At 46.6% G+C, this 121,896-nt stretch overlaps 4 protein-coding genes and 1 pseudogene across 7 annotated transcripts in view; 3 read left to right on the plus strand and 2 right to left on the minus strand.

The window, feature by feature from the left end:
• LOC144129093 (allene oxide synthase-lipoxygenase protein-like) overlaps positions 1-19,036 on the plus strand; it is a 41,631-nt gene extending 22,595 nt beyond the window's left edge. For 2 of the 3 annotated variants that reach the window (XM_077663004.1, XM_077663002.1), the window contains exons 3-17: positions 1,754-2,011; positions 5,247-5,291; positions 5,605-5,730; positions 7,260-7,357; positions 10,145-10,277; positions 10,535-10,630; positions 10,736-10,832; positions 11,335-11,452; positions 11,814-11,906; positions 12,324-12,384; positions 13,120-13,225; positions 13,290-13,381; positions 15,697-15,876; positions 18,013-18,176; positions 18,710-19,036. In XM_077663004.1, the coding sequence (XP_077519130.1) occupies positions 1,754-2,011; positions 5,247-5,291; positions 5,605-5,730; positions 7,260-7,357; positions 10,145-10,277; positions 10,535-10,630; positions 10,736-10,832; positions 11,335-11,452; positions 11,814-11,906; positions 12,324-12,384; positions 13,120-13,225; positions 13,290-13,381; positions 15,697-15,876; positions 18,013-18,176; positions 18,710-18,824 (1,782 nt within the window). In that variant the 3' untranslated portion in view covers positions 18,825-19,036. The remainder of the gene's footprint in view (positions 1-1,753; positions 2,012-5,246; positions 5,292-5,604; positions 5,731-7,259; positions 7,358-10,144; positions 10,278-10,534; positions 10,631-10,735; positions 10,833-11,334; positions 11,453-11,813; positions 11,907-12,323; positions 12,385-13,119; positions 13,226-13,289; positions 13,382-15,696; positions 15,877-18,012; positions 18,177-18,709) is intronic. The other variant, XM_077663003.1, reaches the window with a different exon arrangement.
• A 3,912-nt stretch (positions 19,037-22,948) lies between these two features.
• Positions 22,949-52,036, minus strand: LOC144129094 (glutamate receptor 1-like). Its single transcript, XM_077663005.1, has 15 exons — positions 51,661-52,036; positions 48,681-48,839; positions 42,995-43,270; positions 41,620-41,867; positions 40,875-41,012; positions 39,191-39,508; positions 37,850-37,957; positions 36,776-36,892; positions 35,903-36,118; positions 33,761-34,119; positions 32,345-32,543; positions 30,039-30,289; positions 29,252-29,360; positions 28,212-28,346; positions 22,949-26,232 (listed from the first exon to the last, which is right to left on the minus strand). Exons 1-15 carry the CDS (start codon positions 51,740-51,742, stop codon positions 26,149-26,151), a joined length of 2,799 nt encoding a protein of 932 aa, XP_077519131.1. The 5' UTR covers positions 51,743-52,036; the 3' UTR covers positions 22,949-26,148.
• A 1,703-nt stretch (positions 52,037-53,739) lies between these two features.
• Positions 53,740-76,387, minus strand: LOC144129095 (glutamate receptor 1-like; annotated as a pseudogene). The gene is made up of 15 exons (XR_013313865.1): positions 76,120-76,387; positions 74,284-74,445; positions 71,905-72,276; positions 70,516-70,768; positions 69,244-69,357; positions 68,468-68,665; positions 66,812-66,919; positions 66,205-66,306; positions 64,204-64,407; positions 62,930-63,285; positions 61,068-61,254; positions 60,022-60,269; positions 59,153-59,252; positions 58,623-58,748; positions 53,740-57,314 (listed from the first exon to the last, which is right to left on the minus strand). The product of XR_013313865.1 is annotated as a glutamate receptor 1-like (transcript).
• A 9,362-nt stretch (positions 76,388-85,749) lies between these two features.
• On the plus strand, positions 85,750-110,492 carry LOC144129096 (glutamate receptor 3-like). Its single transcript, XM_077663006.1, has 16 exons — positions 85,750-86,440; positions 93,269-93,424; positions 95,364-95,615; positions 96,444-96,685; positions 97,780-97,929; positions 98,762-98,950; positions 99,901-100,008; positions 100,554-100,664; positions 101,150-101,359; positions 102,537-102,892; positions 104,805-105,003; positions 105,999-106,243; positions 107,216-107,318; positions 108,127-108,345; positions 109,095-109,226; positions 109,987-110,492. Exons 1-16 carry the CDS (start codon positions 86,317-86,319, stop codon positions 110,188-110,190), a joined length of 3,000 nt encoding a protein of 999 aa, XP_077519132.1. The 5' UTR covers positions 85,750-86,316; the 3' UTR covers positions 110,191-110,492.
• Positions 110,493-117,504: 7,012 nt separating this feature from the next.
• On the plus strand, positions 117,505-121,689 carry LOC144127517 (uncharacterized). Its single transcript, XM_077660508.1, has 2 exons — positions 117,505-117,671; positions 120,973-121,689. Exon 2 carries the CDS (start codon positions 121,183-121,185, stop codon positions 121,600-121,602), a length of 420 nt encoding a protein of 139 aa, XP_077516634.1. The 5' UTR covers positions 117,505-117,671; positions 120,973-121,182; the 3' UTR covers positions 121,603-121,689.
• Positions 121,690-121,896: the final 207 nt, after the last annotated feature.

Here is a 121,896-nt window from a genome sequence, read left to right on the forward strand (position 1 = left end):
GCCTCCACGCAATGTCCCAATATGCAAAACATACTGCCTTGCCGCAACCGGATTGCGAGGTCATTCCTTCGGCTGTTCCCAGCCGATAACGTTGCCGGCGTTGAACGGCCGGAAGTCCGGGGTTTTCCCGCGCATCACACGTTTGCCGTAATGACGTCGGACATTCGTTAAAGCATCGCCCAGTATCGATATTTCTATATTTTTTGTTCTTCTATATTCTTCTATATTTTTGGGGCTGTGAAAACGATCAGAAGGATGGTTTGTGAATAGGCTTAGGTTTTCACGGCAGTCCGAGAAACGATGCTGCTCAACGAACAGCGTTGTAACATGGGTTGTATGACTGTAGTGCTTGGGGCGTCTGCAGAGCGAACGGTGGGAAGCGAGAAAGAAAGAAATGAAGAAAATAAAGGGAGAGAAGTTAACGAGGTATACGTCCGATTGGCTACCCTACACAAGCGAAATGAGATAAAGCATGCGACCGAACAGTGAAACGGAAGGAAGGTGGGATTTGTTGTGAAAACTGAACGCGGCTGTGGTCATATGTCCTGTGGGCTTAGTAAAAGCAAATCAAGTCAACTGTGCTTCTGCAGACGGCTGCTTAAGCCTACGGCTCTTAAATACCTAAGCAACTCTTTTAATGTGTTCTGTGGTGATTAAATGTTAGGTCCTGCAAACCCAACTTTTGTTAGGAAACGTCAATCTAAACTGTTCAGGGCGGCTTCCCGACACACACGTTCATCGTCAAAGCGAGTGTCGCAGCAGAGAAGGTCCCCTCACGCCTACAGGGTTCACACGCTGGAGAATAAGCCATCCCAACTACATAATAATAAGCACTCGTGAACGCTGCCCAAAATCACAGGCCATACAACAACGCTTCAACTACGCGGGATAGGCCGGGAGGTAGCTTGAGTTGCGGTGAAGGGTTGCGTTTGCAAAGGTGGGGTCCGAGTTTCCCGGGGCGCTCCGTGAGGTCAAAGTCGTGTTGTTGGTAAGCACACGAATCTCCCTTATGTAATGCATCGGCTGTTACCAGTGGAACGAGGATACGTTGCGCTCTCGCATGGGGCTATCGAGCAGCTTTATCTCCAATTACCAATGATGCCGCTGTTACCTGGAAGCCACTGGGAAGTAATGTTGTGACCATTTTCAAATGTACAGCGAGGAATATGTCTGTTGGCGGGCGTTTTTAGGTACATATATGGCAGCGCAGTGCCAATATCTGTTGAGGCGAATTAGCCGGCTTCCTGGAAAACAGTATGCATCAGAACTGGAGAGTATGTGTTAATTCAAACTTCAAGCCCCAAAATAAAGGGCTCTAATAGACTTATAATAATAATAATTGGTTTTTGGGGAAAGGAAATGGCGCAGTATCTATCTCATATATCGTTGGACACCTGAACCGCGCCGTAAGGGAAGTGTAAACGAGGGAGTAAAAGAAGAAAGGAAGAGAGAGGTGCCGTAGTGGAGGGCTCCGGAATAATTTCGACCACCTGGGGATCTTTAACGTGCACTGACATCGCACAGCACACGGGCGCCTTAGCGTTTTTCCTCCATAAAAACGCAGCCGCCGCGGTCGGGTTCGAACCCGGGAACTCCGGATCAGTAGTCGAGCGCCCTAACCACTCAGCCACCACGGCGGGTTCTCTAATAGACTTTATTTTACAAAATAAGACCAGAGCACGCATGAAGGCAAACTTCACTTGTCAAATTAACGTGGCGATTTCGCGTATCATCGGTGCTTGTTCTCTCGCAGGTGGAGGTATGGCGCGACAGCTTCGGCTTCGGCCACGCCTGGTTCATCGACCGCATCGAAGTGCAGGACCAGATGACGGGCGAGCTGTACGTGTTCCCTTTCCACCGGTGGCTTCCCGCGAACGTGCACTTCTTCGTCACCATGTACGACTGCGTGCTGCCCCACGACGACCCCAACCAGCGGCAGCGGCGCGATGAGCTTCAGCGCAAGCGCAAGCTGTACCGCTACAAGGCCTGGATCCCCGAGGGTCCCACGCAGGTACGGCGGCATGGACATCCTGTAAGACCAGATGGGGACGCGATACTCTCCCCACGGGTCTTGGCTGACGCAAGAGCTAGAAAAACGGCGAAAGTTAGAATGCCCTCGAATGCGCAAAAACAGACACTTTAAGGTGGAGCACCCGCCGCGGTTGCTCAGTGGTGTTGCATTTGGGTTGCAAGCCCCAAAGGTAGCGTTGGCCTGGCGGCCTGGGGCAAAGCTGGAAACATCCGAAGGTCCCGGCAAAGGATGACTCGACTGGCAACAGAACAACTTGTTTATTCTGGCATCGCAAAAGAGCAGCCGGTCAGGGCGACCACGTTACTCGAAGGAAGAAATGAAGTCTCTCTTTGGCGTAGTAGTAAGTGGATGAAAGGGGAAGAGGAAAGGAAAATGCACGGGCCTGTGACTGGTGTTAAAACACCACCACCACTGCCAGCGTGCAGATAGAGAGAAGGATAGGTAGGGTTTCAGAGGAAGAAGGAAGAACGCGCGCGCAGGGGCGCGCGGCGTTCTCTCTCGGCCTCTCTCTCTGGCGTCCGGAGCAGCTGCTTTTATACCCACGGAGTCGAGGGCAAGAAGGAACGCCTCGGGATGAGTCGCACTAGACGGCGACGCGCGGACATGTCGAGACGTGGAGAGACGCGTCCGCCGGGCCGGCGCCGGTCAGACCTCCTCGCCTCCCAGTTGGGGAGCTCCTCTCCCCGGCTGCCGCGCTTTGACAAGCGTGAGCACCAACATGCACACACACACACACACACACACACACGCACACACGACGACACGTGCCATTGAAACCTGCCTGGACGCGCTTGGCGGGAGGCGTTACGGCAGTACTGAACGGGTCCAAATGACCGCCGCTTTGAACGAAGCCGCGGCGTCCGTTGAATCCGCGCCGGCTATACCGCGCGTTGTAGGCGAGACGTAACAGTGGTTAGGGCGCTCGACTACTGATCCGGAGTTCCCGGGCTCGAACCCGACCGCGGCGGCTGCGTTTTTATGGAGGCGAAACGCTAAGGCGCCCGTGTGCTGTGCGATGTCAGTGCACGTTAAAGATCCCCAGGTGGTCGAGATTATTCCGGAGCCCTCCACTACGGCACCTGTTTCTCTCTTTCTTCTTTCACTCCCTCCTTTATCCCTTCCCTTATGGCGCGGTTAAGGTGTCCAACGATATATGAGACAGATACTGCGCCATTTCCTTTCCCCCGAAAACCAATTATTGTTATTATTAAGGTGGAGCATGTCGTGAAGATTGTCCGGGAAAGGCGCTGTAACTACGCCAGTTTGAATATACGTTCAAACTGCGCCGTAGGTTAAAGGGGCTTTGAAGGGGGCTCTAATAAAATTGCGGAATGCCTGGGATATTGAAGCACGCCGCTTCACGAATAGTTTCCAGCAAGGATTTTTTAAGTGCGCTTTGTAGAATGTGAGTTATCTGTAGTTAAAATTCGAATTTCAGCGTCTTCGCGCCTTTCCCTCTCCTCTCGTCGCTTTTCGCACGCTGGAAGGTAGGCTCTCCTTCGCCGACCCCCATCTGAAAGCAGAGCTTCCCGACCCGCCGGAGATAAGCGGCTTATTGGCCGCGGCCATGGTAGCTGTCTGACGTCTGAAATAATCTAACCAACAGCCACCTCTCAACTTGTATACGTAGATGTGAGCGACGGAGGAGAGTGCGAGCATGAAAATGTCGCCGGGAAGGGCTCGCCAACTTTGACGCGCGATTGTGGGTCGTCTGCTGCGTGTAGAAGAGTATTATTCGGCCCTGGTTTTCATGGCAACACAGTGCTGTGATTAAGTGAGTTAATGTGCTCTCCTCGGAAGGCGTTTCAGAGCCCCTTTAAGAGGCGAAGAAGGCAAAGGAGAGGAGACGGCACAGATGAAGTGAATGAGATCCTCAGGACCACCGTGTATTGAAGCCGGCAGTTGAGATCTCAAGAGTTCAGTGCTTCAACTGAGGCATATTTTTTTCTTTTTTTACATGTTGAAGTGCTCTCTGACGCCCAAAAATAATACCTGCTGACAGGCGTTCATTGCAACTTCAATGGTCATCAGCGTCAATTTCTTTGTTCGTTAATAAGCGCGTGCGCGGTACAAATCAACGAACAAACGTGCAATCAAGCTGTTCGGAAGGTGATGATATCAAGAGCAGCGCGACTGAATGAATGCGTGCTTTTGAAGTTTGTTAATGCGGTACCATTAAATGCCCCATGGGTCCAAAATGTGTCGTCGGTCCTAAGATTCGCCCATTGGCTAGAGGGAAGCGACCCCCCTAGAGAGGAGTGTGGCTGAAGGAAAGTGACGTCACAAGACCGGAGTGGCGTCACTTCCGGTAAAGTCACCAACGGCTGATAATGCTATAGCATTGCTAGCACATAACGGTATCAGGTGCCCTATTGAATTTTTTTGCAAGGAAGTAAGAAATCAGACCTGGAAGTTTAGTTACTTGAGTGTCCAGTAACTTAGTGACGGAAGAAACCGACGCAACGGGAAAGAGATTTCAGTCTGATGCGTTAGACACGAAGAAGATGACACCAACATTGAGCCATGAAATTCAATGGTGGCTGTGTTATTGACAGCCTTATGCGTTTACGGTGCGTATGTGTAGCGAGCTTAATGGCCGCATTCCTTCGGAAATGCTAATGTATCTTGAGCTTAACGGCTGAAGTTGTGGGACATAATTTTAGTAAAGATTAACCCGAGAATTATTGCCAGGCTTGAAATTTTAGATCTTATTAGGAGACTGTTTCCGCAGATTAGGAGACTGTTCCCTCAGATTTGGAGACTGGTGCCGCGTAATTGGAGATTGTTGAAAGCAGACCTCTTATTTGCGCACTATGTCGACTAAACTCGTAGAAATGCAAAAAATTTAGAAGCACCATTTTTGCACATTTGTTACTGTACAAAGAACGCTGCCAAAATGCTAAGGTGTGCATATTAGGTCATTTACTACAAATCAAATTCACGTTAAATATCTTTATTCATGCTAGTTAATTCATCCTGTCATCGCTATGCTGTGATTTTATTTTATCGGATATCTGCCTCAAAATTTCGCTTACTTGTTCTCTGCTGCTGTTTGTATTTTTACCTCGATAAACAATTAAATTCGGTGGAAGGGTTTCATAATAAAAATATTTCGATATTTTTTATACATTTGAACCGAGAAACAAGAGTTGACCCGCAGCAGGAGTTCTTCATTTAAAGTATCACACTTAATCGCGCATTTTGCTCTTTTCAGTCATACCGCCTTCCTGAGGATGAACAGTTCAGTCATGAATACAAGGTAAGGCATATCTCGCAGTATTCAGAAAGTGAACACTTTATTTTTCTTTGTCAATGTATTTAAAAATTATCTACACTTCATGATGAGACAGCAAGCTAATGAGCGCCTTCGATAGAATTAAGAGAACAATTTAGGGCGCTTTTTATCACTACCTGTGTTGTTCGACTTGTGACAAAGATTTCCGAAAGTTATCTCTTAATTTATCTTGTTACAATCGAAGGAATAATAACTTGTCAACAGGGCTTCTTCCGAAATTTTTGGACCAGGAAGTTCCTATGCACTTGAACATCCGTTTTCCTTCTCTTCTTCTCAGTGGGACATCCTGTCGATGAAAGCGCGCATGATGGTCGAGACCAAGCTGATCAAGATCAAGGTGACGCACTGGCAATCCATGGATGACCTGAGGCGGGTGTACAAGTACAGCCTAGGAGAACCCAGGGTAAGCTACTAGACCGCTCCGCTATACATGGGGGATGTGGGGAGGTACCGAAGAGGAAATAAGGCGATTGGGTTGCCCCCTAGCGCACTTCATACTACGCGTGTTTACTGTCTTCGAATCCCCCGCAGACTTGGAGGTGCGCGCGCCCTTGACATTTGTTGATGTGATGGTTGAAGATGTCGCATGTCAAGGAGTGCGTCTGAGCTTAGTGAATTCAGGCATCGCATCGTGAGAGAGCGCGCGAAGACGATGGTAACTGGCAGTGGCCCGCACGAAGAGCGCAAATTCTCTTTCTTCGCAACTTGCGGTGATTGGCTCGTTCTTTTTTGGTGCCACAAATGTATGGCCACATCGGAGGGTTGCTCGGAGGGTTTCGCAAGCAATATCACGTGCCCGTTGATTGCCCTGTATCTAACCTGATAGCCCGTAATCTATTCCATAAAGACCCGCAGTTGAGCACGTTGTATATTGGCGAATATGAATGTTGAACGGGCCCCTCAAGTGCTCAGGTATGTTGTTGTCAGTAAAGGCACGTAGAGCACCCTGGCTGCCTGTGCGTCTATGTAATGTGCTGCTGGAGAAAGATGGCTTCTGCCATTGCTTGCACATCTCCAGCAGTTTGAGGTGCAAACGTTTGTGTGGTGAAGTACGGTATGACCTTTTGGCCCGACTGATGCAGTGGATGTGACCTTATTTGCGTGCCTGGCATCTTTAGAGCACGCGTCTTGCAAGCGTCCCGTCTGGTGACTGGCACGAGCCTGCTGGTGCTCTTGAATGAAAGTGATGTCCATAATCTTCGGGATTGGTTGCACCGTAGTTCGAGGTCTCGCGTCTCAAGGAGAAAAACTATGGGACTTGGGGGAGGCGTTGTGGTGATGAACCGATGTCTGTCATGATGGCCCTGCCTTGTTGTGAAGCGGTGAGCCAAAGGATGGTACAGGCCAGGTAGTGGCCGCAGATCCGGACCTAGAGGGTAAAATAATAAGAAAAATTATACAACGGGTGGAGGGCATTTCATAGGCACTCTCAGGGGATAAAATGGTAGTTTACCAATATTCCTCAACAAGGCAGAATAAAAGAGCTCCATTTCATCAGTACCCACCTATGGGGCAGAAACGTGGAGGCTAAAGAAAATGGTTGAATTAAAAAGGTTAAATTGAGGACAATACAGTGATCTATGGAAAGGACAATGCTAGGGGTACCGTTAAGATATCTGAAGAGAGCAGAATAGGTAAAGGAACAAACGAGGGTTAATGCAACCTAGTCGAGATGAAGAAGAAATGAGCATGGGTAGGGCAGGGAGCGGCAGAGAGTCAGGTGTGCCGATGAGATTATGAAGTTTGCGGGGATAAGGTGAGCGCAGTTGGCACTCGACCGGGTTAATGTTAGGGATATGAGAGATAATTTTGTCCTGCAGTGGATCAGTTAGGCTAATGATGATAATTGCAATGATGATTCTATTTGCTTGAAGACTTGCAAAGATTCATTTGTGCCGCTCGGTTGTTTATAACGGCATTCACGAACCGCAGTGCCTGGATCACTGGAACGAAGATCGATGGTTTGGTCTGCAACGAGTGCAAGGCGTCAACCCTTATCTCATAACGCTTTGCAAAGCTATTCCGGAAAAGTAAGTCTTTGCCTGCAGTTTTTTTTATTTCCATCGTTATTGATCTTCCTAGCTAATAAAAGAGCGGACTTCAAAGTTAGCGCATGATGGCAAATAGTCGTTATATTTTTCCGCACTGGCATTGATGCAGAAAAACATCGAATTTAATTCTTTTTCAAGCCTTTATAGAAATGCAGTGATGAAGAGAACAATTTATAATGGGAAGTAGTGACCTTGTACGACATACGCACTAAAAGAATTTTTTGGCCAAGAATGGGAAAAAGTGCGGTGCCCTGCAACAGCTCCTTCACGATTTCTTTTTTAACCGCAACTGTGGTATCACAACCACTGAGTTACACTGCTTTTTTCGTGCCAGACGTTACTTCAAAATCGAAGGTACAACTAATGAAGAAGCACAGGATTCGGTATAGGAAAGAATCACTTCAGAGTACTACCCAAACAGAATGCGTGCATCATACCGTACCAGGTCAAGCTACTACACCACAAAGCACATGAGCCGCGTACCTCGCTATAGCGCGCAGCAAGACAAAAACTCACGCGCTTTTTTAATTAATTGGTTTTTGGGGAAAGGAAATGGCGCAGTATCTGTCTCATACATCGTTGGACACCTGAACAGCGCCGTTGGGGAAGGGATAAGGGAGGGAGTAAAAGAAGAAAGGAAGAAGGAGGTGCCGTAGTGGAGGGCTCCGGAATAATTTCGACCACCTGGGGATCTTTAACGTGCACTGACATCGCACAGCACACGGGCGCCTTAGCGTTTTTCCTCCATAAAAACGCAACCGCCGCGGTCGGGTTCGAACCCGGGAACTCCGGCTCACGATCCCGCGTTCACAAATGAGCAACGTAGACGTTTAAGCTTTCTGTGTCTATTTCTGCAGAGTAAAAAATTGCCTCATTTAAAGGTCTCTCTCCCATCAACACAACCATACCATAGGCGGAGGCGCTCCGTCGACAGAACGCGAGCCCCGAACCGCCAGCTTTACGTCACTTTTTTTTTTTTGCGGACCCTCCGCTTCTGTTCGTTCTTTATCTCCAAGTTGGGGCGCACACAAGCGCAACCTTGACATCTCAGTCACTTCCACGTCAGCGGGCATCACAACTTACGAGAAATTAGGTGGAATCGCTGTAACACAAACATAAATTATGTTGAGACTAAAAAAAAAAGAAATAAGAAAAAATGTGTCCCGGCCCGTAACACACACAGTTCTACTCGCTCAGCAAGGCGGAAATTTGGGCGAGTTGGTAAGTGTTCATTCTCGCTCTCAGCGCAACACGAACGGGACACAAGACGAAGGACTAGCACAAGCAGGCGCTGACTATCAGCTTGTTTTTTATTGAAGAACGAAAAGCGTATAAATATAAACAGTGAACCACTTATCAATTAAAACTCTAGTTTGGGCGAGTTCGTTCATGTTGAAAGAAAAACTGGTAATGGCGCAAGAAACGGGGACACAGAAGGCACACAAAAGACAGGACTGACGCCAACTTACAACTGGGATAAAACTGAGAGAGATATTGTTGAGGCATATTTCATCAGAAAAGCTGGAAACAAATGCGTTAGCAGGCCTTCCATTATTCTTAGCAGTGCCGAGACGTCTTTTATAGAAGGTTTTTTTGTAGTTCGCAGATTTCCCTTGGTTTTGTGCTCTTGTTTCGTCCTTTCTTTCGGTGTTTTACAATTTTTAGTTTTTTAGACGCTAAGACGACTGTTATTTACAGGAATGATATTCAGTTTTTATCACTTGACGCTAGGCGCTGTATCTTCAGACTTCATCCCTCATTATTGTCATCTTTTTTCACGTGGTTTTATCTCATTGTCGTTCAATTCGTGCTCTTTTTCGCCTTCTTCACGCGTTTCATAAATTGATAGTGTGGACTTGTCATGCCCCTTGGATGATGTTGTTATTATTTCTGCTGGCCAGAAAAGGAGTTGGCTTCACAAGCTCTGTATAGATTAGATTCTGTAGTGATCAGCGTTACTTTGTTGCCAGTGTTCGCATGAATTGCCGTTTGATATGTACAACGTTTACGCATTTGTTGATATGACTTGGTTGTGGTACAAAAAGGCAGGCTAAGTGCAATAAACCCCAGTTGTAAGTTGGCGTCAGTCCTGTCTTATGTGTGCCTTCTGTGTCCCCGTTTCTTGCGCCAATACCAGTTTTTCTTTCTACTTATCAATCAACAAAAGTTATCTGGAAGGCACGTGGGAGGTCAGATAGCTCAATTTCCTCTCGAATAACGTTATGGAAGGGCTGCTGATACATTTTGCGCAGTTGTGGTGAATATAAAAAGCCTCCATTACTTCGCGTGTTAATTTATTGTTATGTCGGAACAGGATGCACGTGTTCTTGTAATCGGGGACACATTGGCACTTTTTGCACTGGGAAGAAGCCTGGGCAAGGGGTCAGCGCCTGTTTGTGCTAGTCCTTCGTCTTGTGTCGCGTTCGTGTTGCGCTGAGAGCGAAAATGTTCTACTCGCTGCCGCCGACAACCCGACCTTCGCCGCGGTTGCAGTGTTCGAAAACCTGCACGGCGCGCTTCCACGCGCGGCGCACAGGTTCTTTAGTGCGCGCCAAGCTGCTTACACTCGGACAAATATTCTCGGAAAGTTCGTTTCATGTTCGCTATCAGGTTCTCCGCGGTTTCCGGACGACGTTTTGACTGAGTCGGCCGAGAATCGGAGATGAAAGCATTTTATGCTTCATACAAGAATAGTAACAACGTAAACCTGTGCACCGGAATGTGGCCCTGTCAAATACATTTCTTCAAACAAACGTGAATGTTCAGGTTTGGCGTGGAAGAATACATGGTCAAGCCCTTTCTCGATGGAATGAGCTTGGATGAAGCCCTGGAGAACAACAAGATCTTCATAACAGACATTCCTCTGGTCGAAGGAGTTCCCCTGATGACCGGAGAGACGGTGAGTTTAAAGGCGCCGCTGCTTCGCTGGTGGTGCATTTTACTCGACTATTACTTCCAACGTTAATGCCAACTTTCCCTTCTGAAGTTCCCACTATAATAATTCAGTTTTGTTGGCCACTACGAGTTTCACGCTCGCCTGGCTTCACATTACTATTTTTGCTTATGACTATTTACGGCTGTCTACTGAAGCAGGCGCTTCTATTTCCTAGCGCTCGGTTAGCATTTCTCTAGCCCGAAATATGATCTTTTTTTCAGCTGTGGGGATCCATGGCTCTGTTCTTCCTCAACAAGAGAAACGACTTGATGCCCATCGCCATTCAGTTAAGGCAGCAGAAATCACTAGACAATCCCGTACGTACCCAGTATTTGCTACGCGTCTACATTAGCGAGGCTTTATATATTTTTTTTAATTTCAAGCGTTGTAAATAACTCCTCGTTCAATTTTTGACAAACCAGGTGTTTCTGCCGTCGGACCCCCCGTACACGTGGATAGCCGCCAAGATGTATTATAACAACTCAGACTCGAGCTATCACCAGTCGTGCTCACACTTAGGTAAGCACCATCGGATGCCTGACAGACGCGAACTAGGTGAACGTAAGACTTGTTTAGGCTTGCGATGGATTACCCGTCCGATCCTGATACTTGCAATATCGCAGCGTTAAAGAGAGGTATTATTGTTTTCTCGAAAGAAACAGCCACAAAACTTCTTCAAAGTAGTTCGATAAATGTCTGAAGCATTTTCTTGCTGAATCCTGAGCACGTGCCGTGTCTCGGTGTGCCTTGTTTATGCTCGCGTGATGTCGTCGGTCTGGGGGACGCGAATCTGCATGTCCCTCAAAATATTCGCTCAAGTTTTTTATATCATCGGCATATAAGAGAAAGGCGTGTCTAGGGCAGTGTATTCGGAATATGGGAATTAGTCACGTAGCCGTTAAAATAGACCCAGTGTTCTGGTCTCTCCACCGTAGCAGCTTGCGCCGCTCCTTAGACTTGAAGCGACTTCGTGTCAGAGTGGCGCACTTAACTCACTTTCCTCTCCCACTTCATCCGGCAGGCTTCACGCACCTGCTTATGGAAGGCGTCACTGTGTGCACGCATCGAAACCTGAGTCCATCGCACCCCCTGTTCAAGCTCATGGCACCCCATTTCCTTTTCCTGATCGCCATCAATTCGTGAGTGTGGCGCCCCCTATCGTGGTTCTTGCCTTACGTTGACTAATTTGTGTTTACGTGTGTGTGCTAGATATCACAGGCATTCGTGATCCTTCATTTAAACGTGGGAAAATGTATCAACCTATTCCTTTATTAACACGGAATGCTGCTGTACTTGTGTGTCCCTCTGTACAGTTTAATAGTTGAGCCTACCCGATTTGCTGCTTCCCTACTAATGGTATTGCCTCCAATAAGAGGGATATTTGTATAGAAGCCAACAAACTAGCGCTTAACGTGTCCTCTGGTGCCAAGGAGGTAGCTTAATTTGGGGAAGCAATTGTCGCCATGTGGCACACTGCATTGATTCCACGCCCCATTGCAGGCGTGGCATCAGCAAACTCATCAGTCCAGGAGGATGGGTGGACAAGACTCTGGCTGTCGGAGTGAACGGCATGTTCGAGATCATTCGGAGAGGGTGAGGAATTTGGAAGGCTGCATTTTTTTAACTTTCTTCTCACACTGGACCGCTTGTATAATGAAACAATAATGATAAGATGACTAGAGCAGTGCTTCAGGACACCGGCATTTTTTCGCGCACTGATAACAATCACGTAGTAAGGTTCCGTTTTTTTTATCGCGTCCCCTTTGAACACCTCTGGTGCTAATAAAAAGGGAGTTAGGTTAAGCGCTACTGGAACGTGCAACTCCCTGAGGAAACTCATGAGAACGCCTGGCTGCGTGATGGTTCGATAAGGAAACAAATCACGAAGAAAAAAGGGAATTCTGCACGGCAATGCAAATTAAACTGAAGGATTCGCTTAGACTCATGTGTCATATTACTGCGTTCTTTTCGCGGGCAGGTTGTCATACCAACTTTTTTTTCTTCGAACAGACTGGATGTCTGGAGGCTCGACGTTCATGGGAACCCGGAAAAGGATATAGAGTCTAGAGGGGTAAGTTTGCGCGCTAGTAACTGGCGTTTTATGAACGCTACAGCCTTTTTATTCTGGCATCACCTGCGATGCATTCACTGTTGCAGGCAGAAAGGGGTTCTCCGCTATCAGTTCTTCTGATCTGCAAATCCACAAGCAGCGCAAAATACGTTGATAGATACGCTGAGCTTTGTAGATATACTATCGCGCTGAAAATGAGTTCTGGCCGGAGTTCAGTTCTGCAAGCAGTGCCAGCCCAGCGTTGCTGCAAACTTCTGCACTGAGACGTTGAGGCCAATAATGAACACTTAATGTTTGTGTAATTTGGGTGCTCAGTATAAGGCCGCATTGTTTTACTATAAAGCGGAACGCCCAGTTGGTTCACTTCAGGCGCGTTGCAAGTCATATTGAGCGCCATAGTATATCATCAGCATCTCGCAGTATGACTATGATCGCTGCTGGTTCGTGTAATAACATATGCTTTTGCAATGAGATGCCAAACTTATCTTGGCGATGTCGCAGTTTGGAGCTTAATCAAACGCGCTGTGTTTATTATATTAGCCGTTGTGAGCACGGAATGCTATGCTATACGCCAGGCATGTAACGATGAACAAAAATTAACTACGTGTTAGGAAGCTACACATCAGAAATCACGAAATATAACAGAAATCGTTGCTTTAAGTATTCATTTCTGTCCGTTTTCAATCGCGAGGCCACCTAAACTATAGTCGTGTACTACTTACGTTTCAACTACAGGTACTCAGCCCTGAGGTGCTCCCATGGTATCCGTACAGGGACGACGCAATAAGGATTAACGCGGCGATCAGAAACTACGTGGCGAAGATTGTCAACTACTACTACGGTGAGCACCTCTTTATTCAGCCACTCGGCGATATGTGAAACATATCACCTCCTAAATAACGCAGACACGCCAGAGAAGCTTGAAAACGACTACGAGCTGCACCAGTGGAGAGACGAGCTTGTTAAAGAGCGCCACCTGACGGGCGTCGGCATTAAGGCAAGTATACTCTCTTCTCGTATCCGCGCAGGCCTAAGAAAAAAAAATAAAAGGTGGTGTGGGGGGACTTCGACGTGGCTTCGTGGTTTCCTTACTGACACACTGCACAGACGAAAAGAAGAATGCAGACCAATAGTTAACCACACAAAGCATTCTAACCATTCACGATGAAGTCTTCGGATTATTTATGAACCAGGAAAGCACGCGGTGCAGCTAGATCCCGTACACTGAATGATTCACATACGTGGTCGTGCCAGATGTGTGGTGCGCGACCACATCAGCAACAACAACGAGATGAATCATTTATTAGATTGCTCGACACAAGAAGCCAGTGGCAATACGTGGGACGAAAGGGTTAGGCTGTCGCTCTAAGTGAACAGAACGTTATTGGCCGAGAAAGTTGACCGGAAATCATGCACGTCCATCCTATGCGGCAGATCGAATGTCGGTGCTTTTCTAGGCGGCCGCTGCCGGCTAGCCGGTCTGGTCGTTCCTGGAACAGTTTAAGATGTGCTGAAAGATTTACCGCAGACGTCTAGTGCGTTTTATCACTTATTGCATCGCAGAATTTTTTAACATTGTGCCGGATCGAACAGTTCTTACTCCATATTCTTTGGTGAATGAATTAGTTGCACAGAATTGGTTTCCACTAAGTGTCGGAAACAAAAACGAAGAAAAATTATGGCACAAGTCTCTCGCGTACGTTCAAACTCGTAGACGTGGTCAGTCTTCGTGAACTTTTGTATACTTATGTGTGCCTTCATTTAATACGAACAGCATTTAAACAAGTACCTGCCTTCGCTTGGAAGCTAATATATACGAACTATTCACTTGACATCGTGCATAAAATATTGTTACAATAAGTGATGGATTTATCGCGGATCGCCTATTATCCCCTGCCATTCCGTACGCAAGCTCTAGACCATTTCAGCAAGAGGATACTAAGAAGCTCGACCATCAAGGTCCGCTCAGCGTGCAGTAAGCAAAAATACTAAACATATCTTAGCGAGCAAGCTCTTTTTGTAAAGCGTCATTTGAACTGTGATATCATAGAGGCGCAGAAAACTGTTTATTAGGCCGAGACAGCCACTGCTAAGCTTAGCTTTTGCGGCGTCCGGTCTGCGTAGCCTCAGTGCTATCAGTTGATAAGAGCTTTTCTTGTGGTAGGTACGGTGCTGAATGACACATCTATATGCAGGCGTTTCAGACAAGCCAGCATTTCGTGTTTCTGTCACAAGATGTTGCACGAAAATTCAAGGATTCATGCTGATCGCGAAAATTGGTTAAAGAGGGTTTAACGTCCCAAAGCGACTAGACTATGAGGGACGCCGTAGTGAAGGGCTCCGGAAATTTCGACCACCTGGGGTTCTTTAACGTGCACTGACATCGCACAGTACACCGGCCTCTAGAATTTCGCCTCCATCGAAATTCGACCGCCGCGGCCGGGATCGAACCCGCGTCTTTCGGGCCAGCAGCCGAGCGCCATAACCACTCAGCCACTGCGGCGGCTGATCGCGAAAATTCAGTAATAAATGTCATTTTCATTCCCATAAGCTCACAGTACGACTGAGCAACTATTTGAAGTCCGCTAGTGAAGAGAAATAAAATATTCCTCAGCGCAGTGGAGGTATATAAGATATTATACTGTAATAAATAATTGTCTTATAGCTTATAGGGGTTTAACGTCCCAAAGTAACGCAGGCTATGAGAGACGCCGCAGTGAAGGGCTCCGGAAATTTCGACCACCTGGGGTTCTCTAACGTGCACTGACATCGCACAGTACACGGGCCTCTAGAATTTCGCCTCCATCGAAATTCGACCGCCGCGGCCGGGATCAAACCCGCGTCTTTCGGGCCGGCAGCCGAGCGCCATAACCACTCAGCTACCACGGCGGCTTAAGTAATAAATAAATAATGCATTCTGTATATTCCGCTGATCTTGATGGGATCACCACGACAAAGCCTGAATTTAATTCGAATGTATGCAGTAGTTGCTGTTTAACCCAACATTAAAGACAGGCTACTATATAGTTACTGAGGTGCCATCAATAAGTGCGCAAGGTTGAGGCGGTGGCCAGATGGCCAGGATTTTCTGGATATGATAATTTCAGGTGAGTTCATTGAATCAGTCGTCCAAAGCTGACAGAATGAACGTGGCGTCATCTTGCTTGCCTCGCCTTTCTAAGCAAGTACACAAGCAACTCAGTGGATCACTTGCTTGGTCACTGACCCAAAAGAGCAATCAATCCATCGAGTAGCCGATAAACCAATTGAGGAACCGGTCACAAGTGGTAACGCTGTGCCATTTCTCCGCAGGGCGTGCCAGGAGAGGAGCACGGGAAGTTCACCAACGTGGAGCAGGTCATTGACACCGTGACGGCCATCATCCAGCAGTGCAGCGTGGGCCACGCGGCGGCAAACTTCCAGCAGTACGAGGAGTACGCCTTCCCGCCAAACTACCCCGCCTTCCTCTACAATGGGCCGCCCAAGGACAAGGTTCGTCGCAGAGAGAGACATATACGAGTTATGCTGCCGAAACATGAGCGGACAAAATATGTCCATGACTTCCCCACCGAAAAATTATATAGGTTTGAACGGGTCAGCGAATAGGACTATGGGTGGCTTTATAGGATGGACTTCCTGAAGCGGTTCATGCTCTGAGGGACGCCGTAGTGGAGAGCTGCGGATAATTTCGACCACCTGGGAATCTTAACCTGCACTGACACAGCAAAGTACACATACCTCTAACATTTTCCCTCCATCGAAATTCTACCGCCGCCGGCAGGTTCGAACCCGCGACTATCAGGCACTGTGTGATATTAGTGCACGTTAATTAGCGATGGGTGCTCAAAATTATTCGGAGCCCTCCACTAAGGCGTCCCTCAAAGCCTGAGTCGCGCAGGGAGCTTAATCCTATAAAGTCCAACAAAATGTGCCATAATCCTGTTTGCCGACCTATTCAAGTCTATACACATTTTTCAATAGGGTTGTGACAAGAAAGTGACAAACTCCTGGAAAACTTGTATTCAGAAGGTTTGAGATGAGAGGCAGCATCCGCGAAGAGCTGCGTCAGAAAGGAGTAACTTATCTGCTCTATGCAAGGTTGAATACTTGGGAATCGCAATGAGTCCTATGAAACGAATCTGTAGTTAAACGAATTTTAGAGGCTTTATGGAGTCTTACAATCCTGAGATGAACGATCTCAATGCCACCTTTTGGCGACCGAAAGCATGACCCGCTGACGAGTAGGTCAGCCTCGGTCGCGTATTACCGTCTCACCTGGTACCGAGATAGAATTGCATTTGCCTTCCGTCCATTCTCCGGAGTGGTGCAGTGGCGAGAGGTCTCAATGATCCTCAGTCAGCGGGCATCGACAGGTGAGATATAAGAGTACAAACTATAAATCGCGCAGATTTTACGACCAAGTAATGAGCCTTATTAACTACTCTGCTCTGCACTTACTACTATGTATTTCATATCGTGGCTGAGTTCTTGGGCTGGAATATATTGATACGGTACTCGTACGCGAGTGGCGTGTAGGTTTTGTTATACAAATATTTGTCACGTTTTTTCTGTTAATCTCAGCATATTTAAGAAATTATAAAGCTTAATAGTGGCAGAAGTTAGATTCATTAATGTGAAAAATCGGACAAGTTGAATAGCGCTCGTCTCTCACTCCACCTGATTTCTTCGCATACATCCGTGCGTGTATACCTGTTGCGTTGTGCTTGTCATGGTCTCTTTTTAATCAAGTAGGTTTTTGCGCATATTTTAAAGAGTGTTTCTGAGGACGGACATGCGCATAAAACACACTAGAAGAGAGGGACTGACTGGAAAAGTGAAGAAATGGGCAGACCAGCTTCTGTTCCCCCTTTCGACAAGCGGCCTTTTCGGAACGGTGTTGGTTGGCTCACGCCTCATTTTAGTTCGCTTCGAATAACGCTTTAAGATGACATGGTACTCGCACTTAAGGCCACGTATGTTATCAGGAATAATTGCATCGTGCCAGTGAACTAACCGCGCTGAATTTATGAAGCATAAAAAATTGGCGGTGGTTTAGCTCTGGTTAAACCTGGAGTGACGCGATAGCTACAGCTCGCCGAGTGGAACTTGCTCAGTTGAATTGCAAAGTCAGTCTTTCGCCGCTCCGTTTCGCTTGGTGTTCCTTCTTCATCTTCGTCCCACTTGACACGGCGCATGCGCACAGCTGTGGCAGCTCGGTTTCCCGGCGCGCCGCGCCGCGCCGCCAGCAGCAGCAGCTGCTTCGCACCACGTGATCAGCCACGGCGCCGCGCCGCCGGCAGCTGCTCTTCGCCACGTGACCAACGACGTGACAGCGTGGTGGCGCCGTCACGCAGAATGCTCGAAATGCTATCGTAATGTAGTTATCGCTACAAAACTACACACCTTATAAAGATGACAAGTACATGCGCAGTCAGTATAAATGTTCAAATCTACAAAGGTCTCTCTAGAATACATTCCAGAAAACTTGTTTGAAAAAGAGGTTGGCGCTAGTACTTGAGCAACGTGTCTCGGGGAACAATGAATGGATGTCATGAGACCTCGACTCTCGTTAAGGTTAACACCATATACTCATTACCGGTGTCAGTGAAAACTACGCTCTAATTTCAGAGGGCCTGGACGCAAGATGACATCGTGTCCATTCTCCCATCGCGCCAAGTCACGCTCGACAGCATGATCATCACGAAGCTTCTCAGCAGCAAGGGCACCAACTCGCTCGGGGACTTTGAGGTTCAGTACATGTACGAACCGTTCGCCGTCAGGGCCGCCGATGAGTAAGATTATCACATTTCTCTTTGATTTTTTTGTGAATATCTCTTTTATTGTGATCTTGTGAAATATGACTCAACCGTGACACAGGTCTGTGCTCTTTCGTTTTTCGTAATGTACACCTTACGAATCTTTGCTTATCGAATGCATTATTCGCTTTCTTCAGTTAAACTGCTACTTAAACTCCTTGAAGCTATCAGCAAGCTGAAGCTTACCGTTTAATTTTGCGTATATATATATTGTACACACTCACTGGCCTTCAAAATGGGTCTCTCTCTCTATAAGAATGAATGCTATTTTTATTCCTGTTGCTTTCCCCCGGAAAACAGTGCTTGGAACTTTTGATAAGAAACGTTTGCAGGCTTGCATTCCAAACCTTCCTTTATTTTATACCTACTTTTGCGGCACGGGGCTGCCGTTGCATAATTCTATAAACTACAAAGCATGCTGTTAATCCAACAAAACGCATTTACGTGCGCAATAGTTCTAGGTTGGCAGTCAGCAAAAAAATCTCGGTGATGTTTTTTTTTATTTTCAGGTTTCGAGCGGAACTGAAGTTGATCAGCGAAGACATCAAGAAAAGAAACTCATGCAAGGACCTTCCATACCCTTATCTGGACCCAGAGATTGTCCCAAACTCCATCAGTATTTAATACACACAGGAACCCGTTCAAATTTCCTAGCAAAAATGCTAGGAGGAACTATTTATGACACGCAACAAACTCGAAACAACCACCACAGGCTCAGGTGTTTATTTAATATCTACCATTGCTGTACATAGATAAGCTGCAACCTTACCAGTCGGCCACCCAAGTGTGTTATTTGTACAAAAGTGTCTCGCTCGAAAATAAAAACGTTTCTTCAACGTATAAGGGTCTGAATTTTTTCCTCTGCGCTTAGGCCTATCCCCGACACTGCCTAAAAAGAAGTTTTCCCTGAGCAAGGTTAAAAAAATGAACAAAAGAACGATGTCGAACAAGTATTAGCAATTATTCTCTCATTGGTACCAAATGAAGTGGTACCTTAAAGGGCACAGTGACCTTTGGAATAGGCGCTGTCAGAGGGCAAAACAAGAATGGGGGGGGGGGGGGGGGGGGAGGTTCCTACTAGGCCGCTGAGCCTCCTTTGAGGTCTCGGCCGTGAACTCCGAGCTCCAGGTATCGCACACCACGCCCGGCCGTTCTCACGGCGGCGCAGCCGAAATGCGAAATAAGAACAACACGGAACGGGACGCTTTGCCCGGGGCCAAACGTTTATTGCGGTCTTCCAAATCGCTGGCTGCTGGATCTGCGACCCTTGCCGTTTGGCTTGGTCGTGAGGCTGACGGGGAAAGATGGCGACAACAAGGAGGGAAGAAGGGAGGTAATTATTTCACATCCTCTCGCTGTCGCGGCTCGCTGAAGTCTCCCTCCGACCACGGCCGTCGGCGCACTTGCCCGTTGTCACTTTCGGCCAATCAGCGACCGCTCCGGCGGCGCCTGGCGGAGCGCGCTTGCGACCGGTTTGAGGAAGGAGGCGGCGCAGCGCTCTCGAGCTGACCTTCTGGCTACTCGCCCTTGGGGAAGGAGGAAAGCGTCCGCTTTCCTGCGTTTCCACGGCGCGCCTCGCCGGCCAGGGAAGGATGCGGCACTCCGAAACTTCCACAAGGTTGTTGATACAGTTTTGTCGCTAGACGAACAAGATGACTACTTCGCTCATCACAGCTTGAGCAGCAGCCACCGAGATGTCGGGGTCGTTGACCTTCCGCCATGACATCGATGTTGATACTTTTGTAGCGAGAAGTACGTTGGCCACGAACTTACGATTTCGCTGTGGCACTCCTGAAGAGGAGGCACAGAGCCGTTGCCTAGCAACGGCTGCAGCTGGCGGACGCCGCGCACTGGCCTCGCCATCTGGCATGACGTCACACCGTGCCTCGCTGCGGAGCCACCCTTTCCATTACCCGCCCTTACGCGCTTAACCGCTCACAAGCGTATTCTGTGGCGCTATCTATAGCAGCCACGAAACCCCCGCACACTCACTGAATAAAAAAAAAGCCTGTGTCGAGGCTGGGAATCGAGCCAGAGCCTTTCGCGTTTGAGGCGGAGACGCTACCACTCCGCCATGACGGCTCTTTTTTTCTTTATTGCATGTAGAGAGGGCCGAAAAGAAAAGTCTAAGCAGGCTTACGCCGCAAAACATTAGGCCACCTCACCTCTGCATGACCCCTCCTTCCAAAACATCAAAGGTCTGGGAGGCACACACATGCATCCAGATAGGGGAGCCAGCTAGGCGGCTCTTGCACAGCAGTATATACTCCCCGCACCAAAGCGCATTGTTCATGAAACAAAGATTTCGACGACCATGGTGATTCGGCGTGGCGGTCAATCATGCGGCTATTCCAGAGTCTAAATAGTCCCAGCAGCATAAACAGAACATATGGCACAACACAGTTTTTCTACACAGGCAAAAAAAAAAAACATACTCTAGGGTGTGATGTCAATGTCCTTAATTGTTCGTTGTAAAATGTCCCAGAAGAATACAGCATCAATACACAGAATAAAACAATGGTCAATTGTCTCTGGTGTATTGCACAGGTGGCAGTTCACCATCCATGGCGCAAGCATCTCCTTAGCATGAAGCCATGCCTTCACAGGCAGCGTGGATGTGTGCAGTTTAAAGAAGAATGTTTTGCGGCAGAAGAAATGCGCATTCTCCTAACACATTTTAAAACACTGGTGTCAGGGAACTCCAGAAAAGGTTGCCGATACAACGGTACAGGGAACAAATACTCTGTTAGTGCCTAAGTCATCTGCCTTCTGGAGAGGCTATACAGGCAGTCTAAAGAAAAACGGACATTGAAGAAATTGAAGGTGTCATCAACTTCCTTAAGGAATCCCCATAAAGGCCCCTCACAAGTGTGTCCCTTCGGTGCGAATAGAAAAAGCAAATGACCACTGAGACGTCTAATAAGCGCAGCTACTAAAAAAAGGCGGTTTGACGATTTGAAAAAGAAAAAAAAAACGCGAAACAAGCAGATGCACGAATAAGTGAACAAGACCGATTCCACCATACTCTAGAGAAAGAAATAGGTTATCGCGACGCATGGGTTCCCATTGGAAACACCATACGAATGTATCAAATATTTTGTGCATAACCTGCACTTTCTTCCTCGCACAGTGGAGAACCTGCAACACATAGGCAAGTTTCGCAAATAATAAAATGTTGCAGACTTGAGCCCGAGCAAACACTGATAGTTCCCTACCCATCCAAGCCTGAGTTTTTCGCCTCATGGAGACTATCTGTGAGTCTCAGTAGGCGCCGCTGTTGCGAATTTGGTGAAGAGGATCCCCTTGGTAGTGAAGGGTCCCGTAGTCCCAGCTTATGCCACCGTAATGATTTGGCGTTGTACCCCAATCGCCCAACCAACACCCCTTCAATTTATCTAGATTAAGAGCCGCACCTGATACCTCTCAAAAGTGTTCAATCAAATGCAATGTCTCAAGAACACTCTTTTTGTCAGAACTAAAGAGGGCGACATCATCTGAATAGGCTAAAATCTTAATTTCACACTGCGCCAGAGAGAAACCACGGATAGATGTGCAGAAATCTAAAGTCTGACGAAAACTCGTCTGGTCGGGTAGAAGATTCATGACTGAAGAAAAAGGAACGCCGACCAAAAGGTTGTTGTTTAAAACGAAGACGTTTCGGCTTGCGTTGTGGTTAAGGGTTTTGTCTGTAGTTTGGATTATCAGGGATTATCAGAATCCCCGATAATCCAAACTACAGACGTACGCCTACGTACGCAAGATGCCTGGGGCGATTACTGCGACGTACTTAAGCTTTGTGCTTTGGGCTTTCCGCCCAGTGATCAAGGCTTCCGTATGGAAGCCGAAACGTCTTCGTTTTAAACAACAACCTTTTGGTCGGCGTTCCTTTTTCTTCAGTCATAGATGTGCAGATGATAAAACTAAGGCAAAGGGGTTCAAAATATAGGGCAAACAACAAAGGCGATAATGGACTCCCTCGGCGAACAGATATTTTCAATGGAATATGTTTGGTTAGCTCTTGGTTAACAGCCTTGAAGAGGACTCCTTAGAGCATGGTCTTATGCCCCTAAGCAATACATGTCCAATATTTGCATGCTCTAAGACCGCAAACAAGAAATCGTCACAAACTTGATCAAAGGCCTTGGCAAGGTCAATCTGTATTAGAGCTACTTGTCCGGTCCGATCTTATACCATCTCCAATACTAAACGTGCAATATGAATATGGGTTTGGATGCTGCGGCTTCTGATACCGCAGACCTGATGCGTGCCTATTAAGTGAGCGACAACTAGCTGCAGACGATTTCAAAGACGCCATGGCGGCTCTGGGTTTCCATCATGAATAAAGGCGCATGTAGGAAATGCACGGGTTTCATATATTAACTCTTTTGATCCAGAAGTCGACGCGCTTTGTCTACGTATATCCTGACCTAACAGAGCTAGCCCATCAGCATTTTTTTCTTGTTTTTGTTTCTTTGATGCCTGTCCACAATTCTTCATCTGTGATGCTGAATACACGCATAGTTCACACCTGCCGCCTTAAGCTTATTTGTCGAAGAGAAGTCGGCGTAATTTGAAGGAGCCAACATTGCCATACAGTTGAGCATAAGCAAAAGAAAATGCTTAACTTAATACCTTTAGTCTTTAGTCCAGGGGTGCATCTGGATGACACAGCTGAGCGACATTCGACAAAATAACGGTGATGAATGCTGTAAAACTTGTGGTATGTCGTGTAAAGAGACAGTAGAAACAAAATTGGTTGGAACTTTATTGAAAACACACACTTGACACATAGAAATCGGAGATACGCCATCCCAAAAACAGCATCCGCGCTTCTTTCAAGCCGGTAATAGCCCTGCTGGTTGTTCAGTGCATTCCAAAGTGAGTGAGCAAGGTTCCTCGATGCTAATCAACTACGATGCGTATATTTTAGCGCTTCATGCTTTCCTTGCAGTATACTAGGCCAACATTAAAAAAAAATTGGTTCCTATCGCTCTCCTTCGGGCATACGCATATATTCACACAGTATCTAAGGGAAGGCGAATAGACATAGCTTAGAATATTAATTTTCTTCAGTATACCTGACATACTAGTTTGATCATATTTTGCAAAGGACGCGCAAAATGAGCAGCCGGTATTTTTATAAAGGCAATTTCACTAGTGGCAGCGTAATAGCTTGTGTAGCATCGTGGTGTAGTGTAAACGTTAAAATTACCACTGATCTGACGACAGTATATTTGTTATTCTCAGTATCTACGGGTGTGGCTTTGGTAAATCCGCTAGCGTTTTATAATTTAGTTCCGCTAATTAGCTCAGAATTGTCGTGAATTATTTGGCTGCACACCAATGGGACATCATTGCTGCCAGATTCAGTAGTGTTCAACACGAAGTTTAAGCAATACGGCGTCCATCACGAAATTCAGGACCACGAAATTGGTTTGAGTTGTGAATGTGTTCAGGAATACGCGATTCGATGAGGTGCGCGCATGATGGTGTGCTATGGTAAATACACGCATGTACTCACCTATTATTACACGAATTTACCACTCCAATACACGCACGTGTGAGTAAGCGTATTTGGCTGCGAGGAGAGGATCAGAACACAGCTGCATTGGTCTGAATCGGACAAAACTTCACAATCAACTCGACTGCGTTTTAATACTCAGTTTTTCCCACTTGATGGCTCGGGACATAAAACACAATGGCACGCACTGCAATACCGAAAAGTCTGATGGATCAACTGGGATTTCATAATTTCTGCTAATACGCATAAGTTTTTTGAAGCAACTTTAAATCGCAGTCTTCAGTCGACAAAGCCGGCACGGAGGTGTCAAGTAAATTTCGCGCACTTCGCCGTCAGTGAGCCTGCAAAACTACTGTTTGTTTCGGCTGACTGTTACAGTAAATACAAATATGTCATCACTCCAACAAGCACAACCCTATTCACTGCAGCACCAGGGTTAAACAGTGTGTGAACACGAAAAACATCACGTGAAAGCTCCACGTGTTGGCTATCAAACTATTGCCGAGGAAATGCAAAAATCTATAGAAGAGAACGTTTGCTAATTCATTTTAAAGGTCATTCATCTAGAGAAGTATAGAAAAAAAAGAATAATCAAAGCACATAACCATTTATGCATTTTCATTCCAGAAATGAATGACTTCGTTGGCAGTAACCATAAGCTATCCAACAACCTGTCCACCGTTGAACCGACTTTAGCCACAATACAGATGTCAATATTTCTTTATTTAAATACCTATTATCATTTTAAATTGCTGTTCTCTCGCACACGTCGAACAAGTCAACAAACTAAACCGTTTCACAAAACAGAATATAACAACTTCATTTAGCCTTGAAATCTGTAGAGGGTTAAATCTCAGAGTACACACAACGAAAAAAAATGCTACTGCAGAGTAATCACCCCTAAGGTTCAGCTACGTTGTCACATGGTTTTATTAAGTCTGGTACTTAATATCCTAACTGAAAAGCGAGGGATTCCGAAGCAATGTAAAACCTGAAAAAAAAGGGTGTTATTTAGCCTGCATCGGTAAATACAGCAGCAGTACTTTTTACCAGTGCGTAGACAGCTGACTGCTCGACGCTTGAATGTGTGCCTCCACACGGGTGCTCGGACAGAGGACAACAGTACGGGTAACCGCGTCCAGCCTTCGGTGTCAAAAAGAGCCGCTGTACCAACTGAGCCATAATATAGAGAAGACAATTCATACACAAATTTGGCCACCTACAGGTAATAATGGCAGTGTCTTGGGGACGTAAGTTCATTAAAATGAGATTCAGTGCCCTCACTAACACCCTATAAATCTTCACCCGTCGTTCGCAAAACTCCTGACGCAGTGCTAAGATTATGTACATTTAGAATTTTTTAAAACGCCATAATCTGCAATTTTTTGTTTCGTTCAGAGACTTCAGTTTGGCAAATTTGAGCTCCAAACATAAAATGAATGTTGCGGTCACTTGACGAGCATGAAGCTGCTCGTCAAGGTTTTCAGGTGCTTGCAATGCAATTTTCAGATATTCCAAATCAAGCTCGAAGCCTAAACAATTTCACATAGCATTAATAGTGCAAGATCTTTATTTTGGATAGCGTTTAATGTTCCCACCACCTAAATGTCTGGATCTGAACTCCAGTATAAGTGCTCACGTCAATGACAGTTCACACTGACGATACTCGTGCCTTGAGTGAAGCGTTCGGTACAGGCGCAATGTTCTTATATCATGAGTGAACACGAAGCATGTGAGACAGATGTGTATGCTACAAGACACCGTTATATAACATTTCACTTTTCATTTTCACAACATACAAACAGCTATCAAGACTAAGGTAAAAACTTGTTCAACACTTTGTGAGCATTTGACCATCAAGTACTGGCCTCGCGTAAGCGAAGTTTTGTATAAAAACACACACGATGCATGTAGGTTTGTGTCGTTGGCAGCTTTCTTCGCGGCTAAGGTTAGTAAAGCTGAAACGAAGGTGAGGTGAGCACGGCCCGACAGCAAAGGGGAGAATTTTTAGATTCACATGATCGGAATGCAGAATCTCATGTCGCCTAAGAGGTTGCATAATCAGTCATCATGAGCGGAATAATGATTAGGTAACCAGGGTGACTCACTCGAAGCCAGTCTAACAAATCTTGACGTTTGTGTTAAATAAAAATCATTTCTCTTATTAAAGTCATCTTACCATACCAAAATCATATCTTGCGCAAGGCATCAATACAATTACCATCAGTGCGGAGAAAGAACACATGTCAGTCGGCAATGTCTGAAGGTAGACGAGATGAAGGTTAAGAGGGGATACGGTTCAACCGAAAGCCTGAATGGCATCGTTGCCGGGGACTCATAGTTAAATGTGTCATAAATGCTAGGGCGTGGCCTCCATGGCGTCAGCATCACAGGGGACAGCATTGCCGTGCGACCATCGTACACCAGTTACGCGCAGGCCAGCGGTTGGTCGATGAACTCCTTTTCGGGGATCTGGGCTTCCTCCGTCGGTGCTCCCTCAGGACATTCTCCCTGCAACGAGCGTGTTAACATCACCTTGGTGCATATTTGATCCATGGTCGCTTTTCACAGTTTTTGCTTTGGGTCCTATCGCCACGAGACAGTATGCTTAAAGAGTTATAGCCACGAGATAGGTGGCATGTTCCCTTTCAGTGTTTTGAGCCGAACATTTTCCGCAGAGGCTAACAAGATGCTCCCCTATAACGGACCTCACCTCACCTGAATGATTACAAACAAAATGCTCAAACCCGACAGAGTCAAAGCTGCGGGGTCGATGCGACGGTTACGTAATTGAAACCCGAGATTTTAAATGACGCCTGCCTTTGGCTGCTATCGTGAACGGTAATGGCAAAAGGAAGGCAAACTCCCAATTCCAAGCACGCTCGATTCTAAACGCATTTCTGGTATCGAGGCCAGTGACACAAGAAAACGATTGCCTATGTTCGTGTTAAAGCGACACCTGCAAAAAAAAAAAACTGGTTCTCTGAGCGAAGTTGAAGTTCACCATTGAGACCAATAGCACGTTTGCGTCCATAGAAATGTAAGCACACTTGAATTTTCTTTCTGCGACAGTCCGTGAGAGAAGTAGAGGAACAAAAATCTTTGTTGCGCTACTATTTGCCAGATATCCTCACCTCCAACGCTGCGCACTACGAGGCACAAGGTTGACGTCTTCAATAAAAACTTTACGTTGGGATTGTTTTTTTAATTGCTCAATAATTGCCACAAAAAACTACGCGAAGCAGACAATAAAGACTGGTTCTATATAAGGCCTAGACTGACTCACAGCAGCGCCAAACTACGGCTTGAATAAAAGACTAAAAATGGAAAAGAAAAGAAGAGGGTGCATAGCTTTGAAAAATCTGTCATGCTCTCTTTTGGTTTTGTTTTTCACGAAATGAACGACTGCAATTGGCCCATTGGCCTGAGAATAAATTAGTTGGTAGTCCGGCACCAGTAGGTACCCTCACCTGTGCCTCATGTAGCGTTTATGGAGGCATTTGCATAAAATAGGTTATTCATTCTCCTTTTCATTTGTTGAAAGTTGCTTAGATGTTACACATTACAATGCGGAGCCAGGAACTATACGAACTCAGAATAGTTGTTATCTGCTAGCGAACTAACAGTCCTCATCCCGAGCCTTTGTAATCAAAGTGACAAAAAAGTGAACTAAAAATTGATAAAAACAGTGAGATTTTTGTTCCTGCCATTTGGGAAAATGTGTGACAGGGGAAAAATGTGTGATAGGGATAGCCTTGAAAACTGTACGAGGAAGTTTTTGTCAATAAACATCAGTCGCGTTTACAGGCGCCTGTATCCGTATAGCAGCTTTTGACTTATCTTGATGGAAACTAGTTAAGCCGTAACAATTTTTCTCCTGCTGACACAAGTCATTTGTCCCGTTACGATGAACTGGCCACCAAGAAAATGCAAATAAGGTAAGGAGCCAGTTTTCTTTTTCCAGGTCCGCGCCAACTAGGCGCTTTAAAATGCTTTTCGCAAGTTTTCTGCATAAGGCATCACGATACAGTCATGAACAAACGTTTCCAGGATATGCATCCACAGAAAATTTTTTTAGCACAGTCAGGAAAACTAAGTCAATAAACCCCCTACAAGCGTAAGCGGGCATTCGTGCTCAATCGGCTCAAAAGAGCTCCAGCTGACTACCAAGTGAGGCGACGCATAAATAAATTCTTTTCCGCGAATGCCCATCCCGCATACATTTGTCCATGACTGTGCAGCCTTTGTCAAAAGTAAAGCGCCCAATGGGTTTCATTCTAGGTCATGCTGTGTGAGTTGCTACGCATGGTCAGTCTTGGAGATTTCTTGAAGGTTAGAGTACGTCTCATCCTTGCCCCTTCGTAACATAAAACTTCCACGGAGGCTAGGAGAGGACCTGAACACGGTTTAGGTCGAAGTGCATCCATTGGGTTCCGAACTTTTATGAAAGGATGTACGTGCTACTAAACACTTTGGTTCTTGTGGCGTACCTTGGCACATGAGGAACTGCGCGCGCATGCGCGGTACACGATCTCGATGAATCCCACGAGCAGGCCCAGCGCCACTCCTCCGCCCAGGATGAAGAACACGCCCAAGAAGTTCTCTAAGGGCATCACGAGACTCTCCTGCGGAGGGGAAACTGGGTTTAGTCATGGGTTTCAAATAATTTCAGTGGGTTGCAGTGCCGGCATACTACTTCATGACCTGCGGTGGCTCGCCGGTTAATAATAATAATAATAATAATTGGTTTTGGGGGAAAGGAAATGGCGCAGTATCTGTCTCATATATCGTTGGAAACCTGAACCGCGCCGTAAGGGAAGGGATAAAGGAGGGAGTGAAAGAAGAAAGGTAGAGAGAGGTGCCGTAGTGGAGGGCTCCGGAATAATTTCGACCACCCGGGGATCTTTAACGTGCACTGACATCGCATTTCAGATGAAATAATTGTCCGCGTGGCCCGCTTCCTTTTCACGGCCTCTACCCCACCTCACAGCTTTGGGGCCACCAACCATACGAAGAGTTCAGCCTAGGGTATAGCACCAGGCCTCTGTCCTCTACCCGTCAACGGCCGTACGTGATTCATCCGGATAAATTGCTGAATGCAAACGACTACGCGTGGCTAGTGTCCAATGTGTATGAGGACATGTATGATCTCAACTGTGTTTTTAAGTTTCAAGCCATAAAGAAGGTCTCTCAAATCTGATCTGGTATTTAAATTTAATGGCTCCCGCCTCAAACGAGCCAACCATGTTGGGCCTTGAAGTAGCCTCGAGTTGTGGTGCGTGCGAAAAACAACATTGTGCAGTAGTTCTTTCAGAAAAACAAAATGAACACGCAGTTAATAGCGCAGAACATAGATAGATTTGCTCAGAGACTACTTTAAACAAAACATGATTCAAGGAATGCAGGTGGCTTTCCTCATGGGAACCGTGTAGCGGACCTTACAAAGCGATGGGAAGTGTCGGAATAAATTTGCTTGCAAAGCTCAGGAAGAACCAAATGTGAGCTGCTTTCATTTCCAAACAAGGCTCACCTTCTTTAAGGGTACATGGCAGACGGACTTCTCAGACCACCATTTGCTCTTTAGCTTTTCCAGCTCTCCGCTCTCCGCAAGCTTTGCGATTGCTTGGTCCAGTGGCTTCCTGCACCAGGTGAGGTGAGAGAGACATCCACGGCACTTTCACGACTAGAACTCACGTTTTATCAGTGGTTATTTTATGTATGCGCACGCGTGTATGAACCCCCCAATTAAGCACACGACACTGAAGCTCATGGACCACATAGACCAGCGTAACTGCCTCATCACGTGCGGAGAAAGAACAGTGTTCAAAGTCACAGGCAGCGCCCGCCCCTGGAAACAGCGGCGGACGTTCGGGAAGCCATTTCCCGTCACGTCAAACTCTCATTACAGGTCAGAGAACTAGCCAGTGCAGAAGACACGACTGATCAATTTAGGGAAAAAAACAGGCTACGTTATTACGGGCAGGATGCCCTACGCGTACAACGGACAGAAAGCTCGACAAAGGAACCAACAGAAATCCGTTGGACTGCAGAACAACGAGGGGAAGGCAAAGAAAAAAAAATGCACGGATGAAAGAAGCAATCACGGAATCACCGCCATTGGAAAGGTCTCCCAGGGACAGCCTTGAAGCAGATGTTGTATAGCTTTGACGATCATGATAACTAGAGTGGAGTGCCATTATCGCCGGAGCTGCCAATCATTCTTTCACGTCACGCTCCTCAAACACGTGTCTTTAAGTTTTAACTACACGATTCCACTCAGAGAGAGAGTTGTTTAACGTACGTCACAGCGTTTCTACCTGAGGGCGGAGTCCTTGGGCAGCGCCACGGCGAAGTGACGTCGGGCGAACGGCTGGCCCAGCCTGGCCGTGTCGCAGGGTCGTTGACTGCTCACGTAATCCACTTTGTTGGCGTCCATGAAGAAGGCGTAGTGGCCTTTCGACGAGCGCACCCGCTCGATTCCCTCGCCGTCCGAGCCGGTGAACACGTTGGGCTTCTTGTTCATCGTCTCCCACATGCGCTTGTGCACGCTCGAGTTGAGGTTCGGGTTCTGCGACAGAATTGAAGCAGCAGCGTTGTGTTACGAAACACTCTGCGCTAGAAGCGCATGCGCCAAAAGAAACTAGCGCAAGTGAATTAGCTTTGAGTCAATGTAATTAGTGAAAGCAATTAGTGAAGGGGGCCAAAGAACAAGACGCAAAAGACCCGGGACGCGCCCATCAAAACACACAGCCAATTGCTAAGTGTCCGTCTCTGTCACACTATTCTCTCAGTAATGGCTTACATTTGATGGGAATAACGCGCTACACACGGACAAAAGCGGCAACTGAAACGACGGACACAGCACAAGCGCGCACTAACAACCGAGATTTATTCTGGTACGAGGGAACATAAATACATTTCATGCACATGCTCAAAACAATCAATTCATTGCCACCGGCTGTGTCACACGTTCCTTCATTTCTTGATTAGATCTAACTCCTCACCTGATAGCAACACCGACGGAGTGCTTACGCACTCGTCTTCACCGGCCTCCCATATCTCAAAGGCTTCTTTTATTTCTCCTTCTTTCTTGTCCCTTGCACGAGCTAAAATTGTAGTCCGTTCAAAGTACGGTGAACATTTGTGATTTGCGCCATGAGGGCAAGGTTTCCAGGATTCATTATTTTTCCTAAGTTATTACTGTGCTCTTTCAACCTGGTGTTTAGACATCTTCCTGATTGACCTATGTAACTTACGCCGCATGACAAGGGAGTTTTGTAGACTATACCAGTAGCACATTCTACGAACTTTTCTTGGGGTGCGATACCACATGTGTTAGCAACTTTTTTCCTGAATTTATTTATTTCATGACAAAGGCTCACTAATTTCCGTGGTGCGGTAAACACCAGGGGAACATCATATCTGTTTGCTACTTTCTTTTCGCAACTTTCTTTATGATATGAACAGATACGATGTTCCCTGGTGTTTACCGCACCCCGAAAATTAGTCAGCCTTTGTAATGAAATGAGTAAATCGAGGAAAAAAGTTGCTAACACATGTGGTATCGCACAATAAGAAAAGTTCGTAGAATTTGTTACCGGTATTGTCTGCAAAATTTTCTTGTCATGCGGCCTGAGTTACATAGGTCAATCAGGCAGATGTATCAGGTTAAAAGAGCACACTAATAACTTAGAAAAAATAACGAATCTTGGAAACCTTGCCCCCATTGCGTAAATCACAAATGTTCACCTTACTTTGAACGGACTGCAATTTTAGCTCGTGCAAGGAACAAGAAAGAAAGAGAAATAAAAGAAGCCTTTGAGATATATTGGAGGCCGCTGAAGACGAGTGCGTAAGCACATCCTCAGTGTTGTTTTCAAGTGAGAGTTAGATCTAATCAAGAAACGAAGGAGCTTTTGACACAGCCGGTGGCAATAAATTGATTGTTTTCAGCATGTGCATGAAATGTATTTATGTGCACTCGTACCGGAATAAATCTCAGTTGTTAGAACGCGCTTGTCCGGTGTCCGTCGTTTCAGTTGTTTTTTTTCGCCGTGTGTAGCGCGTTGTTCTCATCAAATGTACAACCAACTAGCCACATTGCTGCCTTGAATGGCTTACAGTTGCCTGCCGACGCATTCGAAGTACTCTGACCCAGCTGTTGTCCCCGATTGCCTGATATACTTAATGGGTGTCATAACACTGTATTCGGTGTTCCAGAGAAGCTTTATTTCTCTCCAATAGAAGCGCAGCATTTTCAATTTCTTTCAGTGACAGATTTGCACTTTTGTGTTGTAATGTTATTGACGAAAGATTTCAATAGCTCAATGTCCTATACTACAATACGCAATGTTTATGGGTCACTTTAGCGGGATGAAATGTTTTAACTGCTTTTTTCCCATAACTCACATCATGTACTCCTACATTTCGTTTTAGGGTCTGTTCCGTTAAAGGTGCAGCAAACGTTGCAGCAGCAAGAACGGTAATGGTTACATCGGGAAATGTATAATGTCTTGAAGCGTGGTGTGAATTACTGTCCCGAAGATTTACAAGAAAAGCGAGGAATGTATTGGCGTAGAAACGCGTCGCTAATTACTTCACGACCTTGATGCGCTTCGCGTACCTCGAAGTAGTTTCTGGCTGACGAATCTCGGGTGAATCCGTACTCGACGGCTGTCTGGTCGGCGAGGTCGTGGACGTTGACGAGTCGTCGGGACACCGTCTCGGTGGACAGGAACGGGATAAGGCTAGCCGTGTAGGCCGAGAAGGCGAACACCACGAAAAGCCACCACACGTTTCCGATCACCCGGCCGGCAATGGACCTGCTCGCGGCATGAAGCAGCGTGCTCTATCCGCAATATTTTTTCACGCCCAATACTTCGGATGAGATATAATAAAGCTCTGATATCGCCGTACGAAAAATGTGGTAATAACATTCATATAATAAAGTTCAGAATTTTTACTGAATGACTTTCGGACCTGAAAACAGCTCAATGAACAAAAATAGGTGGACACATTCGGGACGAAATTCAAGTCACAATTTCCTCATTTTCCACTGTTATTGACAACCATTATACAGCTGTGAACGGCGCTTGTGCGTCGTAACCTTTACGGAAAATTTAACGAAAGTTTATTTAACAACGTGCAGCAAACTAATAGTTGCGATAGCCTTGCAGCAAGCAGCGCCATCATTAATGACAAAGCCCAAGTTCAACCTTCGGGACGTTAACAGGGCACCAGAAAATTAAGCCTATCGAGCGCTTAGACATCGGACATGTTTAGCCTTTACTATAATGTTTGCCGATTCTTGTCGGGAAGACATTTCTGGACAATAATAAGCATTGCACTCGCTCAAAAGTAACGGGCACTGAGGAGAGTTTCACGCGTACATTAAGCCGAAGGCGCAGTGAAGCCCAACACACCACAGTCGGATGGTCTAAAGCAGTGCACCACATCTTAACGGCATATAATTTTTATTTTCCGGAACATGCGGCACCTAAATTAAATTAAGCGGCGCAATGAGTAATGCGCTATCAAACTAAATCTTCTTGATTATTTGCAGCACACGTACCACAGAGGTGATTATAAGGTGCCATAAAGAACAACTGGTTATAGCAAAGGAACCACTGCATCGATTCATTTTTATACTATCCATTAATTCTAGACAAAAGAATTTTTGAGCGGGAAACTGTTTATGAACGCAATTTTTTTATATAATGTAAGATTTGACTATAACAATCAATATATCCGCAGATCACCCGACAGCAGTCTTGTATTTTTTTTCTATTCACTTTTTGCTATCGTTAAAGTGTTCCCCGTTGTTTTTTGTGATAGTCTTAACTGTTCCATGCGATTTATGGAAACACTTTAAGAGAAAGATTATGCTACTTATCAGCATAATCGACCATTACCTTCAATATTTACATGAGTGTCGTGCAGTTTTTCAATTTTCGTAATTTTTGCCCGAGAATGCTGGACTTGGGTCGAGCTTCGCACGCACTCGGCTCTCATTAACGGGGGGGGGGGGGGGGGGGCTCACCTGGCGTAGTAGGAGTCAATGTAGTGCGGCGTGAAGGCCTCGAGCGTATAGCAGAGGCTCTTGAAGAGCGTGCCCGATGTGTGGCGCTCGACGCCGGGCTTCTCGTGGGCGGCCGAGGCGCGGGTCGTGAAGAAGCTCACGAGGAACATGACGAGCATCACGACGGCCAGCCCGGACACGACGAAGATCCACAGCTCGAACGAGAAGGGCGCCAGGAAGGTGAGCATGCCGCGGCCCAGCACGGGCTCCTGGCGCAGCACGAGCGCCGCCGTACCGGTCTCCATGAAGGGCTGGCTGAAGTCCACCGCCTCGCGGCGCTCGGCTGTCACCCGGGTGGCCGCAACGCCCATGTCCACCTCCTGCGCGCCACGGCATGGACTGAAATCGTTGCTCAAGCATCGATACTGCCCGCCGTGGTGGCTCAGTGGTTAGCGCGTTCGGCTACTGATCCGGAGTTCCCGGGTTCGAGCCCGACCGCGGCGGCTGCGTTTTTATGGAGGAAAAACGCTAAGGCGCCCGTGTGCTGTCCGATGTCAGTGCACGTTAAAGACCCCCAGGTGGTCGGAATTATTCCGGAGCCCTCCACTACGGCACCTCTTTCTTCCTTTCTTCTTTCACTCCCTCCTTTACCCCTTCCCTTAAGGCGCGGTTCGGGCGTCCAACGATATATAAGACAGATACTGCGCCATTTATTTTCCCCCAAAACCAATTATTATTATTATTAGCATCGATACTGGGTAAGTTGGTAAGAAATACTGAAGGCTGCAAATAGCGAAAGAGCTGACACGAAAACGGAAGAACGCATAGACAGCGCTAAGCTTTAGAGCTGAAATTCATTCACAGGGCACATGGTGCAAACACTAGGAGGGGTACACATATTTCACGCACGTGGCTGATTAGGTCGTTTATTATTCAATAAGCAACGCTGTTATGAGTTGCAGGAGTCGAGATAGTAAGGCTGCAAACGCGCATAGGAAACCCGGCGTCACCACTACGTCTCGTTCTCATTATTTGTCTCTAGCGATAATAATAATTGGTTTCGGGGAAAGGAAATGGCTCAGTATCTGTCTCATATATCGTTGGACACCTGAACCGCGCCGTAAGGGAAGGGATAAAGGAGGGAATGAAAGAAATGAATAAAGAGGTGCCGTAGTGGAGAGCTCCGGAATAATTCCGACCACCTGGGGATCTTTAACGTGCACTTACATCGCACAGCACACGGGCGCCTTAGCGTTTTGCCTCCATAAAAGCGCAGCCGCCGCGGCCGGGTTCGAACCCGGAAACTCCGGATCAGTAGCCAAGCGCCCTAATAGCGATACCTGTCCCGTTATAGTTTTACGCCACGAGAAGTTGTTGGATGTTTTATTCTACTCATTCACATTGCCTTATTCATTAGATACTGCGCACGATCACCATAGGACACTATGGAAGAAAACGACGTCTTGGAGGCGGCGCATTTAACGACCAACTTTCTCGATGACGCGGCAAAGTTTTAGCACCAAGGAAAAGCAGGATTAGACACGCATAAGTTTTGCTATACCTATTAAGAATTTCAAACGTAATTCGTAGCCTTCCACAAGAGCGTTCATAGCGCGTAGGGTTGTAACCAGAAGAGGTAAATGCTCGTCGTCACGCAGTCGAAAGGAAACACGCAACATTCCTATGACTCAAAGACAGCGCAGATGCACAAGCAGAACACAAATTCCAAGTGCGGCTGTTGCTGCACTGTTGCAGCTGTTGCTCTCTTTTTTTCTCACAACCCCTCTTTCAGCAAAAAGGATGGTGTCCATTGTCCTATTCGGAGCAAAACAAAAAGGTAACTGCCATTGTTTGCTGTTGAATTGCTCTCGGGTACAGACTGCACTTTCGGTGGCCAAAAAATGGAATATGTAGCCCACCGCTGAAAGCCTTACAAAATAAAATAAATTATTTTTCCACTTTCATGTACTAATGTTCTATCTAACTCTCTAAATCAAGGAGCTCCTCAAGATGGCTTTCAAAACAACTTTACTTAACGTTGCCGGCTCATTAATGCAGATCATAGTGCCTAAATGTTTCCTCCGTTGTCAATAACCGGACATGCACACTGTAATCATCCGCGCTTTGCATGCATGCGAGGCGGGTGGTGCAACAAAGACTTGCCTTTCGTACAACTTGGCCGATGAGCCCCGTCCAGCCACCCTGGACTTTATGGTCCCGACGTCCGTACACCGTCTCCTCGGCGGCCTTGAGTTCGTATTTGATCTGCAGCTCCTTGGCAATGGCCTCCATCAGATCCTTGCAGTAGCCTTCGTAGCGGTCATTTCCGGTGCGTTCCGGCCCATCACCTGAGTCCTTCACCATCAGGTACGGCTTGTCCTGCAATCAGTCGTCATGGATCTCGTTGCCTATACTAGATACACTGGTGGGGAAAACACAAACTCACTTTTTAGCACTCGTGAACTGTGTGTGAGCGTTGGGCTATCACCACCGAACATATCTGTCAGGCATGAACGTCTGATGGTTTAAATGTGTTGGGTTAGGTTAGGTTAGGTTAGGTTGGGTTGGGTTGGTTTAGGCTAGGTTAGGCTAGGTTAGGCTAGGTTAGGTTAGGTTGGGTTGGGACAGGTTAGGTTAGGTTAGGTTAGGTTGTGTTGGGTTGGGTTAGGCTAGGTTAGGTTAGGTTAGGTTGGGTTGGCTTAAGTTAGGTTAAGTCGGGGTAAATTTGATTAGGTTAGGTTAGGTTTTTTCATGTCTAAATTATATATTATAAGGCCTTTAAAATGCTCTGCTAGGAAAAAAATCTTTTTTTGCAATACAAATGAACATGCGCGTAAAGTAAGTTGCTTAGCCTTTCGATAATTTCGTATCAAGCATTTAACGACCCTCGACACAGGCTGAAAAAAAAATATTAATGGTGGTTTGTGAGCGGCGTTGTAAAGAATCCCCAAAACGAAGTCGTCAACGTAATCAGGAAATCGGACAGAAGTACTGGACAAACATTGTCGAAAGCCGCGCGTAGAATGCCGTACTCACCAGGACGCTTTGCACCAGGTACACCCTGTCCTTGTTCAGCTCTTCGGTCTCGTTGACCAGAGGCTTCGGAGGCTTTACCACGGGTTCGAATCCCTTGGTGTCAGACCACTCCGCCACCTGTAGTAGAAGCACAAAGGTTCTGGGCATCTGGTACTGACAGCTGTAGTACAGAGCCAGTTTTTATCTATTTTAAAGCTTCACGCGACCACTCATGAAGTAACTACTTGAGAGCTTCTGGGCTATGAACTTGCATACCGAAAAGGATAAGCTGGAAGTGTTTTTTGAACTTTTTTCTTTTTTGAAATATCGCAGTTTGATAATGATATAGAGTGATTCTTTTTTTTTTCAGGACCTTGTTCGCAGCTTACAAGCCACTCTTTGGTGAATCTTTATGGTTCTGCGATGGAAGATAAACAATACATTGCATGTCTGTTTCTCTTAAACCTGACACGGCTAGCACACCACAGAACCGTGGCATGTAGCAGTTCCAAACGATATCGTTACAATGACAACGCAATGACAGCACAAAACCCTTTTAAGTGGTTCAAAAACACTTTTATGTGGTTAAAAAACCCTTTTATGCTGTTCAAAAACACTTCTATCGTCGAGTATCACAAATTTCGTACACTTTTTAATAAAACGTGAATATTTCAGGCATCAGTACTGCACTATAAGCCGAGTAATTTATAACCACTTTGTTAAATAACAAGAGTCATTTCACACCACGTTATGTTCATGATTTCTTTTCGCGCATTTCTATTATTTCCGTTTACCTATTTTCTAACACTACTGACGAGAGATGCTTATGACATAGAAGGCTGCTCTCTGCACGCGCATTTTCATCCGACATTGTCATTATCATGAAAGTTGCGCAGCCACTCCCAACAATAAAACAATTGCTTCTGAACTGGATACAAGGATATTACAGCGCAGTTCACGAAGGTGGCTAGTATTTACAGCAAGAAGTAAGCATAGACAGAAAGAAAAGCGTTTTATTAAAAATCTGCGGCTTCCAGCTAGAAGCCTAGAAAACTTCGTACTAAAAATAAATGCGATATCTTTATTACCGCTCACCTTGAACGCTTCGTTCGTAGTGTTCAACTGGACAATATGCACTTTGTAGTCAATCCTGCAACCATCCGATGTGAAACGAATGGGGCCGGTCAATCCTTGGAAACTCCTCTGGAATAGACAGCGGAAAAAAATGCGAACTTTAGGGCCATTGTTGACAACAAAAAATCGCACATATAAGCATCTGCGGGACATATTTGTTGCACGTGAAAACCTGGCATGGTTATTTATATTTATTGCGGCGTTTCTTTACACATCCCCAAAACCTCCAGCCTAACAGAAATGAAAATAACCGGAACTGGGTTGGAAAGATTGCCCGTCTCAAATCACTTGAAATACACACGCACAGAAATATTCTTCAGTGCCTCCTTCTGGAATTCAGTTCGCTGTCTTTTTCAGCAAACAAGTCACTCCTAAGCATCTCGTGAAGAGGGCCGCAGGCCACCCTGGGATCTCGCCAGCGGTTCTGAATATGAAGTCAGCCACAAATGCGAACCTGTCTGCTGGCAAATGTTAATCTGAAGAACGGTCTCTACATCGTGAGAAAATATCGGCACATTTAGCACAGAAAAACGGCGCAGAGGCAATAATTATATCGTTCCCAGCGGACTCCTTTGCTTACACAGGACACCTCTAAACCTATGTACAAGTGGATAAAATAGTAAAACAAAAAATCCCCCACATCCAACCATTATCTGTTGCTCGACTAGCCTCACTTCACTACAACGCGCTTTAAGAAAGGTTGTCTGGAGCTCCTCCTACAGCATGTCAAGTTTGGTATATCGACTCTGTCAAAATAAAGCGCACCCACTTAATTCACGGCCCCGGATGGCTGGTCCTACGTTGGGGGAAGTAACGTCCCCGAAAGGCATGAAATAAATGTTTGTTTACGACAACAAAAACAATTTGACATGTCGCAGTCGCGTGGCTGCTTCCGCCACTATCACGGATTTCGTTGTGGCAGCGAGCCAAGACGCTTCTGTAACACTAACACCAAATAAAACATCGAGGAAAATGTTTCTATTTCTATCTGGGCAGAAGTAGTGAAAACGGGACACCTTGCAAAATCGATAAGCTAGCAAGTGTGCGAATGATGCCCTGGATATAAACCATAGCCGCCACGCTGGCTCAGTGATTATGGTGATCAGCTGCTGACCCGAAAGACACAGGTTTGATCCGGGCCGCGGAGGTCGCACTTCGATGAAGGCAAAACGCTAGAAAGAGAGAGTGCGATGTCGTCCAAGTTAAAGAACCCCAGGTTGTCGAAGTTATCCGGGGCCCTCCACTACGACGTCCATCATAGCCCGAGTCGCTTTGGAGTGTTAAACCCCCAGAGACCCTTACCTCCCTCAAGTTCCTGGTGATGATCTCCCCGAGTTCCTGTGGCACCGATGGCCTCTCGCCGCAGCCGGAGCTCTGGTAGGGCGCGTCAGACTGCGGCATCGCCTCGGGGGCGCCTTCTTCGAGCAGCTCAGCCTCGAGCCGCGGAGGCTGCAGCACGGCTGCCGCCGCTGCGTCTCTCCTGCCCGAAGCCAGGGCCTCGTCGTCCTCGTGGTCCTCGAATATGTACGAGTAGCGATGGGGCACCAGGCTGCGAAGCTTCAGCTCCTTGTACGTGTTCACGATGAGGGACGCAGCGTCCTGGATCAGCGCCTCTTCCAGCTGCACGGGGGGCAAGGTAGGGAACTTACGTAATGTGAGTAACGAAAACACTGCGAAGCTCTTTGTACCACCATGTGCAATTACTACTCGCCATTTGTAGACATGGCAGCTAGATTGTATCATCTTCTGCCAGGCCTTGGCCGACGGCATGCAACCTCTCTATTTACACTGTAGGTTTTCTTATAGCATCATGGCACAGTGCTGATACAACTTCCAACGCTAATGTAGCACTTCGTTCATAGTGCTGCAAAGAGTTGAGAGGTTGGCGCGCTCCACCTTGTGCTGTCCCGTCTTGTTTGTTCCTTGTCTTCTGTGTGCGTTTTATTCATGCTGCGAAACTTGTCTGCATTATGAACTGCAACCAACTAGCCCAAACCACCGTGTTACTTGTACTCTGGTTGTGTCTGGTTGTACTCTGGTTATATAATACCTGCTTGTGCGTGCATTTATCTTTGCTTCCGAGCACACATGTGCCGACGTTCCCTTTCGTGATAACGCTACCTTCTCCCCCAATGTCGCTTTATATGAGTCAAAGAGTCAAAGAGTTTATTCAGCCAACGTATGGTACAGTTGCCTGCGGCGTAGACCAAAAGGCAAATGAATGCCTGATAGAGTCTGCGCGCTTCTTGCTCCCATTCGAGAGCACAAGACATTCAGCGCATGAAATAAACACTAAACGAGATGAAAATACAGAGTGGTTGGTTAACATTGAAACTGGAGTTATCTCATATTGAACATTTATGTACAATTGGGCCAATACTCTGAGAAACAACAGAATAAAAACGAAAAGAGTGGTTATGCCTGGAGTCACAACAGATACACAGGGATGATATTTTTGAAAGCTTTGAATGACTTACTTTCCTGAATAATGCTTACCAGGATGGTGATCGTTTAAAAAACCAGAAATTCTGTAGCTAAGTTTCTGGGTGCCGTAGTTCGTACATATTTTTTACTTATGACAACATATGTGCCGTGTGCTGTAGGTGTGTGTTCTCGTTAGATACTGATGACAAAAAGCGGTAGGATCGGAATGCATTTGTACATAAGTGGCTAACGCTACCTTTTTGTTTATAACATTCCATAGTGTAAGCAATTGGTGTTTTCTAAACAATAGGGCAGTGGTGCTAAGGTATGCTGCATTATCTATTAGTCGCAGAAATTTCTTTTGTAATAAATATATGTTTTCAATGCTTGGTTTAGGCGCTGTGCCCCAGACAAGAAGACAATAGCGGAAAGGCGAATGTACCAGTGCAACCAGTGAATGTACCAGTGATACGATGCAATAAACGACTGCTGGCATTCGTTCCCTCGACACGATGTGACGTCCATCACTCTGTGGGTCACCATGACTGATGCAGGCACGCACCGTGATTTTCTTCTCCCTGGGCTCCTGTGAAGGGTCCAGGGACGACTGCTGGGAGATGTCCTCGCTGACCAGGCGCAGGGCGGTGATATTGACGGCTGCGAACTCGGCGATCTTGTCGTACGTGAGCTCGTTCACAACCTGCAGTGAGTGCATAAGAGAAACTCACAAAGACGAATCTGTGCTCGGGCTACCCTGCACTTCAAACGGCAGCCTCGCTAATGATCTTGCACTTTTCTCTGCGAATTGCCCCGCGATTACTTAAACCACTGTCCTCTGCTTAAACTTTAACATATTCATAGCCCAATGTTTTATTAACAGAAAAGAAGAAAATCATCATTTTTAGAAGGCTTATGCTCCTATATTCATCAGTCTACTGTCGGCTAATTATTCGGCATGAACCAGTTGCGCCTGAAAATTGGCCCAGTGGCGTTCTGAAAAGTCTAACGCTGAATGAAATATAGATATGACAGTGTTGTGCGATTAATCTCCCTCTACATTGTGCAGAGTGAGAGTGAAAGCTCAAGTCTCACAGCAGCATAGTGCACTCAAGAAGGGGGCAGCACTATTGTAATTCGACCGAAAATTGAAAAAGAAAAGGATCTCTGCAATATAGGGCATGTCAGGGCCTGATGGAATAGGACTTCCGAAATTTGGAAACTTGAGGCTCCTTTGCCATTCACGTTCCTGAACAGGAGACTGTCCGAAATCTTTGCGAGTGCATCTACCGAGTTACGTGTTAGCGTACCGGGTTGACGAGGAAGAAGTGGTAGTTCCGGCGCCCCATGTAGATGTCCCGCACGTGGTCCACGATGATCCTGCGTGCCACGTCAAATCGGCAGTCGAGCAGCACGTGCTTGCGGCTCTCCCTGTCCGTCGTCTCGAGCATGCGCAGGAAGTCGTTGGCGTCGCTGCTGTTGGTGATGCGCTTGGCGAAGCGAACCATCACCGGGCTCCGGTACGTGTGGCTCAGCAATCGCTGCAGCTTGGAAGGACCTGGATGGCGACAGAAGTGGTAACCTGGTGAGTCGAATGTGCTTCATTCTCACTTCACATGGAATAGCGCATTGAATAGCGCTGTGCACCTTGAAACATTCCTTGATGCTCCAACCACCGTATTAAGTTAGTATATTCCTGCTGCTTCATGTTAAAGAATATGTATTCGCACACGAGAGGGGTAACTGAAGAAATTAGCACTCCACATGGCGCCTGCGTGTCAAATAAATTATGTTGTCCTGCAAGCTAGCACTACAGGATATGTCTGCTAAAGCCAGCCTTCCCATGAAGCCGTCCTTGCCCTATCTCCACATACAAGTTGAGTTTAAATTCGCAATGACGCTCTTGAAAATGCCATTTCTGCATCCAATGCATTCAAGGGTTCTTCCGTGCACATTTAATAGGTGTTCAATATTTTTTCCTTGCAATCTCTTGCGAACACTTTCCTTTACTTAAAGAGCAACTGCACCACTTTTTGAGGATTTCACGATATTCAAGGATTAAAATCTGTATAGACTGTCGGCAAAACATGTCAAGTGTTCTTGCGCTAGCGTTTAAAATAGTTACGTAATCGACGATAGAATTTTAAGCTCCTTCTCAAAGCACTGGAGAAGTGCAGGGAAGCTTGGTGTGACGTCATGGAAGGTAAGATTTCAAAATTACTGCTGCCGTAAGCCACACCCCGCCGTGCCTCGTTGGATGCTGCCAAACAACTCTCGGCGGGCTTTGCTTTCAGTGGTGTTGGTTCTTTTCCTTCAAAGCAGGCGTTTATGCGTTGGAAATGTACCCATACCATCGATGACGTCATCATGCGCCCCCACTTGGCGCTGTGCGCTGCGGAGAACGTTGTAAACCGTCGCGATTTTAATCGGCGATTACGTCACCATTTCGAATGCTAGCCCAAAACGACTTCGTAAGCTTTACCTGCAGGTTTACCGCATTCGACCCCTTTAAGCTCGTCGATTTCTAAAACCTATGCAGTTGCCCTTTAATGCCCGACTGGGTGATGCTATATCCTATCAAGAGTAAAACAGTACAATGCATTACTTAAAATAATCTTGGGCACCACGGGCCGATATCAGGTTTGCATTGTCTATAGGCAAGCGAAGAAGACTGTTTGGCCAGACCGTTCTCGGAGTCGTAGACGTAGACGAACCCAGGCCAGCCCATGTGGTCCACCATCTCGGCGACGGCCGGCAGATAGTCAGGCAGCAGCGAGACGCCCAAGGAGTCAGCCGACGGAAGGTTGAGGTTGCCACCCACGTTGACGCTGCAGTGCTCCTGGTACGAGGTGGCCACGTAGGGCACGTTGGTGTTCTTGAACAACGACTGCAGCGCCAGTGACGAGTGCGACGTGCTCGACACCACGACCGTCGTCACGTTGGTGCGCAGCTGCTCGCACACTGCGTCGTTGACGGAGGAGCAAGGAATAAGCTATTCGACTTCCTGCGCACCGTGGCCGGGCTCGGGTTTGCATGAATAAAACAAAAATAAATCTACAAATGACTTTAGAATGCAACTTTATTACCTTTTGCTTGATAAACAAACATCTTGGTTTCATTGAATGAGATTTGTTCAGGTGACTATAACTTAAATACATTCCTTGGTCTACATTCGCGGTTTTGGAGTGACTTCACGGTCCACTCCCAAGCCTCGTATCTACAAATGACTGCCTCATTGCATCTTGCAGAATCAAGCGACATCGACACCTACCGGCTCTAAATTCTTTCTCCTCTCTGCATGATCTTTCCTACCGACACCTCACCACTCTCCTGTCATCTGTTTTCGGCCGCGGGATAATTCAGCTGCTCGCCGACCTGTGATGCAGCAAGAGTACCCTTCTTGCAATCATCCTCAATATTTATCAGACGGCCACTGCTTCTTTCGAAGTCCAGCAGGAGTGTATGGTAAAAAAGGCGACGTTCTGAGAGCCAAGAGTTGCATTTTGTCCTCCATAGAACACGAGTTTCCTGCCTTGGCGCAGCTTCTCGCCGCAGTAGTTGAAAACAGCAACAATATACAAGTGCAGGAACAGTTTTTTACGGTCCTTGTACTCTTTCCTAACAAGCCCGCCTATTTTTTTTCTGTTGTTTGTGTAAACGTTGCCACAGAATAGAAAAAATAACTGTGCGGGCTTCGCAATAACGGCTCTCTGCTAATGCGATTGGCTTTCGCGTTTATTCTAGGCGGGAAAGTTCATACCTAGTTGTTATTATAATACAGTCATAGCAGTCCTATTCAATAATGCCATATAACATCACGCCACTTAATGTCACATTAAGAGCTTATCAAGAACGAGCGTGTTACGAGTAGCGGTAACACGAATGCTAAATTGAGGAGCCTGAATTCGACTAGTAGTGGACGCAGTGTCGTCTGCTTTAAATGTCCGTCGCACTTAATGAAAACAATGAGATCGAGTGCACGCATTCATGGTTAGTGGAATACAGGCAATCAGCGTTCCCGAAGTGCAGCAAGACACTGGCGTTCTAAACCGACCACTTCAGATGAAATACGGCATATTGAAAGCCATTGTTTGTCAGATCTGGTTTAAAGCAAAACGACTAATGTTTTTAAGGAGTTCTTAGTGAAAGAGCGACAAATAGAATAATAGTATGCTGCCTCGTGTCCCCGTGAAATAGTACACCCTTCTTGCTGAGTCTATAATCCCCGAGGGAACAAATGCAGGCGACTTTATTAAATCATTGTAGTGTTAATTTCCACAATAAATGTTTTCTGTTTTCTTTCTTCTAGGAAGAATGATTTCATAGTGAAAATGACGAAAAAAGTCGGGAAAACGCATCAAGGAATGCTCATCCAGCTGACGTGTCCGTCTTCGTAACTGGATTCGGTTACTAGGACATCTGAACTTCCGCGAAACCTGGGCCGGACACAGTGCGACCTGATTTCCTCACAGGAACGAAATGCAACGTGAGTGAACGGAACTCAAACGCAGCGCGCTTAAGGGAACGGCTCTAACAACAATCAAGCGGTCGATATGTTTCCATGGCGATTCGCTAAGCCAGCTGGGCGCGAGAAAAAAGCGCGAGGGCAAAGCTATACAAAAGCGAGCGCGTTACGTGACGAGCGGGAAAGGAGAGAGGCGAGACTGCACTGTTGCCGCCTCACCCCCCCCCCCCCCCCGTGTCTCCTCCTCTCCCAACAGTCGCCTAGCAACTGGGGCGTAGCGAGTCAACAAAAAAAGACTGTCAGGCCCCCAACGCTCAGCTGGCAATCACATGGGCAGGGACGCGGCGAAAGCGCGCCAAACGTGGTAATAGTGTTGCTGGTTGGAACGGCCAGCAATATATATACTGGAGGCAAGGCGTGGCCCTAATGAAGGCTGGACCTGAGATTGGCTTAAAAATGACGAGCTAGATAAGCGGACGCAAGGAAGCGGTTCAAGCCAACTGTTGATGAATGCAACGAAAGCAGAACAAGCAAACCTGATTCTGATTACCGAATTGGGGTGGTTGTATTACTATTCTTTGGCACGTAAGTATAACCAACAGCTCGTTACAGGCCGAACTATCAGAGCATCCTCCGAAACAGACTCTCAGATCTGTGCCTTATATGACGGAAGACAGAAAAAACAGTTGCATGCAAACACTAAAAACCGGACAAATCGCCTTTCCCTGCCTAACTACAGCGTTAGATTATATTCGCTCTCGGCAGCCTCTTTCCTTGCGTACTTATTTGCTTCTGAGAATGCCAACGTAGAAATTTAAAAAGGGGGGGGGGGGGGGTAAGGAGGGGGGGGGGTTACTTTTTTTTTCATGGGGGTTTAATGCCCCAAAGCGACTCAGGCTATGAGAGACACCATAGTGAAGGGCTCTGGAAATTTCGACTACCTGGGGTTCTTTAACGTGCACTGACATCGCACGGCTCACGGGCCTCTGAAATTCCGCCTCCATCGAAATTCGACCGCCGCGGCCGATGTAGAACCCGCATCTTTCGGGCCAGCAGCCGAGCGCCATAACCACTGAGCCATCGCGGCGGCTGGCAATTTTACTAACCTTGCCAGTCTATGACAGCAGTTAATGGGGTAACTTAACTTTTGCTGTTCAATATATTGAAACAGGGTACCACATTTCGATGAACACATACAATACATCCCTCGTGGGACATTATCGAACTCCAGAGGGTGGCAACTTGTGTCCAGGTTCCAGGCCTGTGAGCTATGCTTGATGCCGCCGTCAGTTCCACACATTTCTTGGCGAAGAGCAAAACGAGACGCTAACAAAGTGGAGCTTAATAGATTTTTTTTTTTCAGGGAATGCTTGGCTGTATCGAAGTATGACAAGTGCAAAATAATGCAGCAAGTTAAAAAGGATTTTTATCAGTCTTTCTGATAAGATCAAGTTTCGTTTCTCTGGAACGATCCAGCACAAAGAAAAGTTTTTCACTTCATTCAGCAAACTAAATGTTCATTTTGTTAAAAACGTGGCCTCTCTTGCTTTTTAGTCTGCCTATGTAACTTTGAGTGCGCCGTTTTCAAAAGATCGTAAACTTTTGAGAGATGTCTTGACACGTATACCAGAACAATTACCTGCACATGTTGTGGCCATTCTACACATTGAGAATGGCCACAACATAAGCTAAGGAGCATTCCTATACTTGCAGAAAATGTACAAAACGGCAGAATACGCATAGCGCTGCGCATTCAGCGTTCTAAAAGTTACTCTTTGCAGTTACATGACCTGACGCACAACATGCATGCCGTCTCTTTTTTTTTTGCGTCATGCCTTGACTTTGTCATCTAATCACGGCATGTGGTACCTCTTTGATAACTCAAGTGCACCCATCTGCTGCATGGTGTCGTCAGTAATGGCTCTGAACGAAGGTGGAGACCAGATAAGGCGTGCGCGACTGTTCAAACTTGTTGTCGAGGCCACATTCCTCATTCGCTATTCACAACATTATGGAACCATCATCGTTACTCCAAGGGTACCGAAGGGTGCCACGAAAAGATCTCACGAAATCGAATAATTTAGAGTAGCTTCATTGTCCAGGCTTCTTGTTTGGCGATCACTTTAAACAAACGGACTCTAGAATTGTTTGAAGAGCTGTTCTGTTAATGGTTTCTTTATGCCCATTTCTTCTAACATAATAAATATTGAATATTTTAACAACAAGTAGGCAAGCTCTAATGGCCCCTAAGCCACTTATGTGGCCCATTGCTTAGATATGTGTCCACTCCTGCCGTCCTTCGTTTGAACAATAAGCCGTTTATAATGTAGTAAAAAATTAACTGCGAGCATTGAGTGGTTCCTTTCCACATAGGAAGAGAAGAACGCATTCACAAGACCACCGTTGAAAAAGTTAAAAAGAGTAAATAAACCCTAGAAGGCTGTCTCATAAACAGCGTGGCATCAAGAGCATAGAAAGTTCTGCTTTCTATGCTCTTTCTATGCTGGCAGAAAATGCACAAAACGGCGCAGTACGTTCAGCCTTCTAAAAGTTACTCTTTGCAGTTATATGACTTGACGCACATGATCCGATGGGACGTTGAAGGCGGCTATCTGAAGTGGGCACTCGATAATCGCTTTATTGAGAACTTTTGCCACTTTTTAAGCGAGGCTTGTCTACACTCCTTCTTCTAACTTTCTCACATATCCTCTCTCCCTTTCTCATTACGTCTAATGGGAAACATCTCGAATAAAAAAAAAAAGTGCTGGCGCAATTCCTCAGGTATAGCTTTCAGAACGCAAGGAGTACTAAAAGAAGAGGAAAAGACTCATGGAGAAATAAATGGTAGCTTCGATTAGAAACCCTTCGAAAGTTCCTTAATTAAAGATGTCCCATCTAGGCAACTGTTCCCAAACTGTGAAGCTTCACAAGGCCCGATTTCTCAGTGAAGACCCTTACAAAAATGGTCTATAGACTTCCTATAGGTTCTATTGCCTTCCTATAGATATTTATTTTTGTCTATTCATAGTCTATAGACTGTGTATTGATATAAGTCTACTAAAAGTGTATGGCCAAAAATCTATAGATGGTCCATAGACTGTCTATAGGATTCGTATTGCTTATAGACTGTTATCTAAGATTTGTCTATAGAGAGCCTTAAGACTTTATAGACATAAGTCTATTGACAGTCTATAGACTCTCTTTAAAAAATTTTGTAAGGGGAAGACTTATATCGCAGGCACTTGCGGGCCAACCTCATCACCCCCCTGTTGGCTCCACATAGGAATTAAAGCATCCCTTATGCGCTTCATATGCTGTTAATCGAGACACACATAAAGGCTGGGATCTATGTTATTTGTTTCCAGACTGAAGCACTGCATTCAGTGAAGTTCGAGATAACCTTACAAGACAGCACTCGCCTCTTCAGCTTCTTTACTCACTCGTTCAGCCCCGAAAACTGCGCCCAATGCCGAACTTTTTACGAAGCTCTAAACGCAGCAGAAATGTAGTTGCCTAACTTCTTACCCAGCAGCAGACTAGATAGGCTCAATGGCAACTCTCCGCTAAACATGTTTTATGCGTTTCAAAAGAAGCACTATAAAAAGAGACTAGCACTCGCAGGCCGCTTTCCTTTTCAAACACTAGCCTTATCTCCACTCTTGGGAACCACTCTTAGGAAAGCGCTTAGTAGGACACCGAATTGAGTGTGAGGCTTGTTTCTCCCTCTCTCTTCAGATATATGCTCATGTTGATCAGTTGTATGAATAAATGTGAGAAATCTGTTTCCTCTGCTGCGCTCTTCACATCTAGGCCCTGCGCGTATACGCATACTAGCAAGTGATGTGAACACCCAGCTCGGCATGAAGTAATTAACAAAAAATGTGCCACCGGCGATTGCCAACTTACGTGTCCTGCTGGTGGAGAAGAGGTCGGTGTCCTCAAGCGTAGCGAAGTTAGTCTTCACTTTAAACTTGATCTCCTGGGCGACATTGCTGTTGCTGTAGTTGTACATTACACCTTCATATGCAGACTGCACGATGTTTAGATCAGGCTTAAGTATCACGCCTGAAAGAAATGTAAAGTGAGTGTTGGATGAGCATCTAAATGATGGGGAACAAGTCATAACAAAAATACTATTACCGCTTATAGTTACGCAAAGTAATGTGCGTCACGAACTCCGGCTAGTATTCTTGCTCTTCGTTCCTGATAGTTAAGAGTAGTTTGTAAGTTTAGACGCTTGCCTTTATTACCTTCGGCAAACAGTGATGAAAGAGTAGTAGTGCTTGTTTTCGCACGCCAGCAGTATTATTTTTTTCTTTTTCCCGTGCTCTCAGACCAACAGGTTGTAATTTTGAATTATAGGTATAATCTTGCGCATGTTTGTTAGCAGAACATGAACGTGTTAACTTCGCATGTTTATCACGTTTCATTTATCTGAAAGGCACAGATAGGTACATTTATACGAAACAAGTATTCGTTTTTAATTATTGATCTGTCCGGGCCACATTACAGTGTTTTCAGACTAATTGTGGCACAGGTCCCGATTCAAGCAAAGACAAAGCCCTGAAACTTGACTTCAGTGTTCGACAACTGCTCGTGACGTCACCATTGCAAGAAAATTCACAAGGACGCCTAATTGCTTTATATGTTGGCAATGAAATAACATTAGAAGCTTTAGATGCCTGTACCGAAAGTGACGTCACATCCCTCCAACCAATGGGCGAATTTTATGACCTGCGACACATTTTTTTTCCTGATGAGGCTTTTTGTGTTTTCGCATTAATACATAAATATTTAAGCCAGAAGACGACAGCTTTTGCACGCGTGCTTTTCTTTCGCAATCGGCTTTGGCATCATTGTTTTCGTGTGCGGCCTTGCAGAAGGAGTGGCTCACAATTTTGAAAAAGGCGTTAATCCAAACTCCGAGATATCTTCTGCCATGGCAGCAGCGTGTACCCGTTGGTGATGGCAATTTCGTTATGAAAAACGCCATAGAGACGGAAATCGAGAGCAGGAGAACAAAACAGGCGCAGGGCAAGTTTCTTTTTATCTTTGAGGAATTCAAGGCACGAAACTCAACTTCGCAATTCTGAAATCTCCTGTAGACAATTTTGGGTGATAGCAGAAAACGATGCTTCCTATAGACATTTTCACGTGTTCGACAGTGCTGCAAATGTGCAGTAGATGCCCGTATAAAATCCGTCAATGATAATGCTGCTGGCACAGTCCAGTGGAAATATACACCCAAAAAGCCAAATGTAAAAAGGTCTATGATCTGCAACCTCTGCTATCATATACCTTCCGGAGCTTTGGAGATGATCTCAGCTGTCTCTCTGAGTGCCGAGATATTGTGACGTGACGTGAGAATGTGTAAAAATTCAAGTTTTGAAGCAACTGGCGTGCTAGATTGCTGCAAAAGTTTTCCTAGCTGGTACAATTATTATTTAAAAACTGCTTTTGACCAGTCCTTTTCTCAGCTTCCTCACACACTATCACCTACTAAAGTAGAATTCGCCTGTTATCCCGTTCGAATATCGGCACTGCAAACAATGAAAGACACTCATTTGATGCACTTTTTTTCCGGCTCCTAAGTGTTTGCATACACCAAACTATTGTTGCAAGCAAAAACGTGCCGCTTTGGAACTATGACTACTTTCTCGCAACATAAGCATCCAAAATAACGGAAAGTTGGACTAGTTTTACGGCAGTATTAATTTTTGGTCGAACAGCGCAAAGTGAATAGATACGACCGACGAGTGATGATCTTGCCCATTTATTCACTTTGACTGTCCCTATTCCTTTTACGCTGATCCACTAAAAATTGATAGGTGTCCGAGCTTAAGCTCTAACATGTATCCTGCGTCTGCGTGGGGCGCATTGGAATGTACACACCAATTCGGAGCGTCCCGCTCAAGCATCGAGTAAATTGACTTGTTTAAGGATTGCCACTCACGACATGATTCACGACAATGAATTTCTAGGCATTTTAGAACAGCGCGAAAAAAAGACTAAAACACCGCATGCAACACATACGAGCGATGTTCAAAGATGCATAGCCAGCCCCAACTTGTCCAGTTTTCAGTTCTGCATTTCTATAAATACGACCGTGTGTTCGAGTCGATTGTGTCCTGGGGCTCAGTTTAGGAGCTGTGTTTAGAGATGCTCGGCAATAAAATGCCTAAATATTCATCTTTCTTTTTACTGCTATGAGAACAGTGCGTCACTTGGTTTGCATTGTGAGATAGAATAATTAAAAACTTAGGTATAACATAGAAAATAAAAGTAGGAGTCTGTCCATGCTTTCGTTCACTGATTGTTAGGCTTAATGTCTAATGTTAGCAGTCTCCCTCTAGCGGAGATGGGATAAATGTGTTGCTGTGATTGCAAATCGCATTCCCTCAAGGCCAGTCGTTTTGCTCCCGCCGCAAGATCGTTATCTGCCCCACTAAAATATAAAGTGACGCCCCAAAGCACATGGGCGTGGCTAGAAGAAGCAAACGTTCAGCAAAACAAAGTCGCTTGCGTATGCCTTAAATTTATCTTTCTGGTCATCGGAGTGTGCTTTCAGTTCCCAGAAGACGAATTGTTATTAAGATCACAAAATCACCGCCAACCGCTGAGAGGTTCATTGGCGAAATGAGCGAAGCATCAGGTGGTACTGATCGAAGGCCGCTTTCGTCAACTTGTTGAGAGAGCAATTAGTGCACGTCTAGATTCTGAGCGCGTCTGCGGCGAACCATATCACAGGAGTGCACATTTGAGGCCATTGCCGGAGCATGCGACATTAGGACGTCAATGGCCGCAAACTTGCAGGTTGCGCTCACTTCTCCTCCACGCAAGACAGGCTTGAGGAAAGGGAAAAAAGAAATCAAGCTTTGTGACGTACCTATCTTCACAGCTCCGGCCGTACGGAGAGACTGCGTGGCAAGGAGGATGGCCGCATAGGCGAGCAGGAGCAGCTTCTCCATGCCGGCGGAGTTGCTCTCGCCTAGCGTCGACGTGTGGCTGCTCCCCGACAATCACGCGCAAGCGTACGCGCGCGCACAGTCGGCCCTGCCACAGCTTTCGTCCAATTTTTAGACGCTCACGCCCGAAGCCCGGTGCGCACCGACCAGCTCGCACACCCAGAAATGACAAGCGCAGCGCAAGGCGTATTTATCGAGCACGGAATGATGGCTAGCCTCTACGAGACCGCCTGGTGCAGCATCGAGAACAATGATCAGGAGAAAGGATGCCCCTGAAGGAACTCCCGACTGGGATGTGGATGCGGATCCCGAGACGGAGGGGGCATCGATCCCTGCTCGGGCGCAGGGGTCGACGGGAAGGCGCCAGGCCCGTGACGTCAGCTCTTAGGGGAGCCTCCGTGGCGCCGCCCTATCCATCGATCTCGGAATTAATGCTGCTCGGTGGGGCCGGGCGAGCGGCGCCGCCATGAAAGGTTTCAAAAGCAGGGGGCGCTCGCGGAAGGTACGGTTGTTGCCAGGCGAATCCATTGCCGTATTGATGGCTTCGGAAGGGATTTCATGCGTGCCGGGTGGCACAAACTGGAGGGGAGGGGCGCGCTGGAGAAACTGGGTACAATCATGCGTGCGCTCCTGAAATGGGATTAAAAAAAACTGGCTGTGGCTGACTTTTTGCTTCTCGGGGCTGGGCCAGACTGTTCGCTGCTAAGGCTGGACCTTTTAAGCGAATGACGCCCTACATCTTAGGCGAACGTGCAGCGCTGTTCTTTTCGTCTGAAATCTACACGGGCTGCAAAAATTGAGCCATCCTGTCAATGTCCGCAGCCGTTGTGTAAAAGAAAAAAAAATATTTCGGGCACGATCTGATATTGTCCTCCATAGCACTGGGATGTTTTCCTGATGTGCCGAGCATAATGTGACCATAGTACTCGCCATGAATAAAAATGAAAAATCAGAGGATGAAGTGCTAGAACGGAAAAATTTAAGTTCTCGAAAAAAAATTTCGCCGTAATTATTTCTAAGTGGTGTAGACGAAAAAATTAAGAATGCGTGCTTACGAAAAAAGTACCCATACCTTTTTCATTGACCTAAGGAGTTAAATGACCTTAATGAGAATGGCAATCTGGGCTGATTGGTTCCTATGCAGAAATGGAATTGCACTTGCAAATTAGAATGCAAATTTCTGCTAAGCAGTTCACTGCATTGTAAAACAAAAGCGCAGGCTGTTTTGAAGACAATTTCCGCAGTCAAAAGCAGGTAGCAGAAAAGCTAGTAAACCAAACAGCTACCGTCAACCGAACAATCCCAAGGGGAAATAGTGGTTTAGAGACCATTCGTTTTGTGTTAGTACAGTAGCTAAATTGCGCATAAGTTTCTAGGGATTAATCATTTTATTCTTACTCTTGTCACCTCGGCGTTTTTTCACTGATAGTTTTGTTATGTCTGCTGTTATTTTGAGCTCATTTAAATTAACATAAATCCAGTAAGTTCGATGCAAGTCTTAAAACACACACCAAATAAACTCGACAATAGACGAAGAGTGAGGACTAGGCGGGTTGGGGCGGTCGGGGGTCTTACAACAAAGCGTAAAAGAACAGTTCTTTTTTGCTACTCTCTCTGAAAGAGCTTCTGCTGCGTAATGCTTGTGTAGAAATGTTCTGAATTTTCGTGAAGTGATAGGGCACCTTCATAGCATAAGTATATTCTGCACGAAAAGTGGTGGACGCGTTTTCAGCTGTTTACATATTTCACAAGCTTCCGATTCCGTTCTGTAGATTGCTGTAGAAAGAACAACCTCATGCTCATTTCTTTTTATAAACATTCAAGCTGTGTGCCTTTAGATGGTTCCTGAAAGCCTGTCCTTGTATGAAATGTCTCACTCTGCCTTTTATTTGTGCTGACGCTTATAGCTAACCGCAATGAATCCGCCACAGGATTCTGCATGCTTTTGTATTTAAGAACGTGTGAGTGAACCACAAATACAAATACTAAGAGAAAGGCATACGACTGAAACACATGCGTCAACTTTAATGGAGAAAAGCAAGCCTTCATTTTTGAACAATACAGCAATCGCACGCGCACAAAAACATCAGACCTGTCTCTAAAATTAACAGTGCAAACAAGTATCAACGAATGCCATTGTCCTTTAATATTAGGGAATGTTTACTTATCTCAATAAAACGCACATTTCTCTCAACGTACACCAAAAAAGTGTCACCATGCAATACAACGTTGGCCATGAGGTAATAGAAAGCAAGCGAATGCTGTGCACACCCGTCAGAAGAGGAACAAACAATCGCCTTGTGCGGTCCCTGATCGGTGCTCACAAGGCGGAGCGCGCTGAGGGATGGGGCACGTCGGCAATAGCCACAGCACCACTACAAGGTGTCGTAACTCAGCAGGAATGTATTGCAAGGACAAAATAGGACAAAACAACGAGCGATCATTTTCCCTAGCGCTCATTGTCGCGGTGCTCTCCAAGTAGACCCTTGGAGTAAGGCTCTTTTTTCTTGCAGTATTCGTTCATTTCTTCCGTTTTTCCTTTTAATGCGGTCCGATAAATAGCATATCATGCCGATAATAGTGACCCGATGAGCCCGCCCTCTGTATATATTTTGTTAAAGGACGGAAGAAATTGTGAAGGATAAATGTTTTCCGAATTCGGCGCCTATATTGTGTGGTATGCTCACATTCTGAACACGGATCCACATCTCTACGACGAGCCAGCAAGAGTTCCGAGCACTTAACGAGATCTTCGCGCAAAATATCGGGACAGTAGCGCGCCATCATGCAGTGAAACACAGCATCGATCGACAGAGCACTGACAACACGATTCTCAATGAAAATCTGAGCACACCGATATTTTCAATTACATCGTAACAACTCCACCCAAGCAAAGATGTACTTACTGATGCGCTCACACATGAAAACTAGAACAAAAGAAACAAGTTCGGTGGAGAGAGGAACGTTAGCTATGCTTTCTCTCAGTGCGATCAACAGGTGTTATATATTCTGCAGGTGCAATAGTAGATGAACCGTAAGGAGTGCCAACGACTAACTATACATCCGGTATAAAACGACACTTTGCGCACAGTGAATGAGAGTCCACACGTGTACCTTTCTGGTAGCATCGCAGCTAACGCTGCTACCAGAGGACACAGGTCTCGCTTCGCACCATCTTTAGATATAAACTGCACCGGCACTTAACTTGAAGCGCCGGCACCTTCCAAAGTAACAAGGGGTACACACATCGCACCAACGCACTAACTGTATTAGGGAAAGGCTGTCATCTGGGCAATAGAAAGCTGCCTTAGAAAGCACATCACGACCTAAATAGCACGAAAGCAAGCTTTCGAGGGAACCGCGCATGCGAAAACTCTCGCTTAGTGCTCTGCAATTCAGCACTTACTGCTGGAGGAAAATTCTGCGTGCACCTCACTAGAAAAGCCCTCCAATTACACTAGTTCAGTAACTCTGGTTCAAACCCGACGAAATCAATTTAATTGTCGAAGGCTAGAAGGCGAATAAGTCACATAGAGACAAGGGCACCTGCTTAAAGGCGGAATTCTACAACGCTTGAGCAGTCCTCAAAAGCTTACTTGTTTACAATAGGGAGCGTGGTTATTTGATAAGTCCCAGATATCGAGAAAATCGATGGGTCGTATGTTGAAGCACGGGCGTTCCGGGGTACTTCCGGGCAAAGGATTTATTTTTTTTATTATCTCACTAAAGTATAGTAACTCACTGACTCCTAGATAATCCCCTGCTGTTATCTTAAAAGATCTCGGCTACAACGACCCATTCCCTAAAACTGTCCAGACGGCGACTGGGAGTAAACAGGACTGTCAGGTCGGTGGCAGTGACACGCGAAATGATATTATTCAACAATCACGACACCTAACTAACCTTACTATGATCACCCTATGTCTATCCACGCTTACAAGTGGTTTATGGGACGTAGGTCGTGTGAAGAAGAATCAACAACTCTGTACACTATGGTATATGTATATTTTTTTTCTACCGTTTAATTTATTCACCGTCAAGCAAAGTCATGACACTTTAAAACAGTTTCATACTTCGCTTTGTCGTTCAACTGGGCATTGTTCGTCGCGTTGTGCTGTGAAACACTGAAAGGGTAACGACCCTTCTTAATCGTACAATGCCAAAGGCTGACTTTGATCAGTATGAATATTTTCTACAACAATGTGTTGGAAAACAAAGCAGTTACTAGAGGCAAAGGCGAAAAATTTAATGAGCCGGTGACAATAACTTTTTTTTTAACTAGTAACAACATCGATTTTGGTTCTGTTACGCGTCTGTTTCTTCAGACACAGGAGCGCATTTGTCCTTTCAAGCAGCACTACCGATAAGTAAAGCTCGACATCGTAATAATTACAGCGACCGTGCATTGAATTACTTCAGCGAAATGTGCAAAATTTGTTTTTCTTCACCAACTTTTGTTTCGTCCCCCAAAGAAGTAAATTAGCGATGGTGTCGTTACGCCGAGCAATAGGTCAAAACGAAACAAATGTCGAAACAATCTACAAGGATAGGACCTGCTAAAGCTACAGTAATGAGCGCATATGTACAGGGTAGGGTGATTTCAAATGATCTCGTTTCGGCTTGAGCGCTTAGGTGCAGCTCGCAGGTCTCACATTTGTGTATAGTTCGGCAGTGAATGTTTCGAAAAGCGCCATTGCTGAGCTAATTGCGCTTCAAAGCATAGTTATATTGTTGAGCTGGCGAGTTTAGTACCCAAAAGCTTTACGCTTCTGATGTCTAATGAGGACCGCGCACTAAGGTGACATGAGTATGAACCGCAGGCTGCTTAGCTAGTCACATGGCTTTAACTAAACAAGAAATGTTTGACTGGGCGGAAATTTTTATGTATTAGCACAAGGCTGTTTGCAACAGGTGGAAGCATTATTGCAAAGCAGAAGCATAGCTTTCCCCGCCAAAGAATTGCCCCGCTCTTCGTCTCTGAAATAAACAAACACAGAAGATCGCGCACGAAGATCAATTAAATACAGTCAATATTTTCTAGCAGGTGAGATTTCTGCCCATGACGCCTACCCTTTGCGACTACACTGCGCGTCATGTTACATTTAAGCTGGTTTAATGATGTTTTGGAAGCGTGCGCTTAACAGTTTATCTGTTATCTTGGTGTTGATAGAACTGTGTTTAAATCTTGCATCACATGTTACAGTTACAGTCACGAAAGAAAATATAACTAAATTACTGATGTACAAGGTATGAAAAAAGTAAATTTTACCGTTATTGTGGGGTGTTTAGAACAGTTTAGCGAACATCAACAAATGTTTACTAGAACAAAAAGACGAAAAAAAGATGACCCCGTCAGACTTTGTCAAGACAGAGGCTTGTCAAGATAGAAACTTTGTCAAGATAGAAGCTTGAAGCCCAATCTGAGTTCGGCTACAAAAGCAAGCGACGCTTACAGAATCAATTATCAGTTTCATCGCCAAGACACCTGCAGTGCTTGCATTGCTGCGATCCGTTAAGCGATGGTCTTTAACGGTGGCTCCGTCTCCTCCGATGACCTTTCAGACTTGAGGCGAGCCTAAAAAGAAAAAAAATGGTATTGATGGAAATGAGCTGGAGATTTATTACAGCCTCAAACTGTGATTCTCCAGCGCTTCTACGTAGCAGTTTTGGTCATGGTGGAAAGCGATTTCTAAAAATAAAGAAAAACAAATCGTCGTTTCTGTTAGCTACAGAATTTGCTAATAAGTATTATGCGATACAGTACATAGACCGCGTAGTGACGAAGTATAAAGTGTTAAAAAAGTGTGGGATAAGAAGCAAGCAGTAAACTGCTCTGAATGATAACTCATATATACGTCGACTCCACGCACACCATTCGTGAAAACTAAAGAGCCCGTATGGTTTATTTATAGGCCACATGAATTGTGTGGTTCGTTATGGATCGCCAGCGTCTGGAATCTCTTGAAGATAAGACGAACTCGTCATCATCCTTCTGAAATTTTCAAGGGAGTTACGAGAGCCGTACTTCATAGCTTTCAAGAAAATACCTTCGGCTCGGAACCAAGAAAGAAGTACTTGTGTTATTTGCCCGTGCCATACTTTTTTCACACAACCGGAATCTATTCTGCTCAGCTCTGCCATTATGTACGCTCTTAACACTAAGTAGCAAAATAGCGCAAATGACAACTGCATTTGAAAGAGCGCTATTGTACCAATTTGATTGGATGAAGATATCCGAAAAAGTGTGTCCCTAAAATGGACTTTGTGCGCACCTGCAACGTCGCCAATTCTCCTTATGGATGACCTCAAGTGCAACAGCGGGCAGCAAATTGGCACTGCGGAAGCTTCGTTCTTCAATCTAAGATGATGCGCTTTGTTTGAAATTACTACGTGGAATTGGCATTTGGTAGCTCTGCTTGCAGAATATGACCGTACATGACGCTTCATCGTGAAGCTCACAGCCTGACTTTCAACATACGAACAAGTTGATCATAGCGTCCAGTGAGGTCAGTATTTTTTGAGAACACTCTGTTGAGCAGTGTGTGTTCCTGGGCTAGCTGATTGGTCATTGTGTAATGGACTGCACTGGCAGACGAAGCAGCTATGCATTTGTGTGTCCTGCTCTTCTTGTCATTCGTCTGCAGTTTCTATAAATATCATAAATAAACTATGTTACCAGTATTCAATTGGAATACTGACGGAACTCCTCTCCAAGCAGAAGGACAATCAACCCTAGCTTTTAAAAAAAATGTGACGTAACCGCGGGACGCACACGATAACCCTTCGCTTCAACGGTACGCCGCTGTGCGTTCTCACTCGCTCTAACACCACTCATACGTCTGTTGATTTGTGGGCAGTTGCATGAGGACGGTTGCATTCTTACCCAGAGGCAGAGTTTCGTGCAGCCGCGCACCAGCAGTTCAGCCAAGCCGAAGCCCGTGCCCTCCACTGTGAGTATGCCCAGAGCGACGACGACAGGAAAGAACAGCCGCATTTGTATCGGCTCGTCCTGCGTGGACAGACCAGCAAGACGTCTTGTTTGGTCAATCAGATCAAAGGTGTGAAGGGGGTATATATAAGCGCGTGATGTTTTTGAAATAACGAGCTGTAGGTTAGCGTTCATCCTATTTAGTTTTTATAGTTCCATGTGTTTCGTTCAAAATAGTCAGTAATCGGCCCTAAACGTGTTAACCAAGTAATGGCGGTGCGACAGAAAATAACATAAGAAATACGAACTTCCGTGAAAGAAACGCAAGCTTTGGCCTCGATCTTTAGCTCAAAGCCATACCAAAAACCACATAGCTTTCTCTTTTCTTGGCATAGAAAGGCAGTTACTTTCTTACTACAACATTTTCTCCCGTGGCTACGACATCCCCAAGCGTCAAGCTCCGCTCAACGCGACGGCATCCTCACCTTCGCAGGCACGTCGCACCGCAAAGACCACCACCTCCTCTTGATTTCCTCCAACTCCCCAGTGTCCGACAACGTCGCGATGGCCTGATTAAACCTTTCTCTGCGGGAAAAGGAAGAGATAAAAAAAAAAGCTGTAACTATTGTAATTGCATGGGCTTAAAACCGCTCTTGCGTTCGGTCTACGTGCAGAGACAGATGAGACAGGAGGGATTATGTCACATGATAGAAGGTGGATATCAGTTTTCCAAAAAGAAAAACATCCTTCTGATATTATTGCACGATTCGATGTCTCTCCTTGCCTCAAAATGGTGTTGCTATATTTTCGACACTCCCAATTTCATCAGTATATGTACACTATACCAAAAGTAGTGAGATGGTTGGGGAGAGATGGGACGTATTGGTGTCTTTTTATTGTAGATACACTTCCCTTAAGCCTGTAGACCGAAGCATCTTTAAGCGCAAGGGACAAGGGAATCAGTGCTCTCCCCATTTTCATAACAATGAAATGACTGAAGTTTTGATTTATTTATTTAATCGTAGATTGATTGATTGATTGATTGATTGATTGATTGATTGATTGATTGATTGATTGATTGATCGCACAAAACCAGCACAATTTCGTCCGAAATTCGTATTTGAGCTAGTTGGTTCATGCTCCAATCATAAGAAGGCAGCGCAAAAAAAGACAGGTTACAGCAGTAACACAGCAGCAGACAGCAGTCATGTATTCTGTGCTACTGCTGTGTTTCGCGTAGTTTTTTGCACTGCCCTATTATGATTCAATTTCGACCACCCAGTACTCTTAAACTAAGAAGATCAAAATGCATTCTAATGAATGAATGAATGTATGAATGAACATGCGAGCCCACCTCAGAGTGCCGTTCTTCTGCACGGCGAGCGCCACGTGCCGCGCCACGTACGGCGCTCGCAGGACCCTGGCGGTGCACGGTGGCTGGCCGCATAAGTACTCGGCGGAGATGGCGTCGGCGAACACGACTACGTCCCCCGCGGAACTGCTCCGCACCAGCTCCACGCCTTCCCGGAGTGACGTCACCTCGCGGCCTCCCTGTTCCTCCATGTAGCGGTACAGCTTCAGTATCATCTCGTCCTGGGTGCTCTGCGAGGAACGGCTTAAGAGTTTTGTGGCATGCTTCCCAGCACCTATTGGTACACGGTAATAGATTCGCAGAAACTACATGCCGTGCCTCCTCCTAAATATTTCTTTAGGTAGGAAGCGATGACAGGTAAGCTGCCATTTGCACGAGCAGTATTTCGTACTCGCCGGTATTGGCGACAGTTCGCGTTTGACGTGCGCTGTGGACAGTACTCAACCGAGTAAAGCCTCACATTGAGAACAAATTGAGTGGAACCACCGCTTAGGCAGTCACGGTAGCTGGCAGCCGGGTTTTGGTGTTCAAGATTCTCTGCGCATGCAGTCATTGGCTGACGACCATGCCGCTTTCCAATCCAACAGGCTGGCACCATCAAACAGCGTCATTTCTTTCTTAAACGACGTGCGGCAGCGCTCCAGTTATAGGTCCTCACAACGAATTCTGAAAGGCTTCCTGACTGAACTCGTTCCAGAACAGAGGCGTTAAGCTGTGCAAAAAGCGCGAGTCCCTCACACTAGTACCTAGTATGCTGAAACCCAAAATTAGCATATGCATGCATGTTAGGCCGTTACTGTATATCCTGGCGCTTCGTCATTCACCTAGTTACTGTTTTTTTTTGTATCCCACTGCGCAACACAATTTTCTAGCTGCCCGCGTGCAATTCTTGCTAAGCATAAACTAGCGCGGTTTTAAGACAAAGCCAACGTCACAATTAACGCGTATCCCTCCAACACAGAGCACTAGTCCACACGGACACTTGTTCCGCTTTTCCCCAGCGTGTTAGTCGCAGAGAGTACGCTCACCTCAAAGTACCGCCTTGTGGCGGACGTCGGCACCCACATGTGCTTGAAGTGTGTGCTGTCCAATTCTTCCCAGGAATCGATCTCGTACCTCGGCTTGAGGTACGAGGCAAGCTCAGTGGTGTATGCCGAGAACACAAGCACCACGAACATCCACCAGAAGCTGCTCAAGATGCGCCCGGAGATGGACCTGTCGCCGAACATGATCCCGTGAGGAGTAGGCTTAGCAGAAGGCACCGCATCTAGACAATGAGGTTGCGGATAGTTGCCACAACAGCGAGCATCCGTCAAGCACCATGCGCACAGCCGGGTGCAGTTTGGGTGAAACAGGTAGTTACGAAGCAAGTGCTTTTATGAGAAAACCTTGAAACTGCCCTGCAAACCAATACTTTTTTTTTTTCCGTAGCGCCGGTCCGTGGATCCCACATGCATTGCGTAAAGAATAACGAAGAGTACAGCACGGAGGGAGCAGCGAACGTCTTAAAAAATAGAAACTACCAGGCTTGAGGCATATTAACCTTCAAAGCTGTGTTTAAGTTACGTTGTGTTCATGAGCCTCCCAAAACATATGCCCTCCAGCGCAAGGGCTCGTAAATGGCACACATTGCTCTCTGCTTCTGGGAATTAAAATTATAGCCTATTTTTACCATCACTGTAACACTGCCGACAGATCGACACGACCTTCAAGCACTAGATGCAAGAAAAGCCAGAGCGCTCGCACTTGCAACCACTGTGGTCCTCCACGTGGCCTCCATGACTAGGTTACTGAGGTGGTCGGGAGGATGCATATTATCTTATGAAGGCGTGAACACGGCTTTGCACATTTGCCTTGACATCTCGCGACCCACTAGAATGCGCTGACAGTATACGAGAACACGAGCTCCCGTTTTTCCGCTAACTGTAATCAGGATAGTAGCAGACATGTCCGTAACATATCTGTGATGTGACGAAAGCATCGGAGCGCGCAGACCTCAAACGCTTCAGCGAGGCACTGCTTATGAGCGCTGTCATCCAATTCCCCAGAAACTATTGTCCATGGTGCTTCCTTTTTTAACCGCGTTAAACTATGACACGGCAAGGAAGTTAGAAGGCGGCACGTAACTCGAATGAGCAACAAGCTACGAGGAAGGGGAAGAGTGGAACTGAGGAAGAGAATTTCATAGCTCCTTCATGATTTTCACAGCTGACATAACTTTACGTGATCGGGTAGACTACACGTCTTGAGTGACTCAAATGTTTGTGTCTACATGCACCTTGGTATAGGCAAGCAACAGGTGAAACACAGGGTGAAACAATTCAACACAGGTGAAACAATTCAACGGGTGAAACACAGGGAACTAATCTAATCATGCAACGCTCTCGCCGAAGGCCAAACTGACAAAGAGAGAGAGAGAGAGAGACTCTTTAAAGAAGAAACAGAGAATTTAGCCGGCGTTTCAATATCGCTGGCATGCTACTCTGCGTAGGGAGGGGAATTTGGGAGATAAAGACTGAAGGAGAGCAGCTCTTTTCTCTCCAAACATTCGTTTCTGGCCGACCAGACCTAGAGCTATTGATTAGAGGTTTTAGCTTAGCGTAGAGATAATAGTATAGGTATTTATCGGATTAGGTGAATGCCTGCTGAGCATGCACAATGGCAGCGGCACGTCATCTTCCGCTCACTACGCATGCGCAGCAGACACCAAGCTGATTCAGTATACGTCTATGATATGCACGGCGTACGTCTCTCTGCTATGATAAGTATCTGATGTCTTGTTGACTGCTTCATTGTTTGGTGCACGTTTGTCCGCCAGTCTCATTAGAGCTCACGCACGGATACCTGTGAATTCAGCTCCAGAACATTACTGCCGGTTTCAGTACAGTACCTGGTCTTGAAGTTTGCACAGGGTGCGTTAGGCCCGGGGTAGCTCGTCGGAGGAGGCTTGTCAGCGTCCGTCGAAGAGGCGTCAGGTGCCGTCGGCGGCTCGTAGCAACAGTGCGTCGTCTTCACGGAGAAGAAGCCGACCAGGAACAAAACGATGTAGACGGCGAGGAGGGACGCCAAGACGCCCATCCACAGGGGCCACACGAACGGAGCCAAGAAGGTCCGCATGCCAACCCCCTTCAGCGTTGTCGACCTGGCGATTGCTGCTAGGCCTGTGGTGAGCACTGGACGCGTTAAATCCACATCATGCCAGCGCTCGGCTGTGGCCGTCATGTCCCCCACGGCCACATCGGCTTCCTGCGAGTCGCCGAGGATCGAGAACGCTGTCACTTGCTTGGAGAGGGGGCTGTTTGCCTGTGCGTTCAACCTTAACGCCTTCTCACAGAGCAGGAAAATTTTGCTTTGACTGCTAAGAAAGAAAAAGAGGAACGAAGGAAGGAAGAAAAAAAAGAGCAAAGCGAAAAAGAACAGAAGAGGTAAGGAAAGGAAGAAGCCAAGAAATAGAGAGCAAAAAAAGAAAGAGGACATAAAAGAAAGGGAGGAGAACAGGAACAGGAACAGAAAAGAACAATAAAGGAAATGAAAGCATGGCGCACAGGAAAGAAATAAATAAATTGAAAGAAAGAAGGCCATGAAGCTAAACGAAGAAATGAAAAGACAGAAAGAAGAGAAAATGGATAATAAAAGTAAAATAATTATAAGGAATGAAGAAGAGGGAAAGAGGAGCAGAAATGATGGGCGAAGATGACAAAGGCGGATGTATGAGTGCGCACGCACATGCACACACGTGTGCACACAGGAACAAGCAATGCAGTGGCGTTTTTAAAGCCTCCAGGTTAGTCCTATGTTGACAGCAATAAATAAAAGCAGATAAGCGAAATGCACACACATCCAGCAGGCCCACTTAAGCTTAATGTAGCTGTAACGGCCTTGCCTGTTCAGCCCATCTCTGGTCCCACCAAGAGATCAACGTAGCGTTTGCCAACAGTGCTCAGTTACCGACACGTGCAAAAGGATAGGCCATTTATTCTCTTTTTGTGAGTTCCCAGGCCATGTGCAAGGTACGTTATTCGGGGTGTTCAGCAGTGGGCAGTGCTCGCACTCCGCGCTATTCGCATGACCAAATTAGATGACATGGGCAAGCAAGTAAGTAAACAAGGTAAGAAGAAACAGGGAAGCTAGTGGTGCTAGAAAGTAAGCAACATTGTCACTCACCCCATTCAGGAGCTCGCTGACCAGTGCTTCCCACGAGTCAGTGTCCTCAGCTGCCGGGGCTCCGCCCTTGGCAACGTGGATGGCGTACTTGATGCCTGTGATGCGGCTGATGGCTTCCATGAGGTCCTTGCTGAATCCTTCGAATTTCAGGTTTGCCGGGTCCACCTCGATGCCACGACTCTTCCGCATCAGGAACGGTTCTGTCTGGTTTGCATGATCGAGGGGACAAAACATAAGAAATGGGATGCGAGGGAGAGGTGTTGACTCGAGCAAATTACTCCTACGTCTCCCACTTGTTCATTATGTTTTTTGCAGTCAGAAATCTGGGACGTAGTTGGGATTGAAAGTCTCAAAGCTGCACCCGGATTATTGGGGGACGTAGTAGTGGCGTGGTCAGAATTAATTTCGACCTCTTGGGGTTCCCAAGGCCCTTAGAATGCAAATCACACTAGCAGTTTTACATTTCGCCTCCATCAAAATGCAGCGCCGAGATTTGATCTAATGAACTTGGGCCCAACTCAGCAGTCGTACTCCTAGGCGACTAGTTAGAGAACTCACGGCCTAACTGCGCGACACGATATGTGTACGGATCATTCCCGAAGGTATTCAATGTAAGCTTAGTAGCACTGATTACTAAACTACTTTAGCTGAAGATTTCGCGAATTCAGCGAAAGTCGCACTGTAAGGATATTTTGCGAGCCCTACATTTTGCGGAGCGGATGTAGCAGGCACTTTAGTTCCCCTTTCTTCCCCGACGCCTCCAAGTTCTCTAACCCTGCAAAGGAAACTTAGAAAAAAAGAACTTAGCAGGAACTCAGCATGCGATAAAAATAAAGCGCACTGATTTTTCAACATTAATCCTTCAAAAGAGAACAGAGCCGTGTCAAAGACTGACGACTCATTCTACTGAGGAACATAGCCGTGCACGCGCAGTCGTCAGCACACTTTCCGCTTCTAGTTCCAGATAAGAAACAACGTGCTGATATCAAATACTTTGCTCGGAATTATAAGTTGACGCTGTGCCTGAATTGTTCACGTGACATATTTTTCTCGAGCAGCCTGTAATTCGCTTAACAAAAGAAAATTGAAGCCTCGCGAAAATTAAGCCGCGCACAGCAAGCGGCTAGGAGACAAGCGCAAACAGAACGGTGTATTATTCTTTGGTAACATGGTAGATGGCTAGCCGTCGGCGGAAGACGTCTCCACGTCATATCTGGAGCAACGAAAGGGCGCTATCTGTTATATAAAGTATACAAGTTTGCCACCAGATTCAACACCTAGTGATGTAGCCTATGTTCACGGTAATAAAACAGTGAACCGTTCTTGCGTTTGTTAATGACTCCGCTTCTCAAGAGCACACCAGGTGCTGTTGCAGTGAGGCAGAGTACCGTTTTTTCAGCAAAAACTCAAACGTGTGCTGCTCTGTTCTTGTGAGAAGTGAGGTGACCAAACATGCACTACCGACTTGCTCCATTCTGCATTTGCTATCCTGACCCAGCGCCATGGGATTTCTTTCCTGTGGAATGACGCGCAATGTTGCAAGACATTTCTGTTTGTCCGCGAAGATCCCCTATTAAACGTCATTGCGGCTGTGGCTATAGCGTCGAACACCTTTCAAAATTTTGTTATATCATACGGCTGCTAACAGTAGTGAGATGCGTCCGTAAGGTGCGGAACGAAAGGGGTGGAATGAATACATCAGCATGTTTCTGCGGAAATAGAACTGGGGGACTAGTGGCAGCAGAAAGCAAAAGGTCGAGTGGAAGGGGGCTGGACACAGGCAGACACCCTTAAGCTTGCCGATTCAAGTGTTTGACTAGATCTACCGTAACACAGTTACAGTATATCAAAAAGGAAATTAATTAATTCAGCGCAACGCGTGAAAGTGTAGGTTTTGCTTTGTAGTATGATCGTTCAAGTCTTTTCATCCCAGATCAAAGCCTGTGATGGCGGTCAAAGAATCAAACTGTCCGGCATAGCATTTCCTACTGAGCTACCTACCAGAGTCGCTGCTACCCTGTAGACGTAGTCCTTGTCTTGCTCAGAAAGTGATTTGTGTTCCTGTCCAACTGGCATGAAGCCACGGCTCGACCAAGTCCCAGTCTGAAAACACAAATTCAAGTAAAAAAAAACAACTGACCATCGTTTTTAGGATGTCGCGATCTAAGACGCAATACTATAACACCAAAATAAACATGGTCTGTTTACATTGAGATGGCTTTGGGCTAACTGGTGCGACATCGAGCGAATAGGCACAGCGCGGGAGAGACTGTCACGTGTCTCTCACTGTGTCCTATCTCTTCCGCGCTGTATTTCTTCGCTACGGTCTGCTTTTTTTTTATTTTATTTTAAGGCATGCTGAGACTCGCCGGCATGAAGAAAGAGCACATCGCTAAAATGTCCGCGAAATTTTAGTTTAGCTCATGAGCTCAGTTGAGCTTATGAAAAGCAGTGATCTTACGCTCATCAAATCAACGTCATGAAAAAAAGCTTCTGGTACTGACGCGTAGGGTGGCGACTCCTTGCATTCAATACGGTTTGCCAAGAATAGCTCATGTTCCTCGAAAAGCCCCGCATACTGAAAAAACTTTGGCGCCTGGCAGCTTACCTTAAGCCACTGGTTTTTTCCGTTGACTTGAATCACGTCTACCGTGAAATTGACGCGACAACCTCTTTCGTCGAATTCGACCCTCCCCGTCTTCCCATCAAACACAACCTGAAAACAACAAATGTAATTAGGCTGTTCTTCAAGACAGTATCGCATAGTAGACAAATAAATTTTGAAAACAATAGTCATAAAGTACTGTGCTTGCGTTTTTTTAAACATTCACCTTTTTTTTTCGTCATTATCTTTCCTGTAAGCATGCGCCAACAAGCCTAAACCACACTCCGTTCGAACAGAGATCATATTCAATGTTCGCGTCGACATTTCCTGGGCTATCTTTATGCGCTGTATTAACCCCTTGACAACTTAAAATTTAGGTATCACATGACTCGCCATTACAAAGCAATATAAGACGGGTCAGTTGTCACATAAAAAAGATATAGAGTCGTAACATTTGAACCTAAGATGAGCCTCTGAGGCGTTCTAATAATGCATTAGGCTTATTTCACTAGTCATGCGGCCTGGCATGGTAAAAAAAAAACAGTGCAAAAAAATACAGCTGCACAACACAGAGAAGAGGCGGGACTGGTACAAATGAAAAAAAAAAGGGGGGGGGGGAATACTCAGAATAGAAAACAGGGGCAACGCTATCACAACGTTTCGGATAGTGGCACGTCCTCGGCCACCATGTCTCAGTGAAGCCTAATGCTGCGAAAGTGTTTCTTCAGAAAGCGCCGTCACAAAGATACTGCGACGCTGGAGTCAGTTATGTTGTTACCCCGCACCTGTTTCCTATTTACAATACAATACAATACAATCTTTATTCAACATCTCAAACCTCTGCTAGCAACAGATCGTCGATACGGGGAACTAAAGAAGCGGAAAGCGAAACGAATAACCGATAAGCGCTGTTTTCCTAACCCAGCAACGTATTAGTGCACATAAAAGCCTTTGCACATAAAAAAAAAACCTTTTTTGTGGAATAAACCTCAGTTAAAGTCAGGCGTCCGAGTGTCTACCCTCCTTGTCCGTGTGTTTCTGTACGCTGGAATGATGTCTAATAATTATGCGCCATCGCAGTGCTTTTGTTCATACATGCGAAGGTGGTGTAGGCAATTTTTCACAAATTGCATAACGAATGACATCCTAGTCGAAATGAAGAGAAAGAAATGGACTTGAGCAGGGCATGTAATGCGAAGGCAAGATAACCGCTGGTCCTTAAGGGTAACGGAATGGGTTCCAGGAGAAGGGAAGCGTAGCAGGGGGTGGTAGAAGGATAGGTGGACGGATGAGATTAGGAAGTTTGCAGGCATAGGGTGGGCGCAGCTGGCAAAGGACAGGGTTAATTGGAGAGACATGGCAGAGGCCTTTGAGCTGCAGTGGGCGCAGTCAGACTGATGATGATGATAACAAGAGCGAAAAGGTTTAATCGAGTTGGATATAAAGGTCCAACTTCAAAATTAAGGCAACGATGACCTGAGTAATGCGCGTAAGACACTGTGTGTCTTATTGAGTGTGTTGAGCTGAAAGAGCCCTTAAGGCGTAACTAGCGGCTATTGGCGGCCGTGATGGGATGGCTTTCGGCGCACAATAGGCTACAAAGCGGGAGGTGGGATGGGGAGGGGGGGGGGATGAGAGAGGCGTGATGCTTCAGCGTACGCCCTTGAGGTAGGCGTCGACGACGCGGCCCTGTTCCCGGGTGAGGTATGCGATTCGGCCGCACTCGGATGTGGCTCCCGGCGCGGCGCGCACGCGGTCCACGAAGAGGTCCCCGTTGCGGGCGGGGGGCTCCTCCCGCAGGGTGCGGTAGGCGCTTATGAGCAGCTGGGCCGCGTCCACGATGGCCGCCTCTTCAGCCTGCGAGAAACGGCAGCACCGTCGGTGACTAGTGCTGCTGGCGTGCGCCTAGCTGCGGGTGTACACGCACGATTCAAGCAGTTCACCTCTTTCTACCTCATCTATTGAGCTTATCTTGCGTTGCCTTGTCAGGCCACTTGCTTATATATAGCCCAATCTCTGAACTTGTTAAGAGAGAGAAAGTGTTTACTCTGCTAACGGTGAAAGGATAACTCAGGCGGGTTGCCTACAGCGCCCTCCTACGATTGCATCCTCTACCTGGTCTTCCCCTCATCGCCCATCTTCATCTCCAAGTGAAATGGGGATTTTAGGGATATAGAGAGAAATAGATGCAGGCTGCTATAACCCTAATCCGTTGATCTTTTAATTTAATTTTAGCGAAATTAAGGGCCTATTTTTTCCGCTTTTGGTGCCATACACATTTGTCAGCAAGCTGACTTCGGGCATCGCGGGTCCACGTCCGAAAAGCCTAAGTTATGGAAGGTAAGAAATGTAGAAAGTGGTACCAGCTTTTCGTTGAGATAATGTTAATACTGATATATTTGCTGAGATCGCCGCTTAATGAAGGGAATACTTACCGTTGTTTTGTAATTGTAGGTTTGCGTCAATTCCTCGGTGTTCTGAAACCTAAAAGCTGTGATGTTGATGGCAGCGAATTCAGAGACTCCTTCAAGATACCGGTGGCTTACAACCTAAAGTAAAGGAGAATGAAAAATGCGAATAAATCGCATAAGTGTTTGACACTGCGACAGGCTAGTATAATCTAACAATTCTTCTTAGATTTTATTTTATTTTATTTTGTATTCCGCTATGCCAACTAACAATCATCCGGCAATAGCTAGGACGGCTGTTGACTGAGCTAATGCTAAAACAGGACCAGAATTGAAGACAAGCAGTAGAAGTATTCCGACCATTACTTCTATCAGAAACGTGCCCAGTGCCGGCAAAGGCAGAAAATTTCACTTTCCTTCGTATGATGATAGTGATGGAGCTAAACACATCGCATCCATTCTCTCTGATGCTGCCCGGAAAAATGCATTGAGCCTATTATCGAAACAAGTGTCTTCCCAATGGAAACGCAAGCGTATCATGCATAATGCTCACTGCGTGCACGAAGCTACGCAGTATTTAATGTCACAGCGACATACAAATGGTGGCTCATGCGCTGATAGACCCTTTTTTACGGATTCGCCAAGAGACCGAAACAAAGATGTAGTCAACGGTCCCATATACGCCAATAACGAACTGAAACTCAGACAACCGGTTTCTTCAGTAGCAAACACTGAACACATCGCGACAGCAGCAAGAGTCACGCTTACCATATGTCGGTAACGCTGGTATCGCCGCACATATTAAAGCGCTCTAAGAACACTTTTTTTTTCAGGTATGCCTGCATCTTTTTTGTACTGTCATCCTTCGTCACTTGTACGAGAGGATAGAAGTGCACGTGCATGGTCGCTTCTCCAGCGCAGAGTACAAAACTCCAGCGCAGAGTACAAAAAAGATGCATAACACGGCCAAATGCCTTTGGTGAACCGCCCCTTCCCTTCTATCTTAACCGCTCCAACATTGCACATGTGGCGGTAAAGTTCCTCAGCGGTAAATGACGTCATGAGGGTAGATAAACTTCATCGAAAAGTGTTCCAGGACACCCCGGAGCTTCTTCCTAGAAACTGCGCCCTGCCATATTTGCCTATGTATTTGTCTTTGCTTTTTCTCATTTGGCAAGTGGATATAGCCTTGTTGTGGCGCACCCCCATGAATAACCAAGTTTTGAAACTCCTAGGCGAGCCATGCACTAGCTGCAGCTCAGCAAGGGGGGGGGGGGGGGGGGGGGGGGGGATACTGACGGGCCTCGCGAGCACGTAGTGGTAGTTCCTCCTGCCCCATGTAGATGTCGCGCACGTGCCGGATGACGATGTCCTTGGCCAGTTCGTGGTCGCAGTCGAGAACCACCAGCTTGCGGCCGTGCGGGTCGACGCGCTCCATGCTGGACAGCAGGGCGTGCGCCTCGGAAGCGCGCGAAATGCGCAGCGGCGCGCGTCACGGCGAGACGCGCTCGACCGCCCGGGGGCTGCAGCAGCCGCTCCAGGGTCACCAGCGCTGCAGCGGTTAGAAAAAAAGTACAGCGCAGATAAATACAGGGAATCACGACACCGAACTTTAAGCCGTCGGATCAGAGGGTTCCACGTTTGGCGGTGAAGAAAATAGTCCACGAAATTAGGGAAAGCCTCTGATGATGATGATGATTTTGTTTTTAATGGCGCAATGACAACTTTAGGCAAAGAGCGTCATGACACAAAGTCGTTCGGTCCATTCAAAAGCGGTCAGAGACCCAGTTTGCAAGCATTTTATCCCAGATAAGGGGAAAGCTCCAATGCATCCAATGTATCACCGGTGGGAACCCGGCGGCACCTGTGATCGAACCCTGCATCTATAGCATACGAGGCGGATGCTCAACGATTAGGCCGCCGCTTCGGTAAGTAAATGAATGAATGAATGAATGAAATAAAGAAAGAAAGAAAGAAAGAAGGAAGGAAGGAAGGAAGGAAGGAAGGAAGGAAGGAAGGAAGGAAGGAAAGAAAGAAGGAAGGAAGAAAAGAAGGAAAGAAAGAAAGAAAGAAAAGAAAGAAAGGAAGGAAGGAGGAAAGAAAGAAGGAAATAAAGAAAGAAGGAAGGAAGGAAAGAAGGAAAGAAAGAAGGAAAGAAAAAAAAGAAAAAGGAAAGAAAGGAAGAAAGAAAGAAAGAGAAGAAAGAAGAATAGAAAGAAAGAAGGAAATAAAGAAAGAAGGAAGGAAGGAAAGAAGGAAAGAAAGAAGGAAAGAAAGAAAGGAAAGAAAGAAAGAAAAGGGAAAGAAAGGAAGGAAGAAAGAAGGAAGGAAGGAAGGAAAGAAGGAAAGAAAGAAAGAGAAGAAAGAAGAAAAGAAGGAAAGAAAGAAAAAAAGAAAGAAGGTAGGAAGGAAAGAAAGAAAGGAAGAAAAGAAAGAAAGAAAGGAAGAAAGAACGACGATCGTAGTAGCTAAACGTTATACGCATATATACGTACGCAAGTTTCCTTGTTGAGTTTAACTCAGCGACAGACCATAGAGTGCATCGTCATGGCAGAGCAGTATGTATACCTTAATTTCAACGCCTCCTTCAACACTTTTAAAGGGGGCAAAAAGAAAGGGAAAAAAAACTTTAAACGGGGCACTTTCCTAATGCGGGTTCCACAACAACGTTGGCTAAGTGCACCTTACCGTGATCCGAATCGTAGAAGAAGACAGCCGAACGGAAGTTCCAGGCTCGGGCAAGATCCAGCACCGCCGCCGAAAGGTCGGGAATCATGCTGACTCCCAACCATGGCGGCTGATCGGCCGCCTCCTGCTGGTCCTGAGGCGCGAGCCTCGTCGAGGTCTCGTCCGTAGTCGCCGGCGTTGTCCCGTTGTACGACGCGTCGTCCGGGCTATCGTCGGGAGCGGCGCTGCTGTTGTCAGCAGCGCACTTCTCGGGGACCGTGGTGATGATGCGCGGCACGTTGGTGCTGGCGAACAGCGAGCGCACGGCAGCGTCCGACAGCCCCGACGTTGGCAGCAGTATCGTCGTCGCTCCGGCACTCAGCTGTCGGCACACTGAACAAGAGACGAAACGCATAGTTCGTGAATTGCCGAAACTCCGCTCTAGTCTTGCTCGCAATCCTTCTCAAGTTATGTTTGGTCAAAAGAGCAATACTTTTTGAAGCGAAAAGCTTCACTACGCTAGGTAAAGCAGTCGTCGCGTAGGCCGAAGAATGACCTTGAACGACCTTCAGCCCAACCAGGTTAGCCTTGTTTGACCATATGTGGTGCATTTACGGTGTTGAACCCTTGACTCCTGACCTTGACCTTAAGTTGGCCTTTCACACTGGGTGACCTTTGCGCTGAACTTTTACCTTAAGGACATCCGATGGGGTGGTGTGAAGCCAAGTTGTGACATCCGATGGGGGTGTCTTAAGACCATGTGATGCCGCGTCATAGCCGCGTGGTCGCGTGGGTATAATATATAGAACGGCTGCCGCGAGCGTGTAGCGGAGCTGCCATGGACGAGCCTCAGACGCTTAGCAAGCGTCCTTGCTTTTCGCTGAATTCCAGAGTCAGCCAAGTTAAGCCACTGCCAATTTTAATGTATTAAAGCATGAATCGTTTTCTAGCCATCCTTCACTACATGATTCAAGGGCACCAAATTAAAAGAAAAAAGAAAGCATGTAAAATTTAGTGGATACTTTATAAATACACTCGCAGCTACATGAATCAAGCGGCCGTATTTCCGCATTTCGTGACGATTCATTTATTTTTCATTCCATTTAGTAGTGTCGTCGTCCGTGACGCAAACATGAGTAGGTTGGGGAGCGAACGACCAATCACAGGCACGGCTAGTCCGATCGCAGCGCCACCGCTAGCCATCATACTGCAACTGTATCCAGTCCGGCTGAGTCGCACGAACCATGGTCCGCCAATTCGTCGCACAATCATAGCACAGTTTTTAGTGCGCCAGCACTTATAATGATTATTCCCCGCATTTAGCTCTTGTGTTTGTCTGCCTGTTTGTCTGAAGCCATTAGTTGGCGTGCTCGAACCGGGAAGTGAACATGTCATCTCCTCATTACCTGCTCGCAAATATCAAACACGAACAGTCGTTTTACATGTCGCACTTTGAGTCACTCAAGATGTTTGGTGGTACTGAACACCTTTCTACGTTACTAGTTTCCGTAGGGTGGTAGAATTTTTTCACTCACCATTTGGCAGCGGTGTTCTGGGACTGTACGACCGAAACTAGTGCCGTAACTTACGCCGTATTTGAACTTGTGTCTCGGAAAACTTTTGTACGACCTGCTCAATTACCCTTCATTGCAAAGTCGCTCTTGAAGACCGCGTTACCTTATATCATACAAAAACTCAGCCATTTAATACAACAGTGCGTGCTACATAAAGAGGCTATCTGGTCTCCTTTACTGTATCAAGTGCTGAAGGTGCCGTACTAGCACACGTGACGCAGGTATGCGCGAAGCCACTAGTAGTTGAAACCGCTTAATAAACGTTCTCCCATCTGAACTTTACCGTCTAGGGGATCTGAATCACCTCAACCAACAGAAAACTAACTGCACCCGCTTCTATTTGCAATTCAGCGCAACCAAATAAAAAAAAATTAGCTGTGATTTAAACTTTGGTAAACCGTGGTGAGAAATGAAAGCTTCCTTTGCATGGCTCCGTTCACAAACGCCACACACACTGCCGAACGGACTGTCCGTAAAGCGTTGATGAAATGCCCGATGGGGCAGTTGCCACCTCCCACGGTGGGCATATTGTGATGAAGTCAATAGGTCACATGACCTATTACAATAGTTCACATGACCTATAGGACATATAGGGCCTATAGGACATGACAATAGTACACATTACAATAGGTCATATGACCATTAATAAGTCACGTGACACCTGTCACGTGACTGAACTGACGCTGCTCTCTTGAAAATCTAGCGTAGTGAAGAAAAAATGTTCCAGTGTTTGCTGAAACAGCACTGAAATTGGCGTATTAAAGAGCCTTTCACTTTCCCTCCCGTGGCTTCAAGCGGGTCATCTAAACCCATCCCCAGCGCTCACGTTCGTGCGTCACGGTGAAGAGGTCGTCGTCGTGGTCGACTGTGGCGGCGTGCGTGTTGAACTCGATGCCCAACCGCCTGGCGTTCTGGCTCGTGTTGAAGTTGCTCATCGCCCACTCGAACTCACGCCACGCATCCCGGTGACTCGGCTTCAGCAGCACACCTGCAAAGGGTGCCAGAAAAGAAAAGATGAGAGACGAGCGTTTCACACGTCCGCATTTTGAGCTACAACTAGAACAGACGTCCAGAGGCTCCCTCTGTTGTTGTGCACACAAGTGACTTCGCCGCCATCTAGCTGAGTGTAGTGGAGAAGCCCCCCATGCGTTCTTATTCGCTGAAATTGCTGGCAGCCGCCGAGAAAAAAAAGCATGCTCATTAGCTTAAACAACGAACAACTTAAAAGGCCGTTTTTTCACCTCAAGGTAAGTGATTTATGCGGAGCTTCGAATGCGCGTAATTGGCGCATGCCTTGTATTAGAAGATAGTGATGTAGTTTCTTGACATTTGCACAAAAAGTGTTTTTATGCTGTCGTCGCATTTGTTCTTCAGATAATTCTCGACTTGAACCAACGGGAAGGTTTTTTTCTTATTTTATTTTTTGCTTGACGAAAAAAGGGGTTTTCTTTCTCTTTGACACTTCTGTGTCTTTTCGCAAATAACTTGCAGAAGATTACCTGTGTTTATCTTTTTCACAGTTAAGTCACAGTAACGAAAACGTTGCTGTCGTCCGACCAAGTTGTAATTATCTTTTGCTGCACTGCACCTTTCTTCGTCAGGACATTGAACGATTATAGCTGCCCTCCAGCTGATGAAGTTACATCCTCCTGCTGCAGTCTCATCAAATTCCAGGAAAACATGAGAAGGCACGTCCAGCAGAATTGCAAGCAATGGCTCGCGTTAAAACTATTAACGATAACTAAAATTTTGCACCCATCACTATCTACAGGATGGTGTAGATACTAATAAGCGCCTGTTAATAAGGTCTTTGAGGTTTTATACCTCCACATAAGAAAAACAACATGTCATATCGCCCTCATGTCCTTGCTTTAAATATGTACAGATGCAACAGTATTGAGCGATATCCGTGTAGCAAGTCCTGAGCTATGCGCGTAGCAAATCCTTTTATTTTTCCATTGGACTCAATTTTCTTGAATAAATTTACTGCCAAAATATACGAAGCGCTCTTGAGATCGTCAGTAAAACCTTTTAAGCGGATTTCCTTCAAGTTTTTACTCCGCCAGCGCGAATAAAAAATAAATCGGGAAGGCAGCGTAGAATCTTAGATCTTCTCTTTATGAGTTTTGATTTTTTACCCTGAGTCTAAAATAACAGGGAACACTGTTAAAATTGAATCACGCGGAAAAGGCTATAAACATTCCCCGTTGCTGTTTTCTTTTCTTTTTTTCTTTTTGTCTTGTACTTAATGTGCGCAATGAACGACTAGAATAGTGAATAAGGTCACATACCAGGCCAGCTGCATTTATTTCTACGGAATGGTGTCAACCGAGAAAAAATGCCGCAAGCTAGGTCCGAACTATAATGCAGCTAAAAGTACAAATCCTTATAATGAGTCCTGACAGAATTTGAGCAACCCGTAGTTCAATTTGATTACTGCTTGTTCATAAAAAGTTCGTTATTTCTTTCTTTGCAGCCGTTACCCGCATAGTGTAAATCAAAGATATGAAAGTACGGTCCAGCGTATCTACTAAGCATCAAAACAAACCGACGCGCAGGATGCGGTGCGATAATCACTCATTCCAGGGCAAAGTGAAGGCAGACTCTGGCGCCGAAACAGACTAATCGAAGATATTAGCGATGGGAGTGATGAGGTACTCACCGATTCTGACAGTCTGGCAGGCGCCAAACCAACAGACGAGGCACGCGACCAACAGCAGAAGCATCGGCCGGCCTCGGCGGCTACCTGTCGGCAGCGACTCGGCACCCACAGCGGTGGTCGTCATCGTCACCCGCATCCCAGAGACCCGGTTCTCTCTCGCAACTCACAGAGCTGACCCCTCGGGCACCGTGGAATAAACAATCGCCGCGTTCTTTCGCCCGAGCAACTGCGTAAGGTTGTTCCTCACTCAGAAAAAGGGTCCCGGAGACTCGAGTTCGGCCGCACTTTTTCCCCAGCCAGCGTGCGAAGCACGGCCTCGGTGCGCCGTCGTCCACGCTGCGACGCGGAAGATTCCGCCTCCATTTCTGGGACCGGGTCGGGAGTGTATGTTTTGGCTTTGCCCTCCTCTTCCACGGCCTCCCAGGGATCCGGATGCTGCGTCCTTCCCTTTGCTTCTCTACTCCTCCTTTCCTTCTCCGTCCTTGCTTCCTTCCTTCCCTCGCTTCCACTCCGGGACTCTGGGGCAAGGATGACGTCACAAACCGGGGCAGCGCGCACCTGTCGCCATCTGTAGGGGAACGGGAGAAACCGGCGCGCCGCGGCCGCCGTGCCGTTCGCGTGCTACGCGGATGAAGCGCACCTTGAGCTCGCAAAAAGCGGCGCGCCGGGAACGACGCTGTCCGGGCAACAACGGCACGTAGACGAAGCAGCGAGTAGGAGTCCCGTTGGGCACGCGGCTTGGCGCCGCTGTCGCACGCCTCTGTTTGTTTGCGCTTCTCTTTCTCTTTGTTGACCGTGGAACAGCTGGCCTCGAGTCTCGTCGTCGCCATGGCAACTGACACGAGACAAAATGACTCTTCTCGTCACGTGGATCGTACGTGATAGCAGAACACGAATATGGGCCTCACGTTAACGGGGTCGGCCAGCAACAGCTGCCGGGACCGCATGCTGCGCTTCAGGTTTTGCACTGGCCAAGGGCTTTTCTCGTTTTTTTTTTTTTTGCAGCGAGTGTGCGTTTTTTGATACGTCCTCATCAAATTGAAGCGGGGAAGTTATCCAACGATGAATCGAAAACAGTCAACAGTTCTTCATTTACGCGTATATTAATAATCAGCTAGCCTTCATCAGTACTCCCGCCTTCGTGCTTTATCATTTATTTCCTACGCTTTTCATTTCTTTTTTCTTTCTCTCGCGAGCGATAATGGCCCCACGGGTGAGAACTTTCCGCTGGCCTAGCCTTGCGGAAACGCTATGTCGGCCAAACACGTGCCTGCGTGCGTGCGTGCGTGCGTGCGTGCGTGCGTGCGTGCGTGCGTGCGTGTGTGCGTGGGGTGGAGGCCGGGTTGATTTTGTCCAGGGCTTATGGCGTCGTTGTCCGCTTTGGCGTAGCGTTTCATAACCGGGAACTCTTGCGTTCCCGTGCTTGCCGATGAAGATGAGATGCAGGAGAGCCCTAGAATGGACGGAGCATAGGAACTCTCGCTTTCACATGACCCTGGTAGTAGGTGCTCTATGGAGGGAAGAGGATGAGAGCGGAAAGAGAGAGAGAGAGAGACGGAGGGAGGGAGGGAGGGAGGGAGGGAGGGAGGGAGGGAGGGAGGGAGGGAGGGAGGGAGGTCACGCAGCAATCGTTATCATTTCGCGCCGGAAAGGACCAAAAGTCGGCGGTTTCTTTCCGTCGTCATTTATGTAGAGCAGACTCACTCAGCACTCGGCAGTAGAGTGACCATCCGGATTCAGCCTCTGAGGCGCCGCGATCATTTGGCCGAGTGTCTTCCTTCACGTTCTGAGGTCAGTGAGACCCGTGAGAAGTGTTGCCAGTGTCCTCAACAAGCACCTGCTTTCACAAAAACGTATCCCGCCAAAAGAATATGCAAAGCGACGCAGAAGCAAGCTCAAATTTTTCTCGGAAGAGCAGTAAATTCTGCGCTCTCTTTCCCTCCGCCTGCATCTTTGCGTGCTGACCCGCCCCAACAACAAACCAATTCTAACAGCGCTTACTGCCACTCCAATTGTCGCATGGTGGCAGAGGAGCGCTGAAGCATTTCTAGAAGGCTGAACTGGTTGTTGAAAACAAGATCAGTTTTTTTTCCTTCATACTCCTTAAATAAGAGAACAGAAAGAGGAAACCAGAATGCAAAAAGAAATAAGAGTGACCTCACAAACTTTCAACGCTGTATATTGTCAGGCATTCACAAATCTAGTCCTCTTAAACGAATAGTTATAATCGAGGCAGCCACCAAATGGATTGGAGCCTCTGGTACGCACAGCTCTGCGTACATTTACACCTTTCCAAGCTCTGATCGCAAGATCATTGGGATGATTTTTATTTTGGCGTTCTGGTAGCTGGAAAGGCCAGTTTCATCAGCAATTAGACAAAAGTTAAAATGTTTAGGAGAGGTGCGACTATTGCCTTTTATAACCAACTTCCTCTTTTCTCTACTTAAACAAGCCCTGGTTGAACTCACTGTATGATAAATTTCAATTTTGGATGTACTACTCTTTATCTTCCAAATTTTGGCGCTCTTTATCGCGCGGTGTGCCAGGCAAACTTGACGCTGTCTGGCGCCTTGTTGACTACTGTGAATACGGAAGGGCAACACCGTAAAATTTGACTGATTGGTTAGAGTAATATAAATAAATAAAAATAGCGAGCATGTTGGCACCTCCCGGCACCCCGTTTTCAGGAGGACGCTCCATCTATTCCAAAAAATATCGACGACAGGCGTAGCCAGCAGATAGACAAGTCCGCAGTCACGTAGGAGCGAAAATAAACGCTTGGAACGCATCATAACGTTACCCTGACAATAGCAGGCATGGAATGCGAAAGCATTAGCAACAGCTGCAGCTGTTTCGCATTAAATCGAGTATCAAGGTGTAAATTACAGCAGTGAAGTATAACCTGCACTTTCCTCGTTAGAACACGTCTTCCGCGAGAGCGGTCACGTTATTCAGTGGCTGCCATGAACACCGGTCTTTAACAGTGACAAGCAAAATTCCAGAAAAAAAATTCGCAGATGGTGGCTTGACAATCCTGAGTGCAGTTGTTACCAGTGTGAACGAGCCTGATTGCAGACAAACTACACTTGTGGACCCTATTCCCCTGCGCATGCTTCGACACAGGTCAACCACGTGTAGAAATCACTTGCGCAGCAGCTGCCCTAAACAAACTTAAGGCAATGAAAATAAAAGTCATTTCTTGCCAGAAATACGTTTTGAAACCTTTTTTCATGGCTTCATATGTCACACCAATGTTAACATCTCGCTGCTTATCACATGCGAGGGGGTACCCAAAAGAAACCGAACTTATTTTTGTTTGAACTTATCTATTCACATATTAAGCATAGGCCTTCAATCCCCTTAAAAGTACTTTCCACTTGCACTGATACACTTGTCTAATTTTTAATTATATTTTTTAGAACATAATAATATAATTCGTTTTTTGGGGGAAAGGAAATGGCGCAGTATCTGTCTCACATATCATTGGACACCTGAACCGCGCAGTAAGGGAAGGGATAAAGGAGGGAGTGAAAGAAGAAAGGAAGAAAGAGGTGCCATAGTGGGGGGCTCCGGAATAAATTCGACCACCTGGGGATCTTTACCATGCACTGACATCGCACAGCACATGGGCGCCTTAGCGTTTTGCCTCCATAAAAACGCAGCCGCCGCGGTCTGGTTCGAACCCGGGAACTCCGGATTAGTAGCCGAGCGCCCTAACCACTGAGGCACCGTGGAGTGTACAAATTCATCATTTGTGATGCTTGACAGCGCCTCCGTCGTTTTTTTCCTTCACCTCTGCAACGTCAGCAAAACGCTTTCCTTTCATGTGTATTTTCTTTCTAGCCTACGTAGCCCAGCCTTGGAGTAATATACTCGTGCCGTTACAGAAGCTGGCCGGTGAAGGCAGACAGGCCTCAGGTCATCTTGACGTTAAAAGACCCCTCGCGCACTGTTACTTCGTCACTTTTGTGGTATGTGTAATATTCTTCGATTAAAAAAAAAAGAAGTGTTTCCTATCACGAGAAAGTACTCGCATCAACTTTATGAAGCCTCTTTCATTCAGACTGGTCTTTCACGTACATAAACCTCAATAACTGATGACGACAGCTCGTAGTTATTAAGCCCGCTACCACCAATTTCTCTCTGCGTTCCGACCAGAGTTTGCAGGCTGACTTGATGTCTTGTTAGAGAAGAACAAATTTCTTGTGAAATAATTTCGATCTCATTAAATTTCTTTCTGATAGTGTTACACTTGCTCTGCATTACTTTGGCATCTTTCTATTGCGTTTCTATTTTTTTCATTCAATTAGGTGCCCTTACTTTGCAACGCAAGGGCTGATATCTAACATTTATGTTCAATAAGAAAGAAATGCTCACGTGCCAGAGCACCTGCAGCTTGCAGGCCGCAAAGATGAACCACAGGCCTCGCTATCCCCTCAGGGCCAGCGCGCAACTTTTCTCGCGCGCTGTGCCGAGGAAGGGGCTGAGAGGGAGTCTGGCTCTGGCAACGGGAGAGGGGCCGCTCTGTATATCGATCGGAAACGCAACACACGGGTGCCTCTGTTTCCCTCTTGCCTCCAGACTCCCATCTTTCCGCCGCGGGGCACGCAGCGTCGCCCGGCGGCGTAAAGGGACCGCTGCCGTAAGAGGGATCCGGGATAGCCTGGGATCCTTTGCCTGGGATCGTTTTATCACCCGCGACTCTTCTCCCGGCATGCTTCCTCGAGCGTTGGAACATCCGATGAGACAAGCGCGAGAAGCAGTTGCGAGGGGTGTGAAAGGGTGGGAGGGGAGTTCGGGAGTTGGGAAGCAAGCGGCGGAAGAGACTGATTTGTTCTTCGCCTTCTTTACTGCAACTTAAGCGCTAATGCCACAGACGCTATTACGAGGTGGAAAGCGTGTACGGGACGCCACTGCAAAAATACATGGTGGTATCACTTGGCGAGAATCATGACGCTTCAGTTCATCGCTAAGCAGGCCTTGGTTATCGTGTAGATATGGGAAGATTTCTTTCGATTTCAACCTCATGACGTCAGAAGTTATGACTTCGCCAGTTTTATAACTTGCACAAATAAGTATCATAAAATCTCTCCATTCCTTTCTCAATAAATACGTATGGAACGCATAAGTGAACTTACCAGACAACCGCTGCAGCAATCCTTATAACATAGTTCGAATTAAAGTTAGGCTCAGATGAATGATTCCAAGAGAATGAAATTTTTTTTCTTTTTGGAAACAGCAGAAATAAAGAATTACTAGAGTCTGCTACTGGAAGTCACAATATTTATGACGATTAAAGAAAATTTATATCCTATTTTGCTACATAAATGTATTATAAACGAAGCCTGCGATAACAGTGCAGCCGACGTAACGACTTCAACTATAAAGTAATTTCGGATTTGAAGTTTATCCTGTTTAGACTCTCGTGAAGCAGGCGCACGTTGAAGGAATTCTCTGTAGGTGGTAGTGTAGCCAAAAGCCTGTCCATATTCTTACAAAATTTGTCACTGCCTCAAGAGAATATATAGCCTCATTAGGCTCGTTTCTGCCACAGGCTGTAATTTATTGCTTTCTTCGTTCAAACTCGATAAACATGAGCGAAATGGCACAGCGGTTGCCTGAAGGAAGCTTTTAAATATCCCCAGCTGTTCATGTAAAAGAGATAAAGTTAGTCACAACTGCAACATGTGTAGTACGGTTTTATTCTTACTGAATATACTTTCACTTTATCTTATCCAAAGTGTGCGACAGTGCACTTTTACATATCCTGATATTCATCGACTTCGACTAAACCTTGCCTCAGATGTTCAGAACTCCGGACAGAAAAAAACGCAGCGCAGGTGTCGGAGGGCTACGGCACAGCATATGCGACAAAAGCAAAACCAGCAATAGCTAAACATAGGAAGCTTAGGCACACGTTTAAAACAAAATTTAATGAGCAGTTCTAAGCATGTGTTTGAAGCCACCAGTTAAAAATTGTTCCGAATTTGAAATTCCTCGTTTCATTAGACAGTTTTGAGGCTAAATATAGCTCCTCCAAACTTAGAAGCAAGCTTGTATAAGCTCCGGAGCCGAGAGGTTCTGCGAAGCATAAAAAGAAATGATGCCTATAAAATAGCTCATTTCCTTGAGCTGTAGTTGGTAAAATTTCAGCCGGATGAAATATAATATATTATCGCCAAATTCTGGCACAACAATCCTCGTTGATTCCGCCGAAGTAGCAAACTATCGGCGTTGAATGTTCGCATTTTCTTTTCCTTAGCCGGTGGTTAGACCAACTGTTACAGTATCGTAGCCGCATCGTACGCCGATACTAGTGAGCTGCGCCATTCCATATTTCTTCTACGCCAAAGAATACTGTGCGCCTGAATGTGCTGTCTGATAAGCTGACAGCGAAACTGATGTGAAATTATCTCAGAGCTTTTCTCTTATTTAGGGAAGGCGAGGAGCCTAAGAAAGCAATGTTTAATGCCTGGAACGACAGGTTCGAGGACGATCCCGGCCGCGGCGGTCGAACTTCGATGGAGGCAAAATTCTAGAGGCCCGTGTACCGTGCGATGCCAGTGCACGTTGAAAAACCACAGGTGGTCGAATTTTCCGGAGCCTTTCACTACGGCCTCCCTCATAGCCTCAGTCGCTTTGGGACGTTAAGCTCCTTGCACCATAAAACATACACACCGTTTGATCATGTTTTATTTTCTTGGCACAAACTTCTGGCAACAGTGAAATTGAGCAGGGCTTTATAATGCACTCACTACGACCAGTCCCCGCTTCGCTTTATCAGCACGCTGCGATTCGCCAAGGCCTCTAATTGTCTGGCGCGGCAATGCACTCTCTTTAGTTACTAATTTTTACACCGGCAGTTAAGATGTCGACTACAAGTATCGCAAGAAGGAAGAATGAACAGTTGTTCTTGTCTGAGGTACTACGGCTAACAGCGATTGCAATACACTGATTATTGTGCAGAAGAAGGCACTACTTGAAATAGAAAGTTATTACTATCGTCCACAATATTTGACTATAGAACTTCCCCTCCTCAAAAATAGCATGCATGAATCAGATCAGGTTTATCTGTATCACTTATTGTTAGCATATTTATAAAAACCGACTTTACTCAGCTATTCTAGACATTTCTTTAGTACAGCACCACCTTTTCCATCACAGAGAAAACTGATCCTTGGAACTAGGACGAACTGTGAAAAACAGAAGCAGTGAAGCACTACCAATCTGTACACAGTTCTTCTTTTAACCTTGAAGTTAATGTTTCCCCAGAACATTTTAATGAAAGTATCAAACGCTGCTTGATGGATAATCAATTAATCACATGTAATATAGTTAAACTTGATTTCTTGTTTTGAAGCTTTTATATTCCATTGACATATACCGCCTTTCAATGTTGTATGCGACCGTTCCTTTCGTCACACTGCCTTGTATTTTCTTTATCCGTGCGCAGTAGAAATCTGATTTTGTGTAATGCTTTTGTGCTCTGCTGTGTCTATTTTCGATGAATTGTCAGCATTTTTTTTGTTGGAACAAGTTTACTTTCTTTTCCTACGCACTTTACTGCAAACTCTATAAGAAAGCTGGGGCCTAGTAAGGTATCCCTGACTTTTGCTTCAGCTCCCCCTTTCTTCCTTAAAAAGAAATAAAGACTGACTTGACCTGGCTTCGCTTAGCTCACACCCGCCACGTTGACTTAGAGGCTATGGCGTTCGGCTACTGAATCAAAGGACGTGGCATCGAATTCCATCTGCAGCGGAAGCAGTTCGATGGAGACGTAATGCAAAAAGACCCGCAAGCGATGCGATGTCAGTGCACGTTAAATAACCCATAGGTGTCTAAGAAATCCATGTGCAGCCTTGGGACCTTAAACCCCACACACCATAGCATTTCACACCGTACCGTGTCATGCAATACCATACCATGTCATATCATGTCAGGCGATAGCATACTATACCATACTTTACTATACCGTACCGTATCATACCATACCCTACCGTACCATACTATACTGTACATATCATGGCATGAAATGCCGCGCCATACTATACTGTACTATACCAGCTCTTAATTCACACACTTCCCATATGTAATTACTTTCATTTTATGTTTGTTGCGGCTTGTAGAGTCGAACTTGTGCGCTAGGCCCAGTGTTCGCACAAACAACTGAGACCCGACGGCAGGCTTTGCACGGCTTCTATCTGCAGTCCAGGTCGTTGAACTGATGCGTGGGCGAATCGCCTTCGATGTGCCCGCTTGGCAAAAGCCCTGCCAGTCCGCCGTCCATTACTTTCGGCCTGCTCGATTCCCGGAGATTCGGGATGATCCCCCTCGGCGCCTGTGGGCCCGGTATTGGAGCCCCCGTACCCTGAACAGGCCCCCTACTGGCCTCCCTCTCTGCTCCCGTTCGCTCCCATTTAGGCACGAAGATTAAGTGTCGGCGAAACCTCTTGCTCTCCAATGGGGAGCCACCGCTCTAGTCTGCGGGCTTTGGCTGCATGCGCGAGGCTTCAGAGTCACGGTGGTTAGAAAATTGCTTTCGGCGCGAATGGCTGGAAGCGGGTTCTCAGCGTCTCAGTCCGGAAAATTTATTTTCTTCCCCATCGTTGCAAGAATTGATTTATGCAACAACGGGATTGGTGGGGATGGGGAGGCTAATTAGGCAGCAAATATTTGCACCCAGCACTTCCTTTGCGGACTCCTTTGTCTCGACTTCGCTGTAATGGCCAGAATCAGTGTGCGCTCGGCCAGACTTCGTTTTCAAGGCAATATAATAAAACATGCCTTCATCTCTCCCCTGTTTCAGTTTTATGTCTTGCAACGATGTTTCCCTTGACGGTCACCGCACTCCTTGACTAATATGCATGACACATGGACGCAAGGACGTCTCTCACAGAGGACAAACTTTTGCTCACTGCATATGAAAAGACGGTAAGAGAAACAGAAAATGTATCAGAATTAGATAGCCAATGCAAGGTCGGACAGAAGCGCACAAGTGGGAATGGGACGCGCAAAAAAAAAACAAGCTATCCTCGAGGACACATCAAAAACACATCAGAAAGACTCGCCACTTCACCGTAAACGAAACAAAAAAGGTTGCGCATTTATTCAGAATTGTTATCGGTGAAGTAAACCGAAAAGATAAAACAAACCCCGGTTGTATGCAACAGAGAAAAATTGTCGCCGCTTTCCGCGACAGCGGACGTGACTCGTATAAGAGGGGGAGCTTTATGCCGCAACTGTTTTTTGAGCAGGCGATAAAAGAGGTGGGGATGATGTGCCCGCCAGCAACAATAATGCACCAAACGCCGTCACCACGCATTACGAGCGGACGCATGAACAGAACAGCTAAAGAAAGAAGTTGCACCGCAAAAAAAAATTTCGCGGCAGAGCGGTTGCGCTTGTTGAGCGGGCCTGTATTAGGGAAAGAGCAACCCGATCGCTGGCCGGGCCCGTCGCGCGACTGCAGTTCAGTGGCAGAAGCGTGCCGCCGCTGCCGCCAAGCCGCCGGCGCCATATTGCTCCGGCACGCCCCCTCTCCCTACAAGACCGCCACCCTTCCCTTCTCGCTCTCTCCCAATTTCTCCTCCTCCCGAATAGGGAAGCCTCGCTCTCCCTTCAGCCACACCCACGAACAGTTGGAGGTTCCCGCAATGGCGGCCGTCGTCTCCCCAGTTCGCCGCGGCGGACGCCACTGAAGCGAGCCCGAGCGCTGCTGGGATTTCGCGGCGCGCTTCCGTGCATCGTCCCGGTCCGTCGTCGTGCTGGGATTTTGCCCGAACGGCGTTTGGTCGGACGTGAACCTCCTCCGTGCTTGGAAGAAGTCGCCGTCGGTGTGGTTCGAGCGATTCGCGGTGAAGCTTTGGGACTGAGAGCAGGGGTGAGAGGGAAAGAGAGCCGTGCCGGCGGAGTGTGCTCGTGGCGGACCTGGTGTGCGCGCGCCGCGCTGCCTTCGTCGGACATGGGAGGAGACAGCACGCTGCTCAGCCGGCCGCCGGTGGCTGCTCGGTGACGGCGGTCGACCAGGTGCGCTCTTCGGCATCCTCCTCCTGGCCGCGGGAAGAGCAGGTGTGCGGTGTGTGAGCGTGTGTGCGCGCGCGAGTGTGTGAGTGGGCGCTCGGTGCCGCGAAGGGAAGAACGCTCTCGGCGTGCTCGTCGCTCTCACTCGACGTCTGTGCGGTCGTCACGTTGGCAGACATGGGATGCTGCGGCACTTCCCGAGACCGCCGCTGGTCGGCCAAGTCGTGGGTGCCGGTCGTCTTCTTGTTGCTGGCGTTGCACCTGGCCTCGGAGCAGCATGGCGCAGAGGCACTGAAGATAGGTAAGAGACTTCGTTCGCGTGCAGGCTCAATAACGCTGTGTACGAACTGCCTGCTAAATTTTCATTACAGTGCCCCTAAGAAGAACTGCCCCTACAAAGAACGTATGTGCAGTTCGGTGCGCATAATGATCTAGGTTTCGAAACATCACATTTTGCAAGCGCTCAGGGGGAGCCATGCTTTACTACTTACGCATGACATAGCTATATCGTGCACTGAAGGCGTCGCAGGATGTCGCCAGCACAGACCGCAAAGGCGCTGTTCGAGTCTTATATATGAGTATATGGGATATTGTGCTAAACTGTTTCGTCTTTGAAAAATACCAGTACTCGCTGTGCATTGTCTGAAACAACGTTCAAGACAGCGGAGTCTATGGCACAGAGAAAGCTGAGTGTGGAAACAATCACAGTCGCCGGTCACGTTAACGGAACGTACATAGTTCCTGAAATCTCAACATTGCTCGGGTATTCAAACATCATTTTAAAATGTACGCTTTGTCAGAAAAAGAAACGACGAAACATTCATGAGGTATTATCGAGAAAGACGCTGTAATTGGGTAGTCAGATGGGAATATGATACATTTCAAGCAGAATTACAGTGAGTCTAGCTACGGTTAAATCTTTTAACTCTTTGTTGGTAGCTTTAGACATAGATCATCACTTCAGATATCTGTTCACGCCTCTAGGCTTTTATTGCGCTGTTGCCTGGGATTACCAGAAACAGCACCTGTCTCCGGACGTGCCGTAGAAGTCAGAAGCTGCACAATACCCAGCCCATGCTCATTTTATAAACCACCACATTTAACACCACACCTTTAGGAGCCGTAAAAGCCCTTAACGGCAACGCCAGCCGATGGCAGCTTTTACAGAACTTCAAGTTTCTTCATTCAGTGGCAAGAATTAGAGCTGTAATGTAAGTCTTTCGATGCTCCTACCTTAGACACGGCCTGATCGTAGTGAACAGTTAAAATAAAGCGCAGTATGCGTTTAAAAGTGCCCTACATTTAATCGAGGCGATTTTTTTCTTCTCGAGAGAAGTGCGCCTCCGAGCAGGACTTTTTTTTTTCAAGTTTGGAGCTCCGCTGTGTTTGGCACGATAGGGCAGCTACAACTGTACATATGTGAATCTATAGAGAAACTGCAAGCTTTTTTGCTACATAGCCACCTGGAGCCAACTAATCCATGAACGTCGAAGTAAACTGCTTAAAACAAAAGATTTTCTCTCTCGAGCACCACTCTCTGTTCCTCCTATTACTAGGGACAGTGGTGTTGATTCCGAGCAAGTTCCAAGGCACTAGCGGCCGGCTTCTTCGCTGCCCGCCTGTCTCGTGAGCCCACATGAAGGCCGGCGCCAAACCGTGTGGTGGCGCTGCTCGCCAACGGAGCAGAAAGAAGCGCTCCTTTCGACCCGGGGTCAGGGACCGAGCGGGCCTCCTCAGAAAAAGAGCCGCCTTTGAAGCGCTTCTCTATATCGACGGTATAGACTCGCCAAACCAGCGCTCCTCGGTTCACCTGCGTATATCGAGGAAAACCCGAATGTGCTCGCGGTGTGGCAAAAATGCGAAGCTTCCTTGCTTAAGTGCTTGCGTTGCGCTGCCGTTTGGGCATCCCGGTTATCGTTTTCTTCTCCTATTTCTGAATTCTTCTATTTCCGTTCCTTTTCGTCTGGCCACTTAGTCTTTCTCTTGGGTTGGCGCGTTGCGTTCAGAAACAAATGCTCCTTTTTCATCGAAACTTTCTTCTGGATAACCTCCCGCCATCACCTCCCCAACCTCGCAATCTTTCTCTGTTTCTCTTTTACACCTTTAACACGTAACATGCTGTTTTCATCAAAGAATTTCTCCTCACGACTCAAGGAGCACATCATCAAAAAGGGCTGTGCCCCTTCCAGTCGTGCCAGCCAAACCTCTGAGAAAACCAAACAGGAAAACATCCCGGTTTTTGTTTAAAGCTGAACGGATCAGCCTGAAATTTCAGTTCCAGCACTTGCAGTTCCTGGGGAGGTCTACATCCGCCTGATGACTGTAACAATCAAGGGAAGAAAAACAGGAAACTTATGTTGATTCACTACTCAATGTGTCTGGCTTGTTTTCTGTCTGCATGCAAGCCTGCCAATACCTGGGGTGCAGCAGAAGTAGTGACACTCTCGTGTAAAAAATCCCCTAAAAAGCAGGAAACAGCAAATTGAATTATACAGAGTATTCGTACATGTTTTTTACTTGGCGACGTGCTAGAGAAGGTAAACAAATTTTTTTTTTTTGCAACAACGAAATAGAAAATCAATGCAGACATTGTTTGAAAGAAAGCATATTGCTTCAGGAAGTAAGCCAAATGTCGAGGGCTTGAAGCCCCTTTAACTGACAAGCAAAAGAACACAATTTCAAAAGATCAACCCAGCGCGACGGAACAAGGACATGGATACAAAACAAGAATACACAACACAGGACAGCGCATGTCTTGTGTTGCTTGTTTCCCGCATCCTTGTTGCGTCGCGCTGGGTGAATCTTTTCCTAAGAGACCACAATCCTAAGAGACCACAAGAAAGACAAGATCAGGTGTTTTCGCGATAAGGTGGGAAAGAGTTTTTCTTGTCTCTTCCATTTCTTCCCAAATACTAAAAACGTTTAGTTATTTTCACATCAACGCGGCAAGATCCGGTCAGTAAAGTCAAAATATTTTTTTTTTGTTTTCCTGATTTATCTACATAATTTTTTTTTCATATTAGAAATAATTTTATGACTGCTGTAACAAAATTGCGCTGTTAAATCTCCCGAAAGTTCTTTCTATTATACCTGTTCTGCTTGAAGAGTATGACGAAATAGCGTTGATGGGTTCATGCCTATATATGCGGAATTGATGATTCCCGGCCTTACATTCATAGATCTCTGAGAGTACTCACGCCACTCATGGTGCAGTGGCAAGTGATGCCACCGGTGGGGCTTGTGCGACCTATGTTGTTTTTCCCGAGCAACCTCTTTCCCGAGCAATCATTAATTTAACTGTCACTTGCCTCAGTGGTCAGTTTGCTCACAATCCGGAGGGCAGGTTGTGATGACGCCACAATGTCACGTGATCTAGGTGGCCCGCCTAGTTGCTTCTCTGGAGATTTTTCACTCACAACGCTGACGCCGCATTTTCTGCGGAAAGTTAGTCTTAACGCAACAGCGCTAAAACTACGAGCGATGCGTCGGTGCGGTCTGTACAGGTGGACCGTACAGCAAGGAGCACATTACGTAGGTGATAGAGCTTAATAATGACCCGATAAGTTAAGTGAAGTTAACTAATCACTTATTTAAGATTTTATTGGGCAAGATAATGTTGCGCAATTCAAAGTCGTCACACTCGAAGGTGAGTCCAGTTTTTAAATTTTCATCATAGGCAATGTGGTTGGAAATGTCGATGTCAAAAATACGCATTTGGAAAATCGTTGCATTGGCTTTCTTGCATTACACAATTAAAAAATGGCTTTGCTGCACATGATATCGTCGCTTAAATCAAGTTATCTTCTTCTAAATCATCAAATACGAAAACGGCGTCTGCATTTTATGCATAAGAAATGCGTGCGAGGCCATTTTATAAATATGCAATGCGGGAAAGCCAGCTCGAGGAGCTTTCGAATGCTTATTTTTGAAGTTTATCATTTCGAACTACATAGCTGATTAAAAAAAAACAATTTGAACAGGGCTCACTTTTGATGTTGACGGCCTTCAGTTTCGCAATATGACCGTGCCTCCTACGCTCAAAAATTTAAAAAAAACTTGACTTGTTGCTTTAGTTAATTTCCGCCTAAATATCCACCCAAATCTGGAACTTGATGTCATCTTTTCTGTCCAATCCGCCTGCACAAACCATTATGACGTATCTCTCACACTTATCGATATAAAAATCTCTTAACGTTAAGAAAAATTCTACTGTATTTTTGCTCTGAATATTCCAAAAAGTCTACAGGGCTAAGAATATGTGCCATAAGGCTGTGTCAGTATTCATTACGTTATTACCCTCATGCTGCAGACCAAGATATTAGATTTTTTGGCCAAAGCGTATATTTTTGTTATGAATTATTGTGATGCAGTTTATATTGACATATGTAGAGTGAGAAATATATGTTATAGAAGAAATTTGAAATTCATAAATTTGAAAGATAACGTCTTGACCTGCATTATGGCGCTAGAAAGGCAACTGGACAAACGGAATGAAAATAGATAAAACAGTGCTTTACAAAGTATGATCACTTCAGAAAACCGAAACAGAGAAAAATGGCGATTGTTCGAGCGTTTTCCCGCAATGCAGAGACACCGCGGCTTATGAAACAATTTTTTTTAGAGCACTTCCTTACCGATTTCAGCATCGAAACTTCGGGAGAGCGTTAAATAATAACATACAAATGAATAAAACAATTATAAAACATAATTTTTGGCCATTTTTGGGATTTCAAAGCCGCGCCCCGCCTTAAACACCAGTCGTTAAATGCTGAGAATAGAAATTTGTACTGAAATTACATTCCATCCAGAGACAAGATCCTCCTCTTACTTATTTGACATGGAACGCATGCTTCGTACTCTGCTATCTTCTCCCTCAACTATAAGCAAGGTCTGTTCAGCTATGCTTCTATTTACGACCAGTCAACACGCCACGACGGCTGTGTGACCAATGCGTTCCACTGCTAACCACTACTTTGTATGGCCCTTCTCCTCAACGGTGGCCGAACTTCGATGGAGGGAGACAGAAAAGAAATAGCCGTACACGAAATTGTGCGGAAGATTAAATAACCCCATTGTTCCATTCGTAGTCAGTTCGGAGGCCCTGGCGCTGTGCACGAGGTGCGCAGGTTACTGCACCTCCTACCAGAAACTGCTCTTGCGCAAATGTAACAATTACGACACGCGCTGAAACGTGATTATTACAACCGTACACTTTACTGTGCGGGTCATTTTTACATCTCCATCACATGAACTGTGCGCGCAAGATGCTTGGCCACAAGGTTAGGTATTATGGTTTATGGGGGTTTAACGTCCCAAACCGACTCAGTCGACTCAGGGACGCCTTAATGAAAGGCTCGGGAAATTTCGACCACCTGGGGTTCTTTAACGTGCAATGACATCGCACAGTACACGGGCCTCTAGAATTTCGCCTCCATTGCCACCACTCCTGAGCCACCGCGGGGGCTCAAGGTTAGGTATTACTAACTTAAACCTTGCTTGCCACTCGCTAACACCTCCAGTTACCAATAACGAGTGCCTTCTCCCAAAATAGGGCTGTTAACGTAATAAAGAGATTGTCAACGTAATAACGTCAAGTAGTGCTCAGTCTCAATGGTGTCATATCTGGGCTGTAGGCTACGACTCAACTCAAAACCTGGCATACTTTCCTCCTCTTACCGCAGTTCTTACTAATAAATGGCTTTACGCCACGATAGTAAATCCGCATTAGGCCCTCCCTATGTCCCAGCTGGAGGTTCCCCGTCAACCATTAGAATCGGGCAATAGTAGCGAAAAACGATGGCCAAGCAAGGGGGTGGGGCAGCATTCGCCACATAGGGCACAAAAGCATTAAAGGAGTACAGACACCTAATTTTGGGGACATGTTTTCTTCTTAATGATGCGGAGGACACTACTACGCATTAATTGCCGTGTGATATAGCCTACGACAGCTAAATAATTTATAATCAAAATTTTTCTGTCTTGCTGTTTCGGTTTCAACAACCTAGCGATAGCTGTGACGTCAGAGTGTGCCTTTGTGTCACGTGAGGCATAAAAAAATGTCCACAAAATCGCTGATTTGTCGTTTTAATTTACTACAATGCTGAAGCGAGCCTTCCTCAAGAGCCGAAATGACAACAAATGTGGAAGCCGCGATTATATTGCAGTTTTTTCATGTCTCATGCGATCTGTAAGTACACGCGGACGTCACAGTCCTCTTTCGGCTGTTGAAGCCGAAACTGACACAGCACGAAAAAAAAATGTGATTATAAATTATTTAGCGGGTTATGGGTTATGAAGATTTAACGTCCCAAAAGTGACTCAGGCTATGAGGGACGCAGTAGTGAAGGGCTCCGGAAATTTCGACCTCCTGGGGTTCTTCAACGTGCACCGACATCGCACAGTACACAGGCCTCTAGAATTTTGCCTCCATTGAAATTCGATCGCCACGGCCGGGGTCGAACCCGCGTCTTCCGGGCCAGTAGCCGAGCACCATAACCACTCAGCCACCGCGGTGGCTCTAAGTCAAATATGGGTGTGTTTCAGGAATTGCACATGCTTTTCTCGAACGTTCGAAAACGAAGCACACCAAACAGAATGACAGTTCTTCTATCTGTTGATGCAGTAACGCGTTTATGGGGGCAATAAACGGTGCACAACAGAGAAGTCATGCACGGCATGACGAAGTATGCCTACCTTTGGAGCAGCTGACGGACCAGCTGGCGTTGGTCACTCTGACATCCTCAGCTTCGTGCTCTGTCGTCTTTAATTAACTTTTATTTTCTCTCCGTTTGGTAAAGTTGAGCTCGCAACCATAACCGCTGATCCTGATGCTATGTTAAGCAGCACTTCATTCGCAACATAACACCAGCATTTTGTTTTCATTAAGCTTGAAAAAAAAAACAATGCAAGGTTCTCGCATGTATAATGTGCATTTTATGCATTTCAGCGTAGTTTAAGATGATCCTGGCTAGCATCGGGCGTGGCATCAGTTTTAATTTGATTAATGAATTAAGGATATGTTTCTGCAATTCCGGTTTGCCACGACACAATGAGTCAGTGTTTTAAAACGCCTCTGATGACATTGAGTGGCTGTGAAAAACCAATATACGAGTGTTTTCTGCGATCGCAGGACTCGTCATGGGAGTTAATCAGCCCCACCGTGTCGTCACAGCGTTTCGTGACGTCATCGAGTACACCAACCAACGCGCCCCTGGAGACCGCTACAAGATCACCCCGCTAACAACCAGAGTGTTCGACAACGACACATTCAACGTCACCAACGACGGTACTTTGCTGATTGTAATCATCATGCTTGCTTTGTTAAGATCGCATTATGACCTCCATGTGGCATTTTTAAGCGTTTGTGAAAATAAGGCACTTGTAGCAAAGGAATTCGTCATTTTACATCATGAAGGGCCGCACAAATCACAACTTTCCAGCCCGCATCTCTCCGCCAAATACAGATTCGAAGCCTCGTCATTTCTGCTCATCCTGGCTGTACTAAAAAAAAACGCACAGAAATCAACTCCGTCGAGCGTTACTGCAGACGCTCTTACGCCATCTGTTTAAAGGGCATTTCTCATCTGATGGAATATTTGCGTAGTAATGAAATTTCGGATGCAGACCTGACGTCGTTGGGTCACACCATGAAACAAAGTGCTTCTTCTAAATTTATTCGCTTGATCTCATGCTTACTTGCTTTTAAAAAGTAGTAAAAATTAATGAACGTGTCGAGCAGCGCAGTAGATTCATTGTCTAAGGCAGGACAATCTGTTCAAAATTAGAAGCTTTGAACTAGATTGTACAGAACACTGTTTAGCATCAGGAGGGCGCTGCTACCTCAGTCAGGCTTTCGTAAATAAAAGCCTTTCACTTCGTCTCAACGGCTGTCTCATATCCTAATTTAATACACTTTAATGAAATGCGAAAAATAGACAAATGTCTTTATTCTTTTCTTGAAAACTTCGAAGCCCCAACGGGAACAGGCAGACTCATCATATTGGCTAGCAACAGAATCAGTCATGGATGCAGCGGCCTATGTACTTTTGACAAAAACCACACGTCTCTCTTTTCCGCAAGCAGTGAGGCATTACAACATTCACTCTTTAAAAAAAAGTAGTCACGGTTGCTAAATTCAAGGGTAGTAACTGCTTGTCACGCATATTAGTATACTTACGTAGTAACTGCAAGTAATAAAGTTAGGAAGTAACATTTACTGCCTCTAGATGATAGTAGCAAGAAATACCGTTAGCAACATTTACTTCTTACAGAAAGTTGTGAGAAGAAATACTTTTACCAACATTTACTGCATGCTCTAATTAGTCCTTATGGGAACCAACCGATTTTGCCGCAACCGCCCGGCTCTGTGGGAATTAAATGCAAAGGGCTTAACTTTTTGTCCCCTAGGTAAAGGGAATAAACAGTTTGTCTGCAAAGCCAGCCGGTAAAAAAAAAAGCATGAGTTTTTAAATGCGATTTCTAGGGTAATTTTTTTGGCGGTGTAGCTCTATACATCGCTAATCACACATGTTGCAAAAACACTGGAGGGAACTATTAAGCTCCGCCTTATGGGTATGACGCTATAGCATTAATGGGTTAATGCCTATATATGCGGAATTGGTTGTTCTCTACTTAACATCATTGGGAGTCCTCACACTACTGGAGCAGTGCTGCAGCGGTTAAGCGATGCGCCATTGCCCCGCGATGGCAGGTGCTGCCAACAGCGGGGCTAGTGAGACCCAGGTTGCTTTCCCGAGCAACCTCTCGCAACCAGTCATTAATTTAACTGCCATTTGCCGCGGTGTTCAGTTTGCTCGCAATCCGTTGGGCAGGCTGTGATGACACCACAAGGTCACGTGACCTAAGTGACGCACCTAAATTGCCTGAGCGGCCGTTTGCTCCAGCCGTTAGGGAAACCGCAGCGCTCGTGCCCACCTGTTTCTTAAACGTGCATTCAAGCAAGCGTCGCCCTTAGAGCCACGCAGTCGCGGCAGGGCGTCTCCTTGTCCGATCGCACAGCGTAAGTTTGACGCCGGCTCTACTTTCGTGCGGCCCATGTTTCGCTGGCACTTGCTGTAGATTACACAGCAGTATCTGTGACACTGTGAGAGGGATGACACAGCTCCTCTCCCCGCTCCATGGGGGCTCTCACCGAGTGTCTGTACACGCCAATGGCGGTGTAGCACTGTCTCTCACCCAATCGGCTCACGCCATGTCCGACGCAGCCTGCGGTCAGCTGAGCTCGGGCGCAGCGCTGCTCGTGTCCCCGGACGGCGGCACGGTGCTCGAGGCGCTGGCGGCCGTCTCGTCTCGACTCCAGGTGCCGCTGCTGAGCGCCTCGGCGGCGCGCAGCCCGGCCTCGTCGCGCCTCACGCGCTTCGGCCTCACGCTCAGGCCGCAGGCGCACGGGCCGCTGGCCGCCCTGGTCCACAGCCTGCGCTGGCCGCGCGTCTACTACATCTACGACGCCGCCGAAGGTGCGTGCAGTGTGCTTACGTGGGCTGGCTCTTTCGCCTTCTCTCTGCATACGGAGATAAATTGATGACATGCACAGACACCCGGTTTTTTCTTTATCTGTGTGTGTCATCCGTTCCTCTCTGTAATCGTCTTCGTCGGTGTATAAATTATGCATAGCAGCGTCTATCAAAGCTGATAAGCCCACATTGAAGCTTTCTTGACATAATAATAATAATAATTGGTTTTTTGGGGAAAGGGAATGGCGCAGTATCTGTCTCATATATCGTTGGACACCTGAACCGCGCCGTTAGGGAAGAGATAAGGGAGGGAGTGAAAGAGGAAAGGAAGAAGGAGGTGCCGTAGTGGAGGGCTCCGGAATAATTTCGACCACCTGGGGATCTTTAACGTGCACTGACATCGCACAGCACACGAGCGTCTTAGCGTTTTGCCTCCATAAAAACGCAGCCGCCAAGTCACCGCATACCGAACTTTGTGCCAGAAGCCTCTGGTATCGGCGTCCAGTGAAGAGCGAAAGCGGTAATGCCCCTCACCACCTAAAGCAGCACAACCAGCAAGATCTGGCGATTGCACCATTCACGCTTGGTCATGCACGTTATTCAACCACAGTCGCCGTGGACCAGAAATGCTTGACAGAAACTGCACGCCCGCCTCGTGTGAAGCCGATAAAGTGAATCTTATTGCAATGGCTCAGCGACATCTTAGTGAAATGGGGTGTGAGTTGGGAAGCCAATACCACCGTCTCTTTGTTCGAAAGGCACCAGCACGTTTTCTTCGGGGCGCGTTATAAGGGGTGCAGTGCAATGAGCACTCCGCGAATGCTGCCACAGGCCTGGACAGGCTGCAGGAGATCCTGGCCGCGCTGCCCGCCGACTACCCGCTCGAGGTGCAGCACGTGCGCCGGATACGCGGAGAGAAGGCCGCCTTCGAGTTCCTCCAGGAGCGGGAGAACCACGAGTGGGACACGGACAAGTTCATACTGCTCGACTGCAGCCTGGAGACGGCGCGCCGCATCGTACAGTACGCGTACGGAAAGCGGCGAGCCTACTACACCTTCCTCTACGCCCGATACGTGAGTGCACGTTATCACGTGTCCCTGAGTTGCTTCTGTCTATCTGGCATTGCGTACGTTTATTCCAACTCAAAAAGCATAATGCGCAGATTTATCACCTAATTTTTATTTTATTTTTTATTGATGTTTTCTTAGCATCTTAGTGTTAATGCTCACCCTAGGCGGTGCCTTCAACGAGCGGTACTTGAAAAAAAAATAGGCAAAGGTTTAACCCAGCTAAACCTAAGTAGCCAAAGCGAAGCTTGAAAGTTAAGCCTGGTAAAGCTTGGCTAGACTTGGTTGTTGCTCGGTGGTAATCACTTGCGTTTAGCCAAGGTTCACCAGGCTTAACTTCCAAGCTTTCGCTTTGGTTACTCCTGCTGTTAAATCGTCGAGGGCTGTTGCAATCCGTTGGCACCGGCTGAGAGGCAGCGGAGGCTATGTGGACGGAGCGAGCGCACGGCTCCGGCGCAGCTGCGACTGCGGGACGTCATGGCAGGCGCTCGGTTTCGGCGGCTGCGGCTGAGTGACGTCACAGCTGTCACGTGGTTTCTCCTCAGTTCAAGGTCAATCTCGTGCACACAGTGCACATGGCGAAGAAGCTACGGAGAGGAATAGCACAAAAAAAAAAGAATGGCTATTCAGCTGTTTCCTTGCAGTGCCTTAAATCCGGCTCATGTTGACAGACACTAACGTCACTTCATCTATTTCAAGTCTCTTTTTTTACTAACTCAATGCGGGAGCAAAAGCGCCAGAGAGACGCATTGTTTTGTTGAATATACGGTCCGCCTGTCTCATTTCTGGACCCGGTGGTATTTATTTCCTACTGAAAGCTGTAAATCTTCAGCTGTGCTAGGTTTGCTCGCCGAAACAAATAAAAACTGCGGAAATGAAGTCTAGTCCGAGCAGAACTCCTGAGAAGCCTCTGCTGCACTTTAGTTCGCCTGTTTATTCTTATTTATTTGTTTATTTATTAATTTATAAAACCAATTATATGCACAAATTTATCTGACCTGATTAATTCACTGTCAGTTTCTCGGTACTTCCGGCAATGTTATGACTGCTGTGCCTTGCCTACAGTCGACATCGCTCTCAACAAACTGTGCCCTCCGCAGACGCTTCCCGAGCACTGGCAGGACACCAGGGTGTACGACCAGAGCAAAGTGCTGGCCCTGCGGATCCTCCAGGAGGACGCCAGCAGCCACCACAGCGCTGTCAGGGCGGCCAGCAGAGACTCCTACTACAGCTCCTCCGAGAGCGTCACGGTGAGCGAGGCTTGGTTCCCCTTAGGATCGGAATGTCTCTCAAATGCCGCGCGACGTCAACGCCACGGCTAGGAAACCTAGTTCAATAGCCGCAATAAACACGAGACTAGAATAGAGCATGATATCAAAAAGATAGCTCTCCACATTCTTTTGAGCCCCTATTTTATGCCATTTCAACCTCCGGCGTAGTCTACCCCGAGCTCGTGGCAATGAGAGCGCTCGAAACCTTCTTGGTATCTAGCTTATTCGAGTGCTCCGCACTGCACCTGAACTGCTTTCATCTCAAGTAACTGCGTTTGGAGCAAGTTTTCTCTTCTTTCTTTTGTATGAATTCGCTCCGATGTGGAGACACAACGTGTCCCTGCTCAAGCCATGCTCAGGCACGGCTGTGCGTCAGAACTCCTCTCTGCAGCGTTCAGTGGCATCCGGTTTACTTACGTTACATGCCTTCCAGCTTCCTCTCTCTGTTCGGATGTTCTTACGTGCAAATCTTCCGTGCACTTGCCCTGCAGAAGCGATACTAGCTGCCCCAGAAGTGACATAAAAAAATGCTTTCAAGATGGTAGGCTGTCGATCATATTATCAGTGCATTTTCGTTTTCTGTTCCACCGAGCTTTAAGGATACGGTATGTGAAGCGTTGTGGTACAAGCAAGAGAATCAACTTTCCAGGATCGGATGTGGCATCGCTCAAGCAGTTCATAATCTGAATGACACCTGTTGACGCATGAGAGCTCTGAAGATGCCAGAAGCAACGCGAAGTTGTGCGCGGCGAGTGGCTTTTGGCGCCTAATTTCCCTTTGCCTCCCCTGTGGCGTCCTTATTCTCCATCAGGAGGAAGAAGCCTTGGCGTACGATGCAACGCTAGTGGTGAGCGACACGCTGACGCGCCTGTCCCGCGAGCGCCCGGAGCTGGGCCTCGAGCTCTACCAGGACGCGACTTCGGGCCAAAACTCCCAGTGCTACGGCTCGCCTCTCGTGCCCTACAAGCACGGCCAAACCATCGCCGAGCTGCTCAAAAAGGTGACACCAGCGCTCCTCGCGCGTGTCTCGCTGTGTCGTCGGATTTTCCGAGCGGTCCAAACAGCCTAGCACTCTAACTGGCGCAAACATTAAGAGGAATCGATCTTCCGTAGATCTTGCTTTTGCTTCCTCACAGCCAATTGAGTAAGGTACGAGAACAGCCATCGCTGGCTTCGAGCTTTTGTAAAATCAGTAGAAATTTTAGTGCTCGAATAAAATTTTCCAGAAAAGTTGGCTCAATCTTAGCGCTTGTTCAATTTAGTGTTGTCTAGTTTGAACAAGCATCGTATGGCAATCAACAGCAGCAGCAGCATAAGAGGCACGAGATAATATTCTTGCAATGAAATGAGCCCCACAAACGCAAGTGCAGACCCTGTGTTTGCATTGAGCGTAGCGCTGGTCCTGGATTCTTTTTCTTTGCATACGCGAAGCACGTGTTGGCATTCTCCCAAAATTTCATTAAACATGATACTTTAGAACCGCCCGCCACTCATAACTAACACACTCGCTTAAGTTGAAATTATTCGATACAAAAATCACCCGAGACCAATAGCAATTGCGAAAATGAGCCATTATATGCTCTGCACTACTTTGGCGACCTTCGGAGGGACAGTTACTATTTCTCCTTCACTTTGATGACTTTTCTTTTGTAAACTTATTGCCGGGACAGTGCATGTATCGTTGTAGTAGGCAAGTACCTATCATACAGGGGCTGTCTACCCATATTAGGAAAGCTGCATTTTTTAGCCATCACAAAAAATTGTTCCTCTCGTCTAACCTTGCGCATCAACAAAAAATAGGCGTGGAAGATGTAATGAACAACAGCTGCCACCTTTACGACTAGAACACAGAGCACGTCCAAAGCCTGCTCCTTTAATTAGTTAATTTAAGCTCACCCGTAAACGCGAAGCTGTACAGCAGTAATCTTTTGTCGATCCTCTTTTATACAGACCTCTGTCAACGGCACCACTGGCCAGATTATGTTCGACGAGCAGGGACAGCGAGTCGGTTACACCGTCGACGTCATGGAGCTCACGTCACAGCAAAAGATGCAAAAGGTACTCCTTCTACTTGTCTATACCAGAACTACGACGTCAGAAAACGGGAGCGCTCTCTGTTCCAGTTGCCCATTTTACAATGCTGTAAAAGACTGGAATTCCTTTATCCATGTGCTTCCTACTTTGCTCGAATTTTCCGCACAGTACCTTAACAAAGGAGCGCCAACAGGTATGTGATTACATTCGAAGATTAAAAAAAAATTCAAATGCAATTCATGCCTTGCACACTGTCTCCTAAACCATCTCACAGAGAACTACCCCGCAGTGAAATATTTAACGCACGCCAAGTATCAATACGCCCCTGCTACATGTTCAGAACTTTATAGTAACCTCATCCACATGAAATTGTAATAGTTTTTATTCATGCGTGAGAGCTTGGGTTATTCTGACCTTCTCCTTTTTTTTATTCTGTTTCGCTCTTCCCTTCTTGTTCTCGCTGTATTTTTGTTTATCAGTGATTTTCCCTCTAACGCTTTCTTCAAATCACGTGGACTCCTCCAAATTCAAGTGCTAACCAACTTCAATCACATTTTTGTACCCCGCAGATCGGCTACTGGTCCCAAGCAACCGGTTTCATAAAGCAGCCAGATACCAGAGGCTATCAGCCAACCTGGGCCGAGCCATCTGTGAAGAAACTTGTCGTCACGACTATTGTGGTAAGCGGTTCAATGAATCAGGGTGGCAAAACTACCAAGTAAGGTTTTTGCCGCAAAATGAGAATATTTTCCAAGTTTATTCTTACCGGTTACATCGCGAGATTCTGTTGAGACGCCAACAGGACAGGTTTATTCCAGCCCGACGAATATCGGCGTGAGCACGACTATTGTGGTAAGCGGTTCAATGAAGTAGGGTGGCTAAACTACCAAGCAGGGTTATGCCACAAAATGAGAATATTTACCACGTTTACTCATGTTGCTTACTTCGCGAGATTCAACAAGAGCTAGCCTAGTATGGGCGAGCGCGCGCAGACGAAAAAAGTAGTGCGAGGCACGGGCATGAGCTGGACACGGAAATCGAACTCTACGCCTCGTTTTCTAGAGTAAAATGCAAAGCCGCGTAGCGTTGCAAAGTCCTATACAACATTAAATGCTCAAAATGGAGTTGGAGACCACGTAGGACACACTGTGCTTCTCTTCCGCAGGAGCCCCCCTTCCTCATGTACAAGAACGCCAACGACACCAGCGAAGACGAGGACAATCTTGAAGGCTACTGCAAGGATCTGATTGTCAAACTGATGCGGTCTATGGGCCGAGAGTACAGCATTCGTATCGTCAAAGACAACAAGTACGGCGTACGGGACAAGTCGTCGCAGTCTGGATGGAATGGCATCATTGGAGAGATCCTCAGGAAGGTAAGAGCACAGTAAACGGTCATTTTGTTTGGCGCACTAACGTAGCAGATTAATAACGGCAAAAATTTTTATTAACTGGATAACATTACGTACAGCTTCCCCATGAAATTTTTTGCAAAAAAAAAAAACGCGCAAAACACGACAGAAAAGGGAAAGAAGCGACAAACGAGGCGTTTTTTCTTTTGTGGCCTCTTTCCGCTGTCCTTCATTTTTCGCGCTGGTTTTCTTGCCAAAAATTAAACTTCACCAACTAGCCGAACTCACGACCTTAATAATTTCACCATTAAAACTTAGTTTTTCATTCACGTTCTTTCGTATTTTGAGTTTCTTTATGAAACCTGATACTTGCTTTCAAACATCAATTTCTGGGAACTTTATAATATCTTAGTGTGACTAGCTGCGGTAGTTCTGCGGTTGAGGCGCTCGGCTGCTGAGCCCGAAGACGCGGGTTCGATCCCGGCAGCGGCAGTTGCGTTTCGATGGAGGCGAAATGTAAGGCACCCGTGTGCAGTACGATATCAGCGCACGTTAAAAAACCCTGGGTAGTCGAAATTAATCCAAAGTCCTCTACTACGGCGTCCCTCAAATCGATGTGCCACGGATCACTAATACCCGAAACGTATCGTGTCGGTAATGAGGTTACAAGCTCAGAGGAGGAGGAAGAGGAAAGGCGGGGAGGTTAACCGGAAGAATAATGAGTTTGCTACCCTGCACCAATTTTCATTTCTCACAGCGACAGACTTGAAAAGAAAGCAGATGAGATCAAATTTATGGTTGCGGCCTCATGCCAGAGTCTAGATCTTTAAAGGGACAATATTTTTGGGTCTAAAGCGTGGAAGCTACGAGCGCGAGGCGACGGCTTCCACGACAGCGTTTTCATGCGCCTGCGAGCCATGAGGCAGGCCTGCGAGCTGGCGGTGCACGCTCCTAGCTTCCATTCCATAACCACAGATTGTGCCTGTAACAGCAGCTTCGACATGTCGGTTACTCATTTGTAACGGAACAGCGCAGAACAACGGGAATTTTTTTTTCCTCGTTTCTTGCCCAAGGAAGCAGCCCATTTGTTATATCTCCTGTAAAGCGTGCTTTCTTACGTGTATACCCTATATGTGAGAAAGTGACTTATGCTTTAAGATGGTGGAACCCTCGAACCGGTGCTGCTGCTCCATCCCCACAGGAGGCCGACATCGCCGTGGCGCCTCTGACCATTACTTCGGAGCGCAGTCAAGCCGTCTACTTCACCGAGCCCTTCATGAAGTCTGGGCTCGCAGTGCTGGCGCGGCGTGCCGACATCGAGCCGCTGAGCGTGTTCAGCGTGTTCAGTTTCCTGAGGCCCCTGTCTTGGGAGGTGTGGCTCTGCTTGCTGTCGGCATATGTCGCCGTCGCGCTGCTGCTGTTCTTCATCAACCGGCTCAACCTGGCAGTGGCCACGCCCCCGCGCACGCCGCCCGGAACTTGCAGCCACTTCTACAACAGCCTGTGGTACGCGCTGGGGGCCTTCATGTCCGAGGAGTGCAACAATTGCAGACCTAAGTACGTGGTCCCCCCACCCAATTATTCTGTTTCCACAACACTCTAGAAAGAGCACCCCCTCCCCACTCCCCCCCTTCGTTTCAATCAAAATATGCTGCAAATTAGAGGAAGTAAACGATAGGTAGAGAACATGACAGGGGCAAAACATTTTGATTTTATTAATAGAGCTACAGGCTCCGCAGTTCACTCGGCCTAGATCAATGAATTAGCTTGCGTGGATGTAAGAAATGCATATTTTAACAAAACAAAACTCTTTTAGAAGAGAAGAAAGCACGAAGGCCAACTTCTTGTGGCCATTTATCACACACTGTACTGCACCTTAACCGATGACGATTTCCCAAGATTAAATTCATTGCTTAAGCTTTGTAATTTGTTTGTAGCAAATAACAATGCTCAAGGCATACAAAAACAAGCTGTTTTGTTGCTTGGAGCGTTTTATTTCTTTCTCATTTTTCAGGCCACTTTTGAAAAGCAGAATTTAAAGCGCATGCACTATAATTATGATGACAAATAGGTCCTCGGATGGCTCGCAACCGGCGTCCAGCCACCTTATGGTGTGTGTCCTTACATCGTTCCACCTGACGTCATGAATTCGGTTCCTGTGCTGTGAAAGCCAAAATTCGAGCGCTTAATAGTCAAGAAATGCTAAGACCGAACAAAAAGGTAGACAAATGCTGGAAGCCTGACTATTGAACGGCACCCACGAAATTAAATTCCCAGCAGCCAATACAGACGTCGTTTGTGTATTTTATAACGTAGAAGCAGTTAACAAGAATTCGGCGCCGATACTGCGGCCAGCAGCGCCACTTTATAAATATGCAACGCAGAAAAGCCAATTCAGCGCGCTTTGAAATGCGTATTTTTGATGTTTGATGCTTCGAAAGACATTGTCGATAAAGAAAATTTAAAACTTGGCTCACCTTCGATGTTAACGGCCTTCAATACCGCAGTAAAATCTTGCCCCCTAGAACAAAAAAAAAATACTGAATTTCAGTTAATAATCTAATTATTGCCCTCTAGCAAGGACATAATGCCCGCCTTACTGTGAAATTTATATGCAGAGACCGCATCGACGTATCTCTCACAGTTTCTAAAATAAGAATTTGCTAGCGTTAAAAAATTCAGAAGTGGGCTGATGCGGGCTGGTCGGTACATGATGACGGACAGAATGTAACAGCACTTAAAAACAGGACAAAGGGGGCCAAGGGTTCGTCTCGTTCACTTTGTCCAGTTTTGAGTGCTGTTTCACCTTATCCGTCAAAAAAAAAAGCATCGGCCCGCATATCTTTTTCCAGTCTCTTTGTAACCTTTCCTTAATATATCTGTGGCTTAATATTACAGACACTGCAAATTCAGAAGGAAATAAAAAATGGCAGTGGTTTAGCTCTGGTTCAGCCTGGAGTGGCGCGATAGCTACAGCTGGCCGAGTGGAACTTGGTCACGCGACCAACCATGTGAAAAACCACGTTGTTAGCCACGGCGCCACGCCGCCGGAAGCTGCTCCGCACCACCTGACACACTACGTGACAGCGTGGCGGCGCAGCCACAATGTGGCGGCGCCGCCACGCTGAAGGCTCAAAATGCTACTGTAATGTAGCTATCGCTACAAAAAAGGCACGCGAATGCATTTCAGCATCCCGACAAATCGCACTGCTAACATTACTTCTAACATTTTTTTTTTCCTATTCAGGAACGGTTCTGCCCATTCGAGAATTTATCTGGACTTGAACCCAACGCCTCTTGCCTGTCGTTATTTTTGTTATCACGTTATTATTCTTGTAAGTTTACATATTCTTTCAGAAAGAATGGTTAATCAGTATGCCTATGTGCAGTGATTTTTCTCGCCATCAATGTGTAGTGGGTAGGGGCCTTGACATTCGGTCTAATGTCTATCTGCCATCTCTCTTTCCAGATCTGTTGGCAGTCGACTGATCAGCCTGGGTTGGTGGTTCTTTGTTTTGGTGATGTTATCAATGTACACGGCGCAGCTTTGGGTTAACCAGCCTTTCAAAGCCCCCTCGGGACCAGTAAACGATGTCAAGGAACTAGCCATGCAGGAGAAAGTGGAGTATGGAATTGTCAGGGATTCTGCAACAGAAGAATTTTTTAGGGTGAGGAACTCATTACATATCTTTCTTTTCTTTATCCCTGGTTTCTGGCAGATCCATCTGAGAAACCAGGCAGAACTTCCATCTGAGAACTGCATCGTCTCAAGTCTGCTAATGCTTTAACGGTCGTCATCGTATGCGATAGCATAATTATCGTCATTTTCATGGATAACATCTCAGTCGTGCCATCTAAAAAGGTTTTGCATCAAAACAGAGATTATGTTCCTCACAATAACATCTTAAGATTCTTTCATCTTAACGATGTGTTATAGCTTACCACAACATAATTATACCGATTTCAACCCACTGTTGGTGAAATGTGGTTACGTATTGCGCTTATCGCTAAGGTTGCTTGGTTAAACATATTTCATCTGTACTTTTGCCCTCAATTTTATCAATGTCTCGTATTGAACAGCCACGTGGTAAACCTCGTTTAAGACACAAATTCTGATGAGCCATGCAGTGTGCGGGGTTCAATCGGTTTTAGCCATGTAAAGCTTGAACCCAGCCGTGTCTCATCAATTTTTTTTTACAAGGCACTGCCCAGTGGCCACAATCTATTCATGCTGCCGCACCCCAGTGAGTCGCATCTCGACCCCATCTTCTCATCAGCAGCCTTGCTTCTTCACGCTATTATAATTCCTGCAGCAACGCACGCTTAACGAGTTTAAATAAAAGTCGATGGGGTATAAATCATCGAAATGAACACCGCAATCGCAGTTCCTAAATGTTTTCGGTCAAGAAATCTATCTCCTCTCAATCGAATGACCAACTCTTAGGGCTGCGACTGCATGTGACATGGTTCTGAAACAAGTAATCATAACTGTACCATAACGACTGCATCATCAAGTAAACAAAAGATAGGCAACAAAGAGGAGACGGAGTCATGGCGGGAGGTTTAGTGTTGGCTATGTATAGTTTGCAACCTGTCAAGAGCTCGAATACACTGCTAGTAAAGAAGAAGTTTGAAGTAATCGCTCCCAAATCCGTGCTTACAGCGGACCAAGGACTCTTTCTACGCAAGAATGTGGGACTCCATGGCCTCCTTTAACAACACAATGACAGCCACAAATGAAGAAGGCGTGGCTAGGGTGCGCGAGTCAGAAGGAAACTACGCCTTCATAGTGGACACCGCCAAGATACAGTACACCACGCAGAAGGCACCCTGCGATCTCGTCCAAATCGGAGACACCTTCCAGCCGTCCGGGTATGGCGTCGTGGTCTCACACAAGTCGCCACTCAAGTGAGTTACACCTTGCGCAGTTTTTTCTGTGTGCTTTTCTTGTTTTCATTTCCATTTTCGCACGGGTATCTACATATTTCACCCTCCGCAGTGGCGCTGTTGTGAAGGCGTGCAAGTTTTTGCGTAGAATACCATACTGATCTGTTCACAAACTTAGTGTCTACACCACAAGTCACCGCCGCAGTGGCTGAGTGGTTATGGCGCTCGGCTGCTGACCAGAAAGACTCGGATTCGATCCCGGCCGCGGCGGTCAAATTTCGATGGAGGCAAAATTCTAGAGGCCCGTGTATTGTGCGATGTTAGTGCACCTTAATTAAAGAGCCCCAGGGGGTCTAAATATCCGGAGCCCTTCATTACGGCATCCCTCATAGCCTGGGTCGCCTCGGAACGTTAAACCCTATAAATCAAATCAAACCAGAGGTGGTTCTGAACGAAATCTAAACAAAGCCTACCAGCAGGAATGATTTTATAACGTATTCTTGTTCATTTGGTCTAGCATCGCGCACGAAGGCAACGTCAGAAACACTAAGTAAAATGCTATGACTCAAGAGAACAAAATCGTGCGCAGTGACACACGTTAGAAACTGTAGTGCTCTAGATTATATTGAAACTAAGAGTGAAATTAAACGTCCATCTGGTGTTCATTGTGGTCATAATTAATAAATATGACGGGAAAGAAAACGTATTCATCATCATCATTAGCCTGACAACTGCAACTGACAACATTCCCTGCTGAAGCCCATTTCTTCCTCTTGATTTCGACTAGGATGGCATTATCCCGCATTTTTTCCCTCACCCACTCCGCCCGCTTCTTCTTGTAGACTGTCTTGCCTTCCTATAAATATTTCATTTTGTGTATAGACACTGTATAGATTGACTAATAAAATTCTTGAAAGGAATGTTTTCCCAGTTGCCAACACCTTCTTCAGGCGCGATTGAAAAAGACAATGACCTTGCGCTGGCTTCTTTCAGAAAAATTCTGGACGTCACTGTAGCAAGGCTCCAAGAAGATGAAGAGCTTATTGCTCTGCACAAGAAGTGGTTCGGAAATGAAGAGTGCCCAAAGCCAAATCAAGTGAGCTGGCTCCTAGTTTGCTCTTAAATAACAGAACACCAAATAATATAGTAATGTCGAGCAATGGGTGTGACGCTTTCTGTGAGGCAAGCCACTTATCCAGTAAGGAATCAACAGGTGAGACTGCAATATGCCAGTCTGTAAAATGGGAGGTGCATGAACGGTCGATTTTTATTTCTCGAATGAGACAAATCGGTTAACTCATTATTGATGCCTTGACGTCGTCTATCATCTGGCTAAGCTCGGCACGTTCCTATAAGTAGCCCTAAGTATAAAAAACAGTTTTCCCGCAAACGTCTTGTTTTGCATTGTCATGTACTCCTGTATTATGCAACCAATTTCAGATAACTAACCGAACATTGAGACTGCTTTCTGCAGTTGCAGCTCAGCTCCTCATGATCATTCTAGTTCCTGAATGCATGCTTGGTAAAAAAAAAAAATTATGGGCTCGTGCTTGAGAAATAAGTACAGGCACCTATAAAAGAAAGGCCGTGGTTATCGGCTTCGAAATTATCGGGACCTTCAAAACTGCCTACACGGTCCAAGTCACACGATAAGCAGTTGTCCCGGAGGTCGCTGAAGTGGAAAGTATTACACATGTGCTCGAGAACCATCGCGGCCTCCGTTTCTGAACACGCAATTTTGTGATGTTCTGTATTATATGACTAGTAATAATCCTTAATAAGCTGCAGGTACAGTCCAAGAACTCCTATACTTAGCAGCACGATCGTCTAAAACTGATCTCGCCAGCAGATCTTGCCTCCATACGCGTCTCTTACTGGCTTTTTTCGGTTCCTGCTCGGCGCAGAAGGCAGTGCCGCTGGAAGTGACCAAGGTTGGCGGCTGGTTCGTCATCCTGGGGGCCGGCCTGCTGATAGCCGTGGCCGTGGCCGTGGCAGAGGTGTGGTGCAAGTCTCCCGCCAAGCCCAAAAAGGAGAAGAAGCCCAAGGAGCCCAAGGAGCCCAAGCCCAAGAAGGAGAAGAAGAAGAAAGAGAAGATCAAGGAGAAGGACGGCGAACAGATCAAGGTAATTGCTGCATCTTCCGGTAGTAAGCTTTACTCCGCCCCCTTGGACGGAACCATGGAGTGGCGCACGCAGCACGCAACGCAGGCCAGTGATGAACCTGCGGTTTAACTTGAAGGGCCATATCGCAGGCTTCCCTGCATGCTTGCACAACAGTGTTGCTGGTACAGTCAGGCGCCGACTCGCCACGATATGTAATTTCTGTAAGCGCAGTCATGAATTCAGCTAGAACTGCGGAGCACGCTCTATTTACTATAAGTCGCAACTGTACCAATTTCTAGGCTGTATTTGTAGAATAAGAATATCCAATGCGGCGCTTTAAGGTATTTATGCCGAAATTTTGCAAACATTAGACACGCAGTTGTACATCCGCTGCTTCTTACGCCATTTATTGAGCAACAAATTTAATTAGCAATGCCCAATCTGAAGTGTCACTAAGTTTTCAGTTCATAGTCGTCATTAATTGCTGCGACCTCCACAAAGGCTTACAGTGCAAAGTCCGCTATGAAAGGTGCTAAATAATCAGAGGCGAAAAAGTTACGGTCATCAAAGCAACATGTATCGTGGAACGCGTGTTCATTTTTCAGTGTGCTTTATCGCTCACCTCTGTTCCCGACGTCTCTAAACATTCGGACAATTAAGCTGCGTAATATGTCGCAAGTCTGTAGCCATTTTGGGCAGCCAGCTATCTGCGTTAAGCAGCCGCTCTCCCGTCAGTCTGATGGCGAACTGTCTCCGTGTGTTCTTCGCAGGAGGAGGGCGTGGAGGCGCAGCTCCTGCAACCGGGCACCAACCCGAGCGCCTACGCGGGAGGCTACGTGGGCGGAGCCGACCTCACCATCGAGGAAGTGGGCGAAGAAGAAGAGGAAGACGAAGTGGTCAAGGTCGGCGGCGTTTCTGTCACTTCCTTACAGCCTCCGGTTGACAGCTGTCCGCTAAAGCTACTATCGTGAGCCGCCAGTGTTTAAGACCTGCTTAACTCGCTTGCGACCGCCCGAAAGCGTCGTCACGCGAAGCCGCACCTCCTACTTGAGACCCATAGAAAGATGTCCCCGCACGTTCTTTCCTACAGACTAGCGCGAGGGTTCGTAGGCCATGAAAGCGATCGAATCGCATGCATTGAAAGTGGCCTGAAAGCTTTTGTCAAGGCAGCAGTAGTCTAATGCCAGTAACTTCAAAGTAAAAGCATTTTTTGTTTTCGAAACTACAAGGCAGTGCGTATAAAAAAATATTTGGAGCGGTAGCCGTGTGGCTTGTGGAATGTGTAGCAATGGGTGATGATTTTAAGATAGAGGTGGAATTAGGCTCACAATAATTATGTTGGCTGTTGCTTCGCATGTGCACCATAGGTAGAGAACAATTGCACTGCCTACCATCGAATCAGAAAAACTGCGCCGTTCAAAAGCTTCATAAGCATCTTAGCAAGCGCCTATCAGTTCGTGATTATCCGGGGAACGAAACCCAGGCGACGCTGTTCAGTGACGGGCAACACATAGCTCTAAGGAGCCCAACGCGTGGATGAAATCGGTGTGCATTGTTCGTTGCTTCCGAAGATTTCGTCACTCAAAACTGCTTCACCGGTTATGTATCGGCCTCTCCCACTGATGGCGACCGTTCCCAACGCGCTTTCCCACGCGGCCGCAGGTTCCCATCGCCGACGTGGAGAACCTGACCGACTCGGCGGACGACAGCCGGGACATCACGCGCGACGTGACGGCTGACCGGATCGTTCCGCTGGCCGTCAACCCTCTGGAGAACCACCCTGAGATCAAGTCCATCGACCACAGCCCCGTCGAGTCGCCCAAGGGCGGCGGCGGAGGCGGGGGGTACGAGAGCTCTGAAGTCTGAGCGCCCCCCGTCGGCCTCGCGTCCCCCCGAGCAAGCCGCTGGGCAGGCCTGTGCCACAGAGTGGAGAGCGAACAACCTTTTTATATACCCGTGCTGCCGAAACGTCACCAGGGAGCTGAAGTCTGGGGTTAATGCTCGTTCGTCGGTGGCAACTCGATAAGTGGGAATGCCCTGAGTTGCACGGCGCCCAAGCGAACGGGGCTGGCCGATTTGTTCTTTTCATTAACGTCTTGGGCATCTAAGTATTATACACTCTCTCCTGTAAAAAAAAAAATTCATTGCTATGGTAGCGCAGATGTTAATCACTAGCCATTACTTCGTTCGAAGGGATTCGTCAATTCAACCACTGTTTAGGCAGCCCGTTGGCTGATCACGAATTTATTTTCCAACTTAAAAAATAGTTTTCAACGTGACTGAATGCGTAGGCAGGGTTATTTACGGCTTCGTTTCTACTCGAAAGCTCAAAAACAAAACGAGAGAAAAAGGTACATAAGCCATGCAGATTATTAAAAAAAAAAGCAAGGAAAGGTGAAGGTGGGTGTTCCTGATTATGCGATTATTACACTTTTGCCGCATCCCATTTCCCCCCGGTGAGGCTTTGGCAGCCCGTAAGAAACCCTAACTCCGTTTCCGTGTTTTGGAGGTTGAGGTGGTGAAGTCATGCGAGTCGGACCGCCGACGCGATTTTGTGATCCGCTGAGTAGTCTCGGTCCAAGTGGCCGCGGTACTCGAAGGCGCTAAGTTTTACATTACGAAAAAAAAAATTCTTCCCTCATCTCAGTGGGCCGCAGATGTTGAACAAATCAGCCCCTTATTTACGTTCCTATACGCTTGACCAGCTCTAATTTTAAGACTCTAAAATGATCAGATGCGAACGAACGTTTCGAACAAGGTAGAAAAAACCGGGTTCATAACATGCAACGATGCGATAACTAAGAAAGGAAAACTTTGGCGTGTTATTGGGAAACAACAAAAGAGACAAACTTTGTCGGTAACGAGGCGGGGGTTTAGGTGTAGCAATTGCCGAGTGAGTGAAATGTGTAGAGCTAACCAAGGCAGCGGCAGCGACGGCAGCCCGCCGTTTATGGAGCAACGCACACTGCCACTTCCGTAGGATGGTTCCGAACCAAAGCGTGTCCATATCCGAGTGACCCGTGCCACGCACTACCCTCCCCACGTACAAAGAACTCACGCGCCTCTCCAACTCTTAGCACGCGTCTGTCGGCGTAACACAAAAATCCTGCACCACGCTCGCAAAACCGGTCTCTCTCCACACGTCCAGGGGTTCAATGTTTCTGGCTAAGCCGGCCTCGAAAATCTGTCACGTAAAACGAGGCCATTTTGTAGTTATAAAATGTCACCGCAGTATTATTGCTATCCCCTTTTATTGTGTTCTATACAATTCGTCACTAAGGCCTTTTGTCGCTAACACTCTGAACTGCCGGCAAACAATATGTGAACAAGGACTGCGGCAATGTATCAATCCTAATGACGACGTCTCAATGGGAACACTCGTATTCTTTAATGCCACGCGGGCACCACCGGCATGGTTTTTTGGAGGCAACGATGTCGAACGGAAGGAAGCTGTAGTGTATTGATGACGTCAGCCCCAGCCTACCTAGGCCATACTAAGGGTGGACGCTGTAGCCGTTACGAGTGCTGTTCCGTGTCTTAACCAAAAACTCTGAATTACACCGAAAATTCGCTATTTCATGGCCTTTTCTCCCTTCGGCAGCTTGCAAACACCGTCAATGTGGAAAACGTGAAACAATTTCAGTTCATAATATTCCCCTAAACAGCGTGAAAATTTCCTTTTCGCTAAATTGTATCCCTCAAATTCTCTGAAAAAGTAAAAATTAGTTGAGTGGAACTTCACTGACCATGACAGAAACGAGACCCGTCGTGGAATCATCCCCGCTGCCCTTGTTCAGTTCGTGTTGGTGTTCATTTTGTTGGCTCTTCTTCACTGCACCCTTAATTTGTTCCAGAAACGCATCCGAGCTCAAACCGCAAGCTGGTAGCACTGAAGCGCTTTCATAGCAAAAATCTAAAGGTTGTATATGATTAAAGAAAGCGTTACTGGGCAGATTTGACTTCTACGCCTGTTCACGACCGAAAGTGATAATTACCGCTTTTGGGAGCTAATGGTTGAGGTTAACAGAATTCCGGCCAATGTTGCTGGTCGTTAATTGGCTGCCAAAATGATTCATTTTATTGGCCACCGGGCGTTTCCGGTCAATTCGAGTAAACTGTATTTGTGGTGTTAAGAAATAATGCGGGCGCTGCATTAAAAAGCGTATATAAAAATTAGTACACGCTATCAAAGGGACGCATGCTTAGCCGAGGAAGGAGAAACGTCAGTTGGCAGCTACCTAGAAGAAAGCGTACGACGCTTTATAGTCTGTGTACATCTCTCGGTAGACGCCCGGAGCTAGTCTGGTACGGCCGTGGTTTAACTTTGGGAAGTTTTTCTATGCTGCTGCCCGCGTAGGACTACAGCAATTTTCTAGGCTTCAAAGTGAACAATGATTAGGCCAGAACACAGCGTGTCTGTGCAACTGAACGCGTTATACAACTAGTCTTGACAGCGTCGAAGTCGCAAAAGGAAAAGTTTTATGGCGACAGCGGAGTCGGGTTTCTAAGAAGTGTAACTATTTTGAAAAGCCTTAATCCCAACGACCTAGCAGAGCATAAAGTACGTGATGGTGCTTTTCGCGAATAACTTTGATAACTTCATCACCACCTGCGAATTCCTGCGCCATGCAAACACCACAACCGCCGCTCACAGGTCATGGTACTACCTGCAAAAGAAAAAGACTCGGCATTTAATGTGAAGTCACGTGACGATGACCGTGCTTTCTACACCCATAATTCTCACTCTGGTGTCCTCCCTGAGTTTTGGGCACAACTTTCAGATCGCGCCAACTCACCTCCGGCAGGGAGGCTGTGTGTTTTGCAAAAGGAACAAACATGCTAATTACTAAGCTTCAATCTTAATGGTTACAAATTGCTGCGACCTCTGGGGGCAGGAAAATGAACTACCTAAAAGTGATAAAACAACGGTGGTAAATGCAGGCAGTTTGCCTGAAGGCCGCTCTATGGGGCCGATCGGTAGCGCTTACGTCAGCTAGCTCCCACAGTCCAGCCATGCTCTGTGGCCGGATTTCAAAAAGGAGTTTTTCAACTTGGTATGAGACAGAGCTCCGGCTCTGGGCGATTGTGTCGTCATCGCACGCTGTTTGCTCAAACGGCCGCACGGGGCGCTGCTTTCAGCGCATCGCAGCTCTTGGTGCGCGTTCCAGTGCAGTGAAACGGTCCGTCATATTCTAGGGGTAGGTTCCTCATCGTAGTGTGAGTGCTGATCATGTACCATCGTGCCACCCCTACGTTACTCGACACTACGTTAACGCCCTTGCGAAAGGGCCACTACGTTACCGCTCTTGTAGGAATGGAGAAGAGTTTTCTGTGCATCGAAAAATATTTCAGCCTCAGTACAGCTTTTAATCCCACCAAGCAGCGTCCATAAGTTTTTCATGTTTTATTTGAGTGGTGAGTCGCCATGAAATCAATATCTCCTTTTCTGCGGCACTTTGGATTTTGTGCTTTGAAAGGTCTTGTAGACTTTTCGGCTCCTTCAGACATGAAATTGTAGATTGTATTAAAGACAATCCAGTTGTCTTGACATCGGCCTCAGGACTCTAATTTTCAAAACGGGTATTTTAGCGTGGCGGAAAGTGTACATTCCTTTTCTTCTTTGGTTTAAAGCCATCCTTCGAGTAATACTTTAACAATACTTAAACAGCGCAGAAAATGCGTCGCACCCTGTACATACTTTAAGACTGCGGAAGATAGTTGAATGTGTGCTTTTTGCACGATGCTTTAGAGAGTATTGAACAAGCACGGCTTCTGTTATTAGCAGCCCATTGCAACAGTTTCTGCACAAATCCGATCAGATTTTTGGTCTAGCAAGCAGCGCACATTTTACGTGTTGACAAGTTGTACCGTGAATGCCATTGGCGCAGCTAGCGATTAATTTCGTAACTTGAGAATGCATACAGCCAAAGTAAAATTGGGTCGAAACAGCCAGAACAAAACGTTACTGCATGTGCCAAATTTTAGGCTAGTGTCGGATATCAGTAGTTTCTGTTCAACGCCTTGTTAAAAAAAATTCGTGTGTGAATAATGTTGCGATCTGATATTATATTGCGCCGGCCGGCTTATCTTTCACTGGAGTAGGAGCACATGGAGGCTTTTTCTTTGTCTCGTTTATACTTTAATCGTTCATCTCGAGAAATTAGGCGAAGTTCCAGCATAGTTTCTCGAGACTGTAATGGCTATTCTCTACGTTGAGCATGTGGTTTGTTTGTTTAGTATATGTTGCTGCAAAGTACTCGCTGTGTGCGTGTGTGTGTTTAGCGTGGATGCAAAACAAAAAAAAAGTTCCACTGTTTGCGCCAACATTGCTTGTCATCCCCACACCATACATTGTCCTGACTCCCGTATCTGCCACGCCGGAACAAACATTCTATTCACTGCTTGAGTTGGGGCAACAGGCTGCAGACTAAGAAGATAAACTCGGCGCACAAAAAGCATTTATTCGTTGCACTACTAGTTGGCAGGAGTTCAGTGGTAAAAGAGAGGAACAAAGTTTGGAAAGCGCGTCTTTGGTGTTCACCCCCCCCCCCCCTCCCCGGCTCCGTTAAACTAAATGAGCCTGTGCTTGCATTCAGACGGCACCAGTGCTCCTTTATTAAGCCATGCTCATCGGAAGGTCGACTTTTTCTGTTTTCTACTTCTTTCGCATTATGGCTTCGCTCATGGGCATGTACTTATTCCCTTTGACGTGTCGCCGTATTTTACGAGCTCTCAATTTACCCTACCCTACACTGTACAGCGCACTTTCCACTATAATCAGACTGACCACGCGTCTAGTAATTCTTATAACTTGATGAGCCGCTCATTTCTGCTTGTATGTTGGTGTCGGCTGTGACTCAGTATTAAATGCATAAAAAACAGACGGATGCGAATTACGGAGTAGGTTGATCAGCAAAATTTTGTTGACGAGCAGCTGGGGCGTCGACGAGTAGAATGTTTGTTCAGCGCGCTTCTCATCACTTTGGAATATTGTTACCCAACAGCGAAGCGAAAAGCCAGCCAGCCTCAACAGCCTTCCGGCTTGATCGGCTGACACACTATAGAATCTCATAGGAAAAAAAAAACATTTCTTGACGTGAACGTGTGTTTCTACGTGTAACCCTGTAACGCAGCAGCCACCAAAAGTCCTTTCGGTGTTCAACCAAAATGCTTTCAGGCATTCTCGTCCCAGGTTATATCTATACTCGGTAGGTATGTGGTTGCTTCTGGGCTGCTCAAGTGAGTGCTTAGGCTGTTGATTAAAAACAGAGAAGATGGCTTGCTTGTTAGAGAGCATTTAGAGAGTTTTCGAGAGGCAAATTGTGCTGAATTTTTAAAGGTGGGTCAGTGCGTCCCGTGCGCAGCGAGACTGACTCGCGAAGAAGACGCAAACGCGATCCTGTGTAACCCGTTTGAACGGCGTCGTTGACCAGCGTAGGTTCAGGAAGAGTGTGTCTTGGATTTTTTTTTCTTTTTTCGTGGCCACAGTTATCCGGTTCCTTTCTCGTGGTGTACAACCGCGCTGATTTTCTCCATATATATACACACGTATACATATATTATACATATATCTTACAATGAAAACCGTGCATACCGTGTGTGTATCACTACTCTGGTGTATACCTGTATATCGCGTACGTGAGGGTGTGCCATACTGGGATGCTTCGACACTTTTGTAACTGTTCATGTTTCTCTCTGTACATTTATAAATGGCATCGGTTTTACAAAAATAAAGTGTCCAAAAGAGGCCCGGGTGAGTGCTGTGCGTCTTTTGAGCAGCAGGCGCCACTGTTCCCACTTCCAGCGCAAGAAAGTCTGCTAGGTCCACGGCAAGAAAACTTCCTCAGGTCACCTTCTCCTCCTCAAGAGAACAGAGGGAATCGCCTCCAAGAATAAAGGGGCAATGCAGCTATCGAATTACCTGACCAACACAGCCCAAGAAGCTTTAGACTTGAAAAAAAATTTTTTCGCGACATTCGGTGTCCTGTGCGACTGTGTACAGCATAAAGACAGGTGCACAGCAACAGGGCTCGATTGACCTTGCCAAAGGTGTACCTGGGCACATGTGCGGACAGATGGACAAAAGTGAGCGAACGCCAAGACCGGACACGGGAAAGTCGAAACATAGCCATATATTACATTGCATGGTTTCGTGCAGCTGGTTTTTAATTATTACTGTTATCCTCCTTGTTATTACCTAAGTGTACTGAGCATGTTCCTTCTTTCCTCTACTATCATTCATTCTTACTGCACGTTTGCGAGCCAGCCAATGGCGTCTTGCTGCGTTGCAATAAATAATCGAGAGTGTCCCTCTGCGGGTTCCTTTCATTGCTACTGAGGTGACAACAAAAGCACTGCAACAAACCCGAAGGTATCGTTTCGGCGAAAGCTGCTGCCAAGCCACTGGCAAAGCGAAACCAAGAAGGAAACGTCGGGCCACGTTTTGTTGCTGGCGTCTGCGGCATTAAGGAGCGTACGTGCTCTTACCTCTCGCTGCACGCTTTGCACCGACACACCTCCAGCGACGTTACAGTACACTACAGTAGGTACCGTAGCACTGATTTCGTAGTTATAACTTCTAACGTTTCCCCTGAAGGCCAGTGTCCTGTAATAAGTCCCAAAGAAGACTATACGTTATAGCAATGCATTACGAGCATGCCGAGTGCTAATCCGGCGTGTTCATTGTCATCATTGGTCTTCATAGACCCAATGCGTCATCCTGCGAGAAAAGTCCTCTCCGATGGTTGCTGTGTCTATTTGTGAGTGTCTGTGTGTCTACTTCCATGCGTACGATTCTACAGCAAAGCTCTTGCTACGGTGGCTACCAGAGTCGGCACATTAATTGGTTTAGCAAAATCGATCGGCGTTCTGGAAGATAAAACTGGCATTAGCTGAGCAGAAGCTGTAACTCTTGCTTAGCTGGTTTCCATGGAGGCGTGTGGTTTTAATGAAACGAATTAAGTAAGAGACAGGTTTAGCTGCTCAACTAGAGCACCTGCGTATAGCGGGCTTCCAGGAGGCTGTGTTGTTTTAATGAGACAGATTACGCCGATTGGTGAACACTCTCTCGCTGAGGACGCCTCGCGACAATAACATCTTTCCGGACGTTGATAAACTTGGCTTTCAATGCAAAGGCTGACGGGGGTGCAGTTATGCCACATCTCTGCACGTGCCAGAAACTGTGCCGTGAAGACGAAGGCAAGGATGTGAGCACAGCCATTTCGTGTTCCACAGCCGGGGAGACGATGCCGCCTGTTTACGGTTTGACACGCGGCGCAGAGGCGGGCAGGACGCGTGTGACGGGGACCAGTGTCACTCGATCCGAAGAGCCAGTCCTTACGCAACAGGTGAGCAGGGCATGGCCTGGGGAACGATGTGTTCTGGCAAGGCCACGTCTGCGCAATTTCAAACCGAAATGAAACAAAGGCGCCTGTGCAGCTGCCTTAGCCAAAGCGATATGTCATCAATCCAGTTTTTCATAACGTTAATCGCGGCGGCTGCGTTTTTATGGAGGAAAAACGCTAAGGCGCCCGTGTGCTGTGCGATGTCAGTGCACGTTAAAGATCCCCAGGTGGTCGAAATTATTCCGGAGCCCTCCACTACGGCACCTCATCCTTCGTTTCTGCTTTCACTCCCTCCTTTATCCCTTCCCTTATGGCGCGGTTCAGGTGTCCAACGATATATGAGACAGATACTGCGCCATTTCCTTTCCCCCAAAACCAATTATTATTATTATTCATAACGTTAATCGGAACAAAAAGGGCACACACATCCTTTCAAATGCTGGCTCCCGTGTCAGCTCTCAGGCATCCGTTGTCAATATGCTCTAATCTCCGCCGCTTAAGGCCAGTTTGCAAACAGCGAAGTTGTCTCTAGCATAACCTAAATCATAATATTCGTGTTCGTTACCCTTTACCATTATGACTTTCATCCACAACCACTCCGCGTGGTAGGTTGTCAGCTAGGAAAGCATAATCTGTCCACTCTGCGTCTGCACGGTAATCATTCATGCGGCTCAGTTGGAAAGAATCATGCGTAAAGGTCAACAAGAAGCAGCTCGGGAACTTTTAATTGGCTGATGATATTGCAGTGCTGAGCAACCAAACATACGAGTTGCAAAAAATGACTGAGTACCTAAGCAGACAACGTACAACACTAGGCTTGGTCGCCAATACGAGAAAAACTGACCGCATTTTCAGCAGTCTGGCGAGAGGATTCAACAGTAGGGGGTTATATGTGTAGTGGATATGTACAGTGACGAAATCTAAGCGGCGTCAGATAAACAACACATGATTCTGAGGTCGTAGTGAACTGACGCACGATCTTGTGGAATTCAGGAGGCGTCCCGTTCCTTTTTGTGTCAGCAACTGCAGCACCGCATTTATGCCCCGCCCACAGACTGCGGCTCCTAGTCGTCCACTTATCCCGAAAACCAGTGCTATTAGGCCGCGGAGCATGTTAACTCTTGATGCCGACTAGAACACCCGTCTACTCCTCTTAGTCTTACGGCAAACGTGATCACAAGGAAGAGACCAATAAGAGAAGGCAGACTTAGAGTCCACTTCAGGAGCTTACTAACATCACCAGAAGGAAGCAGACATGAATAGATGAATTAAGGGGCTCGTGAAGGTATGTTTACAAAGACGCCTTTACAAGATATCTTTGCAAATATTTGTTTGCTAGTGGCTGTCTTTTCTTTTTGTTCTATTTACCTCGGATTGGTATCTAGGAAAATTCCACAAGGTGGAGAAGATTTGTAATAAACGAGTAATTACTCATTAGTACCCACCCAAGCCAAACCTTACGGCTACAAAGAAAAGCTAAGGAAAGCTGCTCAAAGCTAAAACTGACACTGTTCCCACTTCGAGTTATTGATAATTCCTTCTCGCCCTATTGTAAGCTTGCCGTCCCGGTTAGCTGAGTTGGTGGAGCGACTGCTCCGGTGAAGCGGTGGTCCCGGGTTCGAACCCGTACCAGGACGAATTTTTTTTTAACTATGAAGTTTCTGAGAGCGCTATATAGCTTTCCTTTATAGCCGTATGGCTGCGCTTGGGTGGATGCCAACAAGTAATTACTTCCTAATTATCTCGGATCTCAAATATTACCTTAATTTCATCTCGTTAACAAAAAACAGTAATAAAATGAATCAAGGTCCCCTTATGTTTTCTATGGCGTCAGATTGTTGGTTTCTTCGTTAACGTAACCAGAATGGAAGTATGCAACGATATGTGTAGCCAGTTCTCAACCATGTGGCCGATATCTGATGCTAAGGAAAAGGCTAAAAGTAAGAATAAAACAGCGCAGTGAAGCGAGGAATAAAAGAAATTTGACATTAGAAAAATATAGTAGTAGTAGTAGTAGTAAGTGATTATTTATTTAAAAATAACGAAAAGGAAGGTAAAAGATGTTTGCTCACCCCGGCATCTGCCATCACTAATCGGCGGCACCTGAGCTGGGGTAGCGGAAATAAAGGATAGCAGGCAGTTTGAAGAAGTGAAACGAAAGAAGAAAAATAAAGATAGCAACCTGAATTTGAGAACCACGCAACGCGAGATGACGGCATCCAAACATAAATTACTGCGGGAAAACGAGCCTGGGCAGATCACGCAATACGCACAGCAGGCAAAAGGTGCTCTCCAAGAGTGCCAGGGTAGATACAAGAAGGAAAAATGTGCACGAGGGCAGATGAAACACAGAGCATGACATTAGGAATGTTCGCGCAAGTAGAGTGGCCGGTAGCTCGTACAAAGCAGGTGTGATACCGGCGATGGCTCGACGGAGCATTAGTATTCAAAAAAAATTCAGACAACTGATGGTACGGTGATTCTGCTGGAATCGTGGAGCACCTGGTAATATGCATGCGTCAGGACTTTGTTGATGGAGCACACGAAGCATACCGGCCTTGGTTAAGTGTCGCTCAACGAAGGCATCGCTAGCGCCGTCGTGATAGCGCGGCCTTCAGTTTTAGTAAGGCGCATGCCTGAAAAAAGCTCGAATATCACCGCGATTAAAGTCTTACTCCAGTCAAAACTGACCATTCAGGGCGCTGAACTGCTTCAGTTTGCACACCTTCAGCGAGCACGTGCAACTTGATACAGTACGGGCCCCCCCCCCCCTTTTTTTAAATTTTAATGCGTTGAGTAGACGTAACGCAGTGCGTTACGGCTGAATACTGAATGCATTGGTGCGTTGACTTGAAAGCTATTCGGTCGAAAACATTAACTAATGAGAGAGCTAGAATCTGTAACAACTTCTGTTAGCCACAGCTTCCGTTTTGACAGCAGTGCACTGTACCTACCGTCGCAGGGTCCATGTGACGAGCATGAGCTCTTTTTAAGGTCAGAGACAGTTGATTTGATCTTACAGCGAAAGCTGGCGTACGGAACCCTTCACGGCGGATTCACTGGAGATTCAGAGCGTAGGCACTCAACGTCTGGTCACGTGACCGGCATGCGAACATCACGTAACCAGCGCCGCGCAAGCGATCATGCGCCCGCTGCGATCGTTGTGATTATGCAAGCTGTCAGAAAATACCAAGGTCTTAGCTGTTATGAAAAGGCGCACAGCAGAACAGTGACACCTTTTAATGAGCGAAACGCGTTAAGTATCAGAGCGTAAACACTTGCAATGTCTCCTCTTCTCCGTCAGGTCTGCCATGCTCACCGCCAGCATTCATGACCACGCAGAGGCGAGTCAAATTTCGCGGTCATCCGGATACATCAGAGTTTCGGCAAGCCCTGAAGCTGCCAACTTGCGGTGGCTTCCTCTCCGGCGTTCCAAATTGCCTTGGAAAGCCATTGCTTTCGTCTCCCGCTGCGGCCCACTTAGGGAGGAGGAGGGCTGACCGTCGGTGAAAGCATGAAGCGGTTCAGCGTGAAGGTGAAGCCCAGACAGGAGGCGTTCTTCTCGCTCAGAAATCCGATCCTATTCAGCATGGCTACAAGCAACGATGTCGAGATGAAGGATGCCGACGGCGCCGTCACGGCAACCGCGAATGGCTCCAGTCAAGACGTCGAGATGGAAGACGTGTCGGCGCAGCCGGTCGCCATCGACCCGGCGCAGCCGTTGGTGGTGTGGCCCAAGTGTCGCCTGTGCGCCCTCCTTGCGGCATCCGCCAACACCGCCAACAACCGCAGCGTGGCCTTCGGAAACCTTCCTACAAACGTCGCGAATGGCTCGACGGGTGACGCTGTCGTCCCTAATATTAGCGGTCACAGCATCGGTGGGATCGCCGGCAGACCGCACTGTAAAGTTAAAATTCGACGGTCTCGGATATAGAGAAGAGCGCAAGGCCTTCTCGGCACCTTACTAGTCTCTGTACAGGAGAGAAAACACATCCTCGGTAAAAGAACTGATTTACAGATTCCTCAGTGGTATGCATACCCTGCGAGCACGTCTGGACGCATGACGCACCATACATATGGTCCTGACGTCATGCTCGTTGCCTGCTTTTCCGCGGCAGCACGTCCCCTCTACCTTTAAATACTCAGAATGATCGCATATCGTTCAAATTAACAACGGCAAGCATGTGCTTGTAGCCTGCGTGTACAGTTAGCCCCACGTCACCACCAA

This window comes from Amblyomma americanum, chromosome 4 (assembly GCF_052857255.1).
Source record: "Amblyomma americanum isolate KBUSLIRL-KWMA chromosome 4, ASM5285725v1, whole genome shotgun sequence".
NCBI lineage: Eukaryota > Metazoa > Arthropoda > Arachnida > Ixodida > Ixodidae > Amblyomma > Amblyomma americanum.

What these genes read in the sequence shown, in the direction of transcription:
- LOC144129094 (XM_077663005.1), bottom strand. Translation starts at nt 51,742, where the DNA reads ATGGAGAAGCTGCTCCTGCTCGCCTATGCGGCCATCCTCCTTGCCACG. An exon ending in TCGGCCAAGTTGTACGAAAG is followed by an intron (nt 34,120 to 35,902) that starts GCAAGTCTTTGT and finishes CGTGGCGCGCAG; the next exon opens with GAGGTGGACATGGGCGTTGC. An exon ending in CAGCCAGAAACTACTTCGAG is followed by an intron (nt 30,290 to 32,344) that starts GTACGCGAAGCG and finishes ATTCTGTCGCAG; the next exon opens with AACCCGAACCTCAACTCGAG.
- LOC144127517 (XM_077660508.1), top strand. Translation starts at nt 121,183, where the DNA reads ATGAAGCGGTTCAGCGTGAAGGTGAAGCCCAGACAGGAGGCGTTCTTC.
- LOC144129096 (XM_077663006.1), top strand. Translation starts at nt 86,317, where the DNA reads ATGGGATGCTGCGGCACTTCCCGAGACCGCCGCTGGTCGGCCAAGTCG. An exon ending in CATCTACGACGCCGCCGAAG is followed by an intron (nt 95,616 to 96,443) that starts GTGCGTGCAGTG and finishes ATGCTGCCACAG; the next exon opens with GCCTGGACAGGCTGCAGGAG. An exon ending in AGGAAGACGAAGTGGTCAAG is followed by an intron (nt 109,227 to 109,986) that starts GTCGGCGGCGTT and finishes ACGCGGCCGCAG; the next exon opens with GTTCCCATCGCCGACGTGGA.